Source organism: Schistocerca serialis, chromosome 6 (genome assembly GCF_023864345.2).
Source record: "Schistocerca serialis cubense isolate TAMUIC-IGC-003099 chromosome 6, iqSchSeri2.2, whole genome shotgun sequence".
In the NCBI taxonomy this organism is placed as follows: domain Eukaryota; kingdom Metazoa; phylum Arthropoda; class Insecta; order Orthoptera; family Acrididae; genus Schistocerca; species Schistocerca serialis.
This window is the reverse complement of record NC_064643.1, coordinates 184970236-185114414: the sequence shown is the minus strand read 5'-3', so window position 1 is coordinate 185114414 and position 144179 is coordinate 184970236.

Genomic DNA, 144179 nt, shown 5'->3' with positions numbered 1-144179 from the left:
CAGATCTAATTTTCCTATTCACTAAATTGTGCAGTACCTGTTGACAAACAAGACAAGTTTTGGAAAACTGGTGGAGTGGCATCATTGTTAAACTACCGAAGAAAGGAAATCTAACCGAATGTACAAACTGGAGGGGTATGACGTTTCCCTTAGTGTTAGGCAAAGTCGGTTCCTTCGTCCTTCTGAAAACGATACAAGTAGTAGCAAAATGCCGACTACGAGAAGACCAACAAATACCTGTTCTGTGAATCTTAAAGGAACAATACACAGAGTTCAACTGTCCACTGCATCTTAACTTCATTGATTGAAAAAAAAAAAAAATTACACTGTATACCGAGAATCATTCTGAATACTGAAAGCCTAAAAGGAACTCCTGACCAACGCATAGATTTTGTATCTAGATTTGAGTTACTGTATAAGAGCTGAAAATGGGAACAACCGTTTCTTTAGTATTGTAACAGATGGCAGACAAGGACGCATTTGGTCACTATTCCTATCAGTCGTAGATTTCATAATGAGAAAAACTGTGGACAATTCGAGCGTGGGCGCACGTGTGAATGACCAGTCTAGGCTTACCCGCCTGGATTTTGCTGATGACATCATTCTTCTGATAAAACATTACGAAGTTTACAACTAATGATTATCAAGCTGGGTGGAATGACCAGTTCTGTTTTTTTTTTTTTTTACTTTATTGTTATTTTAAAGCCTGTACAGCAGGCAGGCTGTCAGCAGCATACTACGCTGCTCTTCAGCCATAGAAGGTACAATCAGCAAAAACAGGAGAAAAACATAAAAGTTACAAAACGGTGGGCAATAAAACAGGAGACATAGAGAAACAAACACGGAGCCGTTCACACTCGACGATAAGCCACACTGCAAACTGTTGAGACGACGCACAAACACTGAAGGAGACGATGGCACTGGTGAACGATGGAGTGTGACGGTAAACACTGAACACTAAACATGACGGCACACACGATACACTGATGGCGGTGATCTCCGGCGCGCGAATGTCCACTGAGCGTGTGCGAGTCCGGGGACCTGCCAAGAGGGCAACAGGGATGAGGAGGGGGAGAGGGGAGGAAAAGAGGATGCCATGGCTTAGGAGACGGGGACAGGAGGATAGGGACAGGGGAGGGGGGGGCCCGGGGGACGAGGGACGAGAAAAGGAGGAGGGAGGGAAAAGGGAGAGAAGGGAGGGAGGGTGCCCCGAGGAGCAAGCACAGGAGGAGGGTGGGAGGATCAAAGTTGGTAGGAGGGGTAGATGGAGGGGAGGAGGGCATCATCAGGGAGGGGGAGCTGGCGGAAGCCACCTTGGGAGAGGGTAAGGAGGGTGGAGAGATGGAGACCGGGTGGGACGTGGGAGTACAGGCGTGGCAGCGGGCGGGGGTGGGAGAGGATCGGGGAGACGAGCGGGTGAGGAGGATCGAGTTTACGGGAGGTGTATAGGATGCGTATCCTTTCGAGGAAGAGGAGGAGGTGGGGGAAGGGGATAAGGTCATACAGGATCCGCGTGGGGGAAGGGAGACGGATGCGATAGGCAAGGCGGAGAGCATGGCGTTCAAGGATTTGGAGGGATTTATAAAAGGAAGGGGGGGCGGAGATCCAGGCGGGATGGGCGTAACAGAGGATAGGGCGGATGAGGGACTTATAGGTGTGGAGGATGGTGGAGGGGTCCAGACCCCACGTTCGGCCGGAAAGGAGCTTGAGGAGACGGAGTCGGGAACGTGCCTTGGCTTGGATTGTCTGGAGATGGGGAGTCCAGGAGAGGCGACGGTCGAGGGTGACGCCAAGGTACTTAAGGGTGGGGGTGAGAGCGATGGGACGGCCATAAACGGTGAGATAGAAATCAAGGAGGCGGAAGGAGGGAGTGGTTTTGCCTACAATGATCGCCTGGGTTTTGGAAGGATTGACCTTGAGCAACCACTGGTTGCACCAAGCGGTGAACCGGTCAAGATGGGATTGGAGAAGGTGTTGGGAGCGTCGCAGGGTGGGGGCAAGGGCAAGGAAGGCGGTGTCATCGGCAAACTGGAGAAGGTGGACGGGGGGGTGACGGCGGCGGCATGTCCGCCGTGTACAACAAGTACAGAAGGGGGGAGAGGACGGAGCCTTGGGGCACACCGGCGGAGGGGAAAAAGGTGTAGGAATCGGTGTTATGGATGGTGACATAGGAAGGACGGCGGGAGAGAAAGGAACCGATCAGACGAACGTAGTTAATGGGAAGGGCGAAGGTTTGGAGCTTGAAGAGGAGACCGGAATGCCATACGCGGTCATATGCGCGTTCGAGGTCAAGAGAGAGGAAGATTGCGGAGCGACGGGAATTGAGCTGTTCGGAAAGGAGATGAGTGAGGTGAAGGAGAAGATCGTCGGAAGAGAAGGACGGCCGAAAGCCACACTGGGTAACGGGGAGGAGGCGGTGCTGGCGGAGATGCTGGTGGATGCGGCGGGTGAGGATAGATTCCAGGACCTTGCTGAAGACCGAGGTAAGGCTGATGGGACGGTAGGAGGAGACGGCGGACGGCGGCTTGCCAGGTTTGAGGAACATGAGGATACGGGAGGTTTTCCACAGGTCGGGGTAGTAACCGGTGGACAGGACTACATTGTAGAGCCTGGCCAGTGTGGAGAGAAAAGAGACAGGAGCTTCACGAAGGTGACGGTAGGTAACACGATCGTGACCAGGAGCGGTGTTGCGTTTGGTGCGGAGTGTATTGATGAGATCCTGTGTGGTGATGGGGGCATTAAGGTCCGTGTGTGGAATGTTGTCCAAGTACTGGAAACCAGGAGCGAGGGGAGGGACAGAGGTATCAGTTCGATCGCGGATATCTGGGAAGAGGGAGTAATCGAACTGGGGATCATCAGGGATGGAAAACACATCGGACAGGTAGGAGGCAAAGTGATTGGCCTTACTAAGGGCGTCAGGAAAGGGGTGATCATCGTGGAGAAGAGGATAGTAGGGGGAGGGTTTAGTTCCGGTAAGGCGACGGAAGGCGGTCCAGAACTTGGACGAGTTTATAGGGAGGGTAGCAGTTAAACGGGTGCATGTCTGTCGCCAGTCCCGGCGTTTCTTGGCCGCGAGCAAATTTCGAATGTGTCGCTGTAGTTGCCGGTGGCGTCGTAGGGTGTCCGGATCACGCGTGCGGAGGAAGGCACGGTAGAGACGACGGGATTCACGGAGGAGGAGGACGGCCTGTGGTGGTAAGGTAGGACGGTGGGGGTGGATGGCAACAGTAGGGACGTGGGCCTCCACGGCCTCAGACAAGGTCTGCTGGAGAAAGGAGGCGGCATGGGTGACATCATCAGGACGGCGGTAGGCGAGAGGGTGGCTATCGACCTGAGTGGAGAGGGTATCCCGGTAGGCATTCCAGTTGGCACGGGAATAGTCATGGATGTACTTAGGGGGAGGGTCATGACGAGGGTCGGGGCGGGGGCGACGGCCGTCTGAAACGGTGAGGAGGACAGGGAGATGGTCGCTACCAATAGGCTCCAGGACATCCACCGTAATGCGACCAAGGAGGTTGGGGGAGGAGAGGATAACATCGGGAGTGGAGTTGGATTCGGGACGAGTATGCTGGGGGATGGGGATGAGGTCGCCTTGAAGGGAGGAGAGGAACCGATGCCACCGCCGTAACTGGGCAGCGGAGCGACTATGGATGTTGAGGTCGGCGGCGATCACATAGGAGGAGAAGGTACGGTCGATGTGGGAGAGGAAGTCGAAAGGAAGAGGGGCGTTGGGGCGGACATAGATGGTGGCACAGGTAATGGTAAGGCCGGGGAAGAAGAGACTAAGGATCAGGTGTTCGGTGGGGTCGGGAAGGAGAGGCTGGAGCCGAACGGGGATCTGGCGGTGGTGGCCAATGGCAACTCCGCCACGCGCAACTGGGAGGGGATTATCGGAGCGGTGGAGGAGATAGGGGGAGGTGTGGATGGAGTGGTGGGGTTGGAGGAAGGTTTCATTGAGGAGGAAGGCATCCACACAGTGGGTAGCAAGGGTGTGCAGGAAGAGGTTCTTGTTGGCGGGAAGGGAGCGGATATTGTTGAAAAGGATACGATGCTGTCGCGCCATGATAAGGACTTAGACGAGGGTGTCAAGGCGGGAGAAGGTGAAATGGGCCTGGTTATTGGAAAAGGTGGCGTACATTTTAAGGTGGAATATGGAACGGGCGGCGAGGGAGATCTGTTGTAAGGTGTGGGGGCGCTGAAAGGGATGGACGTTTTGAAGAACAATGGTGAGGAACCTGATGATGTCCTCAGCAGTGGGGGGGGGACGAAGGGAATTGCCAGGAGGGGTGGGGGCGTCCAGGGGACGGACAGGTACGGTGAGTTCAGGAGTGGTGGGAGGGGGTCGGGCTTTGCACTTTTGGGAGTAGGTGGGGTGGGGGAGGCTGCAGGTATTACAGGAGGGAGGGGATTGGAGGTTGGGGCACTGCCGGAGGAAGTGCGCTTGCCGACAATGTGGGCAGGTGGGGGCCTCGCGGCACTCTGCTGTTGGATGTGCATTGTAGCGCAGACATCTCTGGCAGCGCAGGGATTGAGGGGGGGAACGGGAGGGGTCGACCTTGTACCGCTGATTGAAGAGGAGGGCACCCTCCTTCAGGAGACGGTCAATGGAGGGGGCGTCCTCAGAGAAAACCCGCATAAGGCGGGTGGGGCCGGTCGCGTTGAAAATGCGGCGGACCGCCCGCACCTCCAGGGTGGGATGGGCCTTCAGCTCCGCCAGCACCTCCACCTCCGTGATCGACGGGCTAAGCCGAGTGATCACGGCGGTGAGGGTCGGCGGGCGACGCGGGGGTTGGGGTTGGCGGGTAGGAGATGGGGAGGGAGCAGGGGTGAGGGAGGCGTGAGGACCAAAACGGGTGATGGGGAGGCGGGAGAGGATGTCAGTATGGAGGGTTGGGCTGGGAGAGGAGATAAGAACAGAATCCCGTCTGGGAGTAAGGAGAGAGATGGGGACGCCAGGGAAATGTTGGCGGAGGAGGAGGGAGAGATTCCGGGCCTCGAGGAAGGAAGGATCGGGACGGGACAGGAGATATTTGTAGAGACCGGGTGGGGAGGAGGAGGAGGAGGAGGAGGGAGCGGGGCCTGGTGGGGAGACGTCCATGGCATTTTGGGGTGGGGATGGCGGGCGGGGTGGAGCCTTTTTAGGAGCAGAGGAAGTGGAGGCGCCACTAGGGCGTTTGACAGCGGCAGATGGGCGGGTGGTGACAGGAGGGACGGGAACGATGGGGAGGTGGTGGGAAGGGACAGGTCCCGGCACGGACGCAGCAGTCGGCGCCGGAGATAGTGACTGTGACGGTGCAGGCGAATGTGGCAGTGATGGTGATGGTGACGATGATGACGGTGGTGGCGGTGATGGCGATGGCGATGGCGATGGCGATGGGGAGAGCTGGGCGTGGGCAGTGGCCCGACGGGCCACCACCCTAGCCGGAGCTGCAGTGACAGGCTGGGGGAGTGGGGGGAAAGGATCAGAACGAGAGGAAGAGGCGGGAGATGGGGAGACAAAGAGCGAGGGCGAAGGGATAGAGAGGAGGGGAGGGATGGAAGGAGGGGGGTGGGATTGGGCACACCAAGTGATAGTGGTGGAGGCGGCGGAAGGGGACGTATACACGATGGCGGTGGTGGTAGTAGTGGCGGTGGTGGTGGGGGCGGACATGACGACAAGAAGAAGAAAGAAAAACACAGCACTAAAAGGACAGGACACACACTGGGGGACGACGGACGGCGACGGCGACGGCGACGGCGACGGCGACGGCGACGGCGACGGCGACGGCGACGGCGACGGCGACGGCGACGGCGACGGCGACGGCGACGGCGAGAGGCAGGGACGCTGCTGCCGCGGACGGGGCCGGGGCGGCGGCGGCTGCGGCTGCTGCTGCTGCTGCTGCTGCTGCTGCTGGCTGGACTGCTGCTGGCTGGACTGCTGCTGGCTGGACTGCTGCTGCCACCGGAGGGCTGGCTGGCTGGCTGGCTGGCTGGCTGGCTGGCTGGCTGTGGGACCACTGCTGCAGGCCGGGACCGGGAACTGCTGGCTGGCTGGCTGGCTGGCACCTGGAACCCCTAACACTTCGATTAGCGCGAAAAAGGCACTATCGAAGGGCGGTAACCTTGCGGTGTACCGCCGGAGATGACCAGTTCTGTACGGCTAAAGGTGATAAAACAAGAACAATGTGCATAAGAGGTGGAAATTATGTACCTAAATTATGGTGCAACTGGACGTACTACAAGTATTGATCTATTTCCATACCACGGCAGCCTTATCTGTAATAACGCCTACGTGTAAGAGGCATTAAAATGAAAACCAAACACCCGCCACAACGGGACCACGGAATGATTCCAGTTAACTGTAACCAACACACGCGTTAAGACATTTATAACACTAGGTGACGAGGCGGTTGGTTCCTGTTTGGTAGAACGACCGCTGACGGAGCCACAATCGCACCCACTCATGCATTTGCTCGTCCTACAGAAATCGACGTCCACATATGTCTTCCTTCAGGTGAAAGATCCAGGCTGTGCAGAGGATGTTGCAATATTTCCCAACCAAATCACTGTAGCGTAGCCTTTGTCCGATGGTCAGTGTGGGTGGCGGGCGTTATACACCCAACAGCATTCCTGGGCGTTTTGAATTTATAGCGCGTCGCAGTTTCTACAAAGTGTTAGTGCTACGCATGATTGTGTTTCCACGCTAGAGGAACTCGATGAGCAGATGGTCTCTTGTAGTCGAAGAAGATCATCATGACGTATCGGAATTTTTGTGAACAGCTTTGGATTTGTTTGCTGGGGGAGACGTGCGATGTTTCCACTGTTGGCTTTGCTGTTTCCCTCGGGCTGTCAGAATGCTGCTGGATGAATTCATTCTGTTGCGCGATATGCCCCGCCCCCCCCCCTCCTCAGTATCTTTCACAGCCTGATTATCACACCTTTGGCGACGTCATGCGGTGACGTCGGACGAGCAAGTGCAAGAGTGGATGTGGTTGTGGATCCGTCAGCGGCCGAGCGCTTTCTACGAAACAGGAGCTGATCATCCCGTCTCCCAGTGGAGTATATGTTTTAATAAGTGTATTGGTTACAGTTGACTGGAATCATTCCATGATTCTGTTTGGCGGGTACTCGGTTTTCATTTGAGTGCCACTCGTAGATTCAGATATCACAAGCTGAATTGGAAAAGGTTCTGCTGTCTCCCAACGAATGTTATCCATGCGACAATCAGACTATATAAGCAACGCCACAAAGCTTTGGCTGTACACCTCTGTCCTTCGATGGCCATATATGCAAGTGACACCTGGAAAAGTCAGAAAAATCAGCACAAAAATTTAATGTTTTTTCGCAAATGATGCTATCGGCAATTTTTGAAGTTCAGCTACCACGACTACGTTTTTCTGGGAAGTTTTTGAAGCCCGCCCCTCCTGTACTTTAACCTTGAACGAATCGGTCCAAACTTAACAACGAAGGTAGATAAATGTATGTAGTCAAAACGAATTTTGTTTATTCAGTAATCTTTATCCGTGGTCGAGATACGGTGGTGTAAAGTGGAGCTAAATGGAGTACGTAAAATTCATTCTTACGTGAATTGAACACGCGGAAACGTTTAAAAGTGAATCAAAGAAATAAAAAAAATCCATTCTTACGATAAAATTTAAAACTCACTTTAAAAAGTCTGGCAAAAACTCGTTTTTCAGGGAGATTTTTGAAGCACGCCATTTCTCTACTTTAAACGTAAATAAATACATGTAATTTATGTCCATTCTGTTGTTTTGCGAAAACATTATCCGTCGTCACCATATTACCAACATGGTTCGTAAGACAATTAAAAAACCTATACCGGAGCAGTGTTCGCATGGGTCAACAAAACTGTACATCGCTTGTCAAGTTATGACGGTCTAATGTCAGAATTCTAGAAGAGTAGAAGTTGAGAACCAGAATGAAAAATGCTCTTGTCATAGTACAAAGAAAGACGAATATGTCCTGGGCAGGGTTATGGATGTAAAACGAAGGAACTACCTTTTCGACTTACCTAGCAACTTCAAAGATATTTATATCAAAACATCTAGTCAGATACACGCTTTTAGTGAGTTAACTTCCTTCGCCAGAGCAGTGGGCTCTCTTAGCTGCAAAATGTTGGCACATCTGTATCTTGCAATTTATAGCTTAAAGTCCCTGATCAAGTGCGAAAATCCAGAAGATTTGTCAACCACAGTGAACAATATATACACTGAAGAGAAAAAACTCATGACACCAAGAAGGACTTGTGCGACTTAAACAAAAGTCGGCAAGCGTATTTCTACATCTGAAAGATTAAGTCCAGTCAAATTTATTTACAGTCGTGTAAGAGTGGCGCTAGTAGCGCCACTCCGATGATGCAAATCAGGTGTGCTTTAAATACACGCCGTAACAGTCGTGAGCTTCAGTCACCGTTGAGACTGGATGTGGCGAATTGATATGTCAAGATGCCTGCAAGGTGACAAAGAGGCCACTATGAACACCTCACTGAGTTCGAACGAGGGCGTGTAACTGGGCTAGGTGAAGCTGGATGTTCCTTCTGTGATACTGCAGAAAGACATGGCAGGAACGTAGCCACTGTACATGACTGCTGGCAGCAGTGATCAGGAGAATGTACAGATAAAAGACAACCAGGCTCCAGATTCCACGTAGCACTATACTGCACTGTTCAGTATACTGATATAATATTCATAACCAATTTTGCTATTTAGATGCAGTTAATGTTACCTCCTGTGAGGATTTAAGAAAAGTGACCGCGTAATACCTAATGGTTTTGGCTTATCGAACTTAACGTCAGTGTTTCTTAAGGACACAGCAAGTGACAGATAAAATTTAGAAAATTGTTGAGCTAATCAAGTTTACTTAAATGAAATAGAATACGGTCGCTAACCTAATTAGGCATAGAAATGTGAAACATTTCTGTTAAACAAACAGTAAATAGTTTTGATGAAAAAAAGACGCAACCTATATTTCTTTCTCTCAGAAGTGCAACGAACTCTTTTACAAACAAACAAGTAGTATGGTGGGTGTAACTAGTTTCAGTAGGAAATGCGAGTTCTCACAAACACAGTTGACACTTAAGCACTCATCAACAGTAAATACTTTACAAGGCATAAGTTATTTCATCAAAAATGCAAGTGGAAATCAATGTTAAACTAAGACTGGACATGGGCCTCATCCAATTTCATTAGATACTTTCTAAACAGCACAAATCTAACTAAAATTCACTTGCAGAAAGATTTATACACTCCTTAATAAGCAATGTTGTAACTGTTTTCATGAATAATTTCATAGTAACTTTACCTGCAGTAAGAAAAACAATAAGTGGGGCTCACAGGCTGATATTACACTTTCTATCACACAAAATGCACAAACTCAACATTAACTTCTAATGCATTTAGTATCTTCATTAATCAAGTAAATTAATGCATTTTGGGCAACTTAAAATGGGGAACCCTTTATCTTGACCATCGCCATAAAACAATCTAAACAGGCTTTTATGAACAAGCTGCTCTGCTTGGGAAATAGTAACAGACAAAGTGCAAAACATCTGTTGGCTGCCATTACATTTGCAAATACATTATTAAAATTACTCTTATGAAGAACATTCATAAGGTAATTGTTCATACCCAAAATTAGCTGTATGAATTTTTTTAAACAGCGAAATTTCTTCTTCCACGTCCCACTTATTAACGTATCTCCATGATGTACAAAGATGCCATGTTCTATATGCACTCTGGTACTGAAAAATTGGTTAAGCTCATGTAGTCCCATAAGAAACCGAATGTATTAATGTTTTCTGTGTCAAAACACCTTCCACACTCAAATGACAAAAGTTGTGGGATAGCAATATGCCATATACATATGGTGGTGGTATCACATACACAAGGTGTAATAGGCTGTTCATTGGCAGAGCTGTAAGTTGTACTCAGGTGATTCTGATGTGGTTATGCCCACAGTACAGGACATTAGCGAATTAAAAATTCTGAGACACACAGTGTCAAGAGTGTGCCAAGAATACTACATTTCATGCACTACCTTTCACCACGGACAAGGCAGTGGCTGACGGCCGATAGCAACAGGGTATTAGTAGAGTTGTCAGTGCTACACACAAGCTACACTGTATTAAATAACCACAAAAATCAATATGTAATGTATGATGAACGTATCTGTTAGGAGAGTGTGGCGAAAAGTGTCGTTAATCGCTATGGCAGCAGACGATTGACCAAGTGTCTTTCCTACGAGGATGACATCACCTGCAGCCCTTTGTCTGGATTTGTGACTCTGTTGGTTGGATCCTAGGCAACTACAAACCATGGCATGTATGGATGAGTCCCGATTTCAGTTGGCAAAAGCTGATGGTAGGGTTCAAATGTTTCAGAGACCCTACAAAGCCACGAATGCAAGTTTAGAAGACACTGTACAAGCTGGTGGTGGCTCCATAATGGCATGGGCTGATGAGTGGGTTTGAGTGTGGTGAAGACCCAAGGAAGCCACAGACCCAACCTGTCAATAAGGCACTGAGCAAACAGATTGTGGCTCCATAATAGTATTGGCTGTATTCATATGGAATGGACTGGGTCCTCTGATCGAAAAGTAGATGGAAATTGCACATTTGGTCCCAGTTTTGGGACCAGTCTTCTACTACTGAATCCCCATTCAGATGAATTTTCTAAAATGTAATTAAATTCCATCAATAAATACATGAATTAAAATTATTAATTTTAACAAAATATAAAAATTTAAAAATCTCAGACTGAAAGTTTTATTTTTTAAATTTTTAAAATTCTTTTTTCTTTTAAATTTATTCATTTTTTCAAATATAAACAAAATTTCTTATAAATTCTAACAAAAAATCTTATAAATTAACTCTTCCAACTATTTTTCTCCATTTTATAAATATCTAGTATATTACAACAAATAAAAATTACAAACTTGTGGGACAAATTTAAATTTGACAAAAATATTTTGCTAAAAGAAATAATAAGCCAGTATATCAGATTGAAAAATATTATTTTAAACCATGGTGAATTATAGAACCTTTGATCTAGATATGTATAAAAGTTGATTATAAGTTTTACTTTATTTCTGATGAAATCAGAAAAAGAGTTTAATTGTTTACCAGATATATTATAAGTTTACGTTTTTGTTTATATATTCTTTTTAAAGACTTCTTATTCAATAAACAAAAAATATAGTAATTTTTGAAAATATCAATCAGTATTCTGTGTTAAACATCATTAGTAGAATTCTTTTTTCCATAAAATATTACTTAAGCTTTTGTACCATTAGGAATTTTTTTATTAAAATTAGCATATAATTCCATAGTTGCTTTCCGATTTATTACCATATTTTTCTTTGTGTCATATTTACAACATAAGTGGGACAATTTGTAATTAAATTATATCAGTAATTCCTTTCCAATGTGTCAGTCATTTAAAATCACAAAATGAATCTTTTGCTTTCAAAAATTGGTTGGTGGATCTAAATTCCTTTTTTCTTGAGGAAAAATTTAATTTTTTTTCGTTAAATATTGTATAATTTAATTGAGTATATTTCTTTTTGTTTGAAAAACAATAAAAATAAAGTAAACCATTTCAAAATTCTGCTGAAATACAGTGATTTGTTGTATCTATCTCATAATTATTTTTATTACTCAATCCAGTGAATTCTATAGTTCGTAATTCAAAGAAAGGTATAGGTATTTTAGGAAATTTTAATCTTTCTTGTTCTCATTGTAATTCATAATTGGAATAATCACAAATTTTCCTTCAGTTGATAATGTACCTTTTGTTTTGATTCTAGAATGTTTTTATCAGATCTTCCAAATGTAGCATCCCCAGCAGTAGAACATATAGTAAAAGTAGCAGTTACATCTCCTTCACATTTAAATTCTTTATAATCCTTAAAAAAACCGCTACACATTTGTAATATATTCTATCCATCATTTTCTCCACTTTCTATTTTACCTTCATTACATATATATCCTTCTATATAACTTTTATCAGAAAGAGACAAGATTAAATTTATTAAAACTGATAAAAAATAAAATAATGTTCTATTCTTAATAAAATAACACACTTTTTATAACTGGAAAAATAAAAACCCAATATTTTTATTAATTTCTTTATTTCTGTTAGGAATATTTCAGTTGCCTTTATGTTTTTCATTGACAAGAAAAGAACAAAATTGACAGCTGTAAATTTTGTTCATTTATAAATATTATAATTTTGAAAAAATTCAATAAAACCACTGTATTAAAAATTTATAATATCAAACAATCATCATCAAACCACATTGTCAATTTCTGTTTTCTATACATCAATTCTCTGACTTCTGTTGCTGCTAATTTTTCATCAGATGAAGCAAACATTCTTTCTTTTGCCATTAACTGAAGTGCATCTGCTTCAAGCTTTTTATCTGAATCTTTATTCTCTTTACAGCCTTCATCTAAGGCTATTTATTCCTTTACAACCTCTAGTTAATCTTTCTCCCAATTTTGTTCCTGTACCACAGTAATTATAACCAGGGAAATGCATTTCGAATGCTAATTTTTTAATTAAAGTATTAACCAACCCACTTGCATAGGTCTCTGATTTCAAAAATATGTAAGGTAAATTAGGCAAATATCTAATGAAATATGGAATATCGTTTGGATTATTAACAATAAAATCACTACATTTCTTTGTTAAAAAATTTATTATTCAATATTTTTCACTATAATAATATTTATTTCCCACTAATTCTTCTCAATAGATTGCTGCCAATCTTTCGATTAATTGATAGACATCATCCATCCAAATATACTGACTGGGTTTCTCTATATTTTTTTAAATTAAGCTTTCACCAATTTTTTCATGTCATGTGAATTTAAATCTACTGCTAATTTTATTGAAAATGAACATTGACGATTTCTTTTATCAAGTATTTATATTTATTACCTGTACTCGATTTTATTTTATTTGGATTGTTACCAGAATATACTGAACCTGAAGAAAATAATATATCCACATAACTTCATAAATCATCATTAAAAGTTTTTTTGTACCATCCATAGTTCTTTGATTTTTAGTTAACAGACACATTAATCCATATGTTCGTATATATGTTCTGTCCTCAGGTATTAATTTATTACAATCAAATTTTACAGGTAATTTAATAACAAATTTAAATGTAGCAACAGGTTGTAATCCAAAAAACACTCTCTTCTCTATTATTAGCGAATTCTAGCATTCTTTCAATGTCTATTTTTTAATTTTTGATGTTTTTTATTTCTTTTACTTCTTCTTCATATTTATGCCATAAGTATTGTATTTCTGATTTGTTTAATGTATAATCTTTGTCTTACTGTTGAAATATCGTTAATTTCTTCAAAATTGTTTTTTAGCATCTTTATTTTCTTCAATTGCTGTTAAAACTTTATCTCCTAAATCAATAACAAGATGATTTTCTTACTTCTTGCATTTAGTTCTAGGTTGTGTTTTCCATTTCTAAAATTTTCTTTTTATTCTTCCCTTGCCAATTTATTTCATCTAGCTGTCTTAAAAACGTCTGGATCATATAAGGAAAGTGTAGTACGGCCCTCTGGACGTTAATAATTTACAAACATTTATTAAGGCTAAAACCTTGATTAATTTGTTGTTTTTAATGCTTACTGTTTATGTTTAATGTTTAACATTTATGATAAACATATATATTCATGTTTTTAAAAAATTTAACTTTCATTTGTGCATTCTTCCTTTATAAATTTTTTGCGCCATATCTATAGTAGTAAATCCAAATTTATCAATACCAGCATTTACTTACATTTCATTTAATTAGTCAAATTTTAGAATGCCACTAATAAATTCTTGATATTGTAAATTGAATTAGTATCATTTCCTCTAAAAATATTTAAAAATTTAAAATTAACTCTTACCAATAATTTTCGTATTTTTATATACATTTGAGGTAAGAAAAAATAATCTGTACCTTTTGGGTCATCCTCTAGTAAAATGTTCTTTAACTGTATCTTTATTTTCGAGACTAAAACCATCAAATATAACAACCAGTTTCTCTTCACGTCAATCTAATGGTATAATTTTATCATTATTATCATTAAATGCAGCAAGTGTTCATAATATTTATTTTAAGCTTTTGGCATCGTTTTTCTAAAATTCTGAGTACTTTGTTTGATCTAAAATTTTAGAATAAATTTTGTTTTATCCTAGTTTAAGCAACCTGGAGTTAATATATAATTATCAATCATTTATGTTGTTTTTCCACATGCAATTGGTCTAATTATTATGAATCAAAAGAATTTAATAAAAGGTTACCATGTTTATTATAAATTTCATCCTATTTCTTCCTACATCTGGTTGACAATCGGTTTTTGTTCACGACTGTTAAACGAATCTTGACTGCATCTCATTTATTCTAGTAATAGTTGATTGATAATAAGTGAATCAGCAATTACATTAAGTAGTAATTCATCAATTCCAAAAAAATCGTTAACTGCACCTGCAGAAGATAATTGAAAAAAGTTTATTTAATTTTTTGTTACCCAACTTTTTTTAACACCCCATCACACATCAAAAATAATAAAGTATATTGGAATAGAGAAAAATTCCAAATTCCTGTTGCTCAATATTGTTTAACAAATTTAGAGAAATTTATTAATTCTTCAAACCTAATATACTTATTAAACAATGAAAATATTAAAAACAATTATTATTGAATGCCATGTTAAATTATATATGGATACAAATGTTAGGTTTGGGGAAGTTCTAGGTTTTAAAAGCGAACTATTTTGACTAATCAAAAAACTAAAGCCAGTATTACACAAAAATAATTTCTTTCAAATTAATGTTAATCTTAATGCAGTTTTGCAATATATAAAAAAATATGATAACTATTCTTGTAAGAAGTATAGTGTCTTTAATATTAGAATTAATATTTGTTGGTCCAATAATTTATTAATGGTATTTCCTTTAATTGACCTTAATCATAATTAATTTAAAGATTTAGTAAAAACTGTGACTGACAAAAAAATTCAGTTTATTACAATGGTGCAACTGTGACACTTATATAGCATGGAATTAATTCATTTTTAAAATGAAAGAGTTTTATAATTTTTTAAAAAACATTAGTTTAATTAAATCTATATAAATTTTTTATTTGCGTAAATCCACAGTTTTACAACAGAATATCATTTGTTGCTTGGTGGTAAAACTGAACCTAAAACAATTCAACTTGAATTAGTTAATGGTCATTAAATAGTACTTATAATTGTTCAACTGATACACACAAGAGAAAGAAAGATGAAAGGACAGTGAAAGATTATTTTATACACTGGCACTCCAACTGTGAATCAATTATCGATCATCATACAAAAAAAGAAAAAGCTACTTCTGAATTAACAAAATATGATGGCAGTTTTTACCAATTTTATGAAGCAGCTTTAGGCACACTTGGTTAATTAGCTAGTGGTGCAGCAATTATCACATCATCTGTTCACACTAAACAAAAATATGACAAAGAATTAGTAGAGGACAAAAGCCATAATTTAGTAATGGAAATTAAAAGGGACTGGAATAAGGAATTCAAAAAATTATAAGAAATAATAAACCATTATCAAAATTTGATTTAGAAAATTGTGCTGAAAAAATGAAAAATGAACATTTTAGAAGCGTTTATGAGATAAATGAATTACTCAATTAAAAATGATAATGCAGTATAGTTAACTAGATATTTCTGGTAATGTTGCTACTCACTGAATTTGTTATTATTAAACACATAATACTAAGATGGTTTTCATTTCATTTGATGGCAATATACCAAAAGAATTAATTAATGGTTTGGGGAGAAAATTATTTACATTATAATGTCGGAAGAATAATTCGATGAGTTTATTTGTGGTCATGTATGTTTGTTCATCTCAAAACTATTAATAGATAATTACAATCCCAAGATATTATAAATATAATGAATACGGTTTTTGCGATAAAATAATGTACAATATATGAACATTGTATTAAAAAATTAATAAAAATTTACAAAACTGTCAGTCATTATTATCAAAATTTAATGTATATGTAGAATACTAACACTAATAAAAAGGAAGTACGAAAATCAAATATGTAACGAAATTGAAGTATAAAATTTCAGAATGAATTGAGTAAAATATTTCATCATATTAAGACATAATGTTCCTTGTAATAACAGATGATTGCTGCAAGTGAGTGATCCAATTAGTGGTTTGATGGTGTTATTAACAATACTTAGAAAAACAGTTAATTAATCTTATCACAAGTGGCGAATATGCAAGTATTTTAGGAACTATATAACTAAAGAACAGTTAAGTAAATACTGTTAAAAAAGCAATATACAAAGCATTTTCAGATTATTTTTGTAAAACATATTTAATTCTATACATAAACCAATTACATAATCTTTAGGCTAGAATATGTGATGATCAGATAATATTTAAGCCTGAAAATCAACAAAAATTTCATAATTTATAGTGTGCTATATTTTGTAAACGGATATCATTTATGATAACAATATTAATAAAGTTTTAGCATTTTATAAATACTTTATTTTATTAGATATGTTTGATAATCATTATAAAATAACTCCTATCATCCAATGAAAACATAGTGTATAAACGAAATTTTCTATCAGTAAGAGTAAAAATTTAAAACCATTACAACAGATATAAAAATAAGTTTATGTAGCAAATTGTTAGAATCAAATGGAGATGAAAGATTCAAACAACAAATATATAATATGATGAACAAATTTGTTTGCAATGAACAAAAAATTTAACATTATTGTATCAATACATTCAGTTGAATATTTAATGGTCCTAATTTCGATTATTTGAGGAAGGAAACATTAAACTAAAACATAAAACAATTGAAAGTTACTAACATATAATGTTTCACAATCTGGAATTAACAAACTAAAAAATGCAGTTATAAAAATCGAACAAGTTTTCATTGTTCAAAATCTAATTACTTTTGTTTCCTTATAAATAAGAGTGCAAAATAAAATGCCAATTGTAATTTATTTATGAATGTTATTGAAGTAGAATAAATTTTTTATATACTGTGACTAATGCTGAATATATAAATACAAATGACAGTAAAAGAATTTGCTTTGAACACAATAGTGAATTAAAATTTGTTTTGCCAAAAAGATATTATTAACTAACTGATGAATAGAAACCTTTTTTAAAGAATAGGATGTTGAACTAGTATATGCAGGGTTTAAAATTATGGCATTTAGGTTCTAAAAATCAATAATATGTTGAATATGGTTAAAGCTCATGATTATCTTAAAATTAATTTCTCTGTATTGAACAAGTCATTATTGTAAATTACATTATAGAAAAAGGTATTATAAATTAAACAAAGGTAATTTAATTATAAATATAATTAAATATTTATTAACAATTGATATATATTTAAGGAGGATTTGGAAACGATTACCGTATTCTAAAATCAAAAATAATGATGCAACTTTTAAAACTGATGATTCTAAACCATTATATGTAATATTTCCTTTTTATAATAATTTATTTTGTTGAAAAAATAGAAACAGTTAACATTATTTAGTCCAAAAACGTTTAAAGAAGTAACAAACTATACATTTCGAAAATGGTACAAATCTAATTTTTCCCAATTATTTCTTGAATGCTGTGAAAACAAAAAATTAAGGATACCAAAGAAAATTTAAAAATATTCAGTGGTTTGAAAATAAATTTTAATTTTTTTAGGAATATCAAATGCTTATAGTTAATGAAGTAATGGTATATGGACATCAGTCCCTACCTTGTAGGTCTGCTACAAAAAAAGTCATCAAGAAATCGAAGCAAAGGAAAAAAATTATGAAATGTGGCTAACTTTCAAGCTCGTGTTTCTGGTTGGACATTAAACATAAATATTGCATACATTTATCAGTTAGTAAATATGTTTCCTTAGAAGATCTCACTTACACCAATGTACCGGAAATAATGAAAGAAAAACATGTTTGTATTAATGTAGAAAAAAATGACCAAAATTTTTTCCTATGGTTTATAGCTTCTGTATTAAATCCATTAAATAAACAGAAATGTAAAAATCCAAATGGAACAAGTAGATGTAAAGAATTTATTGAATAATTTGAAGTTAAAATACATAATATTTGGTTTCCTGTCGAAGTTCATGATATTTCGAAAATTGGGAATCAAATTAATCTATGCATCAGTGTTTATTCATTTCATGCAAAATATCAAGTATATCCATTAAAAATAACATATTCTGAGAATGAAGAACTTTTGGTTTAAGACAATAATTCATACCACTGATGTATAGAATAGTTATTTAAACTTGTTTCGGGTCAAATTGCAAAATATCAACAAAATTTACCACATGGATTTTTTGTTGTATTGAAAATATAAATGGATATTTCAAAAATCCAGTTTTAAGGGTGGACCATACTGTCATGAGAATTTACAAAATAAATCAGGAAGGAAGTGTGAAATTGAAGAAATGAAACTGTTAACTTCAGAAGAACCCTCAATTCGTAATAAATCAAAAATTAGTTCAGTATATAGAAAACATCATACAAAGAATAAAAGTTTGTCATTACAGTCATTTGATTGGAAAATATAGGAAACCATTATGTAATAATTGTAACTTACAATTAAAATATCCTAATTATATACCAGTTTACTTACATATATTATCAGGATATGGTACTCTTTGATTTTAAAAGAAGTTAGTTTTGATGAACAAAATAACTTTAATACCAAATAATGAAATTAAAAACATCTCTTTTTTTAAAAAAAAACAGAAATTTGGAATATAGATTTATTGATACTTTTAGTATTATGGCTGCAAGCCTTACTAAACTTTCTTAAAATTTAAGAAAGCAACAAATAAAAAATATTAGAAAATTTTTTGCAACAGTACTAACATCATTAGTACCTAGGTAGGGAGTTTATCCTTATTATTAGATAGCTGAGAATAATTTGAGGAATTAAACTTCTACTAAAAGAAGAATTTTATAATAAATTAAATGTCTGAAATATTAATGAAGAAGATTATAATGATGTTAAACGAATTTGGGAATATTTAATATACAAAACATAGAACAATATCATGATTTATATTTAGAAACTGATGTTTTATGAATAATAAATATTTTTTGAAAATTTTAAAAAAATACGTATAAAATCAAATGAATGAGATCCATCTTGATATTATATGGCACCTAGATTATCTTTTGATGTGATGTGATGTTAGAAATGACTAATCAACCAACTGTGTTTATACATGATTACTATAAGGTTTTAATGGTTAAAAAAGGAGTATGCCTCGATACATCCCAATATTGTAAGAGAAATTTTAAGGCAAAAATTTAGATGCAAATAACTGGTGTGAAACAGTATTTATCTTATGTTGGATTTGAATGGGATGAACTGAAGAATTCTGATTCTAAATGAATAAGTAAAATTTCATGAATTTCTAGAATTGGTTATATTTTTGAACTAGGTTTCCATGATTTTCATAAATATTTACCGTTAGCCCCCAAACATAAAATTATTGCTGGATATAAACAAAAAATTATAGTCTACTTCAGATAATAATATATGAGTGTGTTGTTCATTATAGAAAATTAAATTATATTTATATCTAGAAACAAAAATACATACTATGGAATCCTGCTCACTCGTGCCTTATAGGGTGCATAGGAATCTGCTTTCTCAGATAGAAAAACGACACACAAGCAATTCATATCAATGGAGTTCATTACCTTAATGGAATTGACAATACTTTACTTTGTGTGGCAAGCAAATGGCGACATACAAATAATCAATGTCCTTCATTATGTACAATCTCCATGCAAGTTTATCACACAAGTTCATGTGGATCACAAGTCATTGCTCTTCTAGTGGCTCTTTTCTAGCCCGCCTCTTCTATTGTTCGGGTCTACTAGTGCGCAGCTGAGGCTGCTAGGAGCGGCGTTTATATTTTCTTCGGATAGAGGTCACTCCTGTGATGGTGTGGTCCTAGTCACGGTACTATTGACTGACGTCTCACAGCCTTCTCTGTGGTTACGCTCTTGATTTTCTTCTTGGTGCTTGGCGCTACACTGGAACATTCCTCCCCCTAAAGCAACGGACCATCATTGTGTAGGGAGCACGATAACGACAGGGCAGGTTGGAGTGTGGGTGGGATACTGAATCAGAGCTGTGGCTGCAGGAGACATCCAGCTTCTGGTCGTAACCCGCCATCTGGCCTTCGCTCTGGCGGAAATGTTTCCCAGAAAACGACCAGGATGGTACACGTCCACCTCCTGATGCCTTGAACCAGATGAATGCGGGGACTGCTGTGGTGTGGGCGTGAGGACGAGAGGAGGTGGAGGAGACGAAGGCTTCATCTCCATGGGGTCGTTTCGCAGTGTCGTGATGACTCCCTCTAGTGGCTGCTGGGCCGCGCTGTTCTTGGGACCTGTGAATCTGGGGGAAGAGACACTGAAAGATCATCTTGCACATGACAGAGGCGAAGCTGATTTCGATGTCGGCGCTCCAAGCGGTCTGGACCTGACATAAGATACATGCAAGCGTCAAGTCGACGGATGATCTCGCCTTGCGCCCACCACCTGCTGCCGCTAAAAACCATGTAAAAGACAATATCATGCAGCGTGGAGTGATACATGCGGCCTTCCTTTGGCGCCGGATGCTGAGGAGGGTGGAGCAGGTGAAGCAGTGTCCGATGGCGGCGGCCATAAAGCAGTTCCGCCGGCGATGGTCCATCTCGTGGGTGTGAACGATATGAGGCGAGAAACAGTTGCAAGGCTTGATCCCTGGTGTGTGGGGAGCGAAGCTGGGCCGTCTGCTTTTTGAAGGTTCTGACAAAACATTCCGCTTCCCCATTTGAGTGTGGATTGAACGGTGCCCCAGTCAGATGCTGTATGCCATTGTGTTCACAGCATGTTTCAAATTCATTTGACGTGAACTGAGGTCCATAGTCTGACACTATTACTTCAGGTAAACCTTCGAGGCAAAAAATAGAGGACAGCACCTGAATTGTGCTACGTCACGTCGATTTCATTGGCACAGCAAAGGGAAACTTGCTATATGAGTCAACCACACTCAACCCCGAGTGTTCCCAAAAGATCCCGCAAAGTCAATGTGTACACGTTGCCAAGGCGATTGCGACTTAGGCTAAGCAGAGAATTTTTGTGGCGGAGCGGACTGATGTTCCGCACACGAGTGACAATATGACGACATCTGTTCTACTTGGGTGTCCACACCGTACCAAGCACAGAGTCGACGCGCTAACTGTTTTTACGTACACTCCCTCAGCCTCCATTATGAAGTAACTGCAACACTTCTTTTGGCAAATCTTTAGGGGATCAACACACGTGACTGCCCACTGTCATTTTGAGCGAGAATCACACCTTTTTGTATAGCGAGGCTATGCCGACCGGCAAAACATCGCGCTCTACAGAGTTCTTTATGCCATGCAAGGAACAATGCCAAGATGTGCGAATGTACGTTAGCAATAACTTCAAATCGGAATCAGCTTCAGTTGCCTGTGCAATTTATCTATAGCAATTCAGAATCCTGAGCATCAATGTGACAACAAGATGCAGCAGAAGCATCTAAGTCTGTATCAGGGCCAATCGGAGGACTTGAAAGTGCGTCCGCATTACGATGTTGGGCTGTCGGACGATACACAATCTCGTACTGGTATTGAGACAACAAAGCCCATCTTCGCAATTTTTGTGCAGGTTGTACAGGAACCGGTTTCATCGGATGAAACAAGGACTTCAAAGGCTTGTGATCCGTTACTAAGTAGAATTTTCTGCCATACAAATAGTGGTGGAATTTTGTGACACTATCCACAATAGCCAAAGCCTCTTTCTCAATTTGTGAATAGTTACACTTTTGATACGAAAGGAAAAGGCCTGTCTTTATCACCAATTCGTGCGAAAGCAGTGAACCGATTCCGTAAGAGGAGGCGTCAACTGACAATAGCACCTTGTTTCAGAATCAAAGTCAGCTGAGCATCGATCACCGAGCAGTGCATTATTAAGTTTTTGAAAAGCTACTTGGCACTCGTCTGTCCAAACAAAGTGGACATTCTTTCAACGTAAGCTGTGCAATAGAGCCTTTATTTTCGCAGCATTCGCTATGAACCAATATAATAGTTCATTTTCCCTAAAACTGACTGCAAGTCTGTGACATTGTAAGGAGCCGACACATCTCGTATGGCTTACAATTGAGACTGAAGAGGATGTACACCTTGACTGTGTATGACACGACCAAGATTCTGCAACTGAGGTTTAAAAGAATCACACTTGTCTAGTCTACACTTAAGTCCTGTGTCAGAAGTCGTGAAGTAGTTTCGTGATCATACTATTGTAATAGGGGGAGGCTTCAATCTACCAGGTATAGAATGGGATAGTCACACAATCAGAACTGGAGCCAGGGACAGAGACTCTTGTGACATTATCCTGACTGCCTTGTCCGAGAATTACTTCGAGCAGATAGTTAGAGAACCAACTCGTGAAGCTAACGTTTTAGACCTCATAGCAACAAATAGACCGGAACTTTTCGACTCCGTGAATGTAGAAGAGGGTATCAGTGATCATAAGTCAGTGGTTGCATCAATGACTACAAGTGTAATAAGAAATGCCAAGAAAGGAAGGAAAATATATTTGCTTAACAAGAGTGATAGGGCACAAATCGCAGAATATCTGAGTGACCACCATCAAACGTTCATTTCTGAGGAAGAGGATGTGGAACAAAAATGGAATAAATTCAGAAACATCGTCCAGTACGCCTTAGATAAGTTCGTACCGACTAAGGTCCAAAGCGAGGGGAAAGATCCACCGTGGTATAACAATCATGTACGAAAGGTACTACGGAAACAAAGAAAGCTTCATCATAGGTTTAAGAGTAGTCGAATCATAGCTGATAAGGAAAAGCTGAACGAAGCGAAAAAGAGCGTAAAGAGAGCAATGAGAGAAGCATTCAACGAATTCGAACATAAAACATTGGCAAACAATCTAAACAAGAACCCTAAAAAGTTTTGGTCATATGTAAAATCGGTAAGCGGATCTAAATCCCCTATTCAGTCACTCGTTGACCACGATGGCACCGAAACAGAGGACGACCGAAGAAAGGCAGAAATACTGAATTCAGTGTTCCGAAACTGTTTCACTGCGGAAAATCGTAACACGGTCCCTGACTTCAGCCGTCGCACGGACGCCAAAATGGAAAATATTGAAATAAACGATATCGGAATTGAAAAACAACTGCTATCATTTAGTAGCGGAAAAGCATCCGGACCAGACGAGATACCCTTAAGATTCTACAGTGATTATGCTAAAGAACTTGCCCCCTTTCTATCAGCAATTTATCGTAGATCGCTGGAAGAACGTAAAGTACCTAGCGACTGGAAGAAAGCGCAGGTCGTTCCCATTTTCAAGAAGGGTCATAAATCAGATGCGAATAATTATAGGCCTATTTCGCTTACGTCAATCTGTTGTAGAATAATGGAACATGTTTTGTGTTCTCGTATTATGACGTTCTTAGATAATACAAATCTCCTTCATCATAACCAACATGGATTCCGCAAACAGAGATCATGTGAAACTCAGCTCGCCCTATTTGCCCAAGAAATTCACAGTGCCGTAGACACTGGCGAGCAGATTGATGCCGTATTCCTGGACTTCAGGAAGGCATTTGATACGGTTCCGCACTTACGTTTAGTGAAAAAAATACGAGCTTACGGAATATCGGACCAGGTTTGTGATTGGATTCAGGATTTCCTAGAAGAAAGAACACAACATGTCATTCTTAACGGTTCAAAATCTGCAGATGTAGAGGTAATTTCGGGAGTACCGCAGGGAAGCGTGATAGGACCTTTATTGTTTACAATATACATAAATGACTTAGTTGACAACATCGGTAGCTCCGTGAGGCTATTTGCAGATGACACGGTTGTCTACAAGAAAGTAGCAACATCAGAAGACTCGTACGTACTCCAGGAGGACCTGCAGAGGATTAATGCATGGTGCGACAGCTGGCAGCTTTCCCTAAACGTAGATAAATGTAATATAATGCGCATACATAGGGGCAGAAATCCATTCCAGTACGATTATGCCATAGGTGGTAAATCATTGGAAGCGGTAACGACCGTAAAATACTTAGGAGTTACTATCCGGAGCGATCTGAAGTGGAATGATCACATAAAACAAATAGTGGGAAAAGTAGGCGCCAGGTTGAGATTCATAGGAAGAATTCTAAGAAAATGTGACTCATCGACGAAAGAAGTAGCTTACAAAACGCTTGTTCGTCCAATTCTTGAGTATTGCTCATCAGTATGGGACCCTTACCAGGTTGGATTAATAGAAGAGATAGACATGATCCAGCGAAAAGCAGCGCGATTCGTCATGGGGACATTTAGTCAGCGCGAGAGCGTTACGGAGACGCTGAACAAGCTCCAGTGGCGGACACTTCAAGAAAGGCGTTACGCAATACGGAGAGGTTTATTATCGAAATTACGAGAGAGCACATTCCGGGAAGAGATGGGCAACATATTACTACCGCCCACATATATCTCGCGTAATGATCACAACGAAAAGATCCGAGAAATTAGAGCAAATACGGAGACTTACAAGCAGTCGTTCTTCCCACGCACAATTCGTGAATGGAACAGGGAAGGGGGAATCAGATAGTGGTACAATAAGTACCCTCCGCCACACACCGTAAGGTGGCTCGCGGAGTATAGATGTAGATGTAGATGTAGATAACACACGAAACAAAGCACAGAAATTTGCAGCATGTTCTAAAGGTGTACGACTGGCTACGACAATATCAACCAAATAGTTTGAACAGTTCAAAACTTAAGCTGTCAGCTGTTCCAAATACCGTTCCAAAAAGGCAGGTGCGTAAGCACTGCCAAAAGGCAAACGCAAATATTTAAACAAACCAAATGAGTATTTACTACACACACCTTTTAGGATTTTTCATCGAGCAGTATTTGAAGATAAGTGTCGCGCAAATCAATTTTTGAAAAGTAGCGTCCAGCACCTAATCTGTCGATGAGATTCTCTGGGCGTGGCAATGGATAAATATCGATCACAGTTTGTGAGTTTACTGTAGACATAAAGTCAACATAGAGGCGAATACGACCTGAAGGTTTGGGGAGCAAATCCAGTGGACTTGCCCATTGACTAGCTGATATGAGCGAAACAGCTCCACTCTCTTGCAATTCTCTAAGTTCAGCAGTGACTTTGTGCCGTAATGCAATGAGAACAGTTTGGGCCCGGCAAAATTTCGGCTGAAAGGAGTTCCAGGAATTGTTTTAGCAAGCTAGTTACACTGTCTTTCGTATTGAATGCAGACACTGACAACACCTTGTCCTGAATGGTAAAGCCAAACATACCAAAAGAATCAAGGCCAAATATGTTCTCACACTCACATGATTGTGGCACCGTAAAAGTCACCGTGCATGTATGCGAGCGATACATGGCAGGCAATGTACATTTTCCGAGAACAGGTATGTCTTGTCCATTATAAGCTGTCAGTTGCATGCTTGTTTTAGACATTTGTGGGGAGCCTAAAAGTTCATACGTGTGACGATTTAGCAATGTGACAGATACACCCATATCCAACTGAAATTTCCCACAAAGAAGTAAATGAACGAAAAGTTTGTTTGACTGGAGTGTGAATGAAGAAACCGCACACTTGCTAGTTTTGCTAATGCCCATTGCAGACTTTGAATATATGGCATTAAGGACTTGGAACTTGTGACTAGATTTTTGTGAATGGGCCAAATTCTTATGTCTGTTGCATTGCAAACAAACGGATTGTACATGTCCTTTCCTACCAGAAGTGTAACACTGAGCTTGTCAGGAGGTGCAACCTTGTACTTCACAGAAATACATAAAAGGTAGTTGTAGAACGATGTGTAATTCTGGTTTAAGTGAATATCATAAAAAATATAATGAAATATAACGAAAACCAAATTCTTTGTGTATGTGGAAAGTATGTTTCTAAACATTATTAGAAAGAAGATGTAGAAAAAATTGCAAGTGATGAACATTCAAATATATTGTTATCATTTTAAAATGATGGAAACATAGAAAATGATGAACATGTAAATTCAAAAAATGTGTATAAACTACTAGAAATTAAAGATTTAAACATTTTTGTATAAAATCTAACAATTTAAGTCAGCTATTCAGAGAAATGTGAAAGAAGTGTATTCTAGAATACATAAAAAATAAAAAAATTAATTCTATGTTACTGGATTCTTTTTAAAGGTAGGGAACAGTTGGAAAACTTGAGCATTAAATTTATTTTAAAGGTGACATCAGAAGTTTTATTTGATAAATCTACAAAAATGTTATTTATCACATACACATTATATATAGAGAATTATGATAAAAATGTTTTTCAAATTTTAATTTAAAAAGATGATTATGATAATTTGGAATATAGCTTGGGTATGAAAGAAGATATGAGTGATTTATTTTATTATTGGAAACATAAATATATTAGATATGAATTTTTAAAAATAAAATAAATTTGTTCATGTTTTTTTAAAAAAATATTAGATTTAAAAAATTAAAAGATCGAAACATTAAAAACTTTAAAAATTTTCTATGTGTCAGATTTTTAATTGTTTTATATTCAGTTAAAATGAATTATTTTAATTCATATATTTATTAATGTAATTCAGTTAAATTTTAACTAATAAATTGAATTGCCCTATTTTTTTAGCAAGTGCGTTTGGTAGGATTAGATGGAAATTGTCTACTGGCCCCGAAACTGGGGCTGCATCGGCAATTTCCATATCCTTGCAACTGAACTGATCACTGACTGGAAATGATTATATTTGGCTACTTGAGACCATTTGTAGAGAAGCAACGATGGATTTTTTTTATGGACGGCAATGTGGCAAGTCATTGGGCCACAGTTAAATTTTAATTAACAAATTGAATTGCCCTACTTTTTTAGCAAGTGTGTTTGGTAGTAGTAGATGGACATTGTCTACTGACCCCAAAACGGGTCGCATCGTCAGTTTCCATGTCCTTGCAACTGAACTGATCACTGACTGTAAATGATTATGTTAGGCTACTTGAGACCACTTGTAGATAAGCAAAAATGGATTTTTTTTATGGGTGGCACTGTGGCAAGTCATTGGGCCACAGTTGTTTGTTACTAGTTTGAAGTAAAATCTGGACAATTAGAGCAAATGATTTGGTCATCCAGATCACCCGACATGATTCCCTCTAACATTTATGGAAAGTAATCGAAATGTCACTTTGTGGCAAAATCCTGCACCAGCAATATTTTCTCGATAATGGACGGCTATAACGGCAATGTGGCTCAACATTTCTGTACGGGACTTCCAACAGCTTGTTAAGTCCTTGCTACATCAAGTTGCTGCACTACGCCAGGCAAAAGGTCGGACACAATACTGGGAGGTATCCCATGACTTTTGCCACGTCAGTGTGTAATAATGACCTTATATGACATATGCCGCAGCGGGCCCAGATAAGTTCAAAAATCAAAAGTAATCGCCATAACCGTTAATATATTTGTACCACTGTGGGAGAAGAGGGAAATGCCTTAAAAATGTTTGTCGTTGCCTACAGGACCATGATTGTATCCAAGAGTCCACCTCTTCATCCAAAGGAAATCAACGACAACGAATGTCTTCCTTCAAAATTGTGGAAATCATATGGGAAGAGATCGGTACTGTGTGGGGTTGTGTAAGGGCTGTCCAGCGAAAATTCTGCAGTGTATTTGAAGCAACTTTGGCAACATGTGGGCGGGATTTTCCTGTAACAGAATAACGCTGTCCGACAACATTCCTGGGCTTCTGGGCTTACTTGATGGTGCAATTAAATTTCTCGAAAGTGCTCAGGTATCGCTGTGCGTTAATTGTCAATTCCAGAAAGTCCATGAGCAGCGGGCCATTGTAGTTAAAGAAAAAGGTCATCATGACTTTCACGGAGATGGTGTGCCTGTTATTATGACTCTGCTGCACAAGTTCCACTGGGAAGCCCCACACAGACTGCCATACGATTTCCACATTTTTGGAGCCCTGAAGAAAGATAGTCGTGGCAGTCGATTTGTTTCGGACAAAGAGGTGCACCCCCGGGTTCGATCATGGTTCTGCAGGTAACTGTAAACATTTTTCCATGAAGGCATTGATCGTATGGCCTCACAACTGCATAAATATATTACGTTATGGCGTTATGAAATAATAAAAATTTACCTTCTTTTTTCCCCATTTGTCTCGATTTCATTTTACTGTTATATAAAAATATTTTGCTCTGTTTGGGTTTCATTGGGAATTGCATCTGCCACAACAGAAGAGTATTTGTTATCTTTTACCTCTGTTTAAATAGTTTAGTGAACAAAGTCTCCGGCTATTCAAATAAGTTTTTTTCTGAACATCGTTTATTAGATAATGAAACATGCGTTACCTCTTTGTTCCAATACTTCAACTTATCATAAATGCTCTTTCATAACTCGCTCAAACTTCATCATAAACTGTAAGATGCAAAAAAATAATATCGATAATTTCCGACTGTCACTTCTTAGACGCAAGCTATTTTCCAAGAGAAAAACAGTCGCTTCTATTACGCGATGCAATACTCGCTCAGATATTGCTCTTGTCTTACAAAGTTCTGGTCCAAAAGATTTTCTATAGTTGAACAACTATTTAGCGTATTTTCTAAATTGCGCTAATGTAAGGTGACGTGTTATGATCAGCGCTGTTCTCACATTCACTCGTTTTTGGTTTTAGCTTTTTCAAGCCTCTTAATAATAGGTCCAGATTTTAAAATTTGCGTTTGATTTCTTTTTAACTAGGCACCCAAACATTTGGTACTCCTTTGGGGAGATTCGATGCCCCTTCGGGGGTCTGGCGCACTTTTGCCTAGCCTACAAGGATCGGTATCTGCACGCCACCAGCTTCCATCACCCAGCACAGAAACAGATCTGAGGACCTTAGTACGTCGAGCTGAAACCGTCTCAGACGCTGAAAACTTGCCGAGAGAATTGAGCCACTTACGCAAAGTTTTTAAGGAAAACGGTTACAACAACGAACAGATCTCACAAGCAGTGTCATCCAGGCCTCAAAGGAAGAAAACCTCTGAAGAAGACACCAGGCAGGTTGCATTTTACCGTTTTGTCGTTCGGCAGCAGGGAAGATTAGTCGGTTCCTGAAGAGGCATAAAATAGGCACAATCTTCAGGCCTGCAGCAAAGATCCGGCAACTAATGAAATCTGTGAAAGACGACGTAGGCCTCAGAACGCCAGGAATTTACAAGATACCGTGTGGATGTGGGCAGTTCTATGCCGGCCAGACTGTTCGCACTATTGAACAGCGCCGCATAGGACATGAAAGGTGTTACCGTCTGCGCTATCCCGAAAAGTCAGCTGTAGCAGAACATACTCTGGAAAACGGACACCGAACTACATTCGATGAGATGTCGGTTATTAAACGGACTAATGGCTTCTGGCATAGCGTGATAAACGAGGCCACAGAGATTAGAATTTCTGACAACACCTTCAATAGAGACGGTGGACTGCAGCTGAGTACAGCGTGGGACCCTGTGTTGAAGGAGTTGAAGCGGGCCCGGCGGTCGCGCGGCCAAAACATTACCATATATGGTGCGGGACCGAGCACCAGTGACGTCACGAGCGACGGCGCGGCTATATAAGCACCGCAGTGACAACCACACAACAGTCATCCACTTGATAATGGCAGAGGAGATCTCTGCCGAAAGCTCGTGGGCTAAAAACACTTGACGCGGCTTGAAACCCGAGAATGTTTTATTACCCCACTCAAGTCCGTCAGACAGCAACTTTAAGTATTCACATTCAAATTTACTATAATATGGCGCCAACACATTTTGAGGCGCGACAATGCGTTTTCAGGAAGGATCTTTTTTTTTCTCTCTCTCTCTTTTCGAACCTTTGCGTGGGAACTGGGGTAGTGGGAACCACTGAAGAGTCACCCTCTCATTATTAAAATTTATTTAGCATGTATTTGAAAAATAGGACAAAAACTACCTTCTTTTTTGATAAATAATACACTTTGGTTGCTAAAACTTGTTGTTGTTGTTGTTGTTGTTGTGGTCTTCAGTCCTGCTTCATTTCCCAGTACCTACTGCAGCCTACATCCTTCTGAATCTGCTTAGTGTATTCATCTATTGGTCTCCCTCTACGATGTTTACCCTCCACGCTGCCGTCCAATGCTAAATTGGTGATCCCTTGATGCCTCGGAACATGTCCTACCAACCGATCCCTTCTTCTAGTCAAGGTGTGCCACAAATTTCTCTTCTCCCTAATTCTATTCAATACCTCCTCATTAGTTATGTGATCTACCCACCGAATCTTCAGCATCCTTCCGTAGCACCACATTTTGAAAGCTATTCTCTTCTTGTCCAAAGTATTTATCGTCCACGTTTCAGTTCCATACATGGGCACATTCCATACAAATACTTTCAGAAACGACTTCCTGACACTTAAATCTATACGCGATGTTAACAAATTTAACTTCTTCAGAAACGCTTTCCTTGCCAGTGCCAGTCTACATTTTATATCCTCTCTACTTCGACCATCATTTATTTTGCTCCCCAAATAGCAAAACTCCTTTACTACTTTAAGTGTCTCATTTCCTAATCTAATACCCTCAGGATCACCCGATTTAATTCGACTACATTCCATTATCCTCGTTTTGCTTTTGTTGATGTTCACCTTTTATCCTCCTTTCAAGACACTGTCCATTCCGTTGAGCTGATCTTTCAGGTCCTTTGCTGTCTCTGACAGAATTACAATGTCATCGGCGACTTCAAAGTTTTTATTTCTTCTCCACGGATTTTAATTGCTACTCTGAATTTTTCTTTTGTTTCCTTTACTGCTTGCTCAATATACAGATTGAATAATATTGGGGATAGGCTACAACCCTGTATCACTCCATTCCCAACGACTGCTTCCCTTTCATATCCCTTGACTCGTATAACTGCCATCTGGTTTCTGCACAAGTTGTAAATAGCCTTTCGCTCCTTGTATTTTACCCTTGCTATCTTCAGAATTTGAAAGAGAGTATTTCAGTCAACATTGTCAAAAGGTTTCTCTAAGTCTACAAATGCTAGAAACGTATATTTGCCTTTCCTTAAGCTGTCCGAATTGGAAAATATTTGAAATGGAACAGATGTGTCCCACGAACCTAACTAGATCCCTGTTTTCTTGTACATAACATATTCAAAGTGAAATTTTTAATTTTGAAATGGTTTTAGCAGGATGTCAATATAGGAAAAAAATATAACAACTCGATACCAAAACACATTTGTTCCCCCACAATATTGCACACAGGTTTCCAACGTAACATTTGAAGATGGCTTTGACACAAACCATGGTTTTCTACATTTTAGGAAGTTTTCTGTGGTACATACGTCTCACTACATAAAAATTGTGTACAAACCAGCTGAATTACCGACGCGTGTTGGTAATATTTCAAAACAGTGTCTGTGATGTACGAGAAAACGCATTCTTGGAATGGAGAAGAAGGTCATTTGATCTGATACCTGTGAGACGGACGCACTGAGCCAGCTACAACCACACAGTGCCCTATTTTACCACTCACAGCCTTCAATATAGCCACACTGTGGTTCGTAGTATTTTGCTCCAAGATCAGAACGCATCTCGCTACATCGTAACACTGGACTAATATGGAATATCGACGTTCCAACGCTCAAAACTGCGTATTACATTAGTGGGACATATATGTTCCGTCAACCCCGAAAAGGTTAAATTATTTTTCTCATTTCCGGTCACGAAAACTGACAACGGTCGGGAGAGCGGTGTGCTGACCACAGGTCCCTCCGTTCACACATCCAGTGACGCCCGGGGGCTGAGACGATGACACGGCGGCCGGTCGGTACCGTTGGGCCTTCCAAGGTTTGTTCTGACGGAGAGAGAGAGAGATTTTTCTCATTATTACCTAGAGAGTTTATCTCCTTCCTAGTTCTTTTCCTTGTATAACAGCGTAGGGAAAAAGAAAAAAAACGCATTCTTAATAGTTCCCACAAATTATTTATAAAGATGTGAAAGAAATATTTAGTTACAGAGTAAATAAGGCGAAAAAAAATTAAACCTGCGTGACCTAACAGCAATTGTGTTATGTGTTACAACGAAGTGATGGTGTACTCAGTCAAGGCACGGCAGGATCGGAACTGCAGATTGAACGGAACTAAGTGAACTAACAAACACGCTTCTGTCTTCCGACCCTACGCATTCGCATAGTTCGGAACAGCAGCCTGAACTACGTAGCTAGCCGAAATGTAAGAAGAAAAAAAAAGACAAAAATTAGGAGATTATTAGATACAGCGCATTACAAGAACTATCAGTAGCTGGAAAAGATGCCAGATTTCCAAGTGTGTGACGCCAAGCTGAGCTGCTCTGTAAGGCCTTGTGCCATAATTTATGCTGTTATCAGTCTTAGATAATACTTATCAAAGTGACAGGGTTTCAGCAAGTGAATTAGTTTGTACTTTCGCTGTCGACTAGCGATAGCAGACATAGCACGCAATAACACTCTTTAACCAGTCGATTGTTCTTGTGTGTAGATAACCTTTCATATCTTTAGCTGCAAAGCGCTTGATGAGTTTTGGTGGGAGCTGTTTCATATTGTTTTGTTTCACTTTTTGCGTGTTTCATCTACGTTCGTTCAGTGACGCCTGACGAAGTTCCATCCTAAGAATGTGCTGCCAAACGCAAGGAGAAAATGCTGACACATTAAGCTTCAAGAAGCTTGGAAATTTGTTCTATAAGGAAAGCTGTTGTGGGGAAGGCTAACCAAAGGCTGCGTTTTATTGGCAGGACACTTAGAAAATGTAACAGACCTACTAAGGAAACTGACTACACTAAGCTTGTCCGTCCAATTTTAGAATACTGCTGCGGGGCGTGGGACCCTTACCAGACAGGACTGACGGAGTAACCTGAAAAAGTTCAAATTAAGGCAGCACGTTTTGTATTATCGCGAAATATGGGAGAGAGTATCACAGAAATTGTAATGTCCGCACAGCAAATACCCTCTACCACGCACCAATTAATCATTTCAATCAAACCATCCACATTCATTCACTTTGGAAAAGTTATCTGATCTGATTTTCTCGAAATATATGCGGCGACAGCTCGTCGACGCCAAAGTATTTTCTAGTGCGTTTATTCTTTGAAAGAACAGAGATGCATGTATGCATTCTCCATGGTTGTTAGAGTGGTGCCCGCATCTCGTGGTCGTGCGGTAGCGTTCTCGCTTCCCACGCCCGGGTTCCCGGGTTCGATTCCCGGCGGGGTCAGGGATTTTCTCTGCCTCGTGATGGCTGGGTGTTGTGTGCTGTCCTTAGGTTAGTTAGGTTTAAGTAGTTCTAAGTTCTGGGGGACTGATGACCATAGATGTTAAGTCCCATAGTGCTCAGAGCCATTTGAACCATTTTTTGTTAGAGTGGTAACTGGGACAGCGTCTGGAGTATCTGTTGAGGGATTGACGTGTTTCTGAGAGATACATATTCTGCTTTTCTTCTCGCTAAAGCGAGCCAATTAACATTTGTGCCGCTAGCGGTTGGTTTTGAAGAGAAAGAGATTGTAAAAGGAAAATAATTAAGGCGTGGAATCACCGGAGACCTGGACATGTAATGGAGATAGATTTAATGCACGATTTCCTCCACAAATAAGGTTTGTGACTATTTTGTTCTGGAGTGAATGAACGAATGAGTTTTTTCTGAATCATTTGTTGATCACGTTGGCCCTGTAATTAGTGGGGAAGTTTCAGTTGTGTCGAAGAGAGCCTGCAATCACTGAGTCTGTGTTAAATCGTCCAAAAAGGCTTCGTACACATCTGGAATTCGCAATCTTTCGTAAAAGGAACAAATTGTCCACACGATTGATTCTCCCGACTGAATGCAGTGTTTAACAGTAATAATAAATGTAAAGATCTCTTACAGCAAGCCAGCCGCTGATTACCAAGACGAAGGACTCCACCAAAGATTCTATTTGGCTGATTTCACGTAATGAAATATTATATTAAAACCTGTACATAGATAAAGGAGAGAAAGAGAGAGAGCGAATGAAAATCGGGATAATACTAATAATCCTCCATTAGTCTAATTTTTCGCCTGTCTTATCACGGATCAGCCAACAACTGGGAGGGCCTTACTTTACTGTATAGACTTATGTGTGAAGGCGAAGGGATCTTAAAGACAACAGGTACACGTCTACACAGACAAGACATTACACAGAGATAGCGGCTAGCTGCATTGATAATCTATTCTGAGATTAAAGAGACGGCAACTTGTTATCCGAACAGTTAAAATGTTAAAAAGTCATACAGGTTTTGGGCTGGAAATCATTAAAAGAAAGGCGTTTTTCGTTGCGACGAAATCTTCTCACGAAATTACAATCACTAACTTTCTTCTCGGAATGCGAAAATATTTTGTTGACACCGACCTACATAGGGAGGAACGATCACCACGATAAAATAAGGGAAATCCGAGCTCATATGGAAAGATATAGATGTTCATTCTTTCCGCGCGCTATACGAGATTGGAATAATAGAGAATTGAGAAGGTGGTTCGATGAACCCTCTGCCAGGCACTTGAATGTGATTTGCAGAGTATCCATGTAGATGCAGATGTAGACAATTGTTCAAATGGTTCAAATGGCTCTGAGCACTATGCGACTTAACTTCTGAGGTCATCAGTCGCCTAGAACTTAGAACCACTTAAACCTAACTAACCTAAGGACATCACACACATCCACGCCCGAGGCAGGATTCGAACCTCCAACCGTAGTGGTCAGCCAATGCGGCCGGCCTATGTAAAACTTTTAACTATCACGCTTTTTGTATTTTGCTTTCCTTTGAAAGCACTGCAGTTTTCTCATTATTTTTCTCTTCCTCCTGTACATATTCGTTGCCCCCTACACGCCTTCCATATAACGCCCCCTCCCCTGTGTAAACACTGCCCCTTCACCTGTCTCGCCATTCTGTCTCTGTCTACATCCACGACGCTAGGCTCGTAAGTGCCTCCAAAGATAGAAATCTAATGCATCGTCCTTAGCGAGATGTTATGGTGTTTACATTTTGTAAGAGTGCTGTTCGTGAGTGGTCAAGACTTCCATCGTAGCTGTCCTACTGAGCCCCGTTTCCCGCGAGGCGCTTCGAGTACAGAGCTCCAGACTCTTACCGAACGATGACAGCCGTTTACTATTGCCCAGTCTTCGCTTTGTCAGCGACAGAGCCAGTTCCACTGTATTTCGCGAGAAGTTTCACCACCGCACTGGGCGTAACGGATGGTCTGTCACGGGCGTTTCTTGAAAACCTCTGCAACACCACGGATGCTTTTCTCTTCTTAAAGCTTAATGGGTGATGCGTTTAGTATAATTACTTTTCATAGTTGTGCTTCCTTGCAATGCACGTGGGCAAGGTTCTCTCTGCGCTGCATTCCAACATTCATCGCTTTCGAGGAGTTTCCGTTGCCACGAAAGTTTGTTAGGGCCAGTTTAACATCACTGTTAGGACAGAGCAAGATTATTTACAGTCAAGCATTGCGTTATAAATTATCATCAGGGCCAGCTCACTTAAAATTTAGCTCAGATCTCATTTCTCTTGCCAGACATTGTTACCTGTATAGTGCTGTGTTACATGGTCGCGTGTGTCATTCAGTGTTCGAAATTTTAATTACTCACTTTGTGTACGTAAATTTGCAGTGCATTTAAACGCAAGTATTTTGGGCATTTATTCTTTCAAAGCTGAGTTTGCAATTTCTGCAGGATTCTTACTCTCCTAGTTTGGAGGGCTAGAACTACAACATACGTTCTGTGACGTAACGCATTGCAGTGCTATTCACTGCACTGCGCAATACAGAGTATCACATTACAGCCTATTAAGTGCACAGTTTTAGGTTTTTAATTATTTTTAGTAAAAGTCAATTGGAAGACAGTTACACAACTTCAGGTGGATGAGGCGACTCCTATCATGAGATGAAGTTTACGTAAGGATACCACTTGCATTGTTCAGTTGAAAGAACGGCCGCATTACGATACATACAAATATGAAAATTAGGAATAAGATACTCTTATAGAAAACGAAACTAACAAAACATTACAACAAGACCCCATTCTATTTGAAAACTACAGGTTGCATCCAGCATAGCAGCTTTTAAAATGGCCGCCATGTAGGCAACGTAGCTTCACAAGTTATCCTCCCTCTCTCACGTCACACTACTTGATTTTAAATTTCCGTTCATTCGGCTGTTTTTGTTTTAGACGCCTACGGACAATCCTGTATTTCCGGCCGTTGGTTGCCTGTGTCAGAGTCCTCAGTTCCGGCTGTACGATGTTGGGAGCTGAAGGCACGGGACAACGCGTGTGCCACCTCGTGCGGTGTCCCTGTTGGGCGCTCCGCTACCGGTCCTCGGTCTAAAGCGCCGGCGATCAATATTCCGTGGCTGGCTCACTCGGCGGTCAACCGCCTCCGCACGCGCGTCGAGTTATGTTTCCGCCGGGCGGGAAGGCTGCCGACAGGCGTCACAAAAACCTCTGCGTTGTCTGCCATTTCTGAACTAGTTGAAACGTCCCCTTAGAAAAATTATACATGACTGTGCTTAAACTGACACACAATATTTTTTAGCGCAACGCAATCTCACTTTCAATAATCCCTACAAAAGAATGGCCCTGACTAACATTAACCTATACCTTTCACAAATCACTTACCTCACAAAAATCTTCGTTACTCGAACTACTGCGATACAGCGAGCGCCACTACTGCCAGCTAAATAAGAGATTCAAACTACTGAAGGCACTAACTACTGATAGGCATAGTTAGCAAATGAAAGATTTTGATAGGGAACAAACAATGTATTTACCTTAATAGTGTTCAAAAGTCATAATATATATAGCAGTTCATGACATCCAGTCTTACAAATTTCAAAACTCCGCCATTTCTCTCCCCACATCCACCAATGCTGGCGGCTCACCTCCAACTGCGCAACACTACGCGCTGTTAACATCCAGCTGCCCAACACTACAATGGCAGAAAACAATGCAAACTATCCACAGACTGCACACAGCACAGCCAGTGATTTTCATACAGAGCGGTACGTGGCGTTACCAATAAGAAAACCTAAACAGCCTACTTACATAGTGTCCCCACAATGGAAAAAAATGGGAGAAAAAGCGGACGTATTTTGTTCAGTGCAAAAGCATACAGTACAAGTTAACATTGCGGGCTTTCAAATAACTACGGACCCTCCGACTCAGAGTTGAAATATTAAAAGTTTTGGCTGGTTTCGTTCTTTAGGCGCTGGGATACGTGGTTGCCAAATACTGCTGAGTCTACAGTATACGATAAGAATACACACATGAATCGAATGGTCGAAGGTTTCTATCATTCGGCAATTCCGAATTATCAATGTAGCATATAAATTTATAAATGAAAGATTGCAATTAAACGAAATCTGCAGGTACTATGTTAACGACTTTAAATGATGAGTACGATAGTAGAAGTACTTTCGAGAGTTTCTGCAAAACACTTATTGGTGTCGATGGTCCAGCAATTAAATTAATTATAAGTTAAATAACAGGTAAACAATAGATTCCTACTGCACGTAATTAGTTATGAACAGCCACATAGCTCGCGAGATATTCACTTATAGACGCACACTACGTTTTCACTGTAGATACCTCGGAAATCTTACAAGTTCACAAGTCCGCGCCCTGAAGTATTTCTATCTCTCGCGACCACGCGTAAACCGCTCCACACTTTAGTCCCTCTCCGCGACTGTGAGTCCGTCCAGCGCTTTCCGTCTCCTCTCCCGTACTGACCAGCACTGCCGCACTGCCAGAACCCCCTGTCCTCTCTCGAAACAATCCTCCTCGCCCACTTCCATGCAGTCTCGCAGTTAACGAGCGCTGTGATTGGCTAGAGCGCTCCCTCCATGTCTCCTAGCCAACGCACACACAAAAACATAATGAAACAATTCGAAATACTGGATTTACATTTAAATACTTGAAATTAAATAAATATTCCTACAGCTGGACCATAAACACGCTCTAACACACATTATTAAATACATAAACAATTAAATAAAAATATATAAAAAGAAAAGAAGCAAAAGGTAGGCCAGGAGCCTAATGTCAAAAATGGTTCGAATGGCTCTGAGCACTATGGGACTCAACTGCTGTGGTCATAAGTCCCCTAGAACTTATAACTACTTAAACCTAACTAACCTAAGGACATCACACACATCCATGCCCGAGGCAGGATTCGAACCTGCGACCGTAGCGGTCGTGCGGTTCCAGACTGTAGCGCCTTTAACCGCTCGGTCACTCCGGCCGGCAGCCTAATGTCTCTGTGCTTTCTAAAACACAGTTAATAATTGACCAGTTTCTTCATGAATAGCGTATATCGGATATTAACAAAGACATAGATGAATCAATATATTTATAAGCATGCTGCTACCGTTTTTTCGTGTCACTGTGGAGTACTTATAGCCCGGCGCGACTGATAGTAATCGACCACTTTGTCCTCCAATAACTCATGTACTATTCGATTCACACCAATTTAGGTTTACACTGATAGCTTTCTAAAAACACGGCGATCGACAAAATCGGATGAAGCGTTTACATTTTGGAAATTCGTTGCTGGGTGTTACGTGTCTAATTTACTGTCAGATATTAAACTTTAAACTAATGAAGATACTGAAAATCTGATTACACCATCGGAACCGTCGTGCAAATAATAGTAATGTACGTGTTTCTTTTCGAAGTATCATGACTCATCTGGCTACTATTAATTTTTGTTCGAACTGTGAAATGTCTGCCATGATGGTTTCACAAAGTCCGCCATCTTTGGCACTCCCAGCGTGTCTCCTTCATCAACATAGCGCCACAGCGGAATTGCCAGCCACGCGAATGCACCATGCGGTGGGGCCACCCCTCTCGTCCGGCTGACGTTTGCCGCCACGTGTTTGCTGCCGGGCCGCGGCTTTGACGGTCGTCCTGTGCGGCCGCTCCAATTCTGAACATATGATATTTCCCGGGCGTCACAACTCGCCCGATACCTCACAACGTGTATGTTCACAGTGGTACACAGTCCTGGCGAGCGAATCTCGTGGACAGACAACCCTCGCAGGAAGATAGCGATTCGCAGTTCCCGTACTACACAATTTATTAAAAAACACTGCTACCTAAAGAAAAGGGCAGGTGCGAGTAAGAATCGTGCATTGAGATTTCCGTACAAACTTAATTGTATATAGAGACAGTTTGTGCATTTCGGGAATCGATAATGTCGACGATTTTTGCCTTTTATCAACACTGAGACTAGCAAGATATCGGTCCCAGGGATACAAAGATTTTCGTAAATGATTTAATTTCAAGTCTGACATCGAATAACAAATGGCAAAAGTAATATATTGTTCGTGTGATATAATTACAAATTAACAATTTTCTGATATTTTCCGTTACTTGTACTGGTGAAACGTTGCTTGTCGCCAAATTTCCTGGTTCTACGTCAACGCTAATATCCCTGTTGATTTTGATGACTGAGTTTTCGAATTCAAAAATGGCCGTACCTTTTGACTGCCTTCACTTAGAACCTTCAATTTTTTTTAGACCGCCAAGGGACTGTAGAGCTTACTACGTGATATAAATGTCACCTTGTTACGTCTGCCCGTTCCTCAGAAAAATGGTTATCAACAGTCGGACAGACAGACAAATAGACCACAAAGTGGTCCAACAGCAGGGGATACGATGAACGGTTGCGTTCTACTGGCGAGTCATTTAGGATATTAGAAGATCCGAAAATGTGCCTGAGATACAAGGTGAGCATAAAGTCTTTCCCTGATTACAAAAAATTGTCGCTGATTAATAATGCAACGTGGTAAAGAGCAGCGTAACTGACAAAATATTTTGTGGATACACTTCAACATGTGCTCTGTTTGTTGCCTGTACAACGCCTTGCCGAAACTCAAGTTTATCCCTGTGTCTATGCTAAAATCGTTTCCGTCACCGCTTCTGGAGCATCTCGCATTCATGACGGAAGAATTCGTACAGTGATGAACTGTAAGCTCACAAAAAAATCATTGGGGTTATGTCACGTGAACATGGCGGCCATGTTGGACCGTCTCTATCAGTCCATCTGTCCGGAAAACTTTCATCCAAGAACTAGTGGTGTGGTGGTGCACCAGTTTCTTGAAACATTAGCCACGGTTCAAATTCCTGTAACTGAAATGCAAAGTAAAATTCCGACGTGTCCAGATAAACTGTTGTCGTCGTGATATGCTCAGTGAAAAAGAACGTCCAGTAATTATGTAGTGCTCGAAGCCACTTCACACAATCACTTTCATGCTGCGTCTTATTTGTTGCTCCACGATAAGCGGGCTATTCCCCCCTTCGCCCTAGATCCGGTCATAATGACTGTTTAGTATTCACGAGATGCGAAAAGTCGCTTTATCGGACAAATAAACTTGACCAATATACTCAGTCTCTGAATCGATTCGTACCGACATTCTCCTAGCAAGCACAAGGTCTGGGCCTACTGTGTGGCTGGAGAGCTTGTAGGAGTTGTAGTATGTGTGGAGGTGCAGCCATTTGTGTAGAATCTTCACCAAAGTACTCTTAGGTATGGCTGTCTCCCTGGAAACGCCAAATCTCAGTTTCCACTGAGTGTGTTGAAGCACGGTATCAACAGTGTCATCACTCACTCCGAGCCTGTTGTTTCTTGCCTTGTCACCAACACTAATAGCCTCTTTAAACTTTTCATACCATCCTTTGATGCTCTTCACAAAACACCGTTGCGCTTTCTACTGCATAGGCGCCATTGATACAGCTGCACTCCTGAGCTACACTACCTGTAACCACAGGCAAAGAAAAGAAATGAGAGGCAGTCAGATCACATCTAGGAGTGTAGCCGTGAAAACTGTTATGATGACGACGAACGAGTTGTCGGCAATGTTAACTGGTGGCCAATGTTAAATCAAAACATATAAATCACAGCAGGTTTGTCAGTAACGTCGATAAGGTGCTGGCTGCACGGTCTGGATCTGCAACGACTGAAATAATTCGAAGTCGTCGGTAAAAAATAATATATATTGTACTTAACTGGTTGTACAAGATTCTTCTTGGCTGCATACGTATAATTATAAACAGATAGCTATTGAGGTCTCACTTAGGCCATACGTTACTAAGCGCCTCGTTTGAGGTTGCTTCCAATCAGCTGAAGGCTATTCTACTTTACTACTTGACGTCCTGAGCTAGACTGGACGAGAGTTCGCTACAAACTTGATACAAGCCGCTGAGCGGCGCTAGCGGCCATGGTCGCGACTCGCGGGTCCAACGATACCAATACGAACCGCGGTCGATAACTGCAACCCCTAACAAGTGTGGTATCGAACGGTGATATACAAAAACTTCATGAGTTAAGCTACTATTTGAAAAAATAACCATACAGATGTAGAAGTGTATCCATAAAACAACTACGAGGGAAGCTACCATTTGCAACAAGCCGCATAGCTCCTGAGAAATTATTTTCTTTTATGTAAATTGATGGTGAAGGGGGGAAGGGGGAGTGGGGAGAGAAAGGAAAGGAAAAGCATAACTGATGTCAGCTGCATCGGGACATTTCGCGGAATCAGCGGCGACGAGTAGTGGAGCAGGATTCGAACCCGGGATCTCCTGCTTGCTAGGCAGGTGCGGTAACCACTGCGCCATCCGGGACACAGCATTGTCGCATCTGCGCGGATTATCTCGGCTTGCTTCATGGCCGACCCACATTCCCACCGAGCGCCATCTATCCACAGTCCCTCTCAATTTCCTCCATGCTCTCTGCTATGATATTCCTGCAGAAGGTCAGACGTACTTGTGCATTCGCACTGAAGAGGGGAGATCCGTTGCCCGTGTAGGCAAATCAATTATGTGACATTTGTATGATAGGAATATGTCCGAAAGAACAGATACCACACATTCTTTTTTTTTTAATCAGTGAAAGACTGTATGCTCACCGTGTATTGCACGGAGTTATGGACAATGGATGGGGGTCTCTGGAAATGAGAGTGTGGGTGAAACTGTAAACCCAAAAGAAACTGATTGTGACAACTTTCAAACGCTCGCTGTTTCTCTCGTCATATACAAGTGTAAGTAGGCTGTTTAGGTTCTTATATTGGTAACGCCACGTAGCGCTCTGTATGAAAATCACTGGCTGTGCTGTGTGCAGTCTGTGGCTAGTTTGCATTGTTGTCTGCCATTGTACTGTTGGGCAGCTGGATGTGAACAGTGCGTAGCGTTGCGCAGTTGGAGGTGAGCCGCCAGCAGTGGTGGATGTGGAGAGAGAAATGGCGGAGTTTTGAAATTTGTAAGACTGGATGTCATGACCTGCTATGTATATTATGATTTTTCAACACTATTATGGTAAATACATTGTTTGTTGTCTATTAAAATCTTTCATTTGCTAACTATGCCTATCAGTAGTTAGTGCCTTCAGTAGTTAGAATCTTTTATTTAGCTGGCAGTAGTGGCGCCCGCTGTATTGCAGTAGTTCGAGTAACGAAGATTTTTGTGAGGTAAGTGATTTGTGAAAAGTATAGGTTAATGTTAGTCAGGGCCATTCTTTTGTAGGGATTTTTGAAAGTCAGATTGCGTTGCGCTAAAAATATTGTGTGTCAGTTTAAGCACAGTCATGTATAATTTTTCTAAGGGGACGTTTCATACAAGGTTGATTTGATGCTGATCTATCATTCCTGTCGCTTGCCAGCTAATCTTTTCAATTCGTCATAAATGCTGCTCATGCATCATCGACGAGTTGCCACATATACTCAAATCTACTCCCGCTGCTTTCGTCCACTCAACCATTCCTTCAATTACAGTTTTCAGCAACACCCGACGTCACAATATTTGTCCAACAAACCTACCTAATAGTTTCGTAATGTTCTTTAGCACTTAAATTGGAAAGACCACCTCGATAATATTGTGCGGAAGGCGAAACAAAGACAGCGCGTTGTTCGCAGAACACTTAGAAGATGGGACGAACCCACTAAAGAGACAGCGTACATTACACTTATCGGTCCTCTGCTGGAATATTGCTGCGCGGTATGGGATCCTTACGAGGTAGGATTGACGGAGGACATCGAAAAAGTGCAAAGACGAGCAGCTCCTTTCGCGTTATCGCGCAATAGAGGTGAGTGTGTCACTGATATGACACGCGAGTTGGGGTGGCAGTCACTGATACAAAGGTTGTTTTCTTTGCGGCGAGATCTATTTAGGAAATTTCAATCACCAACTTTCTCTTCCGAATGCGAAAATATTTTGTTGACATCCACATACGTAGGGAGAAATGATCATCATAATAAAATTAGAGAAATCAGAGCTCGAACGGAAAGATTTAGATGTTCCTTCTTCCCAGGCGCCATTCGAGAGTGGAATGGTAGAGAAGTGGTATGAAAATGGTTCGATGAACCCTCTGTGAGGCACTTCAGTGTGAATTTCAGAGTAACCATATAGATGTTGATGTAGAGCCGGCCTATGTAGCCGAGGGGCTCTAGGCGCTTCGATCCGGAACCACGCTGCTGCCTCTGTCGCAGGTTCGAACCCTGCCTCGGGCATGGATGTGTGTGATGTCCTTATGTTAGGTTTAAGTATCTCTAAGTCTACGGGGCCGGTGACCTCAGATGTTAAGTCGCATTGTGCTTAGAGCCATTTGAACCATTTGTAGATGTAGATTGGCTGCCATACGTCAGAACAGATGTAGAAATTAATTTGTAAAATTTGAACTTTGCTTCTGTCCTTATCTTCTCAACAGCGTTGTGTGTATTGCGCCACATACCATTTGAAACTTGTTTAGCTTACTAGTAACGTCGTTTTCATTTTCATAGCTAATATACCAGCCAAAGAACTGAAAATGTAACATCTGCTCTAGTGGTGTGCACGAAATATATTCGCAGGTGCGAATATGGATAACCATCACCTGTATAATGGAATGACGAGAATGAAAATTTGTTCAAATGTGTGTGAAATCTTATGGGACTTAACTGCTAAGGTCATCAGTCCCTAAGCTTACACACTACTTAACCTAAATTATCCTAAGGACAAACACACGCACCCATGCCCGAGGGAGGACTCGAACCTCCGCCAGGACCAGCCACACAGTCCATGACTGCAGCGCCCCAGACCGCTCGGCTAATGCCGCGCGGCAATGAAAATTTGTGCTGGACCGGGAATCGAACCCGGATTTTTCGATTATCGCGAGCACTCGCCTTAGGAGTAGGCTATCCGAGTATGACTTGCGGCGAGGCGCAAGCTTCCAAATGTCGTCAACTTTGTGTCAACAGTCTGTACTCGTATACCCGTTGTGTATATTCCGCACAGGGGAGACGTTTTACTTGCCGGTGTCGGCGGATAAGTACGATATTGCAGTGCTTGTGTTACTCCGAACTACGATGCAATGTTCCCTCGTACTGTTTATAAGCGCACTGTAAGTTTCGCTTTGAAGGCCATTACTTTAGTTGTTTTACTCGAATTTTTACTTGATGATTCTTGGAGTTGTATTGCAAATTGGACTGTTTCGGAACAATTATTCAGTCTTCGGAAAAAAGCAGTGTATTTATGTGTGTGTGTGTGTGTCCCATGCGCCGGGGCGGTAAATGAAGAAGAAGACGTGCGGTTGCAGAGAGTTCACACGCGAATGTCCCTATACAAATGTTGGTTAAAAATATTATTGCCAATTTTGGCTCTCACGTGAGTCTCAGGGGATGATTTCCACACTTGGTGCATTAGTACACTTCCACACCCGCGCATTTGTTATAGTTTTGAATCAATTATTCACTCAGACATAAGTACAGTTTATGCTAGGGAACAAGAATTAGGCGATTATTATATTAAAATCAGTTTTTCACGACACAGCTCAATCACCATTTATTGGCGTTGTCCTTTTCTTTCACACAATGAAATTATCACTGGTGAGACGGTTTACGGTTTTACTTTAATAATAATTTGACTCCGAGCCCCCAATAGCAGTAAAGCAGGTTGCTATAATCGAAAGTTATTCAATCAATTCGAACAGAACCACAAGTCCCAGTCTCCTCTTTGTTCTAACAGTTTTGGCGCGAAATCACAGATCGCCACATGTTCACTTACGACACTGTATACCTCGTAATTCGTACTCACACAAATAATCGTAGCACTTCCAGTTCACCAAATATATGCTTGCACACTTGCACTATTAAACAATACTCTTTGTCAAAATAAACTGGCGCGAAAAAGAATTCTCAAACGATCACATGGGCCACCCTCAAGTGGGGCTTGCTCGCCACCCACCCTCCAAAACGACTGACCCTGGCCAAGATGGCCACTCGCTTATGTAGGCTCGGATGTCCAACCCCTTGTTATTTTAGTACCAGTCCCACCAGTTAATATTACAAATTTTGATGCACACATCCCTCGACAGAAATAAGTACACCATCGGAACCACACTAAAAAGTACATCTTATTTACTATGTTACATTTATTTCTAGGATTATTCTATCGTTCGTAAATCAAGTTTTAGTTTTTGCTAAACTTCGCGAGTTAGGGCAAATTTGTTTGTTGACATCTGTGCTGCAAAGTTTTAACATAGAACTGCATATAACACCGTTTTCAGACGTAATCTGTAGTGATCTACACATTGCGCTGCTCAAAAATCTTCATATCTATAATAATTATTTAATTATGGGCGATAAATGTTAATAATTATTTGCAAGTAATGAAAACAGCTGCAAGTTAAGTGTATAGTGTAAGTTAACTAGTTTAAAGTACGTGTGATGCCACCCAAAAATATTATATAGTGCCATTCTTTTACGTCATGAATTTTGTATTTGTGGTGTCACCGCCAGACACCGCACTTGCTAGGTGGTAGCCTTTAAATCGGCCGCGCTCCGTTAGTATACGTCGGACCCGCGTGTCGCCACTATCAGTGATTGCAGACCGAGCGCCGCCACACGGCAGGTATAGAGACACTTCCTGGCACCCGCCCCAGTTGTACAACCGACTTTGCTAGCGATGGTTCACTGACAAAATACGCTCTCATTTGCCGAGACGCTAGTTAGCATAGCCTTAAGCTACGTCATTTGCTACGACCTAGCAAGGCGTCATTACCAGTTACTATTGAGATTATGAACAAGACCTCACGCCAGCCTGCGTGAGCTAAAACGCGTGCCTTTCGGCTTCGTCTAACAATACGGTGTTGGCTCTCCTGCCAACCCACAACAGTATTGAATTTTATAAACAATTTTTCCTCAAACTTTGTTTATTTCTCTCTACGGGCTTAATTATGTATGACTCTTAACATATGACTACGGCACTCGATCCGCTATGACGAAACGTTTTTAATGAGTGCTAGCTCATCCCTGTAAGTCGGTATTTACTATTTTTATTAATCTTTCAGTATTCATGATATTAACCGATTCTGAGGTTACTATAACTTTTGGGTCTCGTGACTTGAAATAAAGATCGATCTTTCAGAAGGTGCATATTGCTGACCACAATCCACTGCCGCATCGCTTTTCACCTTAAGTTACATAGTTTTCGCGTCATGCGCGAAAAACCAAACAATGCTCCAAGCTGCGAGCCACGTGGTCGCCGGGCCGCGGAGACCGACCGTTGCAAATCTGGCGCGGGCGCGGCACGCTCTTCCGCGAATCGCGCGCCGTGTAGCACGCTCGCCCTCCATAAAGCAATCCTTGCATACTAGAAACATCCATCTAGTAACGGGGGTTTGTACCGACACACCCCGTTGGTATCAATCTAACACATTGCTTAACTTCCGGTTTAACGATGTCCTGTAAATGTCTAACAAATCTTATTATCTAGTTTCTGTCTCTTTTCCTTCTCAGAGAACTGTAAGAAATAGTTACGTAAGTTTTTGATTACAATAATTAATGACTACTAGCTAAAAAAATTACGCTTCTATTGAATAATGTGTTCTTGAATTTGGGCCATACAGTAATGTCCACAGCATCAGGTGTGATAACTGTACAGTAGACGAGAGAACTTTGATTCGGAGAATGTGAGTGGAGGCGCAATCGAAAGTGACGGCGATGGCGGCGCGGGCATACCCGAAATGCGAACGCCGCCGCCGAGACAACACAGAAGGGGGCGCGACACGACGCGATAGCCATCTGGTTCCGCTGTGGCGGCGAATGGCCGTGGGAAGCAGGGGGAAGACGGAGGTAGTGCGGAAGAGGAGCGAAGAGAGGAGAGAGAGACGGGAAGTGGCGTGGGCGAGGTGCGGGCGGCGGTTGGACGGCGCGGCCGCTACCTGCGGCAGCCGCTAATGGCCGACGCTGCACGCTGCGGCTTCCACACCACGCAGCGCCGCGGTTCACGGGACGTGAGACCGTCCGAGGCAGAGCACAAGCCAAGCACAGAAGACACAGGCGGAAATACTCCGGCTCTCTGTATCTGCAGCAACGCCTACGTCTAATTCGATACCCTGTGAATCGCACAAGAGCACGACACGTGGTAATTTGATTATGCTACGTATTAAGCTATTTCCCCGACCCTCTCACGGATGGAATGTGCAATGAGCGACTGGTCGTACGCCTGTGTGCGAACCGTTATTTTCGTGATTTTATCCACACGACACCTACGGGATGGCTCTGTAGGAGACTCAAAAATTATTTTCGAGTTACGTCAGCAAGTTCTCTGGAGTTGTACGTAGTTTTTCTTTGAGTACCTCCCAGGTAAGTGAACAGCTAGGAGGAAGTGGGTGTGACATTAATTTAAGACAACACCCATTTATTGCAATATTGAAAACCAAAAAACATATCGTTAAAATAATTTTAAAAAACCTCACCAACAGTTTCTGTGTCAGAATTTTAAAGTCTCAACGTTCCCAACAAGTTTATTGTAATGATTTTAAATTAACAACAGCTTCAGTTGCAATGTTTACCTAACTAGGTTTCAGTTGCGATAACCCAACCTTCTTCAGAAAAAAAGGAACTACGATTTGTCAATAACGGACAACGTCAAAAACTAAAAACTAAAATATAGTAATAAATCTGAAAGTATCTAACCAAAATTGTATCCTTTTATTCTGTGAAAGTATCAGTGATAAGACTGTTCTAAATTAATTATTCACCAAACCTGCATCTGACTGCGTCTGTGAACTTGTTTCTTCCACTCCTCCATTTTGCCAGAACTGCAACATGTATTTGACTCAACAATCAAGTTTAAGAGAATAATGCCGTTTGTGCACTGGCATTAAGATGGTACTGGAAAATTAACTTTTGGCCCTGATGTTTACTTGGCTCTTTCGTTGGTGGGTAACTTTAGTTTACTACTCAGTTTCATATTCAATACAAGTAAAGGATGTGGATTATGATTCAGGCTGTTATATTTAAACACAATGTTGATCTCAATATATATATTGTTAAAATTTTAAGTCGTACATAAAACCTACTATTTCAAACATTTTCGTTGCACGAATCACTCTTAAAAAAAAGTTTACAAAACGCTTACTGCGTCAAACCTTGGACATACAAATCCTAACTCTAAACATTATCTAACAAAAATCAGTTTTAAATGATTATATATCTTCTCTCATTTACGTGCTAAAGTTTGGCCAGGGGCCGCGACCTACCTTAACGCTATCACCACACGTCTGCTTCCTCCGCGCACCTAGCTGCAACTCCTCCCTTAAAGCTGTCTGCACACGCCTACTTCCTCCGGGCACCTACCTGCGACTCCCCGGTTTCTTTACTGCACGCGCCCGGCTCTCTTAACCATCAAAGATCCTCCTACTCAAAGATATTATACTCTTTCCACCTTGCGGTTGGCAACTACCAACTATTTTCCGGAGCTACCCTGATTAGACCTTAGCACATACCTTTCTTGTCATATTGCAATAACTCATCTGGGAAACAGCCTCTGCCGCACTTCGCGACCGCAGTACGGCAGCAACGGATGTTGTACTGGAACTGGCTATAGCATCGAGAGCGCATGCGCGATGGTGTCATGCTTTCGTGTTAACACTGGTACCAACATGTACGCCTGAACTTAAAAATTTTATGAATGACCAGGTGCGACTAACGAAATTAACGTATACGTTATCCTGTAAGGAACAAAGATATATCGACTGTCTTAATATTTGTAATAATTTGTTGGTCGTCAAAAGTGAAGGGAGCAATGCGTTTACTATTTTAAGCCAACCTAGCATATTCGAGCTAATCATCGAACTTGACCGCATGAGGATAACTACGGGTTTGAAATGCCAGATAATCCCAACTATTCAGCAAATGGGAATGCTAGAAACATGTTGGTCGCGGCTGTTTCCCAGATAAGTTATTGGAATATGATGATGTATTACTATATTATAGTTTTTAGTTTTTGACGTTGTCCATTATGGACAAATCGTAGTTCCTTTTGTTCTGAAGAAGGTTGGGTTATCCCAGCTGAAACCTAGGTAAATCTAGGTAAACATTGCAACTGAGGCTGTTGTTAATTTAAAATTAATATTTATACACTTGCTGACAGGGCCGCGAAATGTTGAAAATTTATTGTAATGATCCCTCACGCAACAATAATCATGATAATAGTAATAATGAATTTGAAAATAATTCAGATAATTTCACACACACGATAATACCAATAACAAGGCAGAACTTCAGAATGCTTAAGTACAAATTAATTTCTCACGCAATTATAAAAAGGCAAAATTTCAAACAGTTACTTCCAACCAAAAGAAACCCTGACATAAATTTACGACTTAGGTTTGCAGGCTAGCACACTACATAAATGATATTGAGAGTGCATCCCTTTTACAACAGAAAAATTTTAACTGAACAGTTCCTAGTGATATACTCTATTTATAAAGAACGTGCCTGGACAACGATTCTGCAAGGCACACAGGTAACCTGTCTGATTTACCAAATGACAAAACATTACAACTCAACACCTTCCACAATTATGAAAATATGTTCTTTCACAGTAACTTCTAACATTTACGACCCAGTCAACGTTACTTGCTACATGGTAACTTGGGCCGCTCTTTACGTGCCATAACCAGCATGGCGGCCGCACGGTCATCCGCGTCAATGATTTTATATCTTCCATTTGGTCCGTATTTGCATAGAAAAACAGTCATATGAGAAAGTCCGCCTTGATGCAAAACACCTTGTTATTCGTTTATTTCTTTATTCTCCCAAACTACACTCCTGGAAATTGAAATAAGAACACCGTGAATTCATTGTCCCAGGAAGGGGAAACTTTATTGACACATTCCTGGGGTCAGATACATCACATGATCACACTGACAGAACCACAGGCACATAGACACAGGCAACAGAGCATCCACAATGTCGGCACTAGTACAGTGTATATCCACCTTTCGCAGCAATGCAGGCTGCTATTCTCCCATGGAGACGATTGTAGAGATGCTGGATGTAGTCCTGTGGAACGGCTTGCCATGCCATTTCCACCTGGCGCCTCAGTTGGACCAGCGTTCGTGCTGGACGTGCAGACCGCGTGAGACGACGCTTCATCCAGTCCCAAACATGCTCAATGGGGGACAGATCCGGAGATCTTGCTGGCCAGGGTAGTTGACTTACACCTTCTAGAGCACGTTGGGTGGCACGGGATACATGCGGACGTGCATTGTCCTGTTGGAACAGCAAGTTCCCTTGCCGGTCTAGGAATGGTAGAACGATGGGTTCGATGACGGTTTGGATGTACCGTGCACTATTCAGTGTCCCCTCGACGATCACCAGTGGTGTACGGCCAGTGTAGGAGATCGCTCCCCACACCATGATGCCGGGTGTTGGCCCTGTGTGCCTCGGTCGTATGCAGTCCTGATTGTGGCGCTCACCTGCACGGCGCCAAACACGCATACGACCATCATTGGCACCAAGGCAGAAGCGACTCTCATCGTTGAAGACGACACGTCTCCATTCGTCCCTCCATTCACGCCTGTCGAGACAACTGGAGACGGGCTGCACGATGTTGGGGCGTGAGCGGAAGACGGCCTAACGGTGTGCGGGACCGTAGCCCAGCTTCATGGAGACGGTTGCGAATGGTCCTCGCCGATACCCCAGGAGCAACAGTGTCCCTAATTTGCTGGGAAGTGGCGGTGCGGTCCCCTACGGCACTGCGTAGGATCCTACGGTCTTGGCGTGCATCCGTGCGTCGCTGCGGTCCGGTCCCAGGTCGACGGGCACGTGCACCTTCCGCCGACCACTGGCGACAACATCGATGTACTGTGGAGACCTCACGCCCCACGTGTTGAGCAATTCGGCGGTACGTCCACCCGGCCTCCCGCATGCCCACTATACGCCCTCGCTCAAAGTCCGTCAACTGCACATACGGTTCACGTCCACGCTGTCGCGGCATGCTACCAGTGTTAAAGACTGCGATGGAGCTCCGTATGCCACGGCAAACTGGCTGACACTGACGGCGGCGGTGCACAAATGCTGCGCAGCTAGCGCCATTCAACGGCCAACACCGCGGTTCCTGGTGTGTCCGCTGTGCCGTGCATGTGATCATTGCTTGTACAGCCCTCTCGCAGTGTCCGGAGCAAGTATGGTGGGTCTGACACACCGGTGTCAATGTGTTCTTTTTTCCATTTCCAGGAGTGTAGTTTCGGCTACAAGTATCTCCATCGTCAGTAGGGTTCCTTTTAATTTAAAACATGCAGGAAATAGCATGGTTATACAAACACAGTAGCACATTATTTCATTTTTACTATTCGTTTTTTGAAATGTAGTTTTCTATGGATACTTTCATATTACCTTGTTTATTATATGTTACAGCATATTTTAAGTAATTATTGGTGCTGTTTGCGACATATTTTCTGTCCGCCTTTTTTTCTGTTGCCGTTTTTTACTTAACGAACATCATGTCATCTGCAACCATGTGAGCGGCTATTAGAAAACAAAATACTAAAAGGTGAACTTCGTATGTCAGCAATATATACTATCGTGGTTGTGTTGTGGAAACCAGTATTTGGTGTGTACTGAGTTGTTACTTAGCTATTCGTGTACTCACGTTCGTTGAATGGTATGTAGCTGCGTTTTTACACAGAAAAACAAAACTTTCGCACTTTTTTTCTGATCCAGAATAGTACACCATTTTGCTGTTCGCGTGTGTCGCGAGAGGTGTATCGCATGTGGCGAAAAGGGCTATGAATAACTGTGGCGCGGATTACGACGACTTCTGTTCATTATTTATGTCTCTGTGTGTGACAGGGAAGGGGAAGTGGATCTTTTGCGTGTGTGTGCTTTCTGTTCTGTGTCCTTGGTCAGTTCTCCCAGAGCGGTAAAGAGTGTGATGTTGCAAAGTGTTGTGTTTTCGCTTATGACATTTTTCCCTTCGGCTATAGCCTTTTGTATGTAGTAATTTTCTTCTATTGTTAGTTGTCGGTATAGACTGTTGCTGTTTCTCAGAATGTGTAGATCGGTTTCGATATTAGTGCGGTTGTGGTATTTGTTCATTAGATGTTCTGCAAAAGCTGAATGTGTGCTTTCACTCTTCAGAGCGCCGGCCGGTGTGACCGAGTCGTTCTAGGCGCTTCAGTCTGGAACCGCGCGACCGTTACGGTCGCAGGTTCGAAACCTGCCTCGGGCATGGAAGTGTGTGATGTCATTATATTAGTTAGGTTTAAGTAGTTCTAAGTTCTAGGGGACTGATGACCTCAGATGTTAAGTCCCACAGTGCTCAGAGCCATTTTTGAACTCTTTAGAGCTCTCATGTGCTCTGTGTACCTCGTTCGGAAGTTTCTGCTTGTTTGTCCTTTGTATTGGGCCTGATAGGAGTTGCAAGTGAGTTGATATATTCCAGCGTTGCTGAATTTTTCTGAGGTTTTTCTGACTGGTCTTAGTCTTTTCTGTATTGTTTGTTCCGTATGTTATTGGGATCCCTTGCTTTTTCAAGATGTTTCCTATTCTATGTGATATTTTGCTATTGTATGTTAGCGTGTACCGTCTCTCTCTTTCTTCTGAAGTGGTATGGTCTGCTGTATTGTCTGTGTGTACTGCATGTTTCCGTTTTATCTTATTGTTGAGTTTGTTTATGATGTCTGTTTTGCAGTCGTTTTCAACAGCAATTTATTTGATTATATTTAGTTCCTGCGTGTAGTTTTCTGGTTTAAGAGGTGTTCTGTTTATCCTGTGGAGCATGTGTGTGAAACTGGCATATTTATGTGCTGTCGGGTGGTTGGTTCAAATGGCTCTGAGCTATGGGACTTAACATCTGAGGTCATCAGTCCCCTAGAACTTAGAACTACTTAAACCCAACTAACCTAAGGACATCACACACATCCATGCCCGAGACAGGATTCGAACCTGCGACCGTAGCGGTCGCGCGGTTCCAGACTGACGCGCCTAGAACCGCTCGGCCACACGGCCGGCTCGGGTGGTTGGATGAGCTGTGGATAACAGTGCTTGTGGATGTGGGTTTTCTGTAAATGGAGAATTCATGTTGGTGGTTGTTTCTTGTGATTGTAAAATCCAAGAAATTTAGTTTCTTGTTGTTTTCTATTTCCATTGTGAAGTGGATTTGTGGGTGTACTGTGTTGATGTTACTGTGTAGCTCTTGTCGTTTACCGGCGCCTAACAAATTTGAAACTCAACAACAAGCTTTCTTGATCCGTGGCCACCGACTGGTACACAAATGACAAGGGTGAGCTCCACTGTGCCGGCCGAAGTGGCCGTGCGGTTAAAGGCGCTGCAGTCTGGAACCGCAAGACCGCTACGGTAGCAGGTTCGAATCCTGCCTCGGGCATGGATGTTTGTGATGTCCTTAGGTTAGTTAGGTTTAAGTAGTTCTCAGTTCTAGGGGACTGATGACCTCAGAAGTTAAGTCCCATAGTGCTCAGAGCCATTTTTTTTTTAGCTCCACTGTGAGCGATACAGACCAAGTCGACAAGCTGAGTCGGTGAAGCGAACAGAGCGCTGCAGGCAGAGCGAGACCAAGTTGAGAACTTAGGAGCTGGGAGCAGTTCTTCATCTTCGATACTATCAAACAAATCTCTTCTCCCGCAAGCTCTTTGCTGTTCCACCAAATAAAGGGAAAAGGCCCAGTAATCATGGGCTCTAAGATGCTGAGACCGACCTTAGGAGCCATAAGCACAGACGAGATGTGTGTCACAGTAGCGAAGGTCAAAAAGTGCTTATAGCTGCGCAGGTAGGCTTCTGCATGTTTACTGGAATGTTTTCGTCAGTACTATCACCTCTCAAAATACAGAAAGCATAGAGATCGCAGTAGAATGCATTTGACAGTGTCGAGTGTTAAGAAGTGCTCCTAGCTCTTAAGGTATGCATTTTGGGGCCCATGTTTACTGGGCGATTATCTTTCGAATGATTTTTCCTGTCTTACCCCTAAAAATTGAGCATTCCTCCTGGGACGCCCAGTATGGCTTGTTTTTTTTCTCTTTGGATGGTGTTCTTTGCTTTCCGATGAAATGCGACCGCTGGACACGTCAGCTGGACCTAACATTACCCGGGTTCTTCTTACGCCTTCAACCATCAGCTTGGTTAGCAGCAGTTCGTCCTGCTTTTCTGTCCTCGGCCTTCCCCTTGAGAGCGGTGTAGGTGGTGCAGCTGGTATCCTCCATCGATCTGATTGATGTACAAGGTGTGTTTTTTAAAGTAAGTACCGTTTTGAAATTAAAAAATAGACGTGCTAAGATATCTCAATAATTTTATTTTTACATGAAAGCCTGTACCTTAATCTACTTTTCTACATAATTTCCGTCAATATTGAGCCACTTGTCATAACGTTGTACCAGTTTTTGAATACCCTCCTCATAAAAGTCTGCCGCCTGACTTGTTAACCACTGCTTCACCACTGTTTTGACTTCGTTATCGTCTTGAAGACGCTGACCGCCCAGGTGTTTCCTCAAGTGCGGGAACAGATGGAAGTCTGAGGGGGGTACTGAGGCTCTGAGCACTATGCGACTTAACTTCTGAGGTCATCAGTCGCCTAGAACTTAGAACTACTTAAACCTAACTAACCTAAGTACATCACACACGTCCATGCCCGAGGCAGGATTCGAACCTGCTACCGTAGCGGTCACGCGGTTCCAGACTGACGCGCCTAGAACCGCACGGCCACACCGGCCGGCAGGTGGAAGTCACTGGGCGCAAGATCGGGGCTGTACTGAGGATGATCTAGAGTTTCCCATCGAAAAGATGTGATGAGATCTTTGGTCTGATTCGCCACATGCGGGCGGGCATTGTCTTGAAGCAAAACGATGCCGTTGCTCAACTTCCATGGACTGTTGCTTTGATTCTGGTGTGACGTAGGCCACCCATGTTTCGTCGCCCGTAACTATTTGGCTTAAGAAATCATCACCGTCGTTGTGGTACCGCTCAAGGAAAGTCAATGCACTATCTAAACGTTTGGTTTTGTGCATATCCGTCAACATTTTCGGTACCCAACGTGCGCACAATTTTCGGTAATTCAATTGCTCGGTCACAATGTCATACAAAACACTACGAGAGACATTAGGAAAGTCATCCCACAAGGAGGAAATCGTAAAGCGTCTGTTTTCTCTCACCTTATTGTCCACTTCCTGCACTAAAGTTTCATTAACAAGCGAAAGACGCCCACTCCGTTGTTCATCATGCACATTTGTGCGGCCATCTTTAAATGCTCTCACCCACTTTCTTACCATTGCATCACTCATAATGTTTTCTCCGTAAACTGCACAGATCTCACGATGAATATCAGTTAATTTTAGGGCCCTAGCACTAAGAAATCTTACAACAGTCGGCGGGACTCACGATTATCGGAGGCATGTTAAACACTCAGTACACAACGTAAACAAGGAAGAATCAGACTGTAATGGCGTCAGTGCTTAGATTAAGATACAGGCTTTCGTGTAAAAATAAAATTATTGAGTTATCTTAGCACGTCTTTTTTTAATTTCAAAACGGTACTTACTTAAAAACACGCCTCGTATTTCAGTCTCTCACTGCCTATTGCGTTCTTCCCCTCTATTGTCCTATCAATGATAATTTTAGTGGCACTATCATGTCTCGGTAGGTGGCCGACCTGTGTGTCCCTTGAAGTCTGGGATAAGCTTCCAGAGGCAGGCCTTCTCGTTCTCCACTCTCTGGAGAATCTCTTTACTTGTTATCTTGTCTACCCAGACGATCTTCAGCGTTCTGTGGCAGCACCACACATCGAAGGCTATTATTTTGTGTTTTTCTGGTTCTGAGTGTTCATGTTTCACTTCTGTACACCAGCACAGACGAAGCAAACGCTTTTATGTTCTTTTTCCTGGGATACTTTCTATTAGCTGGATGTGAAAAGGTTTCTTCTCTTGTTAAAACAAGTCTTTGCCTGGTAGATTGGGCTCTTCTTTGATCTTACATCCGATTTACTCCCTAGGTGGCGAAGAATTGGACGATCTCCAGTAGTTCGTTGTGAATTGAGCATTGGGCAACGGGATTTTGTCTACTCACCACTAAGATTTTTGTTCTGGCTTTATTAAGTTTGATGTTATAGGAAGAGCTCGGTAGAATCCATGACCGCAACAACGTTTCTAATTATTTCGCATCTTCACTTAACACTGTTACATCATCAGCAAATATCAGTATGCATATTTTCTTACCGTGGACTTTAATTTCTTCTACAGCTCCTAGTTACTCTCTGTCTTCATCTATTGCCCTATGAATGTATGCAGTTACCAAGATAGGACAGTTTGAGCGCCGGCCGGAGTGTCCGTGCGGTTCTAGGCGCTACAGTCTGGAACCGCGAGACCGTTACGGTCGCAGGTTCGAATCCTGCCTCGGGCATGGATGTGTGTGATGTCCTTAGGTTAGTTAGGTTTAAGTAGTTCTAAGTTCTAGGGGACTGATGACCTCAGAAGTTGAGTCCCATAGTGCTCAGAGCCATTTGAACCTTTTTTTTTTTTTTTTTTTTTTTTTTTTTTTTTTTTTTTTTTTTTTTTGACGGTTTGAGCAGGTAAATAGTTTTGTTTTTGTACGACACAGCAACACAAATGGTTAAGAGTCCACGCTCTGCTGTTCCGAATGTAATGTCTATACTCTGTCCATCATAAGAATAAACCTGATGTAAACATTACGCCACGTATTCTTCCACATTTGCTTGAATCTCATTGGATTCCTTTTCATGAGGAGCGGGAGCTAAGCTGTGACCAGTACAGTCAAGTACAATCGTAAGGCTACGTTTTATGCTGCGTTACGCGCACATAGACTGAGCGATAATGCGGGACGACAGCTTTACCGACGCATTAAACTTGGACAGCACTGGCCAGCCAGCTGGTCCAACTAACCTGTAATGACGTCAGCAGATGCAGTTCAGACGTAAAAAGAGACGAACAAAGAAACAATATAGTTTCGAATGTCATTTAATTTTTAAAGAGAATGAAACAGTATTCGGCAAAACTCCAGCACTACTGCGCGCCTCTTAGGTGACCAGACGGAAAGCATAAAATGTTCTCCTTTTCACCTGACAGTATTCTTGTTACAAACAAGAGTGATGAAAATTTCTAACTTAAACACAGGGCAGTTTTTCTGAGTGAGCTGTGTGTGATGCAAAGGCACTGCAGGGATTTCACCGTACTGCTGAATACTGTAGCCACTGAAGGTATGAACTACAGTCAGTCGTCTGGTAATCTCTTAGCTCCTTCCTTATCCGAATCGGGGAAATACATTTGTTCTGGAAGTGTCAGCTGCTACGTTGATAACGTGCCTATCAACACAGAATCCACGAAGCCAACCATGCACAGCATTTTCTCTTCTTCTTTTGAGACGAGCCGTTCTATATCCCGCCAGCGAAAACTACATAATAAGATAAAATCTAACACAAGCAACAGAGTTCAAACACATGTTAAAAACTCTCTCAAAAACAGAGATTATACCTTTACAGACAGAGAGAAACAGAGACCTGCACAAGAAAATCCTCAAGCCTCCAACATGAGATGTCAACCAAAGCTCCATAAAGAATATTATCCTGTCCACCCAATAGTCAATTTCAGAGCAGCTCCAGAAACCTACAAGGAAAACAAATGCAGTCATAGCTCATTCAATATTTTAAACTAGAAAATGATACTTCTCGGCTAGTGGCACATATAAGAGACATTAAAATCCCTGGCGCAGCAACAATGCTCTCCTTTGATGTAGAAAGTATGTACAGTTGCATGCCTGTTAACGAAACCATAAAAAAATTGGAAAAAACCTGAAAACACACAACTAACTAACTCATGAACACACAGATGAAACAATAAATTTGTTACAGTTAATAACACAACAAAATTATTTTGGATTCAATTAAGAATACAACATACATGAAGAAGGGTTACCCGTGGGTTTACCTATTTTAGGAACATTAGACAACATTTTCATGAATCATATAGAAAAATTTATATTGTATTTGAAGACATAATAACAAAGAAAAGCTGCAACATGATCTAACGGTACAGGCATTTGGATGACAAAATATGCACGGTAGATGAACCAAAAATGGGATACAGCAACTACGCAAAGACATAAATATTGTTTACAAAAACATTAAGTTCACAATAGAAGAAGAACAAGAAAACTCACTCAACTTTCTAGACATAACCATAAGAAAAGACGATAGCAAACGCACATTTGACGTATACAGAAAACCCAGAACAAGTGACACTGTCTTAAATGCAACCTCAAATCACCCGCAGAATCAAAAGCAGGCTGCAATCAGATACATGTTAAACAGAATGAGCAGGACTCCCCTAAACAGTTCTGATTACAAGGAAGAGCTAGCTGTTATAAAACAGCGGTAAAAATGGACACAAAGAAACCATGGAAGACAAACGAAACAGAAAAATAAAGACACAAATAATGAAAAAATTAAACAAATCATACCAACACATACAACCTGCACTGCTGCAAAAAATGTCATACAATGACCTATCACAACAAATTCACCCATAGAACAGGTAACGTATTAAAAAAAGGCATAAACATTGCTTAGAAAACAAATAACTGAATACAAAAGCACATCCCAAAATTGAAATCAAAAGCAGACAGATACCAACAATCAGGTATCCATCAGCTCAGTTGCAAATATTGTGAAAAAATATACATTCGAATGACTGACAGGACATTCGGCATAAGATATTAAGAACACACCAGAGCATTTAAATATGGTATAAATCATTCAACATTTGCAAATCATTTAAAACAAAAATAAAATAGACCAAGCAACATTGAAAAAGATATGAACATCACAAGAATCAGTAAAGACAGACACATTTTCCGTTTCCAAGAAAATTTCCACACACACAAAGCATTAACACAAAATAAGCAGTTGCTCAATGACCAAATAAATATTGGAAACGAGACACTATATCAAGTAACTGAAGAAATTACATGAAAAAGAAAAGAGCTTTTCCATTCTTCAGCACCCTCCCACCCAACTCCCCCCCCTCCCAATTTTATTTCACATCGTGCTCATCACCTTAAAAGAGGTGCCTTGCCCATTAAAAGGGATTGGGAATGGCAGGGCCTACTATTTCACCACATAACGTGGATTTTGCTCGCAACTGCCCTATCAGTGTGACTTTCCCTTATCTAGAACGGAGGACTGGGGTTGAATTTCATACAGATCACCACATACAAGAGTCGTCGGCGCATCAGAAAAGATTAGGGCCTGGCGCAAGGATCGTCTATGTGACTGCATAAAAAATACCCACCACGATCAAACAAAAACTACTCATTGGATTTAAAATCAATTTCATCATCTTAAGAGGGGCACTTTCATTAGGGGGTCTTGCAATGCTAGCATTTCCTTGATATCTCTATAAATGAGGTTAACACTTTTCATTGGAAGTCGAATTAAAAGCACCACAATTTATTATAAATCGAATTTACACTTGTACAAACGAAGTATAATTATTGAGTATACATATCTTGTTACCTGTGGACGTTAATACAAGACTGGGGGGGCGGGGGGGGGGGGGGGGCGTAGGGGCCTAAATTCAGCAGTCACCCACAATACTAGCGTTCGAAATGGACAAGGAAAGGTGGGAGCCGACCATTCAGACAAGAATTTACTCTAATTAGTGAAAGATAAGAGACGGGATCTAATAGCTAATACGTAAATATATTGAAAAGGCAGACTATGAACTACTTGTGGATGCACGTTATTAAAGCGGCCTCCCGTCCGTAAACTAATAAAATTCATAAAACTCATTCTGCGGCACCTTGATTTACCAGAACTACTCGCGACGTGCTCAGCCGTGGGCGAAAAAGAAGGGAAAACCTAACACACAAAGGCTATTATGAAATGTTCACTAATATCACGGAGTATTGGAGAAGAAAAGACATTCGCTGAAGGCGAAGTGGTTACATGGCAGGTTGAATTATACCGAACGCGGTGACTGAGAGTCACACGTATGTTTTGTATACTACAACCGACCAGGCTCTGACGCCAAGTCCAAAAACAAAATAGCAAATTGAGGACGAAATAGCCGGCCGGTGTGGACGAGCGGTTCTAGGCGCCTCAGTCTGGAAACGCGTGACCGCTACGATCACAGATTCGAATCCTGCCTCGGGCATGGATGTGTGTGATGTCCTTAGGTTCGCCAGGTTTTGAGTAGTTCTGAGTTCTAGGGGACTGATGACCAAGTCCCATAGTGCTCAGGGCCATTTGAACCATTTGAGGACGAAATAAAACCAATGAGGCGCAAATCCTCCCGAAATTAAAGATCACCTAACACTTTAATATGTATTCGCGACTCAATCCACTTCTGAACCTAGCAAGAGCACGCATGCTTACCAGCTTGCAACCGTCTTCTTCTGGATCTCGCCACCGATTCCTCACGACTGCTAACCGCCCACCCGCCTTTGCTCCAGCGGAGCCGGGCCTTGTGGGGGTGGGAATTGGCGCATTTTTCGCCGGCCAATCTCAGGGTACGGATCTGTAGCCGAACTAGCTGCCGTTCAAGCAGACATTCCTGACTTGGCGGAATGACAAGTGATTGGATAGAATTTAGTCAGGGAGTCGTCAAGGCCTCTTTACAAAGCCAAACGTGCAGGAGAAACTGAGTTTTAGGTTGGTACTACTACTTAGAAGAATAAGTAGAAGGAGTACTTTGGCTTCTCCAAGTCGTTCAAACTATCGGCCCATGCTTCCAAGCTAAAATCTCAACCCGGGAAAAGGAAAGCGAACATGGCTAGCTGATGGAGACTGCTGAATATGGAAATAAAATAAAAGAACCTTGCTCCAATCTTCTCTCCAGTTTCATTATGCTGTCATACTGAAAAAATCAGCAGAATAGCACGCATGCTATTGCCGTATTAGTAATGATAATAATATGACTACAATATCGTAAATCGTAAATAAGTGAAAGAAGTGCAAGGTAGATGCACGTCTTTCAACCTTCTCCTCCAACTCACACTCCATTACACTACTATACGCTTATGACCACTCATCATGGCTTCTCCCACCCCCATTTAAAAAAAAAGAAGAACTGCTCCATCACTATTCCTTCACTATTCTTACACAGTATATAAATAAGCAGCAACACAATTAAATAGAACTACACACATACAGTTAACTATTATACAAAAGAAGAAATTGGAAATTTGTGGTAAGTTCCTATGGGATCAAACTGCTGAGGTCATAGGTTTTATGCTTAGCACTACTTAATCAAACTTAAACTAACTTACGCTAAGGACAACACACACACACACACACACACACACACACACACACACATACACACACCCCCATGCTCGAGGCTATAAAAGAAGAAGTATAGGTCAAAGACAAACTAGTGGCAGTTACGCTGTCAACACTACAAAACGCAAACCACTCTTAGAACTATAAAAATAAAGAGAAAACAGTGACGTGTGAAAAAGTATGCTGTGTAAAATGTAGGAAATGCATAGTTCTATAGAGCAGCTAAAAAATAGACCGCAAGTATCAGCGCCTAATGAAAAAAAACACCAAAGATGTGCTAGCAGACGGGAGTTCCCGATGTATGCGAGAAACATAGCGGAAATTATCGTACGTAAAAAGCAATAAATTGTTAACGAACTGTTTTTCGATTTTAAAAATAACTTAAATTGTAAATATCTTTAAATGAAGACCTCTGATGATGCTTTACCTCAATAAGGCGAAACGCGTCTGGTGAAAAAAAAGGAAAGACAACACGCATTTTCTTGTAGTTGCAACGACAGAACGTAAATACTGTCGGCAATGGAAAACAGTCAAACATCGCATAGCGATATGTGACTATAACGTCACAAACTTCTGTGAGTATTTGATTGGTACGTTCTAGGAGCAATATGTCTGTGACCAATGAAAACTGGACACTTGTTACATGGTATGTTTTATTGGAATTATTCTATACTGGTACTTCCTAAAGTGTTTACTATTCTTCATGTAAGACCCTGTTTTGGTATAATTCACTGTCGTTGCGACTCATTAAATCAGCAATCACAGGGTGTTCCACGCCATTCATCAACTGCACACCTTTGCATTCTCTATATTGAATTAATTACCAGCCTTTGCTCAAAGCTGATAATCGGTCGAGATCTAATCGGATACTGCTACAATTTTAACGCATAATATCTCCTCATAATTAACAGCATCGTCTGCAAGAAGTCCCAGGTTGCAAGTAATTCTATCGGCTAAATCATAAATACGTAACACGAGCATTTTGAACGGTGCTGTTACAGTCCCTTCCGGTACCATATATTGTGCTTCACTATCTGCAGACGCCAGGATAGCTTGCTGATAGAGTCCTGTCCGTGAAGAATTTTGCGATTCAGTCGCAGACTGCTTAGATACCTCATAAGAATGCATTATATTTAGGAGTCGTCGTTTCGGTACTAAATCGAAAACTTTTAGAAAACGTAAAAACACCGTATTAACTGGGTTTCTCTGTCCGGCCCACAGAGGTCATCACTTGTTGAGGACATCACATGTTAAAAGTGCGAGTTGAGTTTTGTGGTGTCACCGCCAGACACCACACTTGCTAGGTGGTAGCCTTTAAATCGGCCGCGGTCCGTTAGTATACGTCGGACCCGCGTGTCGCCACTGTCAGTGATAGCAGACCGAGCGCCACCACACGGCAGGTCTAGAGAGACGTACTGGCACTCGCCCCAGTTGTACAGCCGACTTTGCTAGCGACGCCACACTGACAAATATGCTCTCATTTGCCGAGACGATAGTTAGCATAGCCTTCAGCTAAGTCAATTGCTACGACCTAGCAAGGCGCCATCACCAAGTTATATTGAGATGATAATACTGTATCAACAAGACCAATGTTCACCAATTGTGGATTAAAGTTAAGTATTCCAGAAGCTACGTACTTTTCTTTATAGCATTCATTACGTATCCTGTTCCAGACCTCACGCCAGCCTGCGTGAGTTTAAGCGCGTGCCTTTCGGCTTCCTCTCATTGTGTCTAGGCTGTCTTGTCTAGACACAACAAGTTTCCCTTGATCAATAATTTTTGGAATCCGAGTTGATTTCTGCGGTGAGGATTATTTTTTGTTTCGACGTAAGACACTAAAAATGTTAGAAATCGCAGTATGTTGTAGGCTTCTGCTGTAGACAGATGTGAGTGATATAGGATGCTAGTTACGTCCGTAAATTCTACTTCCTTTTCAGTAGAAGGGTGTCACTTGGGCACATTTCCCGTTGCGGGGTAGATGTCACTACTCAAGGAATCAGCGCTAAGTCAACGGTCAACAGTGCATCATATTCAATAGTAAATTCTGTAGGCAACTCAGCACGGAAAATGTCAGGCCCTGGACCTTATTGAGATTTAGTCGTTAAACCCGTGTTTCATCTGCACTGCTGTTGATTAGCGGTGTAGCTGTTAAATGGTGGCAAAATTTTCTGATTCCCATTTGATCTTAAGCAAGTTCGTCATACTACGGGAAACAGGTGTGCATGGCTTGACGGGGAATGGACAACCCTGTGAGGGAACAGGCTAAGAATTTCTTTGCCGTTGGGAGTTACAGCTGAAGTAAAACATGATATGCAAAATCGCGGATACAATGTTGTGTTTGTGCAGCACGAATAGATCCTCATTTTTATACATTTTTTAAAGCTTCTCTCTAGTGTGTTACTAGATTCATTATGTACGCTGATGTCCAAAATTAAGACAACAAACCGCTATTCCCCCGTCCCGCGTCCAATTCACGATATAATAATACAAACTGTCAACAGATGTCCGTACGGTCGTGTTCTGCACGGAAGATGGAATTCTGGTCAATGGACAATCACGCCAACGATGACGTCATGGCACCTATCAAACGGGGTAATGTTTGCTGGGTAACCCCACATCCACCATCGCTGTGGACACATTCACAGACGGGCAGTATAGCACAGAGAAGTCGTCTACCAGACTCTCTACGGTAGAGGACCATAGGAAGAATGAAAGCAGGACACTCGCAAACTCATGTGGTCCGCTGGCTTAATGTGAATCGTGCTGTTGTTTCTCGAATGTGGCAACAGTTTGTAGAGACCGAAACTATATAAGACGAGGGCAGGGCCGATCACATGTGACATCAGAGAGAGAGGACCGTTTGTGACTGTAAGGATTATTCCACCTTAATACAAGTATCTAGTAACTAGTATCTGACCTCGCAGCATCCACTGCATGGAGGTGTATGTTGGAAAACAACCTGACGGAGCTTTCCACAACAGCAGCTCCCCATCTGATGTGATTGAACGCCTCGTAGCCAAGATATCTGGATCGGGAAGAAACCTAACGACGAAGAACTGGTACACCAGTGTTCCAGTGGCCACTACACTCCCATGCAAGCACAAGATGCCCCTGGTTGGAACGGTTAGGAAAAACAAAAAAGAAATCCCTAAGACACTGAGATCACCCGCCGCCCAGTTTGTAGCAGCGCGATCAGATTCAGTGACCAGATCGCCTTGGCGTCCCACGTTCCTAAAAGGAAGAGAGCTGTGATTCTTCTCTACACGTTTCACCGCGAAGATCATATAGACGAATCGACTGGCGACCAGAAGCAGTCTGAGGTGATTACCTACTACAGTAAGACCAAAGGCGGTATCGACATCGTCGATCAGTTGTGCAGAACTTTAGACATGAGCCGAACATGCAGAAGATGGCCACTTAGAATCTTTTTCTCGCTAATCAGCGTCACTGGAATCAATGTGCAAGTGATTCACTTCTGCAACTCACATCGGGCAACCCTTACACGTCGAAAGTTCCCCAAAATCCTTGCCCACGCCCTTCTTCGAGGTCGGCTTTACAATCGCCAGCAGGCATCCAGGCACCTTCCCAAACCATTACAGTCCATGATGCTACTCCAGGCAGGTGCAAAATGAATGTGCGCAACGGAAAATACTGAAAGCGAAAATGAAGATTTGGCCCCGTCTGACTACCCCCTGAAGCAGATCTTAGGATATCGCAATGGTGATATTATCTCCTCCTTCTTGCTCTTTAACATATAAATTACAACATAAACATAAATGAATGATTAAGGGAACTAGTAACTACAAAATGATAAATGCTGTTTCTGCTTATACATTTATTGTAGATTAAAACCCCTTTATATATTACAGATGTGTATGTATTAATGTCCAATGGACGTAAAGAGACACAAATGAATTTCTTAACTAATATTAGTGGTCAATTGCCCAAACCTGCCCTTTTTCATGGCTACACGATCTAATATAAATAACGCGAGATGACTGACATCATCTACGTACAAAACACTAGAAGACACTCCTTTCAAAGATGATCTACAGCGGTGTGCAACCTCAGTGGAAATAGAAGTTACGTGATCACAGCTGTTTAGCTTTATAGCCCTAATAAGACGAAGCAGTTAACAGTATCACCGTATGTACTGCATCCTGTCCGTCAGAGTGGTGGTTCTCGTACACCTCTGCAACGACAGAAGAACTACAGCCAGAAAATATAAAAACAACTCATTCAAACACTAGGACGGCAGAAGACGGTCCTCTGACTAGTATAATCTAATACTGTCTTCTCCTTTCTGTGTTCTACAGACGAGAAATTCGAACTCCCAGCCACAAGGACAGAGTTCAGATAACATCTCAACGTGAGTATAGGAAGAAGAAGTTCTCTCAATCACTGAGCACTGTGTACTCAACGACGACTCCCTAACCGGAGGCGAAGTCCAGAATCGTGCGAGTTCACAACAGTACGGTGCCTAACCATTCTAACTGTAAAATCTCCTGAGAGCAAAGACAGCAAGTCCGTCTGTACCAACAAAAGCTGATACTGACCGTCAAACACAGGCGCTCAAAACAGAAGACTACTTTCTCTCCAACGCCAGCTTCCCAGCGAAGCTCGGCTCCGCTCCCCTCCCCTGCCAACTGACACCAAGGCCGTTCTGAAGGACGAACACAGGCACAGATATAGAACTTGGACGTTTATTCTATGTTGGATTCATTATGTAAGCACTAATTTGTTCATTGTCAAATGTTATTAACATAAATAAGTTGATCATTGTAAAATGTTATCAAGATATCTAATGGGTTCATTACAAAATGTTCTAAAGCTATAACTAAGTGTGAAAAAGAAACAATCAATGTGGCAGGATAATTGTAGGCATTGGGGTGTACAGCACACCACCTTTGTGTTGGTGGTATGGGATTCACCTTTCTAATTGAAAGGTAAATGAGAGTGATATATGCTGGACTAGATACAACTATGTACATCTACATCTACATCTACATGGATACTCTGCAAATCACATTTAAGTGCCTGGCAGAGGGTTCATCGAACCACCTTCACAATTCTCTATTGTTCCAATCATTTTCATTTGGTTTTAGCCGAGGTGAGGTAGTTCCCTTGTAAATGTTGAGTGTTGCCGATTTCTGAAGTACATCTGTGACTTTTGTTTCTTCTGCTGGACTCTTCATCACAAACTATTCCATTAATGCAGTGCATTACATTACTAGCGCGTTAGCCCACCTTCGAAAGCAATACAGTACCGGTCTTTACTCTCCGTTCCCGTAAATTACGGACCGGCAGTTCGTGGGAGCGGAGCTGGAATCCGACAGCGTTCCACATGTGTTCCATCGGGTTCAGGTCATGCTAATTTGGTGGCCAAACCGTCAACATGAACTCACTGTTATCACCTGAAGCCACTATATCACAGTTATCACCGTCGAGGAAGATGTCAAGCGTGAAGGGGCGCAGGCAGTCCTCAGTAACGCTCATACAGTGCACAATTTTCATGGTACCTTCGATGAGTACCACAGGTCCTACGGAAGGCGTAGTGCAGTGCATGCTTCGATAAGCTATTTGCCTGTATAGTCGCGTATCCGGCCGTGACTGTGGATCTGGCGTATCGATGAACGAGACTCATACGACGAGGTGAAATATACTGGAGGTATGAATTTTTCATTAGCACATCTGGTCCGATCTCGATGAACCCAAGCCTACTGCAAGCGTAATTGATGGTATCGTTGGGTCCACGCGGGAATACCTAGGGGTCGTCTGCTGCAGAACCGGTTGTTCAACAACGTGGCCTTGATGGTGTGCTCTGAAAAGCTTGTAACTTCAGCACCATTGAACTCTGTCGTCATATCTGCCACAGATCGCTGCCTGTCCTGCATTATAAAACGGGCAAGCCTCCGGGTTTCATGTTCTGTGATGAGATGTGGACCTCCAGCACGTTGTTTCTGACTGAAGGCCTCGCCGTCGGTGAGCCACTTTGCACAGATGCTCACGACAGTAGAACACGCACGTCTTACCAGCTACCATTTCCCAGATGCTCGGCCAGCCGGAGTGGCCGTGCGGTTCTAGGCGCTACAGTCTGGAACCGCGCGACCGCTACGACCGTAAGTTCGATTCCTGCCTCGGACATGAATGTGTCTTAGGTTAGTTACGTTTAAGTAGTTATAAGTTGTAGGGGACTGATGACCTCAGACGTTAAGTCCCATAGTGCTCAGAGCCAGATGCTCGTTCTGCGTCGAAGTAACTTATACCAGCAGATTTCCCCACTTACAGCCTGCGTCGTCTCTGCCCCGCTTATATACTGTCCTTTCTGCCTCCTGTACCTCCAACGCCATCGGGCGGCAGTCAGTCGGTGGTCTTAACGTTTCGCCTCATCACTATATGGCGTTGATTTAGGACCTCCAGTTAGGAGTTACATCGCCAATACCGCTCCAAGGGCGTCCCTCAGTGGGATGGAACTTGTCGCATAGGCAAGTATCGCAAAAAAAAAGAAAGGGTTCAACGTCTCGCTGACAAAGAGGTTACAGAGCTCCACCCGAGCCCAGTTCTGTCCCGACGTTTGTTATACATTCTTGTAACGAGAACTCTTGATAATACTGGACCACGTCGCTTCACGCCACAGCGACAGACGGTGTCAATCGAGAGCGACAGATGCCGCTATAAGTTAGCAGCTGATATCAAAGGAAAAGGAGATTATCAAGCGCAGTGCTAACGCCATCGGTGTGCGGACATTTGCCACGGCGGACATAGCCAAGATTTTACCTGCTCCGAAGGGTTGGGTCCCTTGCCTCCCCCCTGACCGAGCGAGGTGGCGCAGTGGTTAGACACTGGACTCGCATTCGGAAGGACGACGGTTCAATCCCGCGTCCGGCCATCCTGATTTAGGTTTTCCGTGATTTCCCTAAATCAGTCCAGGCAAATGCCGGGATGGTTCCTCTGAAAGGGCACGGCCGACTTCCTTCCCCATCCTTCCCTAATCCAATGAGACCGATGACCACGCTGTCTGGTCTCCTTCCCCAAACCAACCAACCACTCCTCAGGATTCAGTTTTTAATTAAAAGTTACACAACGGACTGATTAACCTTTGAATGAATTTTTGACCGTTAGTACAGTATCCTTGGTAGGGGTATTCACATATTTTCATTCTAAACTACTGACTGAGAAAGGATTTATTATCTACGAAATTACAAACCTGACCCATGAAAAATCCAAAATTTATTATAATTTTATAAGTTTAATGTGCAAAGATGAAAGAACAAAACGCCCCGTGAAAATAATTGGTACATGATAAAGGCCACTAATCACAATGAGATTGAGTTATGGCAGACGACGGCTGATAAAGTTTGCAGATAGGGAAGTCTAATTTTAGTAAGCTCAGCCCCAACGTAGCCACAATTCCGTACCAAACATTGTATGTTTTTCAGTGAGAATAATGAAGTTACACATGCCACTAAGCTTGTCCTGCAATCCTGGGAAGCTTAATCGAAAAGTGATGATGATGTTTGGTATGTGTGGCGCACAACTGCGCGGTTATCGGCGTCTGTATAAAGTCCCAATCTTGACTGAGTCCAGTCTCGCCACTTTCATGAATGATGACGAAATGATAAGAACAACACAAACACCCAGTCCCCTGGCGAAGAAAATCCCTACCTAGCCGGGAATCGAGTCCCGGACCCCGTGATCCAGAAGCAGCAACGCTAGCCGCTAGTCCACGAGCTGCGGACTAAGCGAAAAGTGATGATAAGTTCCTAACACAGATTCGCCCTAATATGGGTTTTTTTTTACCATTCTCGTTGATCTCACTGCTGATGGTGTCGCTGCGTGCCACCACCAGTGCACCTGGTAGTGCTCTCGTGCATCGAGCTCCCCCAAACTTTCCTCCGAAGTACAGAGCCACATTCACAGTCTCGAAAGCCGCGTGGGGAAGCCGTGCTTCTAAGGCGCCTTGCCACGGTTCGCGCGGCTATGCCCGTCGGAGGTTGAGGTTCGGGTCCTCCCTCGCTCATGGGTGTGTGTGTTGTCTTTAGCCTAAGTTAGATTAAGTAGTGTGTGAGCCTTAGCAGTTTGGTCCCATAGGTACTTACTACAAAGTACCAAAAAAAAAAAAAAAACCAGTCTTGAAAACCAAGTTCGCAATGCGATACCCGAAACAGCAATGAAGCCAAAGATGAAGACTGAGTCCTCTCTGCCCTTTCGCGCCTAGCAACTTTGTCCACCAATCCGAAAAAGTTACAATAACTTCCAGCCAACTGTTCAGTTGCTGAGAATCTCCCATCAGAGACTGGGGGAAACGAGTACGCCGATTAGCTAGCCTGCCGCCAATCTAGCTTACAAATAAATTATGGACTCGGACACTACGTCATTCCTGCGTCAAAAAATTTCTTGCCTTAACGAGACCACCATTGTTTTCTCCAAGCGTGGGAAAGAAAAAGACAAAAAGCATAATACTGTTCGGTGCCGTTGACCGCCCACCAGGTGACAAGCATGTCAGGAACCGTTAGATTATCTTAGGACGGTTCAGAGATGTCTTTTTGCTGAATGCCGTTTTTTGGCATCGGCCCAGCTGCCAAAAGAAATGGCTCTGAGCACTGTGGGACTTAACATCTGTGGTCATCAGTCTCCTAGAACTTAGAACTACTTAAACCTAACTAACCTAAGGACATCACACACATCCATGCCCGAGGCAGGATTCGAACCTGCGACCGTAGCGGTCTCGCGGTTCCAGACTGACGCGCCTAGAACCGCACGGCTACACCGGCCGGACCCAGCTGCCACCTTTCATTCTTATTGTCCATCACTCCGCAGAGAAGGTTTGCATTTCAACATTTCTCTTGCTGCCAAAGCCACGAAACTGCACAGTCGAGCCACGAGGACGTCGCCTCCCTTAAACATTTGCCAACGCGCCGTTTTGCTCACCGGGTCCCAACGCCAAGTCCGCCGCCGCTGGGCGTGGCAGGCAGTAGACAAAGTGATTGCTCGCTCGCTTGGTATACCCGGTCTTAGGAGGGTGACCGGTTCTCAGACGTTCGTCTTCCCATGCCGCAGTGATCCCTCCTGTTTGCCTGCAAATCTGCGTTTATTTAGTAAATTGGTTACGTGTTCCATAGATCATTTGAACGATTCTTTTATCGAGATGAATGAAATCAGTGTACAGAACATGTATACATGATTACTGATATACACAAATTCCTCAATAGAACAGTAGGAGTTTCCCAGGAGAAATAATTTTAAATTAGATTTAAAATTTGTTTCGCTACCTGACACACATTTTATGTTATTGGAAAAATGATCAGAAATTTTTGTTGCTGCATATTAAACTCCTCTCTGAGCCAGTGACAGCGTTAGGAATGGGTAGCAAAGGTTATTTTTGCCTCTAGTGTTGTAGTTATCTGTATAGCCATCCTTCTCAAATTGTGGTAGATCGGTTGTGACGAATTTCATTAGTGAAAATGCGTATTGTGACGGTGCAGTTAAAACGCCTAGCTCCTCGAAGAGGTACCTACATAGCGTCCGTTAGTGGAATTCACATGTTATTCCTAATGCTCCCTTCAGTGCAATCAGGACTTCGTTTCTAAGTGATGAGTTACCTCAGAAAATTTTTCCGTAGAACATTATTGAGTAGAAACATGAAAAATGTGTTAGGAGGCTGATATGTTCGTTTCCAGGATTAGCAATTATACGATGAGCAAAAGAGCGGAACGTAATTGTTTGAGAAGCTCAGTAGTGTGCCTCTTTCGGTTCAAGTTTTCATCAAAATATCTACATCCAAAAATTTGGTGCATTCTAACCTACTTAATTGACTCCTGCTCACGTGATACGTCAATTGTTGGTATGACTATTTATTGTACATAACTGAATATAGTGCGTTTTTTTTTTTAATTTCCGCAGAGTCCATTTCAAGAGAACCACTTGATAATTCTTTGGAAAATGTAAGTTGAAAGGTCTCTGTTGGATTCCTTTCATGTTAATTTCTTAAATATGTTGCCATTTACGGCATAAAGTCCTCTTCTAAATTTACTGTGGTGTTTCTGACTATCTGGGAGGAGACTGAGCAGTGGAACGTGTTACTTTTACACATAAACAAGAACGATCTGTCACACTACTACACTTTAAAACACAGTTTACATGTAATTCATGTTACACAGTCTCATACGGAACCTACATCCGCTTTCTTTTATATACTGTATATGATAAGATACTGTCATCCCCCTTCCCTTCTGTGTGAGAGAATGAATGAGCAAATGCATTTCTAGTTGCATGCTGGATGGTAGCAGACAAGCCTGTCTGCTAGAGAACAGTAGGACCAACGTCGGAACAGGTATCTACGATTTCTAAAAGCAGAGAGGTTTCTATCCTTAGTATGGTCCTGTCCGTCCCTTGTCATGTTGGTATAAGGAGCTGCCTCTCTGGTCACTTCCGTTTGTATTTGGGAAGCACACTCCGTAGGAGCCCAGGTCAGTCTGTCCGCGGCGAGCGTCTGAAGTGGTAAGATCTCCGGCTAAGCGCGTGTCTGCTAAGTCTGTAGGACAATGGATTTCTTAAGATCAGCCTAACTGAAAATTTAATCATCTTTATTTCGGGTTTAGCTCTAAAATATCTAATGTTATCTTAAATTGCAACGCAGCGTAATTTGTGTGTGACGTTCAGAATATCTTCCGGTAGTTGCTTTGTCACTACTTTGTGAGTAAAGTGGAACCACGTGTTGATCAGTAACTCTGAAATCGTCAATCTTAAATGCGTATGTGCGTGAGATTATAACGTCTCGTCTTGACAATATTTTTCAATATAGCAACTTTTTTTTATGTTCAACCCATTGTGTGGTTTGTACTTTGTGAGACCAGTACCACGTGCTTATACAATTGTTTGACCCATCAGGTTAATAGTAAGACGATAGTAACCAGTTCGAGGTTTTTCTTTTGTAAATTGCTTTTAGATCTAATTTATTTTAACTATCAAAATTATTGTGGAGTTACACTCTTTGTGTAAACCAAGTTGACCACGTGAAGCATATGGTGTAATCATCAAAGTAGCCCTCAGCTATTCTTTTCAGGAAGATTTCACAGAGAGTTAGTATGAATTTAGTATACCAGTGTGTGGTAATTACATGACGGACAGGATTGTGCTACGAACGTAACTTCTTTGGGTGAAAATTGAATCGGTTGGTATTGGTTAATTTCCTCTTGCATATGTTTCAACGTTGTTCATGTGTTATTTTATGAATGCAGTGTTGTATGCAGTCTCCCAATCTTGGCTCCATATTTGATGTGTTCTGTAAGATTACAATCTCACATTTTCACAATCCTAAATGAGGCACCAGTTTAGTTATGAATCAAGTTTAATATGCTGAAATTTCAATGATCAATGTTAAAATAAATTTCCAAATATAAACTGATTATTTCTTTTTATTTAAATTCTCTGTTTTATGTATATCACCAGTTGTCGTATGACTATTAAAAGATTATAATTAATGTTAGTCTGGTTGGGAATTTGGTAAGGTAGACTGGATACCTGGTGAAACAGTTGCGCAGTAATGCAAGGTTAACTTCCCCAGACAGCTCACAGCTTTTAACCCGCTTTTATTGTCTATCAGCACCGCTTTCAGAACAAATTAAAACAACGTTACACATGGCGACCCTGTTCTGTGATTCCGCTAGACTCTGGAATCTCTGAAACGTTAGATTGCGAGCGTTGTATAATCTTAATTTTTTTTCCCTGCAGCACTCAAACAAGTTCTGTGTAGTTTCTGAGCAGACTTTCAAATGATTCACGGCGTTGTTGAGCGGCGTTGTGTTGTTTGTCTTGTTGTTTTGTATTCTATATTTGTGTGTTTTATATGTGTGTGTGTTTTTTTTCTCGCTTGTAAATTGCACTGTTTCGATCAAAGACAAAAATTTGTTTTGCGTGTGAAAAAGTGCGTACTAGGTTGGGTACCTTTCGTGTAACTGTTGTGATTTTTGGGGGATACATTTATTGTGATTAGTGTGTTGCGTACCGGGTATAAATCGAACGAATGCAGACACGTAACCAAGCTAAAAGTAGGCGGTCCAACAACTTAAGCAACATGGACCAAGGGGATAATTTGATTTCGAATATTAACGCGTCGGACGATTCCGAAAATGCAATGGGGAATACTTCAGACGAAATGCAAAACAGGACGAACGGGCTCACAGCAGAGCCAGAAATTAATTTGCCTCCTACTAACCAAATTGATTTGGCAGAACTCATGAAAGCCTTATTGCAACAAAATAAAGAAAACGCAGAGAAATCAGAAAAATCGTTCCGAGAACAAAAAGAATCATCTGATAAATCGATCTGCGAGCTAGGCGAACAAATAGACGAAAAACTAAACCAGCAGACAAATAAAGTCGACAAGTCGATGCAGAGAGTGTCCGATTATATCTCACAAAGAATAAACAATCTGGCAAGTGAAATAAAAAGTGATATTATGAAAGAATTAGGCCATACATTTGAACAAATCAATGACCGTCTGGAAGCCTTAGAACAGGGCAAGTGGAGTCGCGATGCGGAATCGAAAGAGAGAGAGGAACAGCTACTTAGGAATTTCCAGGCGCTGAGAGAAGAATGCCAAAGGGAACGCCAGCAGGTACTCTCGAGGGCCCAGGAGGTGGAAACGCATTGTCCTGCGTCCGTTAGCAACACAGTAGCGGACAACACTCAAGCGATTCACGCACTCGAACAGCAAGTAGAACAACTGAAGCAGACTGGGGTGGAGGACAACAGACAAATACATGATAAGATTGCGGCATTAGCGGACATCGTAGGCACGATGAAGGTGACGTAGAGCGATAACAATACTACACAGGTAGCGGTCGCAGAGACCGAAGAAGTGCGTTCGCTTCTTAGATTTCAGAAGGGACAGTTCGAAGTGAACAGGCGGCACAAAGCTGTAACAGGCGAATTACAAGAACGCGTGGCGCATCTGGAAAGCTGCATTGGGTGTGATTCTGAACTCGCCAATAGCACTAAAAATAGCCGTACAAACAGTGCAGAGAGGGACTCCGGCCACGAGGGAGATTTTGACGACAGGGAAGAATGTATTTTGAGGGGCAGACATGAGAAAAATAGAAACATTCAATAGCCTCGCCGGGAGGAAATGCGGGGATTTCAAACATTTCCTTACGGTGAGAAAGTTTGAGATATTTCGAAATTCGCAAAAAGGAATATATCCACGAGCATGGCTCGAGCAATTTGAATTCTGTCTTCCCCCCGACTGGGCAGGTTCACATAAGATAGAATATATGTGTGGCTATTAGGAAGGCAAACCGGCGATTAGCATGAGGTCGGCAGCGCGTCACTGCAGCTCCACTCGGGAGTTTCGACAAGCCTTTCTGTCCGCCTATTGGTCGGATGCGGCACAAGATAGGGTCAAACATGGCATAATTATGCTGCCAAATTTGAACCAGTCTGGTTTCGGCAGCCCTGCGCGCCTATTCGACCACATGCTGAAGGCAAATCAATTTTTATACGACACATACGGGCCTGCAGAACTAATTAGGATATGCATCACCAAATTGCCGATGCACTTGCGCCACGTCATTCTTGCGGGACGATGCAAAGAGGACGTGGAAACGTTTAAGACACTTCTACAAGAGTTGGAATACAATACAGGAGAATGCCCGCCTAATCAGGCACAAAGTTATTACGGGGCACAGCAGAGCGATCGCAGTCGTGGCCGTAGTACTAATCAACGGCGTGACTGGTCGTCGCGACGCGAACGGAACATTAATCGGGACCAGCCGTATAGAAACTGGGGTAACAGTCGCGAACACAGGTGGAACAACGGAAATGATCGAGGACGTGGACAGGATCGTGAACGCAACAGTTGCGGCAACCAGAATCGATACTACGGTGAACACGGTGGGAATAGGACTGTAGGCGGAGCACCTCATGATGTTGAAATTCGGCCGGCTAACCCTAGACATAATCCAGCAAATGGAAATGAACAAAACCGGCAATGACAAACGATCAGCGCAGAAGGCGCCCAATCGGAACAAATGAGCGACATGACAAATGAGTGCATACGGTATATAGAGAAGGAAGATATTAGAGAGGATTTGTTGCAAGAAACTACGAGTGCTAAAATTTCGGGAATAAATCCAGTCGTGACAGTTGCAGTAAACGAAATATGTTTTAAGTGTGTCATTGACACTGGAAGCCCTTTCTCCATAGTGAGTGAGACAGCATTTCAAAAATGCGAGGGGACTGGGACTTGGCCCGTTTTTCAAGTGCGTGGAATAAAGGTGAAGGGCGCAATCTACGGTAAGAGCGTGGAAATCCGAAGGCAGTCTCGGCTTAATTTTACCTGCCAGGGAAGAGAGTTTGAGTACAACTTCTTTGTGCTCCCAATGCTGAATGTGGCAATGATTTTAGGAAATTACTTCATGAATGCCCACCATGCAGTAATTGACATGGGTGGAGGAGTAATGACAGTTCAAGTTGGGGATCAGCCAATTAATTTAGTATTTGATGAATGCATATTACGTGCCGAGTCAGAAATTAGTTGCCTAAAATTTCAAGCTCAAACCGAGTCGCAACCGAGACTGGAACTACTCGTGAACTATGTAAGTGAGTCGTGCTCTAAGTCTGGTGAGCAGGGGATAGATGTTGTTTTTGCTGACGCACTGAGAAAGAGCATCGCGGGTGTCAGAACCACGGACAGGGAAAAGGAAAAATTGTATTGCCTACTTAGGAATCATGAACGGGTATTTTCTGAGACTCCGGGAGCGATTAAGAGTTTTACTTACCAATTCAGAGTACGTGACCATCAGAAGTTTTCTGTTAGACCATATCCTATTCCCGTGGCGTATAAAGCCCAGGTGGAGAAGGAAATAAACAAGATGTTAGAACAAGGAATAATTGAGCGGGCAGTAAGCTCGTACAAGTCACCCTTGCTTGTCGTACCAAAACGCGACAACTCAGTTCGTTTGGTACTAGACTCGAGACAGATAAACACAATTATTATGTCGAAAACGGACAGGCCTGAGAGCCTTGAGGAACTCTTACAACGTTTCCACGGGGTAAAGGTACTATCATCTGTCGACCTCCGTTCGAGTTTTTGGCAAATCGTGCTACACCCATCTTGCAGATTATATACAGCGTTCCTGTGTTATGGAAATTGTTTCCAATTCCGGCGGCTCCCGTTCGGACTAAACGTCTCATCAGCTGCTTTCATAAGGGGATTAAATAGCATTTTGCCTGATGATTTGAACCAGCGAGTGACAATTCACGTGGATGACATATTAATTGCGGAAAAGTCGTGGGAGGATCATAATGACGTTCTGAACAGACTACTGGATGTTTTTGAGAAGGCAGGTGTAACAGTCAACTTAGATAAGTCACAGTTCGGACGAGAGAACATAAAATTCTTAGGCAATATTGTCTCAACAAATGGAATACAACCTGATGCGGAGAAAATTGCGGCGATAGCGGAGTGTGCAATGCCGACGAATAAAAAACAGTTGCGAGCATTCTTAGGCCTGTGTAAGCGATTTATAAATTTCAGTGTACTTGGTACACCCCGTCTATGTGGACTAACAGGGAAGAACGCTTTTGTGGGTCTGGGATCAAGAGGCACATGATGAATTTTATAAATTGAAAAAGGCATCGGTAGAGGCTCCAATCCTCGTGCATCCCGACCTGACACAAGAATTCTGTTTAATGACGGACAGTTCCTTGTCGGGATTAGGTGCGGTACTGTTTCAAATGGAAGGAAATGATGATATTACAACTTGGAAAACAATCTCGTTTGGGAGCAGGGTGCTCTCTCGATGTGAAAAAAATTATTCCGTGACAGAACTCGAAGCACTCGCGATTGTTTGGGGATTCTCAAAATTTAGGTATTTCTTATTTGGGAGGACCACCAGGGTGTACACCGACCATCGTGCACTCCAATTTCTTATGAGCACAAAAATCACGCATGAGAGACTAGGACGCTGGGCACTATACCTACAGGAATATAATTTCACTGTAGAATACATTCCGGGACAGAAAAATGTAATTGCTGACGCTTTATCGCGCATTCCTATAGGTTTGGTTCACACAGAAGAAGGGGAACTCGGTGAAAACAATTTTAGCATCCTATACTTACAGAATGTAGCGTTTGAGAACTTTGTTACCACCTCTTTAGGGAGTATAGCGGACGAACAGGATAAGGACGCAGTATTGAAAGATATAAAGAAGAAGTGGGAGGACAAGGAGAATGTAGGAATACGCCAGTACTACTTAGTGCGCAATAGAATACTATTCAAGAAACGAGCCGCGGACGACTCCAGTTGGGTGTTGGTGATTCCGGAGGAACTCGTAAACAAAATTATATGGTAGATACATTTGAGTTATGGTCACTTCGTAGCACAGAAATGTTGTGAAAAACTGAAGGAGACATGCTATTTTAATAACATGCTACGGCGTATTCGTTGTGTACTTAGAGTGTGCGGACCTTGTCAGCGAGCAAAGGCGGCCACAGTGACTTGTGCTGCATCATTGCACCCGATAATACCAAGCAAACTTTGTGACCTCGCGGCCGTGGATCTATTTGGGCCACTAATACGATCTAAAGCAGGTTTTGCATATGTTTTCGTAGCGGTGGAGCTAACCTCCAAGTTTGTGCGTCTGACTCCGTTGAGGCGAGCCACAGGAAGCGCAGTGGCATATGCATTTGCAAAGCAGTTTCTGCATGAAGTTGGGAGCGTGAAAAGGGTTATCTCGGATAATGGACCACAATTTAGATCGCAATACTGGCAGCGGATGCTTCAAAGGCGAAGAATTAAACCTATATATATATATCTCTATTTCACCCCAGCTCGATCCCCAGTGAGCGTATTATGCGCGAATAAAAAAAATTATGTAGGTTATACTGCAGTCGTGATCACCGATCGTGGGACATACACCTATAAGTATTTCAGAACATAATTAATGAGTTGCCTAATGCGTCAACAAAGCTTCCGCCAATCACTGTGCTAAAAAACAAGGAGCCCCCGAGCAAAATCAAAGAGGTGCTGCCTTGGCCATTAGAGCCGAGACTACGCCGGAACGCAATTGTTGACTTAGCTTTACGCAACATCAAGCGTGCAGCAGAAGCCAGAGTCAAGGCGTATAAGAAAAACGTGAGAAAAACAGTGTTTCATGTAGGACAAAAAGTTCTTATCAGATCACACAAGCTGTCTAACAAACGGTCAGGTGTCTGCAAGAAATTTTTTAATCTCTTTAACGGCCCGTATCGGATAAGGAAGATTCCCCATGAAAACGCCATAGACGTTGAAACTCTTCGATCGAAGAAATCAAAAGGGTTACACCATGCGTCAAACGTAAAACTATACATTGAGTAGAAAGGACAGTGAGGAGTAGAGAGGACGGTGAAGAGAAGCAATTGATTAGTTTACATTTGTGATAAATGCATTTTGAATAATATGTCGGTAAAAATAATGATAAAGATGTTTCTATGTGATTGATTGAAGTGATGTTTTTGGTTTTTTTGTGTGCAATTAGGATTTAAGTTGGTGCAAATGTGAAGATAAAAGGTTTCTTTGTGAATGAGTGAAATGCTGTTTATGGTTTTCTTTGTGTAAATTGAAAAGAGTCGCTCCTGAGAGAAGCAAGATCTGTGTCGAATTAATGCAAAACTCAGGGGAATATCCGATCTGTGGGTATTATGGGTCTGGCAAACCCAGGTCCCCAGCTGTTAGTAGCCGTGTTTCCGATTTTCTGCTTTCAGTGCTACTATCTATCTATTACTATTCTATATATGTCAATATAAATGAGGATCTCTTACTATAGTATGCGTGCTGTATGAATATTTTAAGATAGGGGAACTCTGAGAAAGGAATGAGTAAGTTTGGAATTTTGAAAACAGGATGCGATAATGCGATTGTTTAACCAATCGCTTGACAATATACGCTAATATGTTAATATTGATGATATATGTCTTTTTTGTTCTTTATAGCTGAGTACGTAAAGCGCTGTCTGTGGAGTTCGTAAGTAGATTGATTCCCTTTAAGGTAGAAGAAGAGTTGTGGTTTGTGTAATTTACGTGGCCCTGAAATAGTATTATGGCAGTCAAATGACGAGCAGTTTTTCAGCAAATGGAGAATGGAACAGAAATATGGGTCCTTTCTGTAGTCTTGATTGATGTTGAGCCAGAGCCTGAAAAATTATTCTGCGTTAATACTTGTCCTAGAAAAGCGACGTTTATGCGTTTTGCTGATGCTGTGAGCATTACAGCTTACTGTTTTCGCTGGTGCGGGATGCATTGCAGCCTATATGATTTGTACTGAGGAAATTTCCCTCTTGAAGGTAGAGGAAGATTAAATAATTTTGATTATGGGACCGAAGGAAAGCTCGTTTAAGGTAATAAGGATGAAGCAAAACATTTGTCATTTGAACTACAGGAGGATTCGGATCTTTTGTGTCTGTTGTAAGTTCAATATGTTAAGATGAAACTGTTTTACAGAATAGAGGTGACCACAATTTTGCCATTCATGAGAAATGAATCCAGAACGACCACCACAGGCGAAATAACTGATTTGGAGGCGAAAGGTAACGTAAAGAAGGAACGAAATGGGTAAGAAAATGTAGCATAACTTGTATAATGAAAATGTTTTTACCCTTCTCAGAGTCATCTGTGTGATTAATTCTTGTGATAAAGTAATTTTAGATGAAATTTTCTTACTATTTTATGTGTGAATATATGAGTATAATAAATGTATAATTGCGAGTCTCTTATCAGGTGTGTCAACTGATATAAATGTTTTGGCGTGTAAATAACCATTGTTCTTTTTACTGTGTATGTTTAAGGAAAGTTCTCCATATTTATCATGTGAAAAGACATATGCAGTGAGCGTCAGGAAGAGGACGAATTAGAACAATGTTGTAGTGGTGTAAACACTGTGTTGAAGTAGCATTGAAGTAGCTTGTTGGATTAACTAGTAGTGGATAGAAGTAGAATTTTGAGTAATGCATGTTTATGGGTAGTTAGTTTGTAGAATAGACAAAAGGTGTGCATGTGTGTGTGTGTAAATAACATGTGAACCTTATGCTGTCCTGACCTATACTTGCACAAGGCATAATCCCATTCATTTTAGTGAATTAATAAGTAGCATTTGATTTATTAAAACGCAAGTGAACCACATTAGTGATGTGGATTTAGGTGTTATATTGTCAGTTCATGTAATTTTATTTTTATACTGTCATTTAAGTCATTTAACTTGTATTTTTATATTGTCGATTCATCTAACTTTTTTATTTAAAAAAAATTAAGCCTCATTTTTGTTCTTAAAAATTGTGTAAGATAATACTAAGTGGTATTATGTATGACATTTTGTGATAACATAACTATGATGAACAATTTCTGTGAATACAGTTGAGAACGTCAAAGCGAACCGGCTAAACTCTCACGAGACAGCGGGAGCAGCGAGGAGGAGGACTAGTTGTGAACAGGCGGGTTTCCCAGCAGGACACGCTGTCAACCAGGCCACTTCGGGAGCGCGGTCGACAGCAAAAGAAGGGCACGCGACAAACACTTTCCCTTCGCGGAGGCGATGACCTGAGATGGGCGAGCGGTCCACCGCGCGGAAATCCATCTGCTGGCAACGCACCACACGCACGCGACCGTGACGAGACGGTCGCGGTGAAACGACAGAAGACAGGGGAGAAAGGGGCGTGGAGCCTTTTTGACAGGTACTGTCCAGAGCAAATGACAGACTTCAACGACGCCTATCAACATTTCCTGACGGATGCCCACTGTCAAGCGACAGTAAATCATGGTTCGATGTTCTCTGGTCGCTAAGGGTGGCACAAATAAGAGCCATTAAGTGTCATCCTTGCCCAGGAATATCAACCTGGCGTGTCAACCGAGGATAGCGCACGAATTTGACAACACAAACATGGAACCAAATCGAGATGTACGTGACACGGGCCACCAAGAGAAACTTCATGAGAGGGCAAAGACGGCGGGATTGCACGCAACAGATGGACAAAAATCCCTACTGACAGCTGCGGCGACGAAGCCCCCCCCCCCCCCCTACCCCTTATATTGTGCCTCGTAACAGTGGAACTACTGAGTGGGTCAGTGAACAGTGATTATACGGTTCTTAGTTCAATGCGTATACGTGTGTATCTGTCACAGAAACTTTGACTCGCGTGTTTTGCAGGGGTTCGATTTATTGGTGTTTATTAGACTGACTCTTGTATTTTGCAGGTGTTCTATTTATTGTTTTTTTTAGACTTTGACTCTTGTATTTTGCAGGTGTTTTATTTATTGGTGTTTTTTTTTTAGATGTTGACTATTGTACTTTCAGAGCTGTTTTGTTGATCAATGTTTGTTCTTGTGTGATATATTAGATTTGTGATATTTTGTTTCGTAAATTCATTCCTGTGGCATTGCTTCGTTTATCAGTCAGATAGCTATTCATTCTCATTGGACTGTGATCGATTAGCCTTTGCATGGGGCATATTTATAGTGAAAACCCCATAAGGGTAACAATCACATAATTATTGTAATTTCAGTATAATGACACAGTGCTCATTGTTTGCTAACTAACTGAAATATAGTAGAGTGATTAAATTAGTGCCACAAAGTTATTTTAATTCTAAAAATTATTAGTTTTATAAGATATAGAATTTTTTGTGATAACCACTTTGAAAACATGTTTTTTTTCTCTTATCACTGTTTTTGCTTTTGCCGATTGTGCATTGTAATGTTCTGCTTTATAATACTGATGTTATTTTCAGTTTTTTTAAATTGCTGTGGCACCTTTGCTATTTTCATAAATTTTACTTGTTAATAAACAGTCATAAATTTTCCTGTGATCAGTTGGCTCCTGCAATGAGCACATACTGGTGAACTCCATAAGGGTAACAACCAGAAATTGTTTTCATATTAATGACACAGGAACCATTGTTTTTACTTGCTGACCGAATTAGGTCTACACTATCTTTTAAATAGGTGTCACAGATTGTTTTTTTTTTCTTTGAAATTGGTAGATTCTAAAGATGTGTTGAAATTATTGTGTTTTAGCAAGTAGCTGGTGACCTTTTGCCTTTTCTTTACATTTTTGGTTTAAGTTGGGAGTGAGAAGCCTGCTTGGGAATGTCCTAGCATGGCCAGAAAATTCCCTGCACAGTCTTTTCCCGGAGCGTTGGGGTTATGAAAGGTCTCTGTTGGATTCTTTTCATGTTAATTTCTTAAATCTGTTGTCATTTACGGCATAAATTCCTCTTCTAAATTTATTGTGGCGTTTCTGACTATCTGGGAGGAGACTGAGTAGTGGAACGTGTTACTTTTACACATAAACAAGAATGATCTGTCACACTACTACACTTTAAAACACAGTTTATATGTAATTCATGTCACACAGTCTCATACGGAACCTACATCCGCTTTCTTTTATATACTGTATATGATAAGATACTGTCATCCCCCTTCCCTTCTGTGTGAGAGGATGAATGAGCAAATGCATTTCTAGCTGCATGCTGGATGGTAGCAGACAAGCCTGTCTGCTAGAGAACAGTAGGACCAACGTCGGAACAGGTAGCTACGCTTTCTAAAAGCAAAGAGGTTTCTATCCTTAGTATGGTCCTGTCCGTCCCTTGTCATGTTGGTATAGGAAGCTGCCTCTCTGGTCACTTCCGTTTGTATCTGTTAAGCACGCTCGGAAGGGGCCCAGGTCAGTCTGTCTGCAGTGAGTGTCTGAAGTGGTAAGATCTCCGGCTAAGCGCGTGTCTGCTAAGTCCGTAGGACAATGGATTTCTTAAGTTCAGCCTTTATTTCAGGGTTAGCTCTAAAACATCTAATGTTATCTTAAATTGCAACGCAGTGTAATTCGCGTGTGAAGTTCAGAATATCTTCCGGTGGTTGCTTTGTCACTACTTTGTGAGTAAAGTGGAACCACGTGTTGATCAGTAACTCTAACTAGCATCATCAATCTTCAATGCGTATGTGCGTGAGATTATAACGTCTCGTCTTGACAATATTTTTCAATATAGCAACTTTTCTTTATGTTCAAGCCACGTGGGGTGTACTTTGTGAGACCAGTACCACGTGGTTATACAATTGTTTGACCCATCAGGTTATTAGTAAGACGATAGTAACCAGTTCGAGGTTTTTCTTTTGTAAATTGCTTTTAGATCTAATTTATTTTAATTATCAAAATTATTGTGGAGTTACACTCTTTGTGTAAACCAAGTTGACCACGTGAAGCATGTGGTGTAATCATCAAAGTAGCCCTCAGTTATTCTTTTCGGGAAGATTTCACAGAGAGTTAGTATGAATTTAGTATACCAGTGTGTGGTAATTACATGACGGACAGGATTGTGCTACGAACGTAACTTCTTTGGGTGAAAATTGAATCGGTTGGTTGTGGTTAATTTCCTCTTGCGTATGTTTCAACGTTCTTCATGTGTTATTTTATGAATGCAGTGTTGTATGCAGTCTCCCAATCTTGGCTCCATATTTGAAGTGTTCCGTAAGATTACAATCTCGCATTTTCACAATCCTAAATAAGGCACCAGCTTAGTTATGAATCGAGTTTAACATGCTGAAATTTCAATGATCAATGTTAAAATAAATTTCCAAATATAAACTGATTTATTTCTTTTTATTTAAATTCTCTTTTTTATATACATATCACCGGTTGTCGTATGACTATTAAAAGATTATGATTAATGTTAGTCTGGTTGGGAATTTGGTAAGCTAGACTGGATACCTGGTGAAACAGTTGCTCAGTAATGCAAGGTTAACTTCCCCAGACAGCTCACAGCTTTTAACACGCTTTTATTGTCTATCAGCACCGTAATCAGAACAAATTAATGCAACAACGTTACACAGTGTTTGCGGTATCCCATCAGACATTATGTCTGTTTTTGCAATGTAACAGAAAGCTGACAACGTTAGTTAAAAACAAAAAATAGGACAATAAAAACTTAAAAATAAAGTCAAAATATTAACGCTTTTAAGAGCAGTCAAATGAAAACGGGGCAGATAGAAAAAAGTAAGTAAATAGTTTATTATTTCGAAAGGAACCGCCATAAGTATTAATACATTTATCCCATTATGAGACAATACGTCGATGCCTTTATGGAAAAAAAAATTGCACCTCGTCGTCTGCAGCAAACTGGCGGCCGCAAATGTCTTCCTTCAGGCATCCAAAAATATGGAAATCCATGGTGAGAGATCGAGACTGTATCGATTCTGTGTAAGGGCTTCCCAGCGTAGTCCAAACAATCTCGGCAACATGTGGGTCGGCTCACATATTATACTCGTACATGTAAGCTTGGTTTGTCGATGGGTGCCGCTATAGTTCTGCAAACTCCCTCTGCAGCTGCTTGGGAGTGATACGCTATGGTAGGTAGTCCTCCAGCCATGAAGAATGTTTCGTTCTGGAACTGCAGCGGTTGCTTAGAAGATTGCGATGTGAAAATAACGGAATCACCCCAGTGGACTTCTTATGGGAAGTCAGTGAAGAGTTGAAATGGTCGAGACCTGCCAGAATGTTTCTGAATATTGTAAAATGTTCCACATAAAACGTCTAGTATGTTCCAAACATTCTGTAATGTTCGAGAATATTGTAGAGCCCGAATGTAATAGAATCTTCCAGAAGTTTTCAGAATGCTGTAGAATGTGCCAGAATCTTCTAGAATTTTCCAGAACCTTCTAAAAAAAGGAAGACAGGGATTTAACACCCTGTTGACATCGACGTCGTTAGGTACGGAGCGTAAGCTCGGATTGTTTCCGGGATGACGAAGGAAATCGGCCGTGCTCCTTCAAAGGAACCGTCCCGACAAGGGCCTGGGGCGATTTAGGGGAATCACGGGTAACTTAAATCTTTATGGCCGGACGCGGATTTGGATCGTCATCCTGCAAGATTTCGAATCCAGTGGGACAATCACTGCGCCATCTCGCCCTGTAGAATGGTCGAGAATGTTCTAGAACGTTCTATCGTGTTCTAGGCTATATCGGAATGTTCTGGAATGTTCTAGAACGTTTCAGAGTTTTCTTTGAAGTGAATAAATGGTTGACACAATACTTTATTACAAATTAGTGTATTTGTAAAACATTCTCGGTTTTCTTGACGGGTCAATTCTTGATAAAATCTCGAGCTTTCGACGATATCCTCCATCGTCATCGTCAGGAGCAACCGACAGTCTTCACTGCTGCTGTGGTAGCCTTTTTTTATAGCCCGTGGACGGCTTCTGATTGGTCGGTTTGTGATTGGTCGGCGATTACGTACTGCTGTCGCAGACGGTGTCAATGTGTGCGCCGATGGCGCCACCGCTTCCGTTGGAACGTAAATCTTGGAAGGAACGTCTCTGCTGCTTCTCTGCATCGAGCCCTCGTTTCCATGCGCAGCTCAGATGGTGTCCGCTATCGCGGTTAAAGTTATCGGGATCGAACCGGGGACCTTCTGCGTGTAAAGGAGACGTGATAACCGCTACACTACGGAAACGACGACTATGCTGCTGTACCACCTGGAAACCCGTAGTGGCAACAGATTTTCCTGCGTATGCAAGGGCATCGGCTACGAGCTCCCTCCGATTCTAGAAATGGCTATAGTAAAAGACATCGATGAAAACAATCAAAGCGCAACAGCCAGGGAGAAAGCTGTGTGAGCAGAAGCCCTACATGGTGATACCAAGAACGGAGGCGTCAATCACGTGCAGCGCTCAACCGCTACGAACAGGCTCTTTGGTCTCGGGATATGATTCCTGCTTCGGGTGCACGAGGTCCCGGGTTCAAATCCCGGACGAGCCCTTGCGTTTTGTACAAACGTGTGGCAACTACCGGCATGCCGGCGGCTGTTTCGCGCATTTCCAGCCCTCCAAGTAAGCACAAAAACCAAGTAGCCAGTTCTGAAAGAGTTTCATGTATCATTTGAGCCATCTGCATCCTGGTGGTGGGACGTTTGAACTTGATTTAAATGATCACGGTAGAGATTGTAGCAAGTGTCTTGTTGAGTGCGACGAAAAAGTGTTTCCGCCCGGAATCGAACCGTGGCCTTCTGCGTGTTGGGCGGACGTGATAACCGTTACACCACGCAAGCTGCTACGCTCTGCGATGCACATCTGACACAACTTGTAGGACGATCGCAATTTTGGCGTAAAAATCACTTTGCGGAAAAGCAATCACTTCATTAGCGGCAAGGAGCCTGGGCTCAGCGGTCTTATTTCAACAGCCTTCTTAATAACAGAATCCCACTACGTGGAGGCACGGGACAGAATTTTAGTTTCATCGAACAATATTTTATGTTTGTTCGTGAGGCTGTGCTCCGCAATTGCCGATTTCTCCAGTTCTCTATTATTAATATGGTGTTGGTGTTCCGCACAGCGGTCGGTACGAATGGTCTGACCTATATAACTGCTTCCACACTGACAGGGCACAATATAAACTCCAGGGACCCTGAGGCCGAGATTGTCCTTAACAGGGAGCATCATCTCCTTAATTTTGTTAGGATGACGAAAAATCGGCCTACGTAGGACTCTTCTTATTTTGCTGGAAATAGCGCCACAAAAAGGAAGAACTGCAATCGGTGTTTCATCCTGTGAGTGTGTAGTATTTTCACGTTTCCTTTTTTTGGGAAACGCTGCCTTTATTTCGCGTGCACCATAGCCATTCTTTCGGAACACGTACCTCAGATGGTTAATCACGGACCTTAGGTGGTTCTCGTCAGAAACAGGTTTTGCTCTATATACCAACGCGTTCAAAACGGCTCTCTTCTGAGCGGGATGATGGAAACTCCGTGCATTCAGGTATAAATCGGTATGCGTCGGCTTACGGTATGCAGAGTGGCCAAGACGCCCGTCCGCCTGTCGCTGTAATAAAACGTCTAAGAAAGGCAATCTCCCTTCCTTGCTCCTGACGATGAGGATGGACGATATCGTCGAAAGCTCGAGATTTTATCAAGAATTGATGCGGCAAGAAAACCGAGAATGTGTTACATATAAGTGCCGTCGCGAAAGACTTCGTTAGGGTATTGCTGAATACGTAAGTGGACAAGAGGACTTAGGAGTATTTTCGAGCATTCGAGAAATAGTAACATTATTGCTATTTTTTGAATGTTAATTTTTACGATGTTCTGGGTTGTTACCGCATTATCTGCAGTGTTCTCGGAAAATAAATGAAAATAAAGATCAAGTGGAACGAGTGTTTTCATCTGGTGTAGACAACGAATGCTGCTCGCGGTACAAAGAAGCATCCGAAGACAGGCAACGCTGTCGTTAGAGTAGCTCCACGTGATGATGAGACTGGCGGTGGTCATCGCGATGGCGACGACGAACTGGCGAGCTATTTGCGGGGGCGCGCCACGCAGCGCAGCTTGAGTCACGAGCAGCAGCCAGCCGCTGTCGCCACGTGATGTGGTGTGGCACTCGCGGCCGCCAGGCAGGGCGAAGAGCACAGGGGCCGCGGCGGTGCGCGCTAGCGGTGCGGTGGCGTGGGTGGGTGGCCGCCCGCTTCTGGCAGGTGCGTCACACCGAGCAGGAACGGGTTGCGGTCTTCTCGGAACTAGGCACAGGGTGCGCCACGCAACACCAACAGAAACGCTGCTGGACACCTCGGCAGTCTACTCAATTCTCGACCGAAATACGCGGTCGTGTTAACAAATACTTGTCACAGGCTGATTCTAGAAGCAGCGGTTGAACAACAGCTTCCTAGATTTAAATCATCACTTCAGATCTTAAAATGATTCGGTGTACTTCAAGTCCAACACGCAAGACGGATGATGACGCATCTTGTATCGAGCATCGGAAAGTTACGTAGATCCACTTACGCGGAGACAGGCCATCCGAAATACACCGATGAGCCGAAACATTATGACCACCTTCTTGGTAGCGGTTGCTTGACCCTGAACGGAGTACAGCATGGTTCCTACATCTACATCTACATTTATAATCCGCAAGCCACCCAACGGTGTGTGGCGGAGGGCACTTTACGTGCCACTGTCATCACCTCCCTTTCCTGTTCCAGCCGCGTATGGTTCGCGGGAAGAACGACTGCCGGAAAGCCTCCGTGCGCGCTCGAATCTCTCTAATTTTACATTCGTGATCTCCTCGGGAGGGATAAGTAGGGGGAAGCAATATATTCGATACCTCATCCAGAAGCGCACCCTCCTGAAACCTGGACAGCAAGCTACACCGCGATGCAGAGCGCCTCTCTTGACTTTGCTAAACATCTCCGTAACGCTGTCACGCTTACCAAATAACCCTGTGACGAAACGCGCCGCTCTTCTTTGGATCTTCTCTATCTCCTCTGTCAACCCGACCTGGTACGATCCCACACTGATGAGCAATACTCAAGTATAGGTCGAACGAGTGTTTTGTAAGCCACCTCCTTTGTTGATGGACTACATTTTCTAAGGACTCTCCCAATGAATCTCAATCTGGCACCCGCCTTACAAACAATTAATTGTATATGATCATTCCACCTGAAATCCTTCCGCACGCATACTCCCAGATATTTTACACAAGTAACTGCTACCATTGTTTGTTCCGCTATCATGTAATCATACAATAAAGGATCCTTCTTTCTATGTATTCGCAATACATTACATTTGTCTATGTTAAGAGTCAGTTGCCACTCCCTGCACCAAGTGACAATTCGCTGCAGATCTTCCTGCATTTCGCTGCAATTTTCTAATGCTGCAACTTCTCTGTATACTACAGCATCATCCGCGAAAAGCCGCATGGGACTTCCGACACTATCTACTAGGTCATTTATATATATTGTGAAAAGCAATGGTCCCATAACACTCCCCTGTGGCACGCCAGAGGTTACTTTAACGTCTGTAGGCGTCTCTCCATTGAGAACAATATGCTGTGTTCTGTTTGCTAAAAACTCGGCACGCATGCGAAATGGTCACGGTATGAATATTTCGTCCATAACGGCCGCCATTTGAGAGCTGAGACTGTTGATCAGTAGAACTAAAACTGCTAATGCGTCAATAACTTGTGTAAGATGGCTATTTTCTTGAATGTGTTATTTGATGTGTTAATATTTGTAAAGGAAAATGATAAATATGAAGAATTGTGGTCAGAGAAACAGTTTGTTAAGCAACAGTATCTGTGTCTGTCATGGCAGCACTGTAGAGTCGTAGAATGTTTGATTGTTCTTTGACTGTCAGTAGCGGATAGCTGCGGTGTGCAGCATAAGTATAAATATCTATTGAGCGAGTATTCGGATGCGGAGAGCGAGAAATCTGTCCGTAACATCTCCTGCTGCCCAAGTCACGTGGTATTGGAACGGCGCATGTTAGTTCGTATAGCGCCTAGTGTATTTTTATCGTTATTAATTCGCTAGAACAGATAGATCATCTTCAGAAGTATCCTGAAACTTTGTATATGCGTTTTATAGACATCTTAACAATTTTATCCCTGGAGCTGAAATAGTTTTAAAGCTGTGAAGAGCAACGGTGTTGTGCTTTATCGCCACTGTATCATAGCTCAGTTCCGCTTTACTTACGTTTTCTCGGGTGCGGGAAAAGAAGTGACAGCCAAAAATACCTTTTTAGGTTTTCTATTCCACTTATTCATGTTGTCGAATCTCCGTTCTAATTAATTACGTCACAATGACAGTGTATCGGGCGCCGATGCATCACAGAAAGGGGGAAAACCGCGTCTCGATATTTTTAAACATATAAAGCGCCATCAATATGATATACACTATTAGAGATTTGTTGTTCGTACCTACGAAAAGTAATTGGTCCTGCTTTCACAGCCGGCCGAAGTGGCCGAGCGGTTAAAGGCGCTACAGTCTGGAACCGCACGACCGCTACGGTCGCAGGTTCGAATCCTGCCTCGGGCATGGATGTGTGTGATGTCCTTAGGTTAGTTAGGTTTAAGTATTTCTAAGTTCTAGGGGACTTATGACCACAGCAGTTGAGTCCCATAGTGCTCCGAGCCATTTGAGCCATTTTTGAACCTGCTTTCACATACGTCCATAGCAACAACTATACTGCACCATGGCTGCTATTACTACTAAAACGTGTTGAAACGTATATGAAAACAGTTGAATACGTGTAATATTAAAGTTTCGCTGTTACTACAAACTGCAGACAAGCAGCGACGTCCCATTACCACGTGAGTAGCCCGGTTCGATGTTGAGAGCATGTGCAGTGGGCTATGCTCACTCCATAGATATTTATACTCTACGCTGTGCTTCTGGCAAACTTTTCGTTGAGTGTACAGTGTAATGCATGGACGCACTTTTGGAACTATGTGACTTGCAGATTCATTACGAGGAGGAATAATGGCTCAGAACAGTTGTTGGATAGCATAGGGGCATAAAAAAGGTTTGAAATGAAGAACAAGGTATTATGTAATGAGGTAAAAAGTTTATTTTTACTTCTGTAGACTTGTATTGTTCGTCCACTTCGCCGGCCATTGTGACCGAGCGGTTCTAGGCGCTTCAGCCTGGAACCGCGCGACCGCTACGGTCGCAGGTTCGATCCTGCATTGGGTATGGATGTGTGTGATGTCCTTAGGTTAGTTAGATTTAAGTAGTTCTAAGTTCTAGGGGACTGATGACCTCAGATGTTAAGTCCCATAGTGCTTAGAGCCATTCGAACCATTTTTTTTAGCCCACTTCACTCTCGTCACAGCCGAGTGTTTGATAATTATTCTCTTGGTTGGTCTTCTGAATTAATTTACTGTACCATGGAAGTTATTAGATTAAATGAATTTTCATATTACAGTCTGTAATTGTTTTCTTTGATACGTTCCTTCATAACTGAAATTGAGAACTTAAAGGATGTGTCACGTGTCTCATTGGCTTTCTGTGTCAAGATTATGAACCCAGTTTCCCTGGACCAACTGTAGTTAGATTTTAGCAGTATTTTTTTAACTGTCGCGAAGTCTTGCTATGTTGAAACTTCCTGGCAGATTAAAATTTTGTGCCGGACCGAGAGTCGAGCTCAGGGCCTTTGCCTTTCGCGGGCAAATGCTCTACCAACTGAGCTACCCAAGCACGACTCACGCCCCGTCCTCACAGCTCTACTTCTGCCAGTACCTCGTCTCCTACTTTCCAAACTTTACAGAAGCTCTCCTGCGAATCTTGCAGAAATAGCACTCCTGAAAGAATGGATATTGTGGAGACATGGCTTAGCCACAGCCTAGGGGATGTTTCCAGAATGAGATTTTCACTCTGCAGCGGAGTGTGCGCTGATATGAAACTTCCTGGCAGATTGAAACTGTGGCAAGGGTCCCGAGTTCGAGTCTCGGTCCGGCACAGAGTTTTAATCTACCAGGAAGTTTTATATCAGCACACACTCCGCGGCAGAATGAAAATCTCACTCATGCTATGTAGCTGTTTCTGGCAGTACTTTATTATGCAGGTGAGAGTCATAATACGTGATTGTTTCGTTTACTTTGCGCAATGTAGGTTGTGCCACTTTCTTTACTTTGCCAGAGCCATATGTCAGCGCAGAAATTTTCTTGTGTTCCATGTTACATTCTTATACTTTTTTTCAAGCAATTCTCACTGATCAAGTCTACTGAGCATGAAATTATTGGTTTGCTGAAGTGTTTGTTTACGAGTGATATCGGTTTTCACACACACAAGTAAAGGCACTTACACTTCTTTAGTTTGAAAAAATAAGAAAGTAACTGACGCGGAAACTGTTTTATTTGTAAGGCAGTGGTAGTTGTGCAGAGGTATGTGGCTCTGGTAGTTTAGGCACATGTCACCAGATTCCGTAAATTACGGGTCGGGTGGGTTCTTTGGACTCGAAGCTTACACCCGATCGGGTCGTTAGGTGCTTCATCAGGTTCTCATCAGGCGCATTTGGTGGCCAAGGCATCGACGTGAGCTCACTATCTTGCTCCTCAAACCAAACTAGGACGATTTTGGCCTCGTGACGTTCACGTGTATCATACTGGAAAATGGCTCCCCTGTCGGGTAAGATAATGAGCACGAAGAGGTGCGGGTGGTCCGCAGTGTTCTCGTAGTTCACAACTGCCAGACTGCCTTCCGTTAATGCCACGAACGCTCTACACTAGCCTGTGTAGGTGGTGCGTCGCCTGGATCACGACGTGTCTGGAGGCGATGACCGGCCGTGTGTAGCGAGAACCGTGACTCATCCGACTGGGCGATGTACGGAGCATTCGCGACGATCCCGCGCTCCCTGCAGTCATACTTAACAACATCGCTGGGCCACACTGGAGCACGTAGGCGTCGTCCGCTTCGTAGCCTCGTCTTCAACAGTCTGCGCTGAACGCTGTACTCCGAAGCACTTGCCTGCACTGGCACTGTACGATACACTGTCCTCCTAAACAGAGGGGAACAGCCTCGACCTCCACATTTTGCGGTGAGCCGTGGACGTCACACGCCTTGTCGTCTATTCCCGGTTGCAAGTCCTTCAACCACTTTCAAATGGGTCAAATGGCTCTGATTTTTTTAAAAATAACATTTTTACTGTTTTTCTTATTAGACTGCAAAGCCGAAATAAACAAAATTCTTACTTTATAAAACCGAATTGACCTTTAAAATCCACGTAACTCGTCATCTTGACTTTCTTTTTCTTGTTCAAATATGTGTGAAATCTTACGGCCGGCCGGTGTGGCCGTGCGGTTAAAGGCGCTTCAGTCTGGAACCGCGTTACCGCTCCGGTCGCAGGTTCGAATCCTGCCTCGGGCATGGATGTGTGTGATGTCCTTAGGTTAGTTAGATTTAAGTAGTTCTAAGTTCTAGGGGACTGATGACCACAGATGTTAAGTCCCATAGTGCTCAGAGCCATTTGAACCATTTTTTGAAATCTTACGGGACTTGACTGCTAAGATTACACACTACTTAACCTAAATTATCCTAAGGACACACACATACACCCATGCCTGCTGGGGACTCGAACCTCCGCCGGGTCCAGCCACACAGTCCATGACTGCAGCGCCTTAGACCGCTCGGCTAATCCCGCTAATCCAGCGCGGCTTTATCTTTATCTTCCTCTTCGTCGTCATCAAATGGTTCAAATGGCTCTGAGCACTATGGGACTTAACTTCTGAGGTCATCAGTCCCTAGAACTTAGAACTACTTAAACCTAACTTACCTACGGACATCAGACACATCCATGAACGAGGCAGTATTCGAACCTGCGACCGTAGCGGTCGCTCGTTTCCAGACTGAAGCGCCTAGAACCACTCGGCCACCCCGGCCGGCTTCAGCCACTTTCCACAGAAGCCCAGGACAGTAGCACATTTTCGAGATTTTCGTACGCTGCAACCCAGCTATAGTTAATCGCTAGAATATGTAAGTGAGATGCTGTTTCAGAAACTGGAGTACTATAGCAAGTAGTATCTTTAAACCGTGACTTGACCAAGCTACGCCTTATTATCAATAAAATCATGACTCATTAACCAATTCTGCAACGCAGTCTGACTTCGAGAATAAAATAGTAATGAGAACACACACTTACAAGAAATCGCGAAAGTAGTAATTAGCCGGCGTAGCTCGTATAATTAAATATCAAATACTCTGAAAATCAATCTTAATGTCGTATGACAACTAAAGAACGTCTACGTCTACCTCTACATGGATGCTCTGCAAATCACATTCATGTACCTGGCAGAGGATTCATCGAATCACCTTCACAATTCTCTATTATTCCAATCTCGTACAGCGCGCGGAAAGAATGAACACCTATATATTTCCGTACGAGCTCTGATTTCCCTTATTTTATCGAGGTGATCGTTCCTCCCTATGTAGATCGGTGTCAACAAAATATTTTCGCATTCGGAGGAGAAAGTTGGTGATTGGCATTTCGTGACAAGATTCCGTCGCAACGAAAAACGCCTTCCTTTTAATGATATCCAGCCCAAATCCTGTATCATTTCTGTGACACACTCTCCCATATTTCGCGATAATACAAAACGTGCTGTCTTTCTTTCAACTTTTTCGATGTACTCCGTCAGTCCTATCTGGTAAGGATCCCACACATGGCAGCAGTATTCTAAAAGAGGACGGACAAGCGTAGTGTAGACAGTCTCCTTAGTAGGTCTGTTACATTTTCTAAGTGTCCTGCCAATAAAACGCAGTCTTTGGTTAGCCTTCCCCACAACATTCTCTATGTGTTCCTTCCAATTTAAGTTCGTAATTGTAATACCTAGGTGTTTAGTTGAATTTACGGCTTTTATGTTAGACTGATTTATCGTGTAACCGAAGTTTAACGAGTTCCTTTTAGCACATGTGGATCACCTCACTCTTTTCGTTATTTAGTGTCAAGTGCCACTTTTCGGACCATTCAGATATCTTTTCTAAGTCGTTTTTCAGTTTGTTTGGATCTTCTGATGACTTTATTAGTCGATAAGCGACAGCGTCATCTGCAAACAACCGAAGACGGTAGCTCAGATTGTCTCCCACATCGTTTATATAGATAACGAACAAATGGTTCAAATGGCTCTCCCTGTGGGACTTAACGTCTGATGTCATCAGTCCCCTAGAACTTAGATTTGCTTAAACCTAACTAACCTAAGGACATCACACACATCCATGCCTGAGTCAGGATTCGGACCTGCGACCGTAGCGGTCGCGCGGTTCTGGAGTGTAGCGCCTATAACCGCTCGGCCACCCTGGCCAGCTGATAACGAACAGCAAAGGGCCTTTGACACTACCATGGGGAACGCCAGAAATGACTTCCGTTTTACCTGATGACTTTCCGTCAGTTATTACGAACTGTGACCTGTCTGACAGGAAATCACAAATCCAGTCACATAACTGAGACGACATTCCATAAGCACGCAATTTCACTACGAGCTGCATGTGTGGTACAGTGTCAAAAGCCTTCGGGAAATCCAGAATAACGGAATCGATCTGAAATCCCTTGTCAATAGCACTCAACACTTCATGCGAATAAAGAGCTAGTTGTGTTTCACAGGAACGATGTTTTCTAAACCCATGTGCACTTTGTGTCAATAGGCCGTTTTCCTCGAGGTAATTCATAATGTTCGAACACAACATATATTCTAAAATCTTGCTGCATGTCGACGTTAACGATATGGCCCTGTAATTTAGTGGATTACTCCTACTACCTTTCTTGAATGTTGGTGTGACCTGTGCAACTGTCCAGTCTTTGGGTACGGATCTTTCGTCGAGCGAACGGTTGTATATGATTGTTAAGTACGGAGCTAATGCATCAGCATACTCCGAAAGGATCCCAGTTGGTATACAGTCTGGACCAGAAGACTTGCTTTTATTAAGTGATTTAAGTTGGTTCACTACTCCGAGGATATTTACTTCTACGTTACTCATGTTGGCAGCTGTTCTCGATTCGAATTCTGGAATATTTAGTTCGTCTTCTTTTGTGAAGCCATTTCGGAAGGCTGTGTTTAGTAACTCTGCTTTGGCAGGACTGTCTTCCATAGTACACTCCTGGAAATTGAAATAAGAACACCGTGAATTCATTGTCCCAGGAAGGGGAAACTTTATTGACCCATTCCTGGGGTCAGATACATCACATGATCACACTGACAGAACCACAGGCACATAGACACAGGCAACAGAGCATGCACAATGTCGGCACTAGTACAGTGTATATCCACCTTTCGCAGCAATGCAGGCTGCTATTCTCCCATGGAGACGATCGTAGAGATGCTGGATGTAGTCCTGTGGAACGGCTTGACATGCCATTTCCACCTGGCGCCTCAGTTGGACCAGCGTTCGTGCTGGACGTGCAGACCGCGTGAGACGACGCTTGATCCAGTCCCAAACATGCTCAATGGGGGACAGATCCGGAGATCTTGCTGGCCAGGGTAGTTGACTTACACCTTCTAGAGCACGTTGGGTGGCACGGGATACATGCGGACGTGCATTGTCCTGTTGGAACAGCAAGTTCCCTTGCCGGTCTAGGAATGGTAGAACGATGGGTTCGATGACGGTTTGGATGTACCGTGCACTATTCAGTGTCCCCTCGACGATCACCAGTGGTGTACGGCCAGTGTAGGAGATCGCTCCCCACACCATGATGCCGGGTGTTGGCCCTGTGTGCCTCGGTCGTATGCAGTCCTGATTGTGGCGCTCACCTGCACGGCGCCAAACACGCATACGACCATCATTGGCACCAAGGCAGAAGCGACTCTCATCGCTGAAGACGACACGTCTCCATTCGTCCCTCCATTCACGCCTGTCGCGACACCACTGGAGGCGGGCTGCACGATGTTGGGGCGTGAGCGGAAGACGGCCTAACGGTGTGCGGGACCGTAGCCCAGCTTCATGGAGATGGTTGCGAATGGTCCTCGCCGATACCCCAGGAGCAACAGTGTCCCTAATTTGCTGGGAAGTGGCGGTGCGGTCCCCTACGGCACTGCGTAGGATCCTACGGTCTTGGCGTGCATCCGTGCGTCGCTGCGGTCCGGTCCCAGGTCGACGGGCACGTGCACCTTCCGCCGACCACTGGCGACAACATCGATGTACTGTGGAGACCTCACGCCCCACGTGTTAAGCAATTCGGCGGTACGTCCACCCGGCCTCCCGCATGCCCACTATACGCCCTCGCTCAAAGTCCGTCAACTGCACATACGGTTCACGTCCACGCTGTCGCGGCATGCTACCAGTGTTAAAGACTGCGATGGAGCTCCGTATGCCACGGCAAACTGGCTGACACTGACGGCGGCGGTGCACAAACGCTGCGCAGCTAGCGCCATTCGACGGCCAACACCGCGGTTCCTGGTGTGTCCGCTGTGCCGTGCGTGTGATCATTGCTTGTACAGCCCTCTCGCAGTGTCCGGAGCAAGTATGGTGGGTCTGACACACCGGTGTCAATGTGTTCTTTTTTCCATTTCCAGGAGTGTATGTCCATTGCTATCGCGCAGAGAAGGCATTGTTGTTTCATGCCGTTAATGTACTTCAGATACGAGCAGAATCTCTTTGGATTTTCTGCCAGGTTTCGAAACAAAGTTACACTGTTGAAACTGTTATAAGCATCTCGCATTTAAGTCCGAGTGATTATGCCCGGGCACGGTACAATCTGATCATGGCGCTTATTTACAATCACATTTGTAATCTAACCGTTAATAATTCCTCTCCAACCCATTATTGAATAACTATGCAGTTCGAAAGACTGAATTTATATCAGCTACAGTATTACGTAATGCTGAACGCATCGCTGCATTCTCTGTGGAAATTATTTCGTAGAAACGTGAATATAGACACATTGTAGAAAAATCTGCCTCAGAAACTCTGCATTTAGGAGCCAGCGCCATAATTTACCATCAAACTCTGAAATTTATACGTGCAAAGACCGGGATATTTATCCGTTTCTAATGTAGAAAAACATTGTGCGAACTGAGTTATTCCATTATCCGCACTATTTACAATCACTGAGTAACACGTGGGAAATGCTTGCAGCATTTGCACGTACAATAGTATTATACAAGGAGTGCACCATAAATTTGTATAAATATTCGGTAAATGATTTAGAAAAGCAGAAAATGAGTAACAGCGTTCTTACGAATTCCTTACCTTGCCTTCAAATCAAACATGCGGTGGTCACAGACCACTGGAATCCACGATACACATCATACATAAGTCCAAATTCTAGCAGTCACTAATATTCAATTTTTTCTATCTGATTTCCACTAAGGCATAGCACAATCTAGAGCGCTGGAGAGCATGACGAAACTGAGAGCATAATACTTCACATGGAATAGCTGCAGCACTATTCAGTAACCAGCTTTCAACTTACGACGAGCTCAAATTCCCTGTAATATCTCGCACCGATATATATCAGTTCATCTTCGTAATTTTTCACAAATTTAGCACACGAAATGAATGCAAAATAAACCGTGCGATACGAGTATAATCCGAAAAAAGAGACTCAAACTTTTGCTTATTGGGAGCCACTGCCAACAGCTGAAACGAACTCACGAAATCTTTGAACTTCCCCCCAACTCACCGCTCGGCTCCACGGAACAAAGTGCGCTTCAAACTTACTCGCAAGTGTGGCCTAATGAACAACCAGTTTCCTGATGGGCTGAGAGCGCGCGGGGAACTCATCAAAGATGACTACGCTACCCTGCTGAGTATCACAGAAACATAGCTGGAAGAGTCTACATAGAGAAAGCTTTTGGCAGTGTTGACTGGAATACCCTCTTTCAAATTCTGAAGGCATTTTTTTTTAATGGCTCTAAGCACTGTGGGACTTAACATCTGCCGGCCGTAGTGGCCCTGCGGTTCTAGGCGCTACAGTCTGGTTCCGCGCGACCGCTACGGGCGCAGGTTCGAATCCTGCCTCGGGCATGGATGTGTGTGATGTCCTTAGGATAGTTAGGTTTAAGTAGTTCTAAGTTCTAGGGGACTGATGACCTCAGCAGTTAAGTCCCATAGCACTCAGAGCCATTTGAACGATTTTTGAACTTAACATCTGAGGTCATTAGTCCCCTAGACTTAGAACTACTTAAACCTTACTGACCAAAGGACATCACACATATCCATGCCCGAGGTAGGATTCGAACCTGCGACCGTAGTAGCCGCCTCGTTTCGGACTGAAGCGCCTAGAACCACTCGGCCACAGCGGCTGGCAATTCTGAAGGTGGCAGGTGTAAAATACAGGGAGCGAAATGATATTTACAATTTGTACAGAAACGAGATGGCAGTTGTAAGAGTCGAGGGTCACGAAATGGAAGCAATGGTTTAGAAGGGAGTGGGACAGGATTGTAGTACATCTCCGATGTTATTCAATATGTACACTGAGCAAGCAGTAAAGGAAACAAAAGAAAAATTTGGAGTAGGAATTGAAATTCATGGGGAAGAAATAAAAACTTTGAGATTTGCCGACGACACCTTAATTCTGTCAAAGACAGCTAAGGACGAGGAAGACCAGCTGAACGGAATGGACAATGTCTTGAAAGGAGGATGTAAGATTAGCATTAACAAAAGCAAAACGAGGATAATGGACTGTAGTCCAATTAAATCAGGTGATCCTGAGGGTATTAGATCAGAAAAAGAGACACTTAAAGAAGTAAACGAGTTTTTCTATTTGGGCAGCAAAATAACTGATGATGGTCGAAGTAGAGAGGATAGAAAATGTAGACTGGTTATGGCAAGGAAAATGTTTCTGAAGAAAAGAAATCTGTTAACATCGAATGTAGATTTGTCAGGAAGTCTTTTCTGAAAGTATTTGTACGGAGTGTAGCCACGTATGGAAGTGAAACATTGACAATAAAGAGATTAGACAAGAAGAGAGTAGAAGCTTTCGAAATGTGGTGCTACAGAAGAATGCTGAAGATTAGATGGGTGGATCACGTAACTAATGAGCAGGTACTGAATAGAATTAGGGAGAAGAGGAATTTGTGGGACAACTTGAGTAGAAGAAGGGATAGGTTGGTAGGACACGTTCTGAGGCATCAAGGGATCACCAATTTAGTACTGGCGGGAAGCGTGGAGGGCAAGAATCGTAGAGGGAGACCAAGAGATGAATACAGTAAGCAGATTCGGAAGGATGTAGGTTGCAGTAGTTATTCGGAGATGAAGAGGCTTCCACAGCATAGAGTAGCATGGAGAGATGCATCACACCAGTCTGTGTACTGAATACCACAATAACAATATTCTTAATTTCTGGAATCACGTGCCTGCAACGGTACGAGCCTGCCATTCAGTCTCGCTGCGGACATGTTTCGGCTCGACAGGGTAGATGGCGTTGAATGCCGGACATTTGCCACGCAGGACATATGCCACGTGGGACATTTGCGACACGCCCCTTCGCCAGGTGGGTTTAGTAGCGATCCCTCAGATAAGGGACGCCCTTCCTCGTACTTCTTCTGTTCGCTTTCAAACCGCCGTCTCCTCGTCTTACTCGATACAACCAGTACGTAAGGGACCTTCTTCTTCGAGACCTTGGCCAAATACAGAGCTTCTTTTCCGAAATCGAAGTATTTATAACTTTTGGGAAATGGAAGCAATTCAGACGATTACGTCAGTATGTAATTAGTTCTGCCAATTGTAAATATTGATCCCTCCGTCTGTGCGGTAGTTTCCTTTGACGCTTACTGATTGCGATAGAAACAGTCCATCACCATGGGAGCAACAAGAAAGGAACGATGTAAAGTGAATGCGAATGTACTCTAATCATTTCTTTTGGATCACTGCATTTGTGCCCACTTTAATTACTACAATTGCATGCCCAAAAGACAATAAGGAAAGAAGAAATGGGTATGTGAATGTTTGAAAAGAAGAACGATATACTCCATATTAATTTACTCTATAAAATCCGATATCCCTTGCAGCGAAACATTAGTTAATAAAGTGTAGCGGGACAATGTTCAAAACATGACTGAAAGTATGTTCATAAACAGAGATAAAAGCATCTGTGGTTGACATGTCATCTAAAGTTGACGTGAAATTTTAAAATGTTAAAAATAAGGAAATGAAGTAATACAGAATGCTATGCTTGTAATGTACGCTGTTGTTCTACATTGTTTAGCTCTGGTATTTACAGGGTCACAGGGGAAGCATTCGAGATTTTGGAGGGAAAAGCCGTAATTGTAATGATCTGCACTACAACAGAAACAAGAAGCACAACTTAAGGAACAATAATGTAATGTGTGTTCCATCTCACAAGCGACATTGAAGCAGACAGTTCCTTTGACTTAGTGTGGGCAGAGGTTATATTCGACAACCGGAATAAATTAATAACTGGCTCCTTTTACCGACCCCCGGTCTCAGATGAAGCAGTTGCTGAACATGTCAAAGAAAATTGGAGTCTCATCGCAAATAGGTACCCTAGTCATACAATTATAGTTGGCAGTGACTTCAATCTTCCTTCCATATGTTGACAAAAATATATTTTCAGACCCTATTGTAGATAGAAAACTGATGTGTTGGCAAATGTGCCAACACCTTGTAGATAGAGGAGGCCGAAATGCACGCTATCTAACGCAGACGGGCGTGAATTCTGGAACAGGATAAGTAGTGAATGCTAGCAAGAAAAATACGTAGCTGCTATTATACTTAACTTTTAATTCCTCATTGGTTTACAACGTTCTTGATGAGACATTTCATACGATAACTATCAAACTATGTAAGTCTAATGGCGCCTTGGTAGGTCGTAGCCATGGACTTAGCTGGAGGCTATTCTAACTATCTGCTCGGCTAATGAGCAATGCATTCTAACTATCTGCTCGGCTAATGAGCGATGCTTCGTCCGTGTAGTCGCTAGCAAAGTCGTCCGTACAACTGGGGCGAGTGCTATTCCGTATCTCTAGACCTGCCTTGTGGTGGTGCTCGGTCTGCGATCACACAGTGGCGACACGCGGGTCCGACATGTACTAATGGACCGCGGCCGATTTAAAGCTACCACCTAGCAAGTGTGGTGTCTGGCGGTGACACCACAAAAACAACTTCCGTAATTGTTCTAAATGCTTTTTAATTATTTTGAATAATTAGTTGATGAGACCATTCAAATTGTAAATGGTTACGAAAACACACTTGAACTCTTAGCCACAAATAATGCTGAGCATCACGACGGATACAGGGACTAGTGAACACACAATCGTAACGAGGCTCAATTTCGTAACAATGCAATTCACCAAAACTAAACGCGAAATATATCTATTTATAAAAGCAACTAAAAATTAGGTTGACGTCTTTCTAAGAGACAGTTTCCAATCCATCCAAACTATCTAAGTGAAGACCATATGTGGCTTAAGTTCAAAGTAATAGTATCAACAGCGCTCGAGAAATTCATACCAAATAAATTAATAACAGACTGAACTGATTCCCCACGGTACACAAAACACGACAGAAAGCTGCTGCAGGAGCACCAAAAAAGGCACGCATGATTTAGACGAGCGCAAAATCTTCAAGATTGGCGAAGTTTTACTGAGGCTCGAAATTTGGTGCGAACTTCAATGCGAGATGCATTTAATAGTTTCCACAACGAAACTCTGTCTAGAAATGAGGCGGAAAATCCATAGAGATTCTGGTCCTGTGTTAAGTAAGCCAGCGGAAAGGCTCAGCAAGTACCTTTACTGCAACTCGGGCGGTGGGTGAGGAGGAGGGCCGGACGCGGTAGCCTAGCGGTTCTAGGCGCTTCAGTCCGGAACCGCTCGACTGCTACGGTCGCAGGTTCGAATCCTGCCTCGGGCATGGATGTGTGTGATGTCCTTAGGTTAGTTAGGTTTAAGTAGTTCTAAGTTCTAGGGGACTGATGACCACAGCAGTTGAGTCCCATAGTGCTCAGAGCCATTTGAACCATTTTTTTGAGGAGGAGGAGGAGGGGGAGGCAAGGAGGAGGAGGAGATTAGTGTTTAACGTCCCGTCGACAACGAGGTCATTAGAGACGGAGCGCAAGCTCCGGTGAGGGAAGGATGGAGAAGGAAATCGGCCGTGCCCTTTCAAAGGAACCATCCCGGCATTTGCCTGAAGTGTTTTAGGGAAATCACGGAAAACCTAAATCAGGATGGCCGGAGACGGGATTGAACCGTCGTCCTCCCGAATGCGAGTCCAGTGTGCTACCACTGCGCCACCTCGCTCGGTCAGGGGGGGAGGCAAGGGACCCAACCCTTCGGAGCAGGTAAAATCGTGGCTATGTCCGCCGTGGCAAATGTCCGCACACCGGATGCGTTAGCACTGCGCTTGATAATCTCCTTTTCCTTTGATATCAGCTGCTAACTTGTAGCGGCATCTGTCGCTCTCGATTGACACCGCCTGTCGCTGTGGCGTGAAGCGACGTGGTCCAGTATTATCAAGAGTTCTTTTACCTGTCCGCCGAAGATGCCCTTACAGCATTCTAACGGTACTTGACTTCGCACTGAATCGCTGCCTGATGGTACTGTCCTACAGGCTCTGTCAAGGTCGTTCCTGTTATCCGGTGCAACAACCGCATTTCTGTGACGTGGAGCGATTGGTCGCCAGTTTTCGGCAGTGAACAATACACTGTGGCATACACAGTTGCCGGTCCCACGTACAGGATGTTTCCAAAACAGTTCTACAACTTTGAAAATCATGTGCAGTACATTTATTCATGTGATTTAAAGATTAGTTTGAGCAAAGTATTTCTAGATTTTTTTACTTTGCAGCTAAACTGATTGAATGGGACTTGCATCGGTTATGTGTGCCACACTTCCCACCTCAAGTCGCTTTCTTGTCAGACTCGGTGCAGCACGTCACAGGTGATCTTTTTTCATTTGTGGCGTAGATTCATGGCTGAGCCTGCCACAGTATCCGCTGACGGTTGTACACATACGACATCCTTGATGAATAGGTATAAAAGAAAAGGGATTTCGGAGCGGGTGAACGTGGGGGCCACGCAGCCGGCGCACCTCGACATATCCATTTACCGGAGAGAACGTGGTGGGCTAGTGTGGCGGCGCGCCACATAGCCTGGAGTGTACGCTGCCTGCACTGTCGGTCAGTGTCGTCAGTCAGCATATCCCAGTACTGATTTGATCCACTGCAAATGGTTCTGAAAGCCTGCGACTGTGAAAACAATGGGTTTGTTTACAAATTTTTCTTTATTTTATTTTTCGCACGATGCATTTCGGGAAATGATTCCCATTTTTATGTGTGTTTTTTGTGTTTGTTATGTCATTCCTATGTGATGTTGTCGTTGTGTGAGATTCTGCTACATTTCGTTGACAATACTGCAATATATAAGAAAACACGCGATTTTTAGTTGCTTGTCGATCTTTTTGTGAAGTTAGTGGCGAAAATTAGAAGAATTTGCACTTACAATTTCCTTATGGTCCATTTCTGCAGAGTGTCACACACACTAAACATCACACACAACTTGTTGTACACTTTTAAAGATCGAAAACATTTTACATAAACAAAACAGTTACACAGATGCTCCTACAAGAAGTCAACAGAGATGACGTTATAGGTCTTCCACAGAGTATGATATCCTTTTGTAGAGAGGTTATTTACCTTAACAATTTGGATCGTAATTTACTTATATCTGTTTTACAATTGTGTTTATTTCTATGTGTTGCTGTTTTTGTTTAAGTATACTATCGAAACATCTGAAGAAATTCACTGATTCACTTTCAGGTTTTTCGTTTAACATTTTATCTTCATATTTTCTCTAATGTGAATAAATCTCCAGTTCTTCTAGCAAATCCATTTTATGTCCTTTATTTAGTCGGTGGAATACTTTGACATCTTGCTCTGTTTTTCCAAATGGGTGTCCTGTATTGCGTACATGAGTTGCTATGGATGATGGACGTAGTGTGTCTGTTGTGTGTGTGGGCTTTTATGTGCTTTGTGTACCTGGTGTTGAAATTTCAGCCTGTTTGTCCTAGGTAGAACATGGAACATTCCTGGCATGTGACCTTGTAGTTTTCATTGTAGTATAAACTACAACAAAATGTAATACACAATATAAAGTCTAAACATGATCCCTACTCAGACTCGGGAATATACAAGGTCACATGCCAGGAATGCTCCATGTTGTACCTAGGACAAACAGGCCGAAATTTCAACACCAGGTACACAAAGCACACGAAAGCCTACATACACAACAGACACACTACATCAGCCATAGCAACACATGTACATAATACAGGACTCCATTTGGAAAAATAGAGCAAGATGTCAAAGTATTCCACCGACTAAATAAAGGACATAAAAATATGAAGATAAAATATTAAACGATAAACTTGAAAGTGAATCAGAGAATTTCTTCAGATGTTTCGATAGTATACTTAAACAAAAATAGTAACACATAGAAATAAGCACAATTGTAAAATAGATATAAGTAAATTACGATCCAAATTGTTAAGGTAAATAACCTCTCTACGAAAGCATATCATACTCTGTGGAAGACCTATAATGTCATCTCTGTTTACTACTTGTAGGAGCATCTATGTAACTGTTTTGTTTATGTAAAATGGTTTCGATGCTTAAAAGTGTACAACAAGTTGTGTGTGATGTTTAGTGTGTGTGAGACTCTGCACAAATGGACCATACGGAAACTGTAAGTACAAATTCTTCTAAATTTCGCCAATAACTTCACAAAAGTTCGACAAGCAACTAAAAATCGCGTGTTTTCTTATATATTGCAGTATTGTCAACGAAATGAAGCAGAGTCTCACACATCGACAACATCACATAGGAATGACATAACAAACACAAAAAAACGCCGTTGAAAATAGGAATCATTTCCCGAAATGCGTCGTGCGAAAAATAAAATAAAGAAAATCGTGACTAGTAGCAGAAGAGTTGTTTATAAACGAACCTATTACATCCGAGTACTGTAGACTTTTCCGTTCATTGTTCCCTCTCGGAGAACTAAAGCGGCGCAAACTTTATTCTTTCTCAGCGCACAAAACACGTTAACCATTGGGTTATCACGGCCATGTTGGGCAGTTTGTCGTGGATTTTCACTTCTCGAAATCCTTCAGTTGTGTTTATTAACTGTACCACTGAAGTGAAAAGTCGAGACTTCAGAAAAGTATATGGTGAGACCTTCGGTTAGATTAATTCGATTTGACGTTTCACCACATGAGTGCTCACGAGAACAACGCTACCAGTGTCGTTTAGTTTTTGCGCCATTGTCAATTTAGTTCGTCCTGAGATGCAAATGACTTGTTAACACAAGGCCAGGCCGTCACAAGTAGCTCGCGAAAAGCACTCCGGGTCGATTTTGTACGATTGTTCACGAAGCGCTGTGTCACTCGCTGTACGACGCCGCCACACACTCGCTCACTAGCACACTGAGTACCTTAAAGTACTCGTCACAGCTTGCTGCTTGCATTGATCAGTCTAAAATTTATACATTCGAGGACTGAATTGGGCAGTGTTATCATACTCTTGTAATTCATGAAAACACGCGTTTCGTTCATTCTGCATGTCGACAGGTGTGTTGGTATTAGTGCTGTTGCCTCTCCCATGTACTAGCGAGTATTTCGCGAGACTCAACTACGCCTGAACTCCACCCCTCCCCCTCGCCCACGCCGAATACTTCCTCCTGGCCTATACTATCCGTAATCTAGATCCCGATAACTCCACTGTCTCGCCTCTGATCAACAACCCTGGTACGCTGCGGCGCCTTCACAAACACATTCCTTCATCCCTACACCTACACACACTATATCCTGTCTCAAAGCAACTTTGAGAGGTTCCTTGCCCTCTTTTGCATGTCGCCTCTCATTTTCATCAATTTTATTAATTTTCTATGTTACTGCACGGTAGTAACAGACCGAATAAGGTTATTGTAATGAATTTGTACTGAGAGCTAAAAAAAACTACTTTTAACTTGATTCCTAAACATGTTGTTTTACTTCCCTGGGTGGCCTGTGCGAGGCGAGCATCGGAGGACGCGGCACACTGCGTTTCCGGTTGGGGGCTGCACTTCCCTGAAGGGGTTCGTACAGTAGGCTTAAGCGCCTGGCGGAACGACTGACGTCGGCCGAATTTCGCCTATTGTATGCAGGGCGAAACGACCTGCGAGGCGTCTCAGTGTCGCCGCAGTTAATGTGTTTACCATTCCGGCGCGTACGGAACGAAGTTTCTTGGCACCGACTGTCTGCATTGTCCTCATGATTCTGAGAATACTTGTGGACTGTGCCCTGCTGGGTGGGACTGTCTGGCACCGGATAGCAGCTGGTCTAGGCAGGTTGTTTTCGAAGCCGGTCAAACGGCAAGTTCAGTGCCCATAGCAGAAGTATGATTGGTCAGCTTAAACCGAGGCTAGTTGACGTCATGAAGCCCTGCTCTAAATTAGAGGGAACGGTCGCTATTGGCGCGAATGATGTACTGAGACAGTGTGTCGGGCAATTTTGGAATCAGAACTGAATGCTGATTCGCGGTTTTTCGAGCAGAGTAGGGAGTAGAGCAATGTTGGCTTCGCTCTTGCGTTGCGTGGGGGAGGGGGGGGGGAGGATTTGGGATCTGATCTTCCTCGGAGTCTGACGGTCTTGCGACTTGGTCGCTCTTTTTCGGAAGAACTTAGAATTTTCGGACAGCATTCGCGGCCAGGGGTTGACACAGAGTTGCTGCACGGCAGAAGTCGGCGCCTACATCATCAGGACGCTGTCTACCGACGACGTGGAGCAGATTTCAGTACTGGTACAGTATTTTGCAGCTCCGGCATTGTAGGACCTATCAATTTTATACTGAATCCCTCAGCAGCACGCGCGCTCGCTTTGCTACAAGTCCACCTTGCTTGTTTCTCCATGTGATCCCATTTGAGCTCTCATTACTAATTGCGATACTGCTATATAGCCGGGAGATTAATATTTGATTCATAAGGACCTCCAGTCATTATCGTCAATCTATTGCATCACACAGAATAGGAGGCCGTTGTTCTCGAGCCATCTCTCATTCTCATAATATTTCAGTCTATCCTATCCTTTAACCTACTCTGTGTGTCGACAATCATGTGCATTTACGTTCTGATATATAATAAATCTCATTGTAATATTTAATCCTCATATCATTTCGTAGATATAGGCAGAATCCCATTTCCTGTTGTTCATTATGGTAAAATTCTCTTTTTTGAGTAGATTACGATTTTTATTAGATTAGTGTGAGTGTGCACTCCTTATTTTACCAACTAGCAGGGTCCACCATCATTTCCTTCCGTTACCGTTCTGCTCATAATTAATTAGCTGGTAGATAAGGAGGGGGTGGAGTGCATGTCTCGTTCTCTTGCAAAATTCGTCTGAATTAAAGAGGTACAAACTCTTCTCCACCACGGCACCGTGCAATTTCACTCGACTTCCTATCTCCGACAGTGAGATCCGTCACGATATTTATGCCTCCTGCCAATTTTAACCCTTCCCCACCTACCCCATTCCACATCAGCCGTCCTGTCTCCATTTCCCTCTCCACCCACTGCTATCCCTTTCTTCTTGTACCACTACTCCCCCCACACACCATTATTCCTCCTCATCCTTTGTCCTTCCCACACTCTATATTCCCATTATGTCCTTCACCTCCTATCATCTCCACAGTTTCCCCACCTGACAGACCCCAATATCTTTGCCATCACTCCCCCCTCCCCAACCTCCCACCTCCTTCCCTAAACATCTATGGGACATATTTTTTCCTCCCAGAATATTTTTTCACTCACTGCTGGTCTTTTACGTGTTAAGTGGAAGTGCATTGCTTCAGTGGTTATTCGTAGGACAATATCACCTCATCGGAACTGTGTTTTTAAACTCTATATATTTTTCGTCCTTTTACCAGACTGTTATTAATCTTTCTAAGTTAAAACATAAACAGTCCCGATATTTTTATTTTTCTCTCATCTTATTTTTTTGAGCGCTCTTGGTTGAAGAGCAGCGTATTGTACAGATGAAAGCCCATGCCAAGCCTATACGGGGCATGGGGGCCGAAATAACAATAAAGAAAAAAAGTACGCCTAAAGGGATTCATTATTCGCATGTTTTCTTCCCCTCACGCAGCTCTTTCCTTCCACTGGCCTGAGTCGGTACTCCTCGTATTGCCATCTCCGCAGTTTTCGCATTCTTTCCGTTTCTTATCTTCAGCGAAGCAAGTATACAGGGTGGTCCATTGATAGTGAGCACGTCAAATATCTCACGAAATAAGCATCAAACGAAAAAACTACAAAGAACGAAACTCGTCTAGCTTGAAGGCGTAAACGAGATGGCGCTATGGTTGGCGCCATCTATCACAAATCGAAAAAAGTGGTCCAACTGAAACATTCATATTTCTTTACGTACTACACGAATATGTAATAAAAATGGGGGTTCCTATTTTTAAAAAAACGTAGTTGATATCCGTTTGACCTATGGCAGCGCCATCTAGCGGGCCAGCCATAGCGTCATCTGGTTTCTACCTTCAAGCTAGACAAGTTTCGTTCCTTGTAGTTTTTTTCGATTGACGCTTATTTCGTGAGATATTTGGCCCGGTCACGATCAATGGACCACCCTGTATATTGTATCCATCGCCATATTTTCTTCCCATTGTGCAATTCGCGTCCGACTGAAATGGAGCCGGTAGAATTCGTTATTCTCCAGTTACTCTTTATCGAGCGCTAATTACCGTCTCCGCCGTACGGCAAGTCGCCGATTTTCCGGTTCCCCCACTATGTTAAGCGAGGGTTCTGCGGTGACAGGTCTGCACCTAGTGGCCACAGCTGCGGCCGTCGCCGTGCCCCGCTGAATTACACCTCTAGTGGCCGCCTGAGGCAGCGGTGTGGCGGTTCAGCTCGGAACTGTTTTGATTCAACGAGCTCAACTCGTGCTACTTCACCTGTTATTATTAATGCCAGTACAGCGATGCCAACTGTGTATAAGGGAAACATCTGTTTGGGAAAAAGAAACCTCTCAAATACCACATTCGCGAGCTCTTCCCAGATTAGCAAAATACTAGTTGCGAGTGTCCTATCTCCCCACCCCGACACTTGTCGGCTTTCTTGTCAGCTGCATAGGTTTTCACGCGTCTCAATGTTTATGATGTCTTGTCAGCTGAACTATGTTACGTACAATGAAGTGATTTTGCAGGTATATTCTGTAGTATATGTGGATAGTGAGCCGGCCGGGGGGGCCGTGCGGTTGATGGCGCTACAGTCTGGAACCGCGTGACCGCTACGGTCGCAGTTTCGAATCCTGCCTCGGGTATGGATGTGTGTGTTGTCCTTAGGTTAGTTAGGTTTAAGTAGTTCTACGTTCTAGGGGACTGATGACCCTAGAAGTTAAGTCCCATAGCGCTCAGAGCCATTTGAACCTTTTTTTTTTGTTTTGATACTGCTCGCAAAATATGCTGCGAATGGAGTTAGTTGGAAAGAAGTAATAAATTAAAACGCCACGCCTGATACTCAAGTTTTACTGCACGAACAGTGAAAACGTAGTAAGCGATAAATCTTTTGGCTGACGTTTTTTTGTGTGCGGCACCGGCGAGAAAATGTTCGTAATGCTTTAAAATTATGCGTAAAGTTTTTGTAAGTAGCTAACAATTCTCATTCCCATATATTGGATGAATATAGTCTGAGTAATTTATACGCTTTAAGTTTGATGCCTTTAGGCGTACACACATCTACATGTACATGGATACTCTGCAAATCACATTCAACTGCCTGGCAGAGCGTTCATCGAACCACCATTACAATTCTCTATTATTCCAATCTCGTATAGCGCGCGGGAAGAATGAACACCTATATCTTTCCGTACGAGCTCTGATTTCCCTTATTTTATCGTGGTTATCATTCCTCCCTATGTAGGTCGGCGTCAACAAAATTCGGAACGGAAAGATGGTGATTGGAATTTCGTGAGAAGTTTCCGTCGCAACGAAAAACGCCTTTCTTTTAATGATTTCCATCCCAAATCCTGTATCATTTCTGTGACACTCTCTCCCATATTTCGCGATAATACAAAATATGCTGCCTTTCTTTCAACTTTTTCGATGTACTCCGTCAGTCCTATCTGGTAAGGAACCAACACCCCGCAGCAGTATTCTAAAAGAGTACGGACAAGCCTAGAGTAGACAGTCTCCTTAGTAGGTCTGTTACATTTTCTAAGTGTCCTGCCAATAAACGCAGTCTTTGGTTAGCCTTCCCCACAACACTTTCTATGTGTTCCTTCCAATGTAAGTTGTTCGTAATTGTAATACCTAGGTATTCAGTTGAATTTACGGCTTTTAGATTAGACTGATTTATCGTGTAAACGTAGTTTAACGAGTTCCTTTTAGCACTCATGTAGATGACCTCACACTTTGAAACGTCCCCTTCTGAAAAATTATACACGACTGTGCTTAAACTGACACACAATATTTTTAGCGCAACGCAATATGACTTTCAAAAATCCCTACAAAAGAATGGCCCTGACTAACATTAACCTGTACCTTTCACAGATCACTTACCTCACCAAAAATCTTCGTTACTCGAACTACTGCAAAACAGCGAGCGCCACTACTGCCAGCTAGCCGGCCGAAGTGGCCGTGCGGTTAAAGGCGCTGCAGTCTGGAACCGCAAGACCGCTACGGTCGCAGGTTCGAATCCTGCCTCGGGCATGGATGTTTGTGATGTCCTTAGATTAGTTAGATTTAACTAGTTCTAAGTTCTAGGGGACTAATGACCTCAGCAGTTGAGTCCCATAGTGCTCAGAGCCATTTGAACCATTTTGAACTGCCAGCTAAATAAAAGATTCAAACTACGGAAGGGACTAACTACTGATAGGCATAGTTAGCAAATGAAAGATTTTGATAGAGAACAAACAATGTATTTACCTTAATAGTGATCAAAAGTCATAATATATATAGGAGTTCATAACATCCATTCTTACAAATGTCAAAACTCCGCCATTTCTCTCCCCACATCCACCACTGCTTGCGGCTCACCTCCAACTGCGCAACGCTACGCGCTGTTCACATCCAGCTGCCGCTGCCCAACACTACAATGGCAGACAACAATGCAAACTAGCCACAGACTGCACAGCCAGTGATTTTCTTATAGAGCGCTAGGTAGCGTTACCAATATAAAAACCTAAACAGCGTACTTACAACTTTTCGTTATGTAGGGTCAACTGCCACTTTTCGCGCCATTCAGATATCTTTTCTAAATCGTTTTGCAGTTTGTTTTGATCTTCTGATGACTTTATTAGTCGATAAACGACAGTGTCATCTGCAAAAAACCGAAGACAGCAGCTCAGATTGTCTCCCAAATCGTTTATATAGATAAGGAACAGCAAAGGGGCTGTAGCAGTACCTTGGGGAACGCCAGAAATCACTTCTATTTTACTCTATGACTTTCCGTCAGTTACTGCGAACTGTGATCTCTCTGACAGGAAATCACAAATCCAATCACATAACGCAGACGATATTCCATAAGCACGCAATTTCAATAAGAGCCGCTTGTGTGGTACAGTGTCAAAAGACTTCCGGAAATCCAGGAATACGGAATCGACCTGAAATCCCTTGTCAGTAGCACTCAGCACTTCATGTGAATAAAGAGCTAGTTGTGTTTCACAGGAACGATGTTTTCTAAACGCATGCTGACAGCTTGTTATTAGACCGTTTTCTTCGAGGTAATTCATAATGTTAGAACACAATGCATGTTCTAAAATCCTGCTGCATATCGACGTTAATGATATCGGCCTGTAATTTAGTGGATTACTCCTACTGCCTTTGGTTCAAATGGCTCTGAGCACTATGGGACTTAACATCTGTGGTCATCAGTCCCCTAGAACTTAGAACTACTTAAATCTAACTAACCTAAGGACATCACACACATCCATGCCCGAGGCAGGATTCGAACCTGCGACCGTAGCAGTCGTGCGGTCCCGGACTGAGCGCCTGAACCGCTAGACCACCGCGGCCGGCCCTACTACCTTTCTTGAATATTGGTGTGACCTGTGCAACTTCCCAGTCTTTGGGTACGGATCTTTCGTCGAGCGAACGGTTGTATATGATTGTTAAGTATGGAGCTACTGCATCAGCATACTCAGAAAGCAACCTAATTGGGATACAGTCTGGACCAGAAGACTTGCTTTTATTATTAAGTTGCTTCACTACTACGAGGATATTTACTTCTACGTTACTCATGTTGACAGCTATTCTCGATTCGAATTCTGGAATATTTACTTCGTCTTCTTTTGTGAAGGCATTTCGGAAGGCTGTGTTTAGTAACTCTGCTTTGGCAGCGCTGTCTTCGATAGTATCTCCATTGCCATCGCGCAGAAAAGGCATTGATTGTGTCTTTCCGATAGCATAGTTCACATACGCCCATAATCTGTTTGGATTTTGGAAGTTTTTAACTTCAGCATTTCTCCAATTGTACTATTTTTACCGCAAGATTGCAGCTTTTAATGAGCGGTTTGTGACAAAATTTTAAATTTTGTCAATAATTATATGAAAAACTGAAAATCAAGTTTTTTTGCCGCTGAAAGTCGTGAGACAGGTGACCTGCAATGGGGACGGTGCACAACAAACCTCGAACCGAGTTAGCAGTTTACTTATACGGATGTGTACTGGCTACGCCAGTAATTATGGTCGGTAAGGAATACTTGGTAACGGCTATGTGTCTCGACAATACCGAATACATGCGGTACAAGATTTAGTCGTCAGTTTAGAGCCCTACTCCGTACCGCCACCGGCGGTGCTCAGTTTGTACGGCCTTCCCGCCAGCGCCTTGGCAGACTCGTTGCCGCGGGCTGGCGAGGCGCAGGCGCGGCCGTGACGTCACAGCCACTGGGCGCCTCACCCTAACTGATGGCTTCCGCCACGCCGCCCGCGCCCCATTGATTGCTCCAGCGCGTCTCCCCCTCCTCCCCCCCCCCCCTCACCCCTCTCTCACTATCTTCCTCTCTCTCCCGCACCAGAATGGGAACGCTGCTCACGCCGCTTCCCACAGCAATCCCGTTTGTCACTTTCGTGACTGAGCAGAGACATCCGATAGCAGGTGTTCTGCAGTTGCTCCGGAACCATATAGGGCCTACAGTTCGACCCGAACGCGACCTGCCTCGGGATAGTGGTCAGCGCACGCTCTTCACTACCAAATCTTTCAGTTCTATGAGTGGTTTACCGTGTACACAAATTTGATCGCCTACTTGACATGGCTGCGAGAATCATCCCGATCGATTTCGAAGCTCCTGTTGACATTTCTTCCGTGTCTGAAATTTAGAATCTTTTTTTTTTTTTTTTTAACCTGCCGTACACAAAAAGCAATTTAGTTTTTTTTTCTACCCTAACTTGTTTCAATGTCCGTGTGTCATCGTCTGTGGGTCATACTTATTTCTATAAAATTTCATGGTCGTTTATCTGTTTTAGGCCTAACAACTACAACATGTCTATGTATGAATGCAGAGTTTCGCGGCGATAACATTGAATAAAATGTTCTCGGGTTTCCAACCGCGTCAACTGCTGAAAACTACACGAGCTTTCGGACAGGCACTCCTTGGACATTGTCAAGTGCTATGACTGCCAGTGGGCTGTTGGTGCGCCCTTATATACGCTAGCTGCCGGCTGTGACGTCACTGGTGCCCGTGACATTGCCATATATGGACATGTTTTGAATCGGCGTTCGGTGTGCCCTCTTCAACCGCGCGATCGCTAGATCCCACGCAGCGCTAAGCTGCAAGCCACCGTCTCTGTTCAAGGCGTTTGCGGTAATTTTTATTTCAATAGCTTCCTTTCTTAAACTGTCCCAGAAGCCGTTAGTGCGAGCCACGACAGACGTATCGTCAAATTTCATATGGTGACCGTTTTCTAACGCATGAGACCTGGTCTCAGAACACCTGGAGTCTACGAAATACCTTGTGAGTGTGGCCAGAAGTACATCGGACAAACAGTGCGCACTGTGGAACAGCGCAGGAAAGAACATGAGAGGTATTATCGCCTACGCTATCCACAGAAATCTGCGTTAGCTGAGCAAGCGTTAGAAAACGGTCACCACATAAAATTTGACGATACCTCTGTCGTGGCTCGCACTGACGGCTTCTGGGACAGTTTAATAAAGGAAGCTATTGAAATAAAAATTACCACAAACACCCTGAATAGAGACGGTGGCTTGCAGCTCTGCGCCGCGTGGAATCCAGCGATCGCGCGGTTGAAGAGGGCACATCGAAAGCCGACTCAAAACATGCCCGTATATGACAATGTCACGGGCACCAGTGACGTCACAGCCGGCAGCTAGCGTATATAAGGGCGCACCAACAGCCCACTGGCAGTCATAACACTTGACAACGGTCAAGGAGTGCTTGGCCGAAAGCTCGTGTAGTTTTAAGCAATTGACGCGGTTGGAAACTCGAGAACATTTAATTCATAACATGCCTATTTTGTGTGCTTTGTTTCAACTGGTCACCTGAAAATTAGATTGATAATAAAAATGCATTTTTATAGATCGACATAGGGTACAGCGACGCACCCTCAGCAGACTTACACGGTAGACGTAGCAATTGAATACGTAACTTAGTAGTCAGCAAACAGTATTTGACACTTTATTAATACCGGCCCGTCTTGAACGGATTTTATTGTAGGATTCACAATATTACTGGTTTCAGTTTTCTGCCATCATCAGATCTCTTATGTACAACTTATTGTTTGTTTGCTATGTTACATTCTAGCCACGACATACGTAGATCCATACCTATGTAGCAAGTTGTTTCGGAGAAGGAACTGGACAGAGAAAGGATGGAAGAGCAGGTGGACTGAGAGAGTGGGGAGTAGAATAAGGACAAAGATGAGGGGAAGGCAATGGACGGAGAAAAAGACAGATACAGAGGGGGACGAGGAGATGGACATAGATTGAAGTGTGGAGGAAGTGGACAGAGAGGAGGAGGGAAGGAGTGAGATGAACAGGGAGAGGGGGAAAGACTAATAGAAGACTGGAATACCAAATACATACCCGAGGAACACCAGGTACTCAACTAGCTATACAATTAAGTGCGACAAGGACAAACCAGCCACACCAGTATCATAAAAGCAAAAGTTACTCCATCTATTACGTTGTCGCGTCTAGACCACTTGACCGATTTCGATCAAATTTGGTATTGAGGTACCTTGAAGGCTGAGGGAGAACATAGGCTACTTTAGAAAATAAAAAAAATCCCCGTATGAGAGTAAAATATGGAATAGAAAACTTTTTTGCATCAGTCGACATAAACCATGGTTTGCATTTGTTGCATAGTCAACATGAACCGTGTTAAACATTATTACATTTGTTTCACTGTTTATACGTTGTATAATGTATAGCTAATTCAGTGAATAGATGCGTGCTCTTGTCCATACCCCTTCCGAACAGGCAGACACACGAGGGCAGCTGGTGTTACTGCATGTAAAACAGCTTACTTACTCATCACTACTCATCATAATAAAACTACTGATATACGAGTGCAGCCCCGTATAACAGCTAGTTATTGATAAAACGCAATCCTAGCAACCATGCCCATGTAACTGTCGACAAGATTCCCGAGAACTAGCCTCTTCACATGCCCCAAGAGGTGGAAGTCACTGGGGGCGTGTCTGGTGACTCAGAGAGCCGTGGTATTGGACTGAATGTCGAAACTGTACAGCGTTGGTTCTGACACTGAGTGCAAAGTGGCCACTGCTCGTCGTGTTGAAATCACACAAGCTGACGAATTCTCAGCAGCACATTTTCTAGGAATTGTGGGAGGGCATGTTGGAAGAATGTTCTGTACATGACTCCGTAGTGTTTACCCAGATGAAGGTAATATCTGATCACATAATCATTCATAATACTACATGTAACATCCAGTCATATCATTACTGACGCTATCATACACTGACAGCAATCTTGTATTGATAGGATCGACATGCCAGTGCGTGTGGGTTTTCGTCATCACATACAACGCCATTCCTATTGTTGAAGAGAGCGTCGTCTGTGAACAACACGAAAGCTATGAAAAGGTGGTTATGTGCCAACTGCTGCAGGAACCAATTGGCGAACTCCACGCGACACGGGAAGTCCGTTGGTTTTTATTTTATTTAATTACACTCCTGGAAATGGAAAAAAGAACACATTGACACCGGTGTGTCAGACCCACCATACTTGCTCCGGACACTGCGAGAGGGCTGTACAAGCAATGATCACACGCACGGCACAGCGGACACACCAGGAACCGCGGTGTTGGCCGTCGAATGGCGCTAGCTGCGCAGCATTTGTGCACCGCCGCCGTCAGTGTCAGCCAGTTTGCCGTGGCATACGGAGCTCCATCGCAGTCTTTAACACTGGTAGCATGCCGCGACAGCGTGGACGTGAACCGTATGTGCAGTTGACGGACTTTGGGCGAGGCCGTATAGTGGGCATGCGGGAGGCCGGGTGGACGTACCGCCGAATTGCTCATCACGTGGGGCGTGAGGTCTCCACAGTACATCGATGTTGTCGCCAGTGGTCGGCGGAAGGTGCACGTGCCCGTCGACCTGGGACCGGACCGCAGCGACGCACGGCTGCACGCCAAGACCGTAGGATCCTACGCAGTGCCGTAGGGGACCGCACCGCCACTTCCCAGCAAATTAGGGACACTGTTGCTCCTGAGGTATCGGCGAGGACCATTCGCAACCGTCTCCATGGAGCTGGGCTACGGTCCCGCACACCGTTAGGCTGTCTTCCGCTCACGCCCCAACATCGTGCAGCCCGCCTCCAGTGGTTTCGCGACAGGCGTGAATGGAGGGACGAATGGAGACGTGTCGTCTTCAGCGATGGGAGTCGCTTCTGCCTTGGTGCCAATGATGGTCGTATGCGCGTTTGGCGCCGTGCAGGTGAGCGCCACAATCAGGACCGAATACGACCGAGGCACACAGGGCCAACACCCGGCATCATGGTGTGGGGAGCGATCTCCTACACTGGCCGTACACCACTGGTGATCGTCGAGGGGACACTGAATAGTGCACGGTACATCCAAACCGTCATCGAACCCATCGTTCTACCATTCCTAGACCGGCAAGGGAACTTGCTGTTCCAACAGGACAATGCACGTCCGCATGTATCCCGTACCACCCAACGTGCTCTAGAAGGTGTAAGTCAACTACCCTGGCCAGCAAGATCTCCGGATCTGTCCCCCATTGAGCATGTTTGGGACTGGATGAAGCGTCGTCTCACGCGGTCTGCACGTCCAGCACGAACGCTGGTCCAACTGAGGCGCCAGGTGGAAATGGCATGGCAAGCCGTTCCACAGGACTACATCCAGCATCTCTACGATCGTCTCCATGGGAGAATAGCAGCCTGCATTGCTGCGAAAGGTGGATATACACTGTACTAGTGCCGACATTGTGCATGCTCTGTTGCCTGTGTCTATGTGCCTGTGTTTCTGTCAGTGTGATCATGTGATGTATCTGACCCCAGGAATGTGTCAATAAAGTTTCCCCTTCCTGGGACAATGAATTCACGGTGTTCTTATTTCAATTTCCAGAAGTGTATTTTTCATAATTACAGCCTATTATCTAAAAAGCTAAAATATGCCATACAAATCACATTTCCTTGAATAGTTATAATCTGTGTGGTTTTGTTGGTTTCAATGACTGCACCTCCAGTGGATGGTATGGGTGCAGATGATTTTCACCAGAGATACTAGAAGCAGTTATCTGGCTCCTTCAACGTGCCGACTAATGGTGACACAACTTGCACAAATCGAATGTTCTGGCATACCTCACATGGCCAGTATCTTCCATTATAAAGTGTAGGGATCCGGTTTCTCATAGAGAACATATGCAAGTCTGAGGGCAAAGAGTGTCCTAAGAAGACAGACTGCACATACCGTCGATATTTTCAGTGCAACCTACAGAATGTTTGATTATTATACGTACAAACGAAAATGGCGAGCACAGGTCAATGAAACAAACAAATAATCTTAATACACATACACCTTGCTGCTCTCCATCGATAATGCTGGAATTCAATACGGTGTTGGCCCACCCTTAGCCTTGATGACAGCTTGCACTCTAGCAGGCATACGTTCAACCAGATGCTGGAAGTTTTCTTGGGGAACGGCGGCCCATTCCTCAAGGAGTGCTGCACCGAGGAGAAGTATCGAGGTTGGTCGGTGATATCCGGCGTTTCAAAACATCGCAAAGGTGTTCGTAGGATACAGATGAGAACTCTGTGCTGGTAAGGGATGTTATTGTCGTGTAGCCACTCCGCCACAGGCTGTGCACTATGAACAGGTGCTCGATTGTGTTGAAAGATGCAATCGCCATCGCTGAACTGCTCTTCAACAGTGGAAAGCAAGAAGGTGCTTAAAACATAAATTTAGGCCTGTGCTGTGATAGTTCCGCGCAAAACAACAAGGGGTACAGGCTCCCTCCATGAAAACCACGACCACATCGTAACACCCCCGCCTCCGAATTTTACTGTTCGCTCTACACACGCTGGCAGATAACGTTCGCCGGGCATTCGCCATAGCCACACTCTGTCACAGGATCGCCAAATTGTGTACCGCGATTCTTCACTCCACACAACGTTTTTCCACTGTTCAATCGTCCAGTGTTTACGCTCCTTACACCAGGCGAGGCGTTGTTTGGCATTTATCGGCGTGATGTGTGGCTTATGAACAGCCACTCGAACATGAAGTCCCAGCTTTCTCACCTCCCGCCTAACTGTCATAGTACCTGCTGTGGATCCTGATGCAGTTTGGAATTCCTGTGTGATGGTCTGGATAGATGTCTGCCTATTACACATTACGGTCCTCTTCAACTGACGGCGGTCTCTCAGTCAACAGACGAGGTCGGCCTGTAAGCTTTTGTGCTGTACGTGTCCCTTCACGTTTCCACTTCACTATGAAATCGGAAACAGTGGACCTAGGGATGTTTAGGAGTGTGGAAATCCCGCGTACGGACGTATTACGCAAGTAACACCCTATTATACGACTACGTTCGAAATCAGTGAGTTCCGCGGTGCGTCCCATTCTGCTCTCTCACGGTGTCTAATGACCACTGAGGTGCCTGATATGGAGCACCTGGCAGTAGGTGGCAGCACGATGCATTTAATATGAAAAACGTATGTTTTTGGGGGTGTCCGAATACTTTGGATCACATAGTGTAGATCCAGAAACCAATGGTTTCCTCAACACAATATATACGCAAGTGTAATGGTGGCCGTTTTACACTATGTTCCATGTACCAGTTCCCATAATGAACAGCAAACACAATGCGCATGTGCAGCATTTGACACGGGTACCATGGCTCCATAAACATTTTCGAATGAAGAAATGGCTGACATGCACTTCATGTATTAGTGTGACAGTGGCAATACACGGGAGGTAATACGATAGTATCACAAAGCGTATCCTCGGGGAAGACAGACGGCATAATGTACACTTGGTCCCATCAGTGCCTGCACATGACCGGTTCATTTTAACCAATGTATGACATACTAGTAGACTAAGACAGTTGTCGAACCCACAAGTGGAGGAGTATGTATTGGAAGTGGATATCAGAAGGATTGGTGTAGCAGAACGCGCTACACCCTCCAGCAAATAGTGGGTATTACTTTTGGGACCCATATCATGTTCAAAGTGTGCAGTCCCTGGCCACACCTGGCTTTCAGTCCGGGCTGCCTTCTGCCAACGGATCCTTAAGCAATGTGGATATGATTCACATTTCCTTGCGCATGTGTAACTTGCAGAAGAAGCGTGCTTTACACAAGATGATATTACGAACATCCATAACAAACACGTTTGTCCTCATGTGAACTGACATGTTTCCATTGAGACGGGATGTCAGCTAAGATTTTCCATTAACGTTTGGGAAGCTGTCGTTGGTAATCAGTTGATAGAGCCACAGTTCTTATCTAGTCGACTTACTGCCCTTGTTTACCTTCATTTCGTGCAACACAAGCTAATCAACTGTCTGAATGATGTTCCTTATGGAGGCGGTGGACGGGGTCAAATGCTTTTCTAAAGTCAACAAACACAGTATCAACCTAAGGGCCATTGTTTATAGCGATAGGGAACAGAATGAGCTGAGTTTCTCAAGATCTCTGTTTATGGAACCCGTATTGATTTTTATGAACAATATTTTCGTTCTCTAAAAAATCCATAAATGTAAAAAGTCGCTCTACAACAGCTTGACTATGCTTACACAGATAATCGACTCTTCTTGAAAACAGGGATGATCTGTGTATTTTTCCTGTCTCTTCGGTGTTCCAGTGTCCGAGGATAAACTACTTCCAGAGCCAGAGCAAGTTCTTTCACACATCTCTATAGAACCTCACAGCTATTTTATCCGGTGCAGTTGCCTTTCCATTGCTGAAGAGTTTTAGCTGGTTCTCTATTCCGTGATCGCTTATCTCAACATCGCCATTTCATCTTCCGTACCACGACTCCAGGGAAGAATCGTATTACAATCTTCCACGTTGTTATCTAACCTCGCACTTCATCAGAATTTGGTTGGAGAACAAAAAGTATCAAATTAGACAACTAGCAAGTTGATTATGACTATAAGGAGATAGCTTTGACAAAAACTATTCGATGAATTATGTAAAATATGTTGGAGAGGTTACGTACCCTCAGACAAAAGAAAGAATGTAATAATATCAGTTTCAGAAAGGACAGCTGCTTGAAATCAAGAAAATACAACTGCTTAAAATTGGTGGGTGTGACAGAAAAACGCTCTTGTTAGAAAACGGATCTCATGACACGAAACGGGCGGTAAATTCGAGCAATATGTGGCGTATTTATTTGAACTTTAATTACATTAATTAATTAAATTGCTCGGAAATGTGTTCAGCTTACGAGATGTGGGTGTTGGATACAGAGGAGGTCAATAAGCATGTTGGCTGTAAGCGCACAGCTGAGAACAGCATCCATACCTTCCTACACGAGGATTGGAAGGAGGTGACAGTGGATGACCTTAGGGGGAATACTTCTCAGCAAATAATGGTGATGCCGCAGAATGGACTGAGGATGCATAAAGGCTACTGTCTGTGCTGGAGCCGTTTTTGTCTTATGAAATGGCCAGTCAGTCCACAATGCTGGAGCCAACTTCGTCCTGCTCCACTACCCCGGACTGAAGGAACAAGAGGTGCTCACTTGGTGCATGGAGCCCGACTGAGGACGTTTGAAACAGTCTTTATTGCCCTTCCTGACAGCGTGTGTGTGTGTATATGTTCACCTTGTTCTGTGCCCCAGTCCACAATCCCACTCCATATCGGTGGAGAGCGTTCCCACAGCCACTGCCAGAAGAACTGCTTCCTACCAATCTACAGGTATATAGCTGCTGAGGAACTCGTACACAGATACACGGTAAGAAGGGACAAGACAGCAACCTGTTGATGAACTTCATTTTAAACTAACGGGCTGATAGGCCGTATGTATTGTAATGTTGATTCATTAATTTGTTCTGAAAGCGGTGCTGATATTCAAGACAATAAAAGCAGGTTAAAAGCTGTGAGCTATCTGGGGAAGTTAACCTTGCATTACTGAGCAACTGTTTCAGCAGGTATCCAGTGTAGCTTACCAAATTCCCAACCAGGCTAACATTAATTACGAGGGCAGTTCAATAAGTAATGCAACACATTTTTTTTCTCGGCCAATTTTGCTGAAAAAACCGGAAATTTCTTGTGGAATATTTTCAAACATTCTCGCTTCGTCTCGTATAGTTTCATTGACTTCCGACAGGTGGCAGCGCTGTACGGAGCTGTTAAATGGCGTGTGTAACGGATGTGCGTTGCAAACAACGCGCAGTGATCGAGTTCCTTTTGGCGGAAAACCAGGGCATCTCAGATATTCATAGGCGCTTGCAGAATGTCTACGGTGATCTGGCAGTGGACAAAAGCAGGGTGAGTCGTTGGGCAAAGCGTGTGTTATCATCGCCGCAAGGTCAAGCAAGACTGTCTGATCTCCCGCGTGCGGGCCGGCCGTGCACAGCTGTGACTCCTGCAATGGCGGAGCGTGCGAACACACTCGTTCGAGATGATCGACGGATCACCATCAAACAACTCAGTGCTCAACTTGACATCTCTGTTGGTAGTGCTGCCACAATTGTTCACCAGTTGGGATATTCAAAGGTTTGTTCCCGCTGGGTCCCTCGGTGACTAACCGAACACCATAAAGAGCAAAGGAGAACCATCTGTGTGGAATTGCTTGCTCGTCATGTGGCTGAGGGTGACAATTTCTTGTCAGAGATTGTTACAGGCGATGAAACATGGGTTCATCACTTCGAACCTGAAACAAAACGGCAATCAATGGAGTGGCGCCACACCCACTCCCCTACCAAGAAAAAGTTTAAAGCCATACCCTCAGCCAGTAAAGTCATGGTTACAGTCTTCTGGGACGCTGAAGGGGTTATTCTGTTCGATGTCCTTCCCCATGGTCAAACGATCAACTCTGAAGTGTATTGTGCTACACTTCAGAAATTGAAGAAACGACTTCAGCGTGTTCATAGGCACAAAAATCTGAACGAACTTCTCCTTCTTCATGGCAACGCAAGACCTCACACAAGTCTTCGCACCCGAGAGGAGCTCACAAAACTTCAGTGGACTGTTCTTCCTCATGCACCCTACAGCCCCGATCTCGCACCGTCGGATTTCCATATGTTTGGCCCAATGAAGGACGCAATCCGTGGGAGGCACTACGCGGCTGATAAAGAAGTTATTGATGCAGTACGACGTTGGCTCCGATATCGACCAGTGGAATGGTACCGTGCAGGCATACAGGCCCTCATTTCAAGGTGGCGTAAGCCCGTAGCATTCAATGGAGATTACGTTGAAAAATAGTGTTGTGTAGCTAAAAGATTGGGGAATAACCTGGTGTATTTCAATGCTGAATAAAACAACCCCTATTTCAGAAAAAAAATGTGTTGCATTACTTAGTGAACTACTCTCGTATAATCTTTTAGTGCTCATTTTACGATAACCGGTGATATATATATATACAGGGTGAGTCACCTAACATTACCGCTGGATATATTTCGTAAACCGCATCAAATACTGACGAATCGATTCCACAGACCGTACGTGAGGAGAGGGGCTAGTGTAATTGGTTAATACAAACCATAAAAAAATGCACGGAAGTATGTTTTTTAACACAAACCTACGTTTTTTAAACAGAACCCCGTTAGTTTTGTTAGCACATCCGAACATATAAACAAATACATAATCAGTGCCGTTTGTTGCATTGTAAAATGTTAATTACATCCGGAGATATTGTAACCTAAAGTTGACGCTTGAGTACCACTCCTCCGCCGTTCGATCGTGTGTGTCGGAGAGCACCGAATTACGTAGGGATCCAAAGGGAACGGTGATGGACCTTAGGTACAGAAGAGACTGGAACAGCACATTACGTCCACATGCTAACACCTTTTTATTGGTATTTTTCACTGACGCACATGTACATTACCATGAGGGGTGAGGTACACGTTCGACGGGCGTTTCATAGGACGTGGAGGACGCATAAATTGGCCAGCCCGTTCTCCTGATCTTACACTTCTGGACTTCTTTCTGGGGGGTACGTTAAAGGAGAGTGGGTACCGTGATGTGCCTACAACCCCAGAGGATATGAAACAACGTATTGTGGCAGCCTGCGGCGACATTACACCAGATGTACTGCGGCGTGTCCGACGTTCATTACGCCAGAGATTGCAACTGTGTGCAGCAAATGATGGCCACCACATTGAACATCAATTCGCCTGACATGTCGGGACACACTCTATTCCACTCCGTAATTGAAAACGGAAACCACGTGAGTACGTGTACTTCACCCCTCATGGTAATGTACATGTGCGTCAGTGAAAAATACCAATAAAAAGGTGTTAGCATGTGGACGTAATGTGCTGTTCCAGTCTCTTCTGTACCTAAGGTCCATCACCGTTCCTTTGGATCCCTACGTGATTCGGTGCTCTCCGATACACACGATCGAACAGCGGAGGAGTGGTACTCAAGCGTCAACTTTAGGTTACAATATCTCCGGATGTAATTAACATTTTACAATGCAACAAACGGCACTGATTACGTATTTATTTATATGTTCAGATGTGCTAACAAAACTAACGGGGTTCTATTTAAAAAAGCGTAGGTTTGTGTTAAAAAACATACTTCGGTGCATTTTTTTATGGTTTGTATTAACCAGTAACACTAGCCCCTCTCCTCACGGTCGGTCTGTGGAATCGATTCGTCAGTATTTGATGTGGTTTACGTAATATATCCAGCGGTAACGTTAGGTGACTCACCCTGTATATAAAGACAATTTAAATAAAAAGAAATAAATCAGTTTATATTTGGACATTTATTTTAACATTGATCATTGTTCCGTTAAAATTTCAGCATATTAAACTTGATTCATAACTAAACTGGTGCCTCATTTAGGATTGTGAAAATATGAGTTTGTAATCTTACGGAACACATCAAATATGGAGCCAAGATTGGGAGACTGCATACAACACTGCATTCATAAAATCACACACGAAGAACGTTGAAACGTATGCAAGAGGAAATCAACCACAACCAACCAATTCAATTTTCACCCAAAGAAGTTACGTTCGTAGCGCAATCCTGTCCGTCATGAAATTACCACACACTGGTATACTAAATTCATACTAACTCTCTGTGAAATCTTCCCAAAAAGAATAGCTGAGGGCTACTTTGATGATTACACCACATGCTTCACGTGGTCAACTTGGTTTACACAAAGAGTGTAACTCCACAATAATTTTGATAATTAAAATAAATTACATCGAAACACAAATTACAAAAGGAAACCTTGAACTGGTTATTATCGTCTTGCTATTAACCGGATGGGTCAAACAATTGTATAAGCACGTGGTACTGGTCTCACAAAGTACAGCCCACGTGGCTTGAACATAAAGAAAAGTTGCTATATTGAAAAATATTGTCAAGACGAGTCGTTATAATCTCAAGCACATTCGTATTTAAGATTGATGATCTTAGAGGTATGGATCATCCACACATGGTTCCACTTTACTCACAAAGTAGTGACAAACCAAGTACTGGAAGATATTCTGAACTTCACACTCGAATTACACTGCATTGGAATTTAAGATATTTTAGATCTAAACCTGAAATAAAGGTGATTAAATTTTCAGTCCTACGGACTTAGTAGACACGCACTTAGCCGGAGATCTTACCACTTCAGACACTCCCCGTGGACAGACTGTCGTGGGCCCCTTCCGAGGGTGCTTCACAGATACAAACGGAAGTGACCAGAGAGGCAGCTTCCTATACCAACATGACAAGGGACGGACAGGAACCGCGTCCAGCCATCCTGATTTAGGTTTTCCGTGATTTCCCTAAATCGCTCGAGGCAAATGCCAGGATGGTTCCTTTGAAAGGCACGGCCAACTTCCTTCCCTATCCTTCCCTAATCCAATGACACCGATGACCTCGTTGTCTGGTCTCCTTCCCCAAACAACCAAACCAAACCAAACGGACAGGACCATACTAGGAATAGAAACCTCTCTGGTTTTAGAAAGCGTAGCTATATGTTCCGACGTTGGTCCTACTGTTCTCTAGCAGACAGGCTTGTCTGCTACCCTCAAGCATGCAATTAGAAATACATTTGCTCATTCATCCCTTCACACAGAAGGGAAGAGGGATGACAGTATCTTATCATATACAGTATATAAAAGAAAGCGGGTGTAGGTTCTGTATGAGACTGTGTAACATGAATTACATATAAACTGTGTTTTAAAGTGCAGTAGTGTGACAGATCGTTCTTGTTTATGTGTAAAAGTAACACGTTTCACTGCTCAGTCTCCTCCCAGATACTCAGAAACACCACAGTAAATTTAGAAGAGGAATTTATGCCGTAAATGACAACAGATTTAAGAAATTAACATGAAAGGAATCCAACAGAGATCTTTCAGTATGTATTAAACCAGGGACGTAGAAAAAGCGGAGCCGTTCGTCCTGCAGTAGCCCTCAGTGGTACACAACCCCACAACAGGCTACAGCAGTCCACTCACCCCACCGCCGCCCCACACCGAACCCAGGGTTATTGTGCAGTTCGGCTCCCCGGCCCCCAGTAAACCTCCCCCCCCCCCCAACCCCACGGGAACGTCCCATTCCACACGAGTTGTGGTGTACGCTTACGGGGAGACAGCGTTTTTGCAGCAATCGCCGACATATTGTAACTGAGGCGGAATAAGGGGAACCAGCCCGCATTCGCCGAGGCAGATGGAAAAGCGCCTTAAAAACCATCCAAAGGCTGGCCGGCACACCGGACCTCGACAATCCGCCGGGCGGATTCGTCATGGGGACCTGCACGCCTTCCCACTCGGGAAGCAGCACGTTAGACCACACAGCTGATAGGCCGTGGTCGATGTATAAAACTCGCCCGTGACGTTTCGTCTCCTACTGCGGGAGACGTCCTCCAAGATAAAACGGGGAACTGCGAAGAGAACTCGAGGAAGCGCTGACTGTGTAGGCAGTACAGAGGGCGCCACTCTCCATCACATGGCGTCGGCTATGCGACTGTCTCTGGTAGTGCCAACATTCTCGATTGAATGTAATCGATCGTCACGCATCCGACGCAACTCTGACATCCAAATTTTATCCAGTTTAACGCCTTCTTCTTTTCTGTTAAAATTATTACGGTGTTTATCAATCTCGATACCCTCTCTATACCTACGCGCATAATAATGCGAGGTTTTAGATATGACGTGTAAGAAGGCCAATATACACTACCAGAACTGACAGAAAATGCTTCACTGCTTTAATTACACATCGATATTGTCGTCACAAAAAGCCATCACTTGTAAGCAACTGATCAGAATGCAGCACACACACTGGAAATTGAGAAAAATCATTGTAATAACAAAACTTACGGAAAAACCGACGCAATAGATCTCATCGGAAGGGAACGACAGCAGCTGCATATATGTTCATCTCGATGTGTGGATGCGGTCTTACCCTTCCTCCTAGCTCACCTCCTCCCTTCCTCTCCTTCCCCCACAGGTAGGGGCACCAGTTTTCGAGGCCCGCACTATCCTGTCGCTGATGCTACAGAAGAAGACATCTGCTGACATGTGATACACTGTTTCCAGTCTGCAGAAATCAGTCACAGATGGACAAACGACTCAAAACCAGTACACTTTCTCCAAACTGGAGAAAGACTAGTAGCCCTGGAACAATAACGAAATACCTGACTATCCGTCACGAATGAAGAACAGTGTGGTCGACAGCGGTCTGCTAGCGAACATTCTCGATGTGCCGGCACTGTCTGAAAGTGCTCCTTGGCGAAGTAAAGCGAATCTCTTGTGGGTAGAAACACTGAAATAATACGTCCCGTGCAAATGAGACACACACGAATCTTTGTACTAGTCGTCTAACCATGCGCTGACGTGCCGGCTGTGTCATAGACAGGTGGAGAGCAGTGCTCACATGTGCCGGGCTTTGGCACTGCCTTCTTGTGGAGGTTTCAGAGGCTATGCTGTACACTGTGTGTGTGTGTGTGTGTGTGTGTGTGTGTGTGTGTGTGTGTGTGTGTGTGTGTGCCGGTGTGTGTGTGTGTGTGTGTGTGTGTGTGTATTCTCATGTCCTGTGGAAGGACGCTCGTCCTACTGCGCAGATGGCAGAGTAATAGAGGGTCGAGAAAATTTACACAGGTCTGAGCCATGACTGGCTTGTATTATGCTTTGCATTGTAAGATGGCAAGACTATGCCCCTTACATGAAGTCATTAAAGATCACCTAACTCACGTTGAGCGAACAGTAGGGCTGAACAAAATGAATGACAAGGCACAATGCATCTTGTAGAGGGTATAGTATGGACGTATTGGAATAATTAATGTCGGGTGATGAGTTTAAAGAAATTCACATGACATGAAAACTTTGTGGAAACGAGTTGATTTACTGGATGCTAGTTTACCCCAGGGAAGTATTTAGAGTTGATCATGGCCGGCTGGGGAATGGCGAAGGGAAGTGACAGTAGGCAGCTTAGGGTGGCTCAAGCTCTGAGAAAGCGGTAATGGGGTGCGGCCTCCAGCCGCCTTAAGATGAGTGACAGTGAGTGGGTGGTTGACCCTGACTCCATGCTGGTGAACCGGGAAACAGACAGAGAACTTGTACGCCTGTTGATAAATGTCTGTCGTCCCGTTTTCTGTGAAACATGCGAGAAAGCCGCGCAAAGCTACGGTGGAGCGGTCAACAGAGGTCAAAATATGCATGTTCAGTGACTATAGCAACTTCACGCTGAATTCACGTTCTGCAGAGTCTGAAGCAAATCCGGTGAAGAGCGACAGATTGAATTATGCCGGCCTCCGATGGGAACGTAGGACCAAGGAATTTGAAGTACTCTCCTGGGAGTCATAATTCCGGAAAACTTGGTGTTTGTGCAGACGCTAACCTTGGTGGGTGGCCTTGGAGGAGCTAAATAGAAGAAGTTGAGAGGAGGGGAAATTTTGTGGGAATTTGTTCACTTCCCAGAGCAGGCATTGGTCAGCGCTGGGAAGCGATGCATAATTAACGCGACTTGTGCTGCAATTGGCGTAAGTGATTTTGCTGGAGGGGGAAACCTAGACGAAAAGCAGACTGGCAGAAGTCTCAGTAGAGGTCTTCTGTTCCCAACTTGCCTACAGTGCGGACGTGGCGTTCTTTACTCAGCTTGCCTGAGAAAGAGTGAGCATCTCTGCAGTTTAGGAGTTAGCAAATGGAAAGATTGAGCTTGGAGATAGAAAGTTTTGGTTCAGCTATGTACTGAGCAAGATAGCTAGGAGTGAATAGACGAGCGCAGCCTTGCAGCACCACGAGGTCAGCCGACGCCCACACAACGACGCCGCTCCGCCACGCTGAATTCGGTGATATTGCGCCCGCTCCGGCCACTGACTAATTTGTTGGATCACGTCGGAAAAGTTTCCACGAGGGTTTCATGGGCCGTGTATCGTAGAATTCTTCTCGCACTTCGCATTACGCCTGGGTCAGTCAATAGGAATTACTTTTGAGTTATCGCGCTTTACTCCACGCAAACGCCATTTGTTACCACTGCCTGATAGGAGAGTCTTGTAATGTGATGATTGGAGGTCAGGAGTTAAAATAAATTTGTGCTAATCGACTGCATCCGTTTTCAATCAAGTAGTTGAAATCCCAAGTCACTTTCTTAGTTAATTTCATGCTCAACATTTGCATCTGGTGTTCAATAGCTGAATATAATATCAATTTGCACCCATTTTAATTAAAAGTGATCAATTCTGAATAAATTAATGTCAACACTGCCACCGCAGTTCAATCAGGAGTCACAGGGCCATATTACTTTTTTTGCGTTATCTGATATTGCGGCAGTTTTGCACTCTCTGTTGATCTGTTAGTCAATTAGTTAGGGATCAACACACGTCAAAACCAGATAAGTGACGGGTGGGGTGTCACAGTATTAAACCTTGGCTGCTATTCTGTGTCTAGTCTCCCGCGGTTATCGCGATTACGCTGTTATCCTCTCTCTCCGCGAGTCGCAGCAGCATTGTGTATCGATATTCGCACCCATGTAGCATCCTTGGCCTCGAGCTTATAGTTTCCGGCTGTGCCGTGTGCGGGCAGTTGGTCAGTTGGCGTGGAGCAGCGGGGAAGTCTTCGTGGCGTGTGTCTGGCAGGGCCGCTGGCGGCGTCTACACGCGGTCGGTGTGTGTGGCGCTGTTCCCATTGCTACGAGGTCCGTGGCTCACCGATCCTGGACACGAGAGCGGAGTCTTTACTTAATCTACCAACCAGCCGCAACTGTTCACATTGCGTCGTTTGAATTTCGTTGTGGGCTTTTGGGATATTTCCGCGGGCAACAACGTGTGTTTTCAAGTTGGCGAAGTTCTAGCCACCCTCCTGTGGAGTTTAACTTAACTTGATTATTTTTGAGTTTAACTGCACCAACGGAATCTTCTGCCTTCTGGCCATTAACGCTCCGGCTACGTGCCCTGGCCATTGATGTAAATTCAGGCAGTGTATTTTCCTCGCCATGTTGTGGCTGTCCACCATGCCGTGTAGTTTGACAGCTGACTGTAATTTGTTGTGGGCGCCGATACCTTCTGCGTTGTTCCATTGAGCTCCCTGTTGTGTGCTGGTCGGGTGCAGCAGAAGTTATCCTGTAGCTTGGTCCGTTGACTGTCTGTCGGTTGGGTTGCCATCAGATTGACAATTGTTGGGCCGACTGCCTGTCTCACCTAAGCGAGCGTTAGTGTTTGCATTCCAGGTCGACCCTTGCAAACTTCTGAGGGCCGTTTGATGTGCTACCTATTCTTATTTGTCCTTGTTGTTTGTTTATGTATGGCTTCTAGCCGATTTTAAATTAAAGTTGTTTTGCCCTTAACGAGTGAGATTGTTTGGGCCTTCAGCCTAATTTAGAGAAATGTTTTAAGATGAGGCCTTCTGCCTTTTAAAATTCAAATTCTTGTTTTGTTTATTAAGTGATTGGCCTTCAGCTGGTTTTAAATTAAAGTTGTTTTTCCCCGTGAGATGTGAGATTGAATGGCGCATTTATCCAGGAATTAAGATCTAAAATTAATGTTTGGCTTGCTCTGTTTTTAAAGCTTTCTTTACTCTTGTAATGTCTGTCAAATGAATAAAGTAGTATGTTCGAGTGCAACTGACAGACACTCATTTTGGCCCCTTTCCACAAATTAAACTATCTGTCCTGTCCTGCGGGTATAGCAGAGGATGGTTCAAATGGCTCTGAGCACTATGGGACTTCTGAGGTCATCAGTCCCCTAGAACTTAGAACTACTTAAACCTAACTAACCTAAGGACATCACACATATCCATGCCCGAGGCAGGGTTCGAACCTGCGACTGTAGCGGTCACGCGGTTCCAGACTGTAGCGCCTAGAACCGCTCGGCCACCCCGGCCGGCTATAGTAGAAGATCTCAAGGTCACTTGCTCCTTGTGGAACTGCCTAAAGTGTTGCCGGTCCTAGCAGCTCAACTGCTCTGTCAGCTCATTTACTTAAAAGAAGTGACTGAATGAACACAAACACTCATTTGCTGCATGAAGTATTACCATTGTGTATTCTCAGGTGCGATTCTTATGCTTGCTATAATGAATATTGTACCGACAGATCTCAGGTCACGTTGTGTAAAGGGTGCAGTCTTACGCTTTTAAAACGAATACTGTGACAGGGCAAATAGTGGACATAGTACTAAGATCAATGAAGTCTCTAGCTAAATAAGTGTGAACTGACTCTCCTGGTGTGATTCTTATAGTTTGCATAATGAATACTGTACCAATAGGCCTCTCTCAGATGTATCAGGCTCATATCTACTATGCACCAATAAAGAGTGCCACCTCTTCATCATGCATGCAGTTAGAGAGCTGATGTGAGTACAGTTGGTATGGAATGGTCTTTGCCGAATTTTAGTTGCAATATTGGTATGAGAATACTGGTCTATATCACTAGCATCGATTGGTTGTCCAAGCTTGGAACACGTGTTATAGTCTTTCCGAAAACAAAATATCAAAGCGTATTGGTTGCGTGGAACTCAGCTCGTTCTGTTCCTTCACAATACATCTAATGTAGCGAGTGTAGTGTTCTCCTGCCTCTGGCCAGTTTCAAATTAAATTAGAGACAATATTGCATTGAGGGTTGATTAAAGAAAAAGCAAGAGTTACCGTATGCACACAGAGAGATTATCTACAGTTTTGCTCAGGATCCTTAGCCGACAGGTTCAACGAAGGAGCAACTCGTTTCTAAGTTAAGGACAGAGTGCTGCTATGGCTTTGATTCGTTTGTTGTGTTGGTAATTATCCAGGGTTTGGCGGGATCTTTCAATCCCTGACTTTAGCCTATAAATACAAGAATACTTTGTGGTTCCCATCCACACAGGGAGAGATGACCAATTGTAATAAAATCTTGCCGAATTTATAAAGAGTTGTGGCTAAGGAACATAGTTTTAGCACCCTCTCTCTGCTGCTGGCTATTTCCCACTGTAAAAAAACAGTGCCTGTGTCATTCTGTAGACAGAGTAACAGGGTTCATGATATGTTCATATGTATATGGGACTCGCAAAGTAATGGAAAGGGTGCTTTAGCAATGATACAGAAATTGAGAAACGATGTGCAATGTCATTGGCTGATAGCACAACGAGATCGACGCGATGAGCCGTTTTGTTGACATGACAAGTTGTGCAGAGCAGTGGTCTGAAATCGAGTAATCAGGTAAAATGCGTTGAAATTACGGAAAACGTTGAAAAACTGCGAAAATTGATGGTAAATATGTAAAACTGAGGAAAATACAACAAAGATGATTATTATAGAGCTCCGACCTCAGCAGTTTGCTCACCAGCCACTGACAATAACATCATATACTGAATTACGAAATAACGAGTAGGAGAGGGTGCGAACTGTGGCTTGCTGTCAGCTGTGAAAATGAATGAGCTTTTTTTTTCGACATGTGAATAAATAACATGAAAGCCGCTGTTCTCTAAAGATATTTTATCGTCTAAAATGTATGTAATTCCCACATGCGTAACACTTTATGTACAAGACTCCCACAGACAATAATTTTGAGCGCTCGGAGGTTCGGAGAGCGTGCGGGTTACGGGAGATTGCTGGAAGCGGCGGGCGGCAGCAGCAGGGGTGGCCGGCACCGCCGTATTGAATAACGACCATCCGGAACGACGTCAGTTGCTGCCGGTCACGATGCCCACTTCTCTGGCTAGTGCAACCCTTGGAGTTGCCTCTTCCCACTGCGAGATGTAGCCGAGGGCCATAGCATGCCGTTGACCGTTCTTCTTCCGCGAAGTTGTCTTCGCCCCGTCCGTGACGAATAGTCGAGCAGTTTGCTGTTGTTTCGGGGGTCGGCATATCCCAGAAATACGTTTGATTTCTCCAGACCTGAAACAGTATATCATTGTCAACTCGTCACTGACACCCGTCCGTGACGAATAGTCAAGTAGTTTGCTATTGTCTCAGGGGTCGGCGTGTCCTAGAAATACGTTTCATTTCTCCAGACCTGAAACAGTATATCATTGTCAACTCGACACTGACTAAAGCAGACCACCGCCAGCAGATGGATCTCTGAGTGAGTGGTTAGAACACGCTTGGGAAAGTACTACCTATGGGAGGGTTCAGCTGCAGACTGGACACAGTATTAATTGTCAACCCAACACCGAGCAATGCTGAGCTCTTGCAACTGATGGATCTTTGTGTACCACCAGCAACAGAACAAGCTTGGAAAACCAGTATCCTTACCTATGGTGGGAGGGGAGGGAGGGGTGAGGGGAGGTAGGAGAGAAATTAAGACTACTTCTAAGCTTCTTAGTCTGTATCCACAAATCGAGGTGAAGACACATACACTGTTCTGGAGGAAGGTATTTTTTTCGTTATATATATATATATATATATATATATATATATATATATATATATATGTGTGTGTGTGTGTGTGTGTGTGTGTGTGTGTGTGTGTTTCTTTATTAATAGTTGCCTGCTTATAAGAAGATTAAGTCTCTCTCCGCCTAAGACTCAGTGATACCACTCACAAGATGGTTCAAATGGCTCTAAGCACTATGGGACTTAACATCTGAGGTCATCAGTCCCATAGACTTAAAACTACTTAAACATAACCAACTTCAGGACATCACACACATCCATGCTAGAGGCAGGATTCGAACCTGCCACCGTAGCAGCCGCGTGGTTCTGAACTGAAGCGCCTAGAGCCGCTCGGCCACAGCGGCCGGCCCACTCACAAGAAAAACATATCTATGTATCGCAGAATGTTCGCTGAATACTGGTTATCATGTTGTTGTCTGGTGCTACCAGCAATATATTATTGGTAAAGTCTTCTACTCACCATAGTGTGTGGAACTTGCTAGCTGAATGTACGTTTAAGGACTGTTGGAAGGCGTTAAATGCTTATTTTGTTGTATATTCAACGCAAGTTTGTATGTTTTTGGTTCAACATTCATTGTAGCTAGCAAACGTTCATACCACAAATGTGACTTTACACTTACTTAGCTGCACATTTGATTGATTTTATTACTAAATCCCCTATCTGCACTGTTGCCATCACAGTATTCGTTTTGAAAGTGTAACATTACACCCTTTACGTGATGTGATGTCTGTCAGTACAATATTTTTTGTAGCAAGCATAAGAATCACACCTGAAGAATCAGTACACTTATTTAGCTGCAGATTTAATCGATTTTAGTACTATAACCACTATTTGCACAGTCACAGTATGCGTTTTAAAAGTGTAAGACTATCCATTTACACAATGTGACGTGAGGTCTGTCAGTATTCGTTGCAGCACACCTGGAGAATACACAATGACAACACTTCATGCAGCAGATGAATGTTCGTGTTTTTTCAGTCACATTTTTTAAAATAAATGAGCTGACATTAGAACAGTTGAGCTGCTAAGAACGGCAGCACTTTAGGCAGACACACGGTGTTTTATTCCATGAGGAGCAAGTGACCTGTGTAAAGATCTTCCACGATCTGTTCTTCTGCTGTCTGCATGGTAGGTATCCTTCCACAATATTCAAGAACACACACACACACACACACACACACACACACATACACACACACACACACACACACACACACACACATTCACACAAAGCTGCTATTTGGTAAAGTGGAGCCTCTGAAACCTCTCTACACTACCTTCAGACACTGTACCTGAAGAAGTAGAATGAACGCGAGTGATGACGTGTTGTAACTGCGTGCAGCAGCGGAAGTTAGCAAGTTCGGAAACTAATCCCCGCCTGTCGAGGGCAGTGCGGGCAGATCAGTGCACAGCGAGATAACTAGTATTAAAATCCATGTGTATCTCACTTACGGGGTACATATTATTTCAATGTTTTTACCTGCATGAGACTCATTTTACTTAGCTGATGACCACTTTGTGATAGTGCTGGCACGTCGAGAATGTTTGAAAACATAATGCTGTTGACTGTTCAATTCTTCATTCGTAATAATTAGGTGAATAGTCAGGTATTTTGCTCTTGTTCCACGGGGAAGGGCAGTCTTTCTGTGAAATATGTTTAACAGCGGCAACAGTAAGACGGTCCCCACGAAATTCGAGTGGTATTGTGGAGTAGGCCACACAGCAAGATGAACATATACACACAAGCAATCGGAAAGGAGAACAAAACCCATTCAAGCATCCTCAGTTCAGCCCCATACACCAAGGTGAGCACCTCTGGTTCATTAAGTCTGGGGTACTGGTATAAGATGAAGTTGTTCGCTGCACTGTGGATTGACTGGCCATTTCAAAAAAACATGAACAGCTCCAGCACAGGCAACAGTCTCTTTGGGTTGCAAAATGCATCCTCAACCGATCCCAGTGCATCACCATTATTTGCTGAATAGTATTCTGACTACGCTCATTCATTATTACCTCCTTTCATTCCTTATGTAGGAGGCTATGGATGCAGTTCTAGCTGTATGCTTATAGATAATACACTTATCAAACTCCTCTTTGTACAATAACAACATCTTGTCAATTGAACTCATTTCCGAATAATTTCATTAATACTGTTCGAATTTGATATCATGGGAACTGCTTTTTCATGAAAGCAGTTTTCTATCGTCCCGTCAATTTTAAGCAGTTGTGTTCATTCAAGTTCAAGCAACAAGACTGTAGGGTAATTGTCAGTTTAGTTTCCCTAGCCAAAATTTAGGAAATTCTTCCAGCAGGATAATATACGTATAAATAAATCAACAAGACAGTTCCGTACGTTCTCCTTCTGCAGCATCCCAGCACAGACTGAATCTTTTTCCCGCCAGTTCACAAGTGGGGGATAGGAGGGGTAGTGGGGGAGAGGAGGGGAAATTGAGGGAGGGGCAGGGATTTGGGGGAGAAGTGGGGGCGGTGACATCAACAACATGACATTGCTACAACTACTCCGAATGGAGAGGAGTTGGTGGACCACCCAGGGAGAGCCACCATCTTGAATAAATTTGGTACAAATGCAGGCTGCAGTTACTTCAGCTTTATTCCACCACGGAGGAACGTGCTGCCTGCAGACAGTGCGAGATTAGAGAGAGAGAGAGAGAGGATCTTGGGATAATGAAAAGAGACAGAGGGAGAGTGAAGCTGGGCATAATCACAAATTTTATTTATGGGCAGCATGTAATTGTGAATTCAGAATGCCAGGTGTTAACGGAACGGAAGGTGACTTCCGTTGTGCCTTCATTTCATTGGTTCTTATTTCCTTTTTTGTCAGAATTTACAATAAAAGTACAATAAAAAGTGACGTCGTTCATCGTTTTGTGATTGGATGGTAGGTGAGTGAGCTGTTGTGTAGGTTTTACTCGTCATGCAAGTAAAGTTAAATGTTTTACGCTGGCCGGTGTGGCCGAGCGGTTGTAGGAGCTTCAGTCTGGAAACGCGCGACCACTACGGTCGCAGGTTCGAATCCTGCCTCGGGCACGGATGTGTGTGATGTCCCTAGTTTAGTTAGGTTTAAGTAGTTCTAAGTTCTAGGTGACTGATGAGCTCAGATGTTAAGTCCCATAGTGCTCAGAGCCATTTGAACCATTTGAAATCTTTTACATTCTGAAAACATTTCGCTATTTCTAGGGCTGCGTCCGAGCTCACACCTTCAGATTTTTTCGGTAAATATTTGCTCTCTTTGCTTGCTTTTCTTGGTTGATAAGAATTAGTACTGGCACTAGTTGCTATAAACAGCTTTATTTGAAGCTACACATTTCAGTTTTCCATCATCGTCAGGCTGCTTACAGTCAGTACATTTGTTAGTGTATGCGCCCTGATATTTCGTCAAATCCCTCTCGTTGGCGTATATTTCCTTGTGTTCTGCTTGGTGCTGTTATCAGGAACCAGCGTATTTCAGTCATGATACAACGCTCCACTTCTTATTGAAAGGCACAGTGAGTAATACGTAAAGTAGCAATATATAAATGTGAAAGTAATTCTGTCTGTCTGTCAGCTTTCAACGGATGAACCTCTGCACAGAATTTGATGAACTTTGGTGTGGAGGTAGCTTCAAGGAAGAACGTAGGCTTCTTTAAAAAATCACTAGGGAGAGAAGATAATAGCGAATAAATGCAGCAAAAACTACGCTGGCAATGCACTCTTTTACAATACGCCGAATTGGAAAGGGCAAAACTGTAGATCTCAAAAATATCTACACCAAATACCGCGAGAACATACGCTTATATTTTACGATTCACACATAATCACCATTTTTGTATTCTGTTTGCACCTGCTGCAACGAATCCGAAAGACATCACAAAGATGGTGATTGTGGGTGAAGCATAAAAGATCAACTTATGTTCTCGTGGAATTTTTTGAAGATGTTTTTGAGACCTATATTTTAGAATAACATCAAATTGTGCACCACATTTTGATTAGGCAGTGTGCTGCTGCCGGCAAACTCTTTACTGTATATGGCAAATTAACTTTAAACAGCAGAAAAAACTCTAATCAAAAGTGAGTCACGACAGTTCTGGTTGAACTGGCCTTCAAATAAATAAAAAAATCTGCACTGAAATCGGCTTCTCCGGTAATTACTCGTCATAACAACACTACTGATACGCCAACGAAGTCGCAGGTAAACGCTAACTAAATATATAAATAAATAGACACTTATTAATCAACCTAACTAATCAACTAACTAATCAACCTAACCTTAGGAAATTGTTACGTACCAGTCTACAGCTATACTTTGAACAGATCCAATTTTGAGACACAATCTGTGGAAGAGTAGGCCTATTACCGTCTATCAGCGGTCATACATTTTCTCGGTCGTTTGTTATATGAAATGTCATTAAGACAGCTACAAAGAATCGGTCATCCTGTCGCAAAAGTGATAAAGTGTAGGAAAATGTTTTGCAAGTGCTGAACCATACAAAGACGATCTCCCTTGTTTCGTAGCTCCAAGGGAGAGCTGCAAATTTGGCAACAAATGGACGAAAATATGAAAAAGCCTCCAGAAGAGGGCTATAAAAGAAACAGAAGGTAAACAGATTTCTACAACCAAATAACCGAAGGCCGAAGGACAGGCATGAAAAACGACGCTGGAGGAATACAGTTTTTCTCCGTTTTATTAAAAAAGTTACAGATCAGATCAGAAAGATTTTGCAAAAATACAAAATTAGACCGGTTTTTAGACCATCAAAGACGATAGGTCAAGCACTCCGATCTATAAAAGATAAACGCGCTCGTCTGTCAGCATGTGGCGTATATAAAACTCCGTGTACGTGTGGTAAGGTTTATACGGGAAAGCTCAAGAGAAGCCTGAATACACGACTAAAGGAACACAAAAGTCTCTACCGTCTAGCGAAACTAGACAGATCGGCTGTAGTAGAGCATGCTCTTAAGTCTGGAAGTCATGGAGTCAAGTTTTCTTAAACAAAAATTTTATCTACGAAGACGAACTGTTATTCACGGTTATGTAATTGTAATAGGAAAGAGAGACCACGAAACTTTGTAACATATGGACAGTAGCTCTGCAGAATCACTGAATAGTTTTTGTCTTCGACAAGACGACAATAGACAGTTAAGTATTATCTTTGACAAGGATCGTCTCTGCTAGCCACTTGTAACTCCGGCCACGCCCCTTCTTCTACAGTACGTATGTCGCCCCCATGCGTCCTACACGTCAGTGAGCAAGACTCAACGGAGGAGAAACGCCTCTGAGGATGTCCAGCGCAGTCCTGGACGAAACGTTAGGATCAGAAGAGTTTCGTGGAGCACCACCTTATACCACGATAGGTTTACCAGCAGCTATGTCATCTGGTTGTGATAGCCTTCATTCTGAGAAGAATTAAGAGCTAGAATGAGGGCAAACGAAACAGTGACAGACTGGAAGAACTTAATTAAAGCGATATGGGCATTTGTTGACAATGCCAGATAATTGATGGTCAAAGAAACCTTCCAAAGAGAAACCACCTGGCACACGTAATCGTGGCAGGCCGCGACGTTCTTGGAAAGACCACATCAGGAAATTAATGCAGTACCGCGGTGTACGCAAGAAGGATGCTCTGACTGAAGAGGGCTGGCAGAGTATGGCAGGAATACGGGAAAAATGTTGTCATTATTTGGCATTTTTGTTAATTAATCCTGTATTCATTACAGTAATAAGAGCAAAATACTATTTTGGACAAAAAGCTAGCAGAGTTTAGACTGAGGCACAACCCTGCATATCGCGCAAAGAAGTGAAGGAGCGCTTTGAAACAAAAGATGCATGCCTTTTTAGGTCTACTGCTCTGCTCTACTGAATTCTACTCGAATCACGAAGCTGTAATATCGCTATTTGCGACGTATGGAACTCGGTGGGAAATATTCTTATTATGTATGTCTTTACTGCGATGTTGTGTTTCTATGTTATACCTTTGCTTCGATGATCAAGGAGACGGAGAAGAACGAAAAAAAAAAAAAAACTTACTGAAGTTGCGTAAGGAGAAAAGTTATGGGCATATTCATTAAAAACACCCAAATTAGTTGCAGCTAATGTAACTATTGATACGATGTTGCTTACTTTTAGAGGACATTGTATCTTAAAATATACACTTCGAGTAAACCCCACAAACAGGTTCTGAAAACGCAGTATCTTGCAGATCCAAAACCCAATACCGGTGGCCGCACCCTTGACAGAGGAAGAGAGAAAGTATCCAATACCAGTGCAAACTTGTCTGCGATTATGTCAGCCAATTTTCAGTTCCAGTCGTACTATCAAGACAGGCAACTGGTACACATCAACAGCACTTGTCAGTATTATTAATTCTAGGGTTCTAACTATTGTCGAATCCATGAAGAAGTACAAAAGAGAAATTCCAAACGAGTTCTTCCCCCAAATGAATAGACCAAATCACATCACCACTGTTCGGGTTTACAAAAGATTCGACAATTGAGAGTTATGTAACAAAGAAGAACGATTCTGTCATTCTTTTGCCTTCCACGCGTCATGACAACGATGCAGATGAGTTGTTTAACAAACCTGAAACGATTCTTTGTCATAACAGCACAAAAGGCGGTGTTGATTCTGTCGACCAAGTGCGTTCAGTATATTCAAGCAGTAGCAGAACGCGTCGTTGGCCGTTGACTGTTTTATATAGGTTATCTGTACGTGAGTGCGCTGAATACTTTATCACCTGATGAAAAGATGGAGAAGCTGACGAGGAAGATGTTTTCGAAAGGGCTTGCAAAGGATTTTGTGTGAACCGCACATTACGTCAAAGACAGATGCAATAGCCAGAGACTACCACACATCTCAGGACAAGCATTGCCACAGCTCTAAAACTTCAACTAGCTGCACCAGAAAGTGATCACAGCACTCTTAAAATGGGGCGAAGTGAGAGAAAGAGATGCTCTTTCTGTCCGCCTAATAAAAGAGCAAAGACTGAACACTTGTACGCTAAGTGTAAGGTGCCTATTCGCATGAGTTGTAATACGTACAAGTAACTTGTCAAAATTTTCATTGAAAGTGATTTGAAATTCTTGTTTCTACGCTTTTAAAAGCACAATTTAAATCTTAGGAAAAATTTTAGTTTGTTTTTTGATCATTGTGTAGTATTTTTCCACGTTTTCTTTTCGTAGGCATATTCCTAGTTTAGACCGATTTATGTAAGTGCAAGATGATATAAAAAAATGAAGTTTTTGTGATGGATTTTTCTAGGTGCTCTTCTTAAGATGAAAAACTTCAAAAATAAAACAAGGGCAAGTGTTTTCGTCATTCCATTCAACTGGTTTTGTCGTCTTTGGCAGAATTACGATGTCATCGGAAAAAAACTCAGTTTTTATTTCTCCTTCGTGAACTTTAATTCCCTTTCCAAATATCTCCTTCGTTTCTTCCATAGCTTTCTTAGTGTATGGGCTAAATAGCGTTGGGGGTACACTACAACCTAGTCTCACTTCCCTCTCGACGACTGCTTCCGGTTCTTGTTCTTTGACTCTTATAACTGCAACCTGGTTTCAGTACTAGTTGTCAGTAACCTTACGCTCCCTGTACGTTATCTCTGCTTCCACCAGGACTGCAAGGACTATATTCTAAGGCTAGGTTTGCCTTTCTTTAGTATAATTCTTCTAAGATAATTCTTAGAGATAGTATACCGTCACTTGTTTCTGCATTTCTTCAGAGCAGAAAGCTTCTCTTCCCTGAGATCGGCCTCCACCAGTTTTCACATTCTTCTGCAAATCATTCATATCAGTACTTTGCAAGGATGACTTATTGAACTGTCAGTTCTGTGCAGTGGCGAATACAGAGTTTATTTCCGTGAGGAGGAGGTGGGGAAGGGGGGGGGGGGACGGTGCTCAAGGATTACAAGGGTGAACATCTCCTTATAGTTTTTAAAATAAATACACACGCTCACACACACACACACACACACACACACACACACACACACACACAAACATACGAACACGAACACAAAGCTGCCCATACTCATGGGTTTTATGCAACCTGCAACGCCTTCAAATACCATGCACGAGATTCTCGTATTCTCTCATTCGCTACACACAAACTATTAGTCGTACAGAAAAAATTAACAGGACCTTTTTGTTGGAAAAATTAATGTAGTTAAATTTTCTACTAGGATACATTTGCGCTAGAGGCCACAGTTCTTGAATTATTCAAGAAAAAGTACAAAAGCGACCTTCAAACGCGTTTCTCTTGAATAACTCGAAAGCTGTGACCTGCAGCGAGAACATATCCCAGAACAAAATTTAAGTACATTAAATTTCCTACAAAAAGGTCCGGTTAATTTTGTCTGTAGGACAAACAGTTTGCGCCTAGAGCGCGAGGGAATTCGAAAATCTTCCGTGGGGTATATGAAAGTGTTGCGGGTTGCATAAAACTGATAGGTAGGGGCAGCTGAATCACGCTGCACATGTACTGTATATTAGACATTAGAAGTTAATTTTATTACAGTCATTATCACTTATGATACCTACAGTAAAAGTATAAAGTTATTACAGTCATAATTGGATCATAGTCATTATTACATGTGTTGCAATGAGAATTTCCTCTTATGTTTACTACAGAAGATAGCCAACACTTCCTCCTCGTTCATCGCTGGTGCCAGTCCATTTAAACGATCTCCTGTCATCCTACTGCGAAGATATGTCTTCAGTCGGCGTGTGGTAGCCATTTTCTCGAAAGCCTGCTTTAGATGCTTTAAATCGGCGCCCAGGTATGCCGGCGTGCAAGTCCTTTTGGCTCTATGAACAAGACTTTTAATCATACCTGTCTTTTGTTGTGGATGGTAATTAGAGTTCTTATGTAAATATCTGTCCCGAAAAGCCTTATATTCGAAACTTCCATCGGTCTGTCCCATAACTAAATTATTCAGGAAATATTTTTTATTGTCATTTTCTATTTCCATAACGAACTGGATTTTTAGATTTATTTTATTTAGGAAACCATAGAATGGGTCCAAAGCTTTTTTACCATGTGTCCAGACCACAAATGTGTGATCCACAAGCCGATACCAGCGAGAAGATTTCTTATTTGCTTTTTCTAAAACTAACTGTTCAAATTTCTCCGTATGGGAATTTGCTATTGCAGGACCTAATGGACTGTCTATAGCTACATCACGTCGCTCATAAACTTCATCGTCCCGTTGGAACCGACTGGAAGTAAGGTAATGTCTGAAAATTGCTGACAGATCTCCAGGACAAATATTCGTTATAAAAATCATAACTTCCATAGTGAACAAAAACACTTTGCCGAAACTTAAAAGAATATCTTCAGGAACCAGAATTAGCCCTTCAATTTGCTCTGTAAAATCATGCGAGTCTTTTATACATCAGTCAGTTTCCCCAGTATGTGGTTGTAAATGAGTTGCCATGTGTCTTGCTATTTCATACGTCGGAGAATTGGTAGCACTAACAATGGTGCATGGGGGCTTAATTATATATTATGAATGCAAATTCTTTTTAATTTTTAGTAGTTGTCTGTCCGATTACGAACTCTAGTAAACGGTTGGCCCTGACTAGTTTTAGTACGCAATCTGACTGCATAGAATAACAACAAAGAATGAAAGAAAATTTCCGTTAACACAATTAATTAATTAATTCCCCAGCAACTATAAAACCTACGAAACCAAAACACAAGAGTCATTGTTCTGCGTGTGGAAGTGTGATTCAACGTACACATCTGGCACAAGAAATTTTAAATACCATTTATACTGAAGTAATTAAAAAAATAGAAATACTATAATTGCGCAAGAAAACCAGAATTACACTCTAATACAAGAACACAAGCCAGATGCTTT